Genomic DNA, 118,077 nt, shown 5'->3' with positions numbered 1-118,077 from the left:
CCTCAGGGGACCCTCCCGCAACCCCTCCATCCTCCTAACCATTCTCCACTGTGTGGCAGGAAGAGCCTTCAAGGGGCCCTCAGGGGGATGTGGACCTCTGGGACAGGATTCCCTCCAGGGCTGTGTGACCTTGGGGGGCAGCTGGGCCTCTCTGTGCAGATTACTTGCCTGCAGGGTACCTGGGCCAAGGTCTGTATCATTAACATGCTGGTGCCTGCCTGTCTCTCCCCTACCTTGGCTGTCCTCCCCCACCTTGGTTGTGAGCAGTGCCTGTCAGCCTGCACAGAGTGGTGGGTGGGCAGTGGAGGGCCAGCGCGGGCTTCACAGTGACCTCCATCCATCCATCTCTGGCACCTGGGAGGGAGTGGGAGCTGGTGTTGCAATCAGGTCGGGCCAAAGTGGCCTTGACTGCAGCGGAGCCACACGGCCATTACCACCTCCTTCTTTGTGACAGCAGAGCTAGGCTTAGCCTGGGAATAGAGGCTGAGGCCCCAAGCCAGAATCTGCCCCCTGGGCTACCAGCCCCATGTCCCTATTGGAGATGCTGTGAGTCTTGGCACTGTAAGGTGACCTTGTTGTTCGCAAAGCACCCTGCCAAGTGTCCCACTCCACAACCTCTGGTTATGTTGCCTTTCTTGGGAACAGAGAGACAAGGGCATTTAGCCAAGGTCATCCAGCAAGGGCATACACATACACACAGTCTGACTTTGACACATGGTGATCAAGAAGTGAGGAGGACCCATTTAGCCAGACTCTCAGACTCCCTTTCCCTTCCATCGAGGCAGTTGGTCTTTCCAAAGCAGCCTGGTGCAGGGGTCTGGCAGCCAAGAGCTGAGTTCTAATTAGGACCCTGCTACCATCTTGCTCTGTGACTTGGACCTGTCACATACTCTCTTTGGGCTTCAGTTTCTTATCTGTAAAATAGGTAACAATCCCTATCCTGATGACTTTCTGGAGCCAGAGAAGCTAACTAACATGACAAATTGAAACCATCCCAGACTGAAGACAGCCTCCTACTTACTAGCCTTGGGGCCAAGGGGAAGTACCCACAGAGAGCTTAGCTCCTGGACCACAATCACCCAGTATACTATGGAAGCTGTCCTGCTTCCTTCTTCCTGCATGACATGACAGACGACAGCAAGCTCATAGCAGAGGGTCAAAGGCCCAGTCTGGAGTGTTGAGTCAGGCTCAGGACATGAGACAGGGGCCCTAGTCCAAGTTGGGGGATAAAGGCAGTGAGGGACTGCTATTCGGAGCAGGGGGGCACTAGGCAGCTCTGAGCAGGCTGGGATCGGGGAGGCCATTTGCAACTACAGAGAACAAAGAGGCTAGGGTTGCCAGGATAGTCTGTGGAGCTGAAGCCCTTGGTGGTGGACTGGAGAAGGGCTGTGGCAGCTGTGGGAACAGCGCCTGCTGCCCCCACGCCAGCTCCCCCACGTAGACAGGGCCTCAGGATCAGGCTGGGGGTAAGAGGAGCTGCCAGGGCCCCGACTCTGTCCCCGGAGCTGCATGGCTGTCAGGGAAGAGACCCAGGAAATGCTGTAGACAAAGACACACGGGGCACATAGTGTCGGCATCATTGAAAAGATCACAGGTGCACACCGACAATGTCATGAGCACACACCCAGGGTTATATGGGCAGTGTCACAAGGTCACAGAATGGTCACAAGCCAGCATCACATAATCGCAAGGAATTCCTGTTCTCAGTCCCAAGACCACACCCATGATGGTCTCATAGACACAATGTCACAAAGCACACAGAATCATCCAGTGTCTGTCACAGGGTCATGCGTGCTGTACAGTATCAAGGTTGCATATCCAATGTCATGCATTTGGTTGTACAACCTGGTATCACCTGGGTCTGTTACAGAACTGTAAAATATCACGGGATTATACATGCATTGTCACAGAATATCCCAAAGTGTGGCTGCTGACATCATATACTAACACATGGCCACAGGAGGTCTCACATTATAGTCTACCACACACTGTCACAGACCTATTTTCATAATGTCACTCAGTGTCACACATAGCCACATTGTTGCACAAGGCCTTACACGGTTGTCAAGGCCTTGAAGCATCTCTCTCTCTCTCTCTCACACACACACACACACACACACACACACGCAGAATTGAATGCAGGCTAGGTTTATCTCTATATGTACCCCCAGCCTCTCAAACCGCTCCCTGCAACCCAGGTGCGGGTATGGAGTATTTAGGGTGAAGGCTCCTGTGTCACCAGAAGGTCAGGCTCCTAACTGCAACACAGCAGAGCTTAGGGCACCCCCTGGGGAGGGGAATTGGGCATACAACTCCACAGGGGAGCCCGCCTCTAAGTACTTCTCTGTCAGACAGAAGAGCAGCAGGGGTGCGCCTGCAACAGAAAGACACAGAGATGCAAGATAAATGGAGATACAGAGAGATGTAGAGACATGAGAGACATGGAGACTCAGAGACACAAAAGAGAGTCAGAGACCAACAGAGACCATCAAGACAGAGATTCAGAGACAGTGAGCCGGAAAAACAGGCAGACAGACAAGGCTGGGGCCTGCTGGGGAAGGGGCAGCAGCTAGGCCACTCTGCGGAGAGGTGGGAGATGGGGTGGCCAGTTTTAGAAAAGACATGTACCCTGGGCGGAAGGTGAGGGACATCTTGGTGAGATTTAGGTGAAGTTTTAAAATAGCAATGCCAGCTGCCATTGACCGAGTGCTTAAGATGAGCCAGGACCTTCCCCAGAGTGATCTCATTTCATCCTCAGGCAACTTTATGGGAGAGAGACTATTATTGTCCCCGTTTCCCAGATGAGGCAACTGAGGTCACCTCATGTGTTCAGCCTCACAGCTGTCCCCACCCCTGCCTGGGCCTCCTCCAGAGAGACTGGCTACCACTTTCACAAAGCAGAGAACAAGAGGCTGACGTTAGAAGAGGTGATAGGCCTCCAGATTAGGGCTTTTCTGTGTTAGGGGGGTGGGCCCAGGAGCCATGGCTGGGCTTAAGTTGGCACACCACAAGGTACAGACCGGCTGAGTCATGGCAGCCCCCCCTTTGGGGCTGGCACCGGAGCTGTCCACCCCACACCTGTAGGCATGCCAATGAGGGCTGGCTGAGGCCATCTGCAGCCCCGTGTGCTGCCAGCAGCCAGGTGGGGGTAGGCAGGGGCCTCCTGCCCTAGTATCCCCCCGCTGCCCAGGCTTCTCACCTCCACACCCCCAAGAAGGGCCCTCTCTGCCCCCTCGAGGTTCTGAGGTGCTGCAGTTTGCCTTGTGCAGGGGCTGAGGGTGCCCCCCGGCTGCAATACCTCCCCTTACTCCCAGCTGGACGCCCCCCTTCGGCAGAGCCGCCTGGAGAGATCACAGGCAGCCACATGAAAGGAAATTTTTCCCAGGCAGAGATGGAGTTGAAAGCTGCCTCCCACCGCCCCCGCCTGCCCCCGCTGTGCCAGGCCAGGCTGCTGAGCTCCTGGTGATGGAAAGGAGCCTGTGACACATGGAAAGGGGTTGAGGGTCAGAGCCCCCTCCCAACATGGCTGCTTTTTCTCCTCCCAGTAACAATGGCAGAGATGGCCCGTCTTCCCCACCTCACTGCCCACTCAGCTTCAGAAGTTGCTTCTTCCCTCATCTCGAAAGCCCCTATCCACCTAGAGCCAGGCCCAACATCATCAGGAAGTCTTTCTTCAAGTCTAGCCTCCAACTCAGCCAGGCTCAAAGTGGCCGGGTGGGAAGGCTGCCTCCCTCCCTCCCAGTGGAGGACAGGCCTCATCCTGCAGGCCAGCCTATGATGTGTGGGGGTGCGGGGGTGGGGGGTGGTGGTGGTTTGCAGCTGCCACCTCTTCCTGTTCAGGTTGCCCTGGCCTGGACCATGTGGCTCTGTGGTGATTTCCCCAGCCATCTGGCCTCTGAGGTCTCAAAAAACTTTCGGGTGTGGGGACAGCCCTACAAGAGACAAAGCCAGGGACACACCTAGGCCACAATCCAGCAGCCCACAGGCTTGAAGAGGTGTATGTGGAGGGGTCTCTGTGTGTGCTGGGCACAGCCCTGTCCCCACAAGCCTATGCTAAAACTGCTCCCTGGGGACTCACCTCAGTAGCTGAAGGAGCACTAGATCTCTGCAAATAAGAAAATAACCCGGACTGGAGCTCAGGCCCCACCCTCGGTGCTGGCTGCTTTGCACTGATCAGGCCCTACTGATTTTAGGTGAATAGAGAAGGTGGCCCCAGGTGAGTGAAGGTTCTAAGATAGTGGGTATAATCAGGCAGATGAGGTGCTCTAGTACCAGCCACTTCCAATTAACCCTTTTCTTGTTTAGAAAAAAAAAGTGCAGCTTGCTGCCAGTGTTCATTTAACATCATGCGTAGGAATGCTACGTTTTCTAGGATTTGACATTTTCAGCGAACTACTAAAAACAGAATGCTATAAATAGAATCATGTCATTTGTTTCCAGAGATTATCGATATACATGAGCAATGTGAAAATAATAATAAAAGCGAGATAGTTCGTGGTGAACTTTGGGAGTAAGGTTAGGACTGTGATCTGCGAGTTTTCTGGGCGTAAATGCTGCAGCCACAAGCACTGCCGGTCAGTATTCTCCGGGCAAATGAGAAAAGGGTTTTAATAGCATTTGCATCCTGTCAGCCAGGTTGGCTGCTCCCCCCTAGTGGATCTGGAGGACCTCAATTCCCAAGAGATCTCCACTCTAAATATCCCTGTGTGATCACTCTTCCTTCCCAAGGTGATCCCAGACAATCCCTGCCCAGCAATAGCCCCCCAAACCATACAGCAAAAAGCCAGCGGTGCTTCGTGACACAAACATGCATTCGTTTTATTCACAAAACAGCCTGGTTTCCTAAAACAATACAAACAGCATGTTCATCAGCAGGAAGCTGGCCACGGGCAAGGGGGCCCCCCCCGGGCACCCACCCCCACCGGCAGGGGACCACGCAAAGAAGCCCTTTCTTCTGTTGCCATCAGCCAGGCCAGAAAAAAAAGGACTTATTTTCTCTAAGGGAAGTAGCCAGGTTAAGAACTATGGAGACATGGGCTCCCCAGATCTCAACAGATAAATGAACAGAATTTTCATTTTTGCAAAATCATCACTGTTGGGGTGGGGGATCCCATTGTGGGGACCGTGGGTGCAGCACGCCTGGCCTGGGCCCTGAGGGTGGGGGGGGCTGCTCCCTGCCCCTCCGTGAGCTCCTCTCGGCAGGTCTGCCCACGTGGATGGATATAGAGGGGCTTCAACACGGCGCCACCAACATTCTCTTTATAAACGTGAGTGGGTTCTCCAGGCAAACTATGCACTATTTCATGGTCAGAAAGAATCAAAGGAAGTTTAAATGAGGGTGGAGTTAAACTGTGCTAAATTACAGTAGTGCTTATTAGTAACTAGATTTCAAAAGGTTACAGAAAATTTACATTCTCTACACAAAACTGCATCTCCTGCACAGACAACATCGACATTGACACAGGAAGGAAACTGATTGTCCATTCTTTGCCCAGGAAGTCTCGGTACTTTATAGATTCGTCTTTACCTCTTTTTTTGTTGTTGTTCTTCTGAAAAAGCAGTTAAATTTTTTTTCTTTTCTTTTTATACTAGGGACGTGGAGATGTTAAAACGACAACAAAAAATATATATATAAAAACAGGAATGAAATCTGTGAGAGAATATTTTTGGTTCTAAAGACGGGTGCATCCGTTTGTCTTCGCCCGAATCCCTTGCCGGAGACCACACGAGCAGTGACATTGCACGGAGAGGGCAGCTTTGGATTCCCGCCGCCGTCACTGAAACCACCGGAAGGCGGCTCCCGTCGGAAGCATCACCTTCTGGCGGGGGCGGGAGACAAAAACAAGGAGAGAGTTCAGTCAGGGTCCGGCTGGGCCTGGTGCAAAGACGCTCCCCCGTGGAAGGCCTCATGGCGGAAAGATGGGCATGGAGTCAAGGCAGCCACCCCATGAAGTTCCTGCCATCCTGGTCAGGCTAGAGAAGGAGCCTTGACCTACTGGGCCACCGAAGGGCCTGAAGCACCCTGAGGCCTCCTGAGCCATTGTGCCCAGGAACTCTCCTTCCAGACAGGAACAAACACCCCTTTCCCTGGTCCAAAGGCCACAAGCGCCAGGTGGTGGTGGTGCTTCTGAGAGCTGTGCGCACATTTCTGTCACATGAACATGTAAGCATGTGCACTGGACACATATATGAATGTGTACCCCAAGCTCTGCCAGTATGTAGCGTGTTTGGAACTGCAGTAGCGAAGGATACTTGCTGTGTTTATTGAGAGACTGCATCTATAATAAGACTATGTGCATTGGGCAGGGGTATGTGTGCGTATGTGTCTACACTAGACAAGGGTGAGCACCTTTGTGCGCCTATAGGTGTGTTCTGTGGGCAGGAGCGCAGATATATGAGTTTTGGGGCTTGGGGAGCAGGTAGCCACAGCTCAGATGCCAATATTGTTTTCCAAACATTCTGGACATTTGTGTCAAGCCCACTCGTAGAGGGGTGGGGATGAGCACGGACAGCAGGCTGAAAAGATGCTTTTGTACCCAGGCCTGGCACCATAGCTAAGCTGCCACAGCTGGAGGCACAGGGACAGGCCCTGCCATGAGGGTGGAGAGAAAGCAATATAGGAACTGTTTGGGCTTTTTAAAGCCAATCCAATAGTGGACAGGCCATGCCCACGCCCCAGGCTCACCCCCTAGCCCCAGGCCCATAAGATCCCTGGCCATTAGTTGTGCAACCAGACTGATCTTGGGGCCCCAAGGCACCCCAAATCTGTCAACTAGGTGCCTAGATCCAGGGTTCTTCCAGGCCTCAGAGCAGGGTGGTCAGCACTAGAGCTGCTCTATTTTTGGGTGGCCTTGGGGAAAAGTCTGAGCTCTGAAGGGGCAAGTGAAGGGGTTAACCCTCAAAGCCACAGGGTCCATAGGACAGACCTCATCAAATGGGGCAGGGGAGAGTCTCAGAATCTTAGGTCATGGAGAAGAAGCTTTAGGACACATCTGAAAGTCAGAAACTTAGGACCCGGAACTTGAGGAAGGGGTTCAGAATGCCAGGGTCTGGCTGGTAACCCTAGGCCCCTGCCTGGGGTTTTATGCTCGCCCTGCAAACTACAACCTAATGGGATCTCAGGATGTGGCTCTGACTTCTGGGGCAGTGAACTGGTGTCTCGAAGACTTGGCCTAGAATCCCAGACCCAGGAATTCGCTGGGCAACCCCAGATCCTCGCCAGGAAAGGTGGAGTTGGGGGCTGGGGGTGAGTTTGGACGGCCAGACAGATGCAAGAGCCCACACACCTCCCTCTAAGGCGCCGTTACCTCCAGAGCAGCGGAAGGCTTCTTTTTGAGTTCCTCACATTTTCTGAATTTGCAAATCTGATGGCCAGTCTTTCGGTTCCTACAACTGCTGCACTGCTCGCAGTTGATGCGCCGCCGGCAGGGCGCGCACATGCCGCAGCGTTTCCGCTTCTTCTTGCCCGAGCTGATGGCAGAGGCCAGCTCACCCTGCATGGGGTACTCAGCCAGGCCTGCCATGTGCAGCGCGCTCTCGGCCAGGAACACGCCCGCTGGGGTCATAATGAAGAGGCCTGGGTTGATGGGGAAGGCGCCCAGGTAGGGGAAGTCGGACTGGCCATTGAGGGCTTCGGCACCCGCCACAGCCTCCATGTCGGGCAGGCCTGCGCCTGCCTCGCTCATCAGCGGTAGGTGCTCCTGCACCACGCGCTTCAGCATCTCCGTGGACTGCGCAAACTGCTGCAGCGTCAGCTGTCCCTCGGCTGCCAGCTCCGTGGCCCGCTCGGCCTTGCTCAGCAGGCTGGCCACAGCACCACTTTTGTGCTTTGAGGTAGAGTTGCTTTTGTCCACAGCCATGGCTGCCGCCAGGTCGTGCCCATTGGCCAACAGGGAGGCAGCGGCTGCAGCCGCAGCAGCCTTTTCGGCAGACTCCCCACCCATCATGCTGCCACCACCACTGCCCCCACTGCCCCCGAAGGAAGAGTAGTGGGAGAGAGGACGGGAGCGACGCAGGCTCTTGTTGAGGGGTTCGCTGATGATGCCACTCTTGTTCCGACGCTCGGGGGGTGGTGCATCATCCGCCACTGAGGCTGGAGTAGCAGCGGCCACCGCTGCACTCTTGTCGGCCACTCCTGCCTTTGGGCCGCTGCCACTGCTGCCATTGGCACTGCTGCTGCTGCTGCTGCCGCTGGTGTCCTGGGAGCCACTGCTGAGGCTCGACATGGTGGGGCCGAGGCCCAGACCCCGCTGCTGGGGGAGCCTACCAACGGCGGGGGGCGGGTGTCCTCAGTTAAGCCCGGTTCCTGCTGCCTACAACAGAGATGCCTGGTGGGCCTCGATGCTCAGGGCAGGTACATGGTCAGGTGTCCACGTGGAAGTATCTTCACTCTGTCAGGACAAGAGGATGCAGGGTCAGGGCAGTGGTAAACATCTCCAACACCACTACCACCACCACCACCACCAATGACCATATTGCCACTGTAACAATGACAAGCCTGAGTAGGAATTTAGTAAGTGCTGCCCCGCCCTCCCCATTAGGAATTTTTTATCTGTACTATCTCAGTTAAGACTCATTAGAACCCTACCAAGTACTGGTTAGTGATACCCTATTTAACAGATGAGGAAGATAAGATATAAGAGAAGAAATGACTAGCCCATGGATACACCAAATAGCCCAGTCTTTACAGCCAGACCTGTCTGCTAGAGTCAGGGAGACAGGATGGAAAGAGGTAATCCTTCTTGAGCTGAGGGTAGGAGAGAGCTGGAGATGTTTATTAAATTTGAGGGGTTATAGAATCATCTTCCACTTCCTAATCTTCCTTCCCTGACCCAACTACAAAAAGGGGTTGGAACAGCTTCTAAAGAGCTTGATGGTATAGACCAACATGTGTGGGAAGCTGCCCTATTTCCTTATTGGATATTCCTATAACGCATCAATTATCTTGCAGCTCTGACAAGACCTGCAGGTAAAGGAAATGGTTTACCTTTAATAAAGTTTGCCAAATAGAGCTCAGAATCCTTATTTCAAGGAGCATGTATCCTCCTGAAAGAGGGCAGGCAGGATACTATGCCAGAGGACAAGCCTTCTGCAAACGTGCGGGACATGCTTGTTCACACATTGGCACACATTTCCTTCTCATTCTCAAACTCAGACCCCACCCTGGTCTTTATTCAGGCCTCTCACTGCTGTGCTCTGGGCCTAACTCCCAGATGGGACTAGGTGGAAGTCCCAGTGAGAGCCTAGAGCTGGGCTATGGACAGGAGGGACTTCTGGCTAGTGCAAGTTGGAACTGAGAGTAGGTGTGACCCTTCCCAGGACAGAGCCTATTCTGCTCAGGCTCCAAGATGAAGGCACGTGAGCAGCCAGGCTCCTTGGCCAGCAAGCAGTCTGGGAGAAACTATTCCAGATGGAATGGAGTAGTGGCAGTTTCCTCATCAGCCCTGGCTCTCTAACTGTCTGCCTGCCTAGGCCCAGCAATCCCCAGGAGAGAGGTAGGAAGAAAGGGTCAGGCCTGAGCAGCTGGCGGCAAGGGGGAGGCACACATCTGGCGGGGCCTGTCCCACCCTGGGCTTGGGGGCAGCACACACTGTATCTTTGTCCCCAGGCAACCCCACCATCCCCCAGTCACATGACTCAGCCTGTCACAGGAGGTCATTTAGTCCAACCCTCTGCACTTACATAAGGGGAAATTGAGGCCCCGAGGAGGCAGGGCCCCTGCCCCCAGGACTGCTAAGAAGCAGCAACAAAGAGGGCCGAGAGTATGAAAGGGAAACACCGTCCCCAGGGTGAGGGGAGTGGCAGGCGTCAGCAGAAAGCCAGGTACTCCCTGCCCTGCCCTAGTGGGCACCAGCCCACTTAGCTCTTTCCTAGTAAAGATAGATGAACGGTGAAGAAGAGCTGGGTAAGCGGGCAGGCTGTACCAGAACAAATTCAGGCTGGGTTGTGGGTGCCACAGACATCACAAGTCCCAGTAAGAGGAAGGGGGCTGTATATGCCCAAGGATAGCTATGTTCCACCCTGCTTCCTAAGGGCCAAGCCCAGGCCAGCTCTTCGGTCCCTCTCCTCAGAGAACAGTACCCTGCCAGGCATCAGTGACCCTGGTTAGGTGTTGAGGACTAGAGCCAGTGAGATCAGGGCCAGAGACCATCACCCCAAGTCAGCGCACCCAGCCCCTGCTCATCCATGCTCAACTAACACCCCTGGACCACATTCCCAGCAGCCTCATACAGGGGAGGGCAGGCACCCCCGGGTTGGAGAGCTGGGGAGGGGAGCAGTCTGCGCCCTAGACCCCGTGTGTGTCCCCCCCCGGCCCACGGCCTGCTGGCTGGTGGCAGAAATCGATAGCGGCATTAACGCTGCTCTTGCTCTACTCTCCCCTCCCTCCTCCCAGCTCCAGAATCTGGCTCTGCGTGCGGGGCTGGCAGGTCAATTAGAAGTCAGCTCCCTCCGACACAGCCCGGCCTGCGTTCAGGGCTGGCGCTCTGGCTGAGCCTCCCTGCTTTTGTCTCCATCCTGAGTCTCTTGTGGTGGGGACCAAACCTCATGTTCTGTTCCTCTCTGGCCTTCTCTTTGAATCTTTCTGATCTTCCATTTTTCTGTCCTTCCTCAGGGACTACCCTCTCCTAGCCCCCCAGGTCCTGGGACCTGCTGAGCCTGGGACCAGAAGACGTGATATGTCATTGAACAGGTGCTGCAGGCAGAACGCTGGTTTGTCAGCCACAGAAACTGAAAGTAAGGGATACACAAGGATAACTGTCCTCAAACCCCAGAGTGGGTAAATACCCACATCTAGTCCCCGAGGCCTGGTCCCTATGTTTGTTCCTAATCTGCCCCTGTACCTGGCTCATCATCTACTTCAGACCCCGGGAAAAGCTGATGCCCCGGTCCTAGTGGACCCTTGACCATAGGATCCTTTTGCCTTCCTCATGGAATGGGAGAACCTAAGAAGACCGTCTCCCAGGCCCCAGTCTCCTACTTAGCAGGGTACACAGCAACCCCTTCCCAGGCCAGGAAGGGCCTGGCAGTGCCAAGGCAGCAGGGGAGGAGCTGGGGCTGCGTTGAAGCGGAGCGGGAATGAGCGGGAGGGAAAGCTGGCGGGCAGGCGGGCGGCGGCGGGCGCATCCATCATCGGCCCTGCCAGGAACGCATCCAGCCCCCAAAAAGAAATACTGCGCCTGAGGAGGGACAACAAAGGGCTCCGTTTCATCAGCAATGCGGAGCCAGCGCCCCGCCGCCCCGCCAGGCGCGGTCAGCCCACAAAGGACCCCTTTGTCCATGCAGGAGCCAGGCAGGCCGGGAGCTGGGACCAGGGTCTGACGGGCGGGGACAGAGTCCAGAGGGGGCAGTGGTGAGGGGGAGCCAGTCATGGAGAGCTGGGGGGCAGCGAGGGACATAGGGGCAAAAAAACACAGACAGGTGGTAGGCATAGAGGATCACGAGACAGAGAACTCGAGGGGTGGGTTAGAGAAAGGGGGATTGGAGAGGACAGGGCAAAGGGTCAAGGCTAGAGGACACAGCATCATGGAAACAGAGGCTGGGGGCCGGGATGAGAGAGATCCAGGGCGTCAATCCAGATCAGAAGCTTGACAGTTTGAGAGACATGGAGGCAGAGCTCTGACTCAGGGACCTGAGGACCAAGAGAAAGCAGGTGGACGTGCCCACAGGAGAGGGAAGAAGAGGGAGAGGTTGGGGAGACCAGATGAGACCCACCTCCTCTAGGGCCCATCCCACTCTGGCCCGCGGCCTGGGAGGAGATGGGAGAAGGGGTAGGGGTCAATGGATTCTTGGTCTCAGGGCCTGACCATGGGGCCCAACCTCCTGTGGGCACAAGCTCATTGGCTAAGCTTGGAAGAGAGGGACGGTTGAAGGTGGGGCCACTCTTCTGACAGTGGGGCCACCTCCTGCATCTACCCCCAGGCCTTGGCCAGTCCCCAACGGCACAGACCCTTCCTCCTCTCTAACCAGCTCCCACCATCAAGTGACAGGTTCCCTTAACTGACTGACTAACCCTATCAGCTAGCATGTGCTGAACACCTACTGTGTTCCAGGCCCTGTGCTCTTATGCTTTATAGGTCTTCTCTCCCTCGACTCCTCCCCAGAACCTGAGAGATAGGAACTATTAACCAATTGTGGAGATGATGACATAGAGGCCGACAAGTTCAAGCTGTCAGGCCAAGGTCAAACAGCTAGTGCTGTTTAAGGAAGAACTTGAACCCAAAGCTCAAGTGTTAGTCACCACCCTGCTCTGTGACAGCCTTTGCTCACCTGGGCAACTGACAAGAGTAGCCCAAGGCAAAGTGACCAAAGATGTCCCTATCCCCCAGAGTTGTTACCATGCCTGTCACCTTTACGTGGTCAGGGGGCGAGGTGTCCCAGACCCCAGGGGTTTGCCCCGACTTGGAGGACTCGGAAATACCCAGGCAGAAACCTAGAATTCTGGGCCAGTGACGTCATAATGCCAGCTGGCAATGAGGTCATCAGAGGTGGTAGCCATGCCTTCCCTCCACCCTCAGCCCCAGAGGGACCAAGACTCAGCCCCAGCAGGGCTCTGTCCTGAGCCCTTCAGGCCAGATAGCATGTGGAGGGACACTGAGGGGCAGGATAGTGCTGTCCACACACAGGCATGCACACAAGTGGCCGACAGTTTGAGAGTCTAGATGTCCAGTTACACACAGCCCCACAGCCTACCCAATAGCAGCCCCATGCCCTGCGCTGCAGGGAGACAGTATACAACACAGACCCCCGGAGGAGTGTACCCAATGTTAAATGACAGCAGGAAAGGGACCGAGTGAGGCATGAGATGGGGGGCCTTCTTGGAGGAAGGGACCACTAGCCTGTGCATTAAAGATGAGAAGAGGTTACCAAAGGGGACACAAGCCTAAGAAATAGGGAAGTGGGTGCAAGGTGTGTCTGTGAGGCTGGCAGAATCCCAACGGGGCAGGGCCTTGAGACCAAGGGCAGGATTTTTTTAACAGCTTTACTGAGGTATCATTTACATACTATAAAATTCAGCCATTTATAAGTGTACAATTCAACGATGTGTAGTGAATTTACAGAGTTGTGCAACCATCATGACTACCAAGGGCAGAGTGTGAGCAAGGTGCCAGCCTTTGCTGGCTGGGACAGCCTCCCAGTTATCCCTGCTGCTGAGGGAGGGCCTCCTGGAGGAGGCTGTGTTTCAGCAGGGCCTTCAGGACCCCGAGCTGCCACAGCCTGGGCAAGCCAGCTTTGCAGACTTGCATATCCTGGCTCATGGCACCAGTCCCCACACTTCCATGCTCACTCCTGACATCCCTGCTCCGCCCTCCCCACCACACACACTCCTCCACCCACCTTGGTGGGCTGGTCTCCTTGGCGTCCAAGGGAGACAATATAGACAGACAGACTGATGGCAGGACAGCTGATGGTAGCGGGGAGTGCAGACCACAAGCTATGGTGGTTGAACTGAGCTGAGCAATACAGTGTGTGTGTGTGTGTGTGTGCAGGGGGGTGGTTTCCATCTCTGATTTCCATGATTCAGGCTAGGGAGTTTCCAGAGGGAAAAAAGCCCCACTCAGACCCAAAGAGACATACACGGGACACTAGTCTTGGAGGCTGGGAGAAATGCAGCCCAGCTGGAGAACACAGGGCATATATCTGGCTACGGATGGACACACGTTATAAGGATACCCTGATCACTGCTAGCACCCAGCGGATGGCTCGGGGTGAGACGTGACCTCAATAGCACTAGGGTCTCCCCAAGACTGATACTCTAAGACTGACTGCCAAGGACAAAACAAGAGGCTGCAATCATATTTCCTGGACTTCACACTCCCTCTTATGCCCCTCCACCTAGAGCAGGCACATCCCTCACCCTCCTTGCCTGAGGACCGAAACATGCTGCTGAGAAAGCCCCAGGAGTACATGGAGCTCTGGTCTTTCTTACAGAACTTCCAAAATCAGCTGGAGGAGAGGATCAGCCTATTTCATAGACAGGAACACTGAGGCCCCAGGCAGGAAGTATGCCTTGACCTGGGGCTCTAGGAAGTAAGATGCAGAGCCTGAGACATTCCTGGAAGAGTCAAAGGATGAAGAGGACCCTTTCTTGCTTATGTGGCCTTGGGCATATGGCCTCTGAGTCAGTCTTCTCCATTTGTAACATGGGACCATGAGGATAAGAACTAACATGCATGGAGGTCTTCCTGTGTGCCAGACACTGTTCATGCTTTGTCTCATTGAATCTTCATACATACTTTCTGATGTACTATTATTGCCACTTTTACAGTAGGCGATTTGATAAGTAGTTGTGATGTACAGAAAATGATGTCCTCCTCATTTAGAGCCTCCCAGATCTTAGCTAACATTTCGCAAAGTGATGTCTGAGCTGACACCAACCTGGGATCAGAGCCCACAACCTTACTTAGGACCTCCCTCCGGGTGGGCCTCACCACAGGCAAGCCAGGGAAGGCTAGTTCAGAGACTCCTGGGACGAGGAACTGGGGGGTGGGGGGAGTCTGTCCTTCTGGGGCTTGGGGTGGGGGATCAGGACTGGCTAGGGGACTGGAGTCCTGAGGCCTGGATGTGCCTCTATCCTTTCCCTTCCTGTTGACTTTAACCAAACCTTTCCCCAACACGGAACCTGCTTCCCATCATGAAATGGAGGGTGGTTCTTGCTTCTCTCCCCAAATTGCGGGAGTCATGATCCCCAGAAGAGCCCATGGGGAAGGAGGTAGAGATAGAGAAAAAAAAGAGTCCGGACAGTGACCGCCTCTCACCCTCCAAATTCCAGGAGGGCCCCAGAAGGCCTGAATTGGCCCATGATGTGATTTGCAGATAGGGAAACTGAGGTCTAGAAAAGGGTTTGAGGCAGGTCATAGGGTTGGGACCAAGCCTCAAAAGAAGTGAGGCTTATTGGAGCGAGAGGCATCTAGCTGTCTTCCTCCTCTTTCTTCCAAGACAATATGATGATGAGAGGCCCCAATGAGTGCTTTCTCTCTGCTAAGCATTTTACATGCATTTTCTCACTGAATTCTCTAACTCTAATTAGTATTATGCCCATTTATGGATGAGACAACTGAGGCTCAGGGAAGTAAAGTCACCCGCTTAAGCTCACAAGGTCAATTAGTGGCAGAGCTGGACTTGCAACCAGGTCTGTGTGACTCCAGGGCCTGGCTCTCCAACACTGGCCAATGGCTCCAAGACACATGGAGGGAGGGGTTTGGCTGGAGGATGAGGCCCTGCTCAGCTCTCTGGCTAGGGGAACCCCCTCAGTTTCCCGTGGGTCCTGGCTCTCAGGCTCTGGTCAAAACACGTTAGAGCACTGTTGCAGAAGTCTGCAGCTGTACCCTAAGGCCCAGGAAAAGACGAGAGGGGCTGCGGGTGGGCCGGACGGGCCAGGCTGGGCCAGAGCTCCGGGCATTCCGGCGGCCTCCGCAGGAAGCAGAATGGGACGGAAACCGGCTCTTGCCTCCTCCCCCAGAATCCTGTGGGCAGCCCAGCCGGGCCGCACAGAGGCCCTCTTTGTGCCTGCCCCAACCCGCCACCCGCGGCTGGACCAGGGTTTTGAGTTTCCTGGGGGGGTGGGGGCACCGCCACTGCTAAACCTCCAGCTACCTCCCCTTCTCAGGGGCAGTCACAGCAGTCCACAGCTGGAGGAGGAAATAAGAGGATGACCGAGACTACCCCAGAGACCCTGGGGAGCCTGGAGTCTGCCCACATCTCATCCCCCCAACACTTATACACCCTAAAGCCAGGGCTGGAGGTGGGCAAACAGACCCAGAGACAATGTCTAAGAGGCCATCCCCCTGAGCCTGCCCTATCTGCCAGCAGCTACCAAGTCCATCATGATCTACCTAGCACCCCCAATCCTACTCCATCTCACATAAAGAGGCAGGCCAGGTGGGTAGGGCAGTCCATCTGTCAACTACCATTTCCCACTCTTCAAGAACTCTCTGGACACCTCAAACTCACTTCAGCATTTCAGGGGACAAAAGCCCCTTGGGCGATGTAACTGTGCTCAAAGAATACTAGGCCCCAGGGAGTAAGCTCAGGTTGGAGTATGTATGGTCAGGAGCAGCGCTGTGGACAAGTATATCCGCATGTGTCCACAGAGAGGTGTGTCAGACACCTGTGCATGCTGTATGCATGAACGTGTGTCTGTGGGGCCGTGGGTATGCCTGGGTATGTGTGTATAGCCTCAGATGTCACTCTGGGTTTGAGCATTGATGTATACATGGGGCTTATATACCAGTATAGGTGCAGGTCTTTGTGTGACCTTCCTGTGAGTACAAGTAATGTGTGTGCTATCTACATCTGTATGCCGGAGAGTGTGTGCGTGTGCATAAGTATAGTGGCTTACATGGGGGCTGGATGTTTGTGGGTTCTTCTGGCCCAAGTATCAACATATCTCTGCCATATGTACACCAGTGTGTGTGTGTGTGTGTGTGTGTGTGTATTATGATGTGTGTGTGTGTACACACATACACACTGTGACTAGTATGAAGGCCTCTGAGGGGTTCTGGGATGTGAGTCTAGGGCCACCTGGGATGGGTATGGTGCAGACAGGAAGTGAGGCCAGGTGCTGGAACCCCTATGGAAACAGGAAGCTGCCCGCAGGTGTGCTGGGGCTGTGGTGGGGCTGGGCTCCACCCAGGTTCGGTTTATCCCCCTCAGAAACCAACCCAGGGTTCCATTAGCTGAGAACCTGTCCCAGCCATGAAAGAGGTACCTGCCTTGTCTGCTGTTCAAGACCTAACAGCTCTGGCTAGTGTCTACCCGCCTGCCTGGCCTGAGCGTGGAAAAAACTGGAAAACAAAAGCCCCCAGACCGCAGGCCCTCCCTACAGAGGCGTGGGGGGGGGCAGGCAAGAGGCGGGAGGCTGAGGAGGAGGGAGGGAGGTGTCGCCGCAGCCCCGGAACACAAAAATAATGAGGCGAAAGGGGCCATGGGGCCGAGCCGGCTGGTTCCGGAGTCGCTATCTGACCTTGACAGATGCCACAGCTGGGCGCCTGGAGAGGAGCCGCTGCCACTGTGCTGCAGAATCCCCCCACCCCCGTCACCTCCCCCAGGCCAGGTCGATGGAGGTTCAGGCAGGCCTCAGCCACAGGCAGCCACCCCACCAGGTGGGAGCAGGGCTACCTGCATGTGTCCTAGTCAGGGGCAGGGAAGGGGTGGGAATGTGGGAGGGTATGGAGGCACAGGAGTGGGGTCAGGGCCACTGTAAGGTACTACAGCCACTGCAAGGCACAAAAGGCAGCAATGGGCTCTCCTGAGGGAACCCTGGCCCTCAGGTGTGGCTCTGTATATGACGAACAGAGCATGTTATTGTGCTGGTGTAGCTGTAAGGCTGAGTGTGTGTGTAGGGAAGGGAAGCAGCATGAGTATTGGTGTGACAGAAATGAAGATCACACTTCTGTGTGTGTCCTTAGGGGATACACATGGCTGGAGAGACAGGCTGAAGTCCCTGAAATGGGAGTGGCCACATCACTCAGGAGTGGGCACTGTCGCTCCCCTGCCCCCTCCCAGAGCCATAGCTGTCCTAGCAGGTGCAAGCCATGTTGGGGCCAGGGTTGGGGGGCGGGGAGAGACAAAGAGAGCCACAGGCCTCACCACCACCAAGTTCTGTCACAGCCAGAGAAGTGCCCCTGTAGCCCCCTTCCTAGCCTACCCTCTCTGCCACTGTGGAGGTGGTCTTGGGTATTAGTGATGGGCTCAGGACTGGGCACCACCACTCTGGGGACAGCAGTGAGGGACTGGGGTGCGAACTGCAGGAGGGGGTGCTGGGCTGGAGGTGGATTAGCAATTCCGAGCACTGGCTGCATAATTAAAAAATCATTACGGCAGGCGGGCGGGCGGGCAGGCAGAGCAGAGCCTGAGCGTGTGAGCTCACGCTCAGAGCGGGCGGGGACACTGCCATGGCACTCCCCCTCCCACCGCTTCCCCGAGGAAAAATCCCACCTGCTAATATAATTATGGAAAAACACAAGCACAGAAATTTGGTTTCAGCAAACAATGTGCCTGAGTGCCCAGGGCCTGCCTGGCCTTCAGCACAGCAAGCAGGCTGGTCACTCGTGCCCAGGGCTCTTGGCAGTGAGGCAGGCCCTGCTGGGTTCATACTCCAGACCCTGACCTCCATTCCCTCAGAAGCCTCCAAGAGAAGGAAGTCTGAGGCATATAAAACTCAGCACCTCAAATCCCAAATCCAAGAGTAAACGAGTCAGTCCTGACAGTTTACAAATGGGGAAACTGAGGCTAAGGAATTTACATAAGGTTACTTTTTGTGGCAAAGATGAGAGGAAGAGTTGGATCTCACTGCACCAAGACAACACCTCAGGAGCTCAACACCCACATCCCATCCCTTCCCCTCCACTGTATCCCCCAGCTTCCTTTTAATCATTCATTCCCTCAGCTCTCTCCCTGAGACTGAATAAAACTGTCCAAGCCATGGACCCCAGCACCGCCCAGAGCCTACCCACGTCTATAACCCATGGTGGGGTACGGGGAGCCCCAGCCTCCCAGTTCAGGGACAGGCATCCTGGGTTTGTCTGGGTTAAGCCAGGCAAGCAGAGCTGGCTCCTGCCCCTAGAAAAGCGGCCAGCTCTGGGGCACAGGCCCCAGAACGGCAGAAACAGCCGCCATCACCTCGGGCCTGGAGCGAGCAGCGTGGGGAGGGGAGCCGGCCCTAATTAGTCGGCCTGGGACCCGGGCCGGCGGGCGCCGGGGCGGCAGATGCAGCAGCCAGAGCCATGCAGGCACGTTCGCGGCCGGCCGGGAGGCGGCAGGGAGCCGGGAGGCCCTGGCGCCCTGCGACGCTGTGGGACAGTCAGCCTGGGAAGGCCGGGGCCAAGGAGATTCCTCATCGGGCAGGCCTACCTCCCCTCATTCCTCGGTGCCACCAGGCGCAGCAATTAGAGGCTTTCAAAGTTTGTCCTTAATTGGTTTCATTTTTGCCTCATAAATGATTCATGGCCCTGGAGGTCTTAGAGGTGGAGGGAGTGGCAGAGGAAATTTGGGGAGGCTGTTGCAAGCAGCCAGGCCCCCTACCTGAGATGAGAGAGTGAACACAGTCCTAGCACAGTAGATGACAGGGGCTGGGGAGGCCTTGGGCAGGTGGGATCCTCTAGCAAAAATAAAAACCCAGGCCCTCTCCACGGACTAATTAGAAACTGCACCTTCCCCGTAGACCAGAGCTCTGCCCAGGCCCAGCACCACTGCAGCTGCTGGGGCCCTGGGAGCATGAATAATAATGCGATGGTAACAAAATAACAGTATTAATAGTAATTATAATGATGGTAAACACTTAGGAGTTCTTACTAAGTTCCAGGCGTGCCTTATTTCTTTTAACTATCTTCCCACCAAGCCAGGGAGCAGTACCAGGATTCCCATTTTAAAGGTAAGGAAACTGAGGCTGGGAGAGATTCAGGCCTGCCCTCTGATGCCAGTACTCCACACTTCCCAAGCCCTCAGGCACACAGGGCTCAGGAGCTACAGGCCCCAAAGAAGTCGGGGAAGGTTGTCAGGTCTACAGAAGACTGCAGAGGGCACCAGCAGCCCCAAACCCACCTGGACTAGGTTAGCTCTGCCCCTCAAAAGGCTGTGACCTTGGCTGAACAATATCCTCACAGGACCTTAATTAGGCCATCTGTAATAGGAAAATAAGAGCCTGGTCCAGCGCTAACTCTGTCTGGGCATGAGATATAAAGAGATGCCATAGACCCCATCCCCAGGGAGCTCCCCTTCTAGGGGGTAGATGGACAGACAGACACATATACAGGATTTAACAGTCTGTGCAGAGAGCCCCAAGCGCTTAGCCAATGGCCTAATGTACTGGGGGATGGCATCAGAGAGAGTTTCTTGGAGAAGGTGAAGTGATCAAAGGAAGCTTCTTCCCTCTGACCCCATATCCAGCTGACACAGGATGCTCAGGGGGCAGGTGTGGCCCACTTAAACCCAAGACTGGGGGTCAGTCCTTGAAGAAACTACAGAACATCAGAGTGATGTGGGACACAAAGTGCTCAGCTCAGCCTATCCATGATGGTTACTTTTTTATTCTGAACCACTATGAAAGATAAGGCCTATACAATTAACTGCAGGGCCTACTTGGAGCCTGGAGACACCCTGGAGGTGAGAACATGCACCAAACAAATCCAGGAGTGATTCTATCTATACGGACTGACTCCCCCTAGAGGTCCCAGGGCTCTGGGTTGCTAGCTGTTGGTTCTTGGGTGCCTCACAAATATCACCTCTTCTGGTATCCTCCAGCTTTTGTCCCAATCACATGCAGCAGGTTCCTCTCCCCGAATCTGCTGGCCTTCTCAGGCTCTGAAGCCTGGTGCCAAGGCCAGACACTTCAAGCAGTTAGACCTCTCTGAGCCTCGCCACAGCCCTCTGAGTATGTATGATCATTGTTGTTTCCCAGATGAGGAAAATGAGGCTCGTGAGAAGCCCAGGGATCTGCTCAAGGCCATATAACTCAGGCCTAAACCTCTTGAAAGTCCATGTTCCTCACCTTGCTGGCCTCCTGCAGGTCAGTATCTCTGACTTGTCCTAGACCACCTCTTGCCCCAGCCCTGGCCCTTCCTCTGTCTGGATAAGACTCTACTGAGCTCACACTCCTCCAGACACTAGAACTTAGGCTGTTGTGGTCAGGGGCCTGCAGGGGGCACAGGAGCGGGGTCCCTATGTAGGCCGGGGAGCCCTAGGGTATGGGGCCTCCTGCCTCAGCCCAGCTGGGTCATCCTGAGTACTGGGTGGGGTAGTAGGGGAAGCCTCGACATGCACAAATGTCTGGGGAGGTGGCAGAGGGAGCAGAGGAGGCAGAGGGAGGAAAAATGGTGCCGGGGTACCAGGGTGAAGGGGGTTGGCCATGTTTTCTGGCCCCTCTCCTTGTGGAACAGAGTCAACTTCAAGGCCCCTGTCACACTCGGGAGCAGCTGCCTATGGGAGTGTATATCCCTTGGGAAGAAACCTATGCTTTATACACCCCCTACTCCATCCTGCGGGAGGATACAGCTAAGCGACTTGGGCAAGTCACATCCTCTCTGTGCCTCAGTTGCTTCGTCCGCACAACAGGCCAATAATGTCCCTCGAGCCCTTTGGAAGACCCTTTGGGTATAGGTTTAGAGCTTTTCCTCGAGAAAAGGGATTTGGAAGAACTGGATAAAACATTCTGTGGTCTATGTTGGCTGGGAGTACTTGAGACACTGGGGTCGGTGTACAGTAGAAGCTTGACAATGGCTTGTTAAACATATAAACAAGTGGCTGAATTCACAAGATGCCAAGTTCATCTCAGTAGATCCAGTTGATAAACTCTTTCCAGGTACCTACTCTGGGTCAGAACACTGGTCTACACTTTCCTCCTTACTGTTCACTGCTGCCTGTCCCAGGCCTGCCCAACCAGGTCACTGGGGTCTCTTCTCCCCAGCCTGCCCAGGAAGCTGCACGTCTCAGGCAGGTCAGCTCTGACGTCAGTAGGACCGGCTGGGCATGGAGCCCGCCACCTCCGGAACTGCCAATTAATTAACTTTTTTGAATTAATTTTCCAAGCAAAATTCCATAATTACATCTGTCTCTGTCAGTCCAAGCTGGGCAGGCAAGAGGACCCCAAAATAAGATGGAAAGTAGGGTGAGGGGACTAGGTCAGAAAGGCACTGGTGGCTGGGTTTCACCCCAGCAGGACGACTGCCCAGTGTCCTTATGGATACTGTCTGGGAGGAGGCTGAGAAGCCCAAGCCCCCCGGCCAGGAGTGGGGGACTCAGGGAGACCCATGTCTGCCCAGCTCTTCCTGCTGCCCTCATCCCTGACCCTATACCCCCAAACCACAGTGGGTCTTGGCAGGGCCCAGGAGCAGTATAGGCACTGAGAGGCTGTGGCTGCAGCGTTATAATTTCCCAAAGGGGCTGAGATTAATTAGCTCGCACACAGGCGCAGAGAGAGGGAGGAGAGTGGGAGCAGGGGAGGGCAGCGTCAGGCGAGGAGCTGGCTGGCGCTCCCCCTTGCCTGCCCGCCCAGCAGGCAGTCAGGCGGCCTTGACAGCCTGGGTGCTCTGAAGGTCAGTGGCCAAGCCGGCTGAGCCAGCAGACTGGCACTGTCTCCTTCCCAGAATCCCTGAAACCAAGGCTGGGGGACCTCAACAAGGACAGCCTAGGAATGGGGTACACTGTCACCACCATCACTTGAGTCTGTGCCAGGTGATCTGTCCACACCGTCCTAAAGAGGTAGGCACTACAGTCCACCCATTTCACAGATGAGGATACTGAGGTTCAGAACTGAGTGAGGAAGTGACTGGTCAAAGTCATCCAAGTTGTGGATGGTGGCGAGATTAAAATCCAGGTTGGTCCAACTCTAGAGCCCACCCTGCTCCCCCTGGATCCCATGCCAATGAGAGCCGCAGGAGCCTAGGGGACCTGAGGACACCAGTGGAAGGGCATGTGGGTGTGTCTGTCTGTGACTTATCCCTGCCTCAGAGAACAAGCATGGCAGGCTCAATCATTTCTCAGATGTAGAAACTGAGACCAGAAAAGGGAAGTGACTTCTTGTTACACAGCACAGGGCCCCAAACCCAGAGAGTTTGCCCTTCCATTTGAGATTAGCACCAACTTTCAGCAACATAAACCCAACTCAGTGACCTTTAGTGAACCCTGACCCAGAGCCACACTGTGCCTCGTGCTCTCTTTGGCTAACCAGCATACGAATTGGGGGTGGGGGGTGATTATGGCTGTTCTTGTGTACAGAAAGGACGGTACCTCCAGCTCAAGGGCATTCTCTCAATGACTCCTTGCAGAAAGGGGAAAGAAGCCCCCAGGAAGGTGAGAGGTTCGGGGGTGGGGGATGGGAATAGTGTGTAGCCATGACCAGGCCCCTAGGTGGTTTTCACAATTGAGATTCCCAGAACCCGTCTGCAAGGAGATCCATAAGGGGCAGCAATCTGCTCCCCGGGGCATCCTTGGCCCCCTATCCCACTCCAAGTAAACTACTTCCCCTGGAGAAGTCAAGGCCAACGGGGCTCACCCTCCCTAGGCCTAAGGGTCAGCGGTCCTGAGGCCCTTGCATCCAAACTTGGGGAGTACCCTGAGATAGCAGAGATCCCTAAGAGAGTCAGGGGGCTGGGCATAGGTGGGGAAGGGGCTGGCTCAACTAGGAACTTTACTCATTGTATGTGATCATGGGGGGATGGGTAGAAGCCCCCAGAAGTACAGGCGCAGGGGTTCACACGGGCTTTGGAGTCAGGGTTTCTCTCCTACTCTGCAGGCTCTAGCTTAGGTGACCTTAGACAAGTTACTTGACCTTGGTGAGTCCGTTCCCTAGTCTGTGAAATGCCCCACCCCCATCAGGGTCCCAGAGAGGACATTTGTGAAGTTCTCAGTACAGGGCCAGCATGTAGTAGCATTCAATAAATGATATCTGTGTTATTTATACTGTCATCATCAGCCAGCACAAAAGTGAGGGTCAAGGTCAGCCCAAGCCAGGAGTATCAGAGAACCTAAGTTGTGGCCCTAGTTCTGCCACTGTTTGACTTTAAGTCTGAGCTAATCCCTTATGCCTCAGTTTCCCCAGCACCAGAGAGTATCCCCTCCTCTACCCTCTTACCTGCAGGAACATGGGGAGATGATCGCACAGTATGGGTCTGAAGGCGGCATAAGGAGGGCAGCACTCAGCTGTCCAGGCTTTCACTTCCTTTTCTGGCCTACAGGAAGCACCCACCTATTCTTCCTGACAACCTTTCCTCTTTCCTCCCTGCCCCCCACCCCTAGTCCTGCCTGTTTATGTCGGCACTTCTTCAGTCTCTCAACAGTCCTAATAGTTCTTCTACACAGGTATGTGCCAAGCTCCTCACCACCCTCAAAGGCCCCAACTGCCACCTGGAAGTTCCTGTTTGAGGGAAACTTGTGGCCTTACTGTGTGTTGGGGGTTGGAGGACAAGGGAGGTCTTGGCTCTGTTTCCTCTCATACTGTAAAGCACCCAGGAATGTCTGGACACCCAAAAAGCCTGGGTTCCTCTGTCCTGGGTTGAACCCATTCCCATCCCTCCCCCTCCCTATGGCTCCAAGGTTAGTCTCTTCACTCCCACATCTCACCATTCCCATCTGAGAAGAGCTCTAAAGAAGGCTAAATCCAAGACATTCTAATTAAAGAGTCCGTGTTGTGGGGTACCACTCCCAGGAAAATGCCAGTTTTGGCTGAGCGGACAGGTCGGGGGGAGGGCTCACCTGGAGATCCAGGTGTGATATGGTGAGAATCATACCCACCATCTACTTCAGATCATACAGCTTTGAGATAGAGATAAAGCTCCTATCAATTTTATAGGTGGCAAAAGTGAGGTCAGTGAGGTTGGCAGACAGGCCCGTGATTATACAGCACCCAGTGACCACATCAGGTTTGGAGCCTAGGCCTGCCTAACTCCAGAGTCCATGGCTCAAGAAGCATCTAGTCATTCTGACTGGCCACTGCTGTTTTCCTCAGGATGCTTAGGTCTCTCTTCCCTCCTAGACCACTGTCCAGGCCTTTATGGAAGAGACCTGTGTGGCCAGGAGGTAGAACCAGCCTAAACCCAAATCCTTACAGCCACCTGCTCCTTGGCCCTTGTTGGGCTGTCTCAATCCTGTGGGCCCAGAATGATCTGTAGCTGGGCCTTAGGTGACTGTGTCCAAAGCTCTTCATGACCATGAAGCCATCCCCTCAGAAGACTCAATTCTCTCATCTGAAAAATGGTATATTTTTCAGTATATGAAAATTGGATATGCCCCCAGTTCTGCCAAGTCCAGAGAAGGCAGGCCCCAGCCACAATGGGCAGCAGCAGAAGCTTATAGACATCCCTTCAACCCAGCAAATCAGCCCCTCCTTGTACTCAGGCCAGCTCTGCGCCCATTTTGCAGGCCACTAAGGATTAGAGGGAGATAATAAGGGGCTTAGGAACCAAGAGGCAGAGGAAACTGGGTGCCAGGGTGAGCAGGGAGGGTGGGCAGATAGACTCCTGGGGTACAACCCACTAGATCAAGGGAGTCTCATTCTTCCCCCTATCTCTGGCACTCCCAATCTCCCAAGGATCCCACCCCAAGTGGGGGAACAGCTGGCCACTTGGCATTCCCAGAAAATCGATTTTCCATGGCTTTCCTTCTCCAGGCTTTCCTTTTCCTAGCTCCTCTGCATCCCTCTTCATCTACCCGCAACCCACTCTACCCAGAACAGAGTGCCCCATCCTGGAGGGCAGGCTGCTTTAACAGTTCCATGCCTGATATTTGCACCTCCTCCCCAGAGAAGGCCAGCCAGCCTGGAAGACGGGGGAGAATGTTTCCTTCTAATACCCAGAACTCAGCTGTCTCTACACGTCCGAGGGTCAAGCCTCCTTTGTATGAGCCCGAACAGGGGGCATTTGGATGAGAGGAGCGCCAAGTGGCCTGTGTGTGTGTATGCGTACCACACTCTGTTCTGTCAGTGCTCCTGACCCAACTCTTTGGCACCATCTGGGAGTGAGCTGTGGCTTGAGGACAACTGCCTGAGCCTGTGAAAGGTTGCGGCAGACACACAACTGCTTTATGAAGCAGTGTGTGGGGTCCTCCCAGGGGCACGGGACACCAATGTGTGACTGTGTGTGTCCATTTGCCAATATACATGCATGTGTGTGTACATACCAGATGCTTAACAGTGAGTGTGCCTCTGGAAAGCTCACAGTGTAGGTGACGGAAGCTGTACCATGCATATCAGTTGTGCGTGCAGGTTGTATGGAACTGTGTGTGCTGAGTGACTGTGTCTGTCCCAAGTATGTGCCTCCGGGTGTGCCACGTGGGGAGTGCGTGAGTGTGCTCTGCCTGCCAGGCTGCAGGGCCTCGTGGGGCTGCTGGGGATGGGGTGACTCACGTCTCCTGAGCTCATCCTGACGCCCGCCCGCCCAGCTCACCCTGCTCTGCTGGGCTCATGGCCGCCAGCGCAAGAAGGAGGGAGGGGGGAGGCATGGGCAGACGCAGCGGGGAGGCTGGCTTGATAAATAACCTGCTGCTTCCCCAGGCCTCAGAAAAGGGGAGGCTGCATCATGGGGAGAAGCGAGGAAGGCAGCCCTGGCCCCCCAGGCTCTGGCTGCCCTGGCCCCCACAGCCCAGGCTGCAGCTCCGGTTCCTGTTTCATCGAAACCTGAGCTGGGAAAAGCCTATCGGGTCATCTTGCCTGTCCCGCCGGCCGCCAGGCCCAGGCAAGCTGCCCCTCAGGGGACAAGCCCGCAGCCTGGCCTCCCAGCCAGTGGGTGGCTGGGTGGGGGGAGGATATTTCTGTCCAGACTAAATGCAGCTCCAGGGCTCTGTCTGTACACCCCCCCCCCACACCAACAACAGCTGCTCCCAGGGGCCCTCTGTCTCTGTAGGACTAAATATAGCCCCCCACCCCAGCAGACCCCCAATATTCACCATTCCCCATTGGCTCCACACACCATGAGAGTAGGGAGAAGGCCAGGGAGTCCACTGTGTGACCTTGGGCCAGTGTTTCCCCTCTCTGGGCTCTCAGCTATGTGACACCAAGCATTACTCAGCTCTAGGTCCTAATCTGCCTAACAGGCATTATTGGAGAACAGACCACAAAGGGGACTAAATTGGGGTCTTTGTCCAGGAAGATATAGGCTGAGGTCCCCTCCTCCAATCAGTGACTTCAATCAGCTTCAGCAAAAATAACCAGGCGAGCCCCTCCCCAGCAGCTCAAGTACCTTTAGGCTTATAAACACGGCCCCCTTCACCTTGCCTGTTCCTTGTCCAGGCTGGGCAATACCAGGCTCCTCCAATCTGCCCCAGCCGGACCCTGGCCAGGAAACAAGTTGTGCCAGGCTGGCGGGGGGGGGGTCGGGCATAGGAGCATGACAGCTGCTATTTCCTGGAGGCCACAGTCAGGCACAACCCGGATTCCTGCCTGGCTCCACACTCTACCAGACAGCCTCTCCAGGCTCCGGCCCTCAATAGGGCACTCCCCTGCCCCAGTGTCAGCACCATCATCAAATCCCAGCCAGGGTCACGGTCCCACTCCCCTCACTGTACTGGTACAGTCGGGAAGAAGGGGCTGGATGTACCTTCTGGACTGGAAACTGTGGTCTCTGCAGGGTTCAACAGGCGGGGGAGGCAGCCCCAGCTCCCCAGCTTCCCACCTCCCGCCTGCCCACCCGGCTGCTTCCCCCAGCCCCACACGCACCAAATTCCCCACATGCCTGTCTGTCTCTGACAGCTCTCGCAAATACTTGGCTGAGCGGGCACCCGCTGTTCTGAGCCCGCTGTGCCTCCTCCCTGCCTTCCCCGGGGGGCTCTGCTGGCGCAGCCAGAGATGGGAGGGGGCCAGAGCCAAGAAGCTTGATGGGCAGTGGGGGGAGCAAAGGCAAGAGGGACCAGTCTCAATTCCGAAGCATCACTCTAGCCCCCAGGCCTGGGGGATTGAGGGATCTGGGAGGCCACTGTGAGCCAGCCCTAGCTGGGAGGCAGCTGCCGACGCCCCCGCTGCCCCCGGAACCTCCCAGGAGGACCTTCCGGAGGCCTCCTACTTGCCTCAGCCGATGAAACAGCATCTGCCACCCCCGCGGCGGCAGCCCCGGACAGGGTGGGGGGGAGGGGGCACCACAAGGCCCCTGGGGAGGGCTTTGAAATCTGGACTATGGCCCAGCCCCTCCTGGCAGCCCCAGCCCCCAACCACAGGCCTAGCCTCAGAGCATGGGGAGCAGGGGGTGTGTTTCAGCCCTCCCACGATGTCGGGGGCACACCTGCCCAGCTGCCAGGCCTGGGATGTCTCCACTTGGACTGGCTGGGGGGCCTTGTTTGCCCCCAGCTACACACCCTCCTGCTTGCCTTGCCTCCCTCCCAGGAGACCACTGGAGGAAACACTTCCTGAGAAAGGCTGGGATTTTCCGCTGGACAATGCCTGACTGGCTAGCTCCTTATCTCCCACACCTCATTTCTTCTGTCACCCCTTCAGCCAAATCACACTCTCACCCTATGTCTGCAGGCAAAAAGCCCCCCTCCCCAACCCACCTCTCTGCCATTTGCCTCAACATCCCCAATATCCACAGTACCAGTACATATCCAGGCACAAAGCAGACCTTGAATGAATGACCTCATAGAATAACATTCTCCATTTTACAGATGTGTATACTGAGGTCAGGAAAGAGCCTAGAGAGCTAGGCCTCTCATCTGCTGCTCTCTCTTCTTAAAGGAGACTCTGACTGCAGGTCCCTTCTCTATGCATTTACCCCCACCACAGTTTTTGCCCCAGGAACCAATTCAGCCCTTCTAGTTTACTGGAGGCATTAGGGGACTCCAAGCAGGACTTCTCAGTGCTTTAGGTCCAAATGTCCAGCTGGCTATGTGGGACTACTCTCCCACGGCCCGATAGTGTTCTTGAAAAGAATCCCAACTGTATTGTCTTTGTGATGCTAGACTGTGGGGTACGGCCTCCTCTCCCCATTGCACAGATGGGGCTGCTGAGGCCCCCAGGAGAGGGGGGAGCTGCAGGTGGCCATGAATCAGAGAAGGAGCTGGGAAGCCGCCCGGCCCTGCCGGCTGTTGCTGGAAGAAACAGCCTGCATTTCCTCCTCACACTGGTGTCTTGGGAAGCGTGGGCATCGGGCAGGCGGGCACTGCTGAGAGGACCCCTCCTGTGCCTGCAGGCCAGACGCACTCCCTTGCTGCCTCACTGGGCTCACACAGCCCACTCCCCAAGCTGGCGAGATGTCTAAAGAGCACTAGACCATTGGCAGAACTGGGTTTCTGACTCAGGTTCGTACTCATGTCACCTGAGGGCACCGCAGGGAAGCCCCTCCCCTCAGATCCTCAACGTCCCTGGGTGTCAAACAAGATTGAAACATGACCATTCATGCTTCCCTCCAGCAGTTAAAACCCATGGTTCTGTGATTCTGCAATTCTAACAGGAAAGGGATCCTGACTGAAAATGCCTCTGTTCCAAGCATTCTGATTCTAGACTCCTGTGACTGAATATTCTAGGCCACCAAGATCTGACACTCCAAGAAGAAAGGGGCTAAGCCTCCTGCTATGAGTCCAGCTAATCAATTTCCCATCTAGCTGTAGGTGAAGCAAGAGGCTGGGTCTCTCCCATCAGGGTCAACAGGAACTGGACGTGAGGTTGGGGCTGGAGGATGGCTGTGGGCCTGGGGTAAGAGCTGGTCTAGTCCTGGAGGACAGGCCAGCTCCTCAGAGCACACACAATCACTGATGTCAGGAGGCCCAGCCTTTGCCAGAGCAAGAGTGAGTAGCTAGAGGTTTGTGAGCCTGCACCCCCATCCTGCAGATCAGAGGGAGGACAGGCGTCAGGTCAGGGCTGGTCTCTCTGCTTCTCAGGTTCCAAGCCAAGCTCCACGCTTCATCTTCCTGTCTTTACCACCCACTGCTTCCTCCTTCCCACCAGTCCCCTCACCTCTCAGACTCCCAGGCCGGCCCAGGCCCAGGCTAGCTGGCAGGCAGCCAGCCAGGGCAAAGGCCCCCAAGCCCATTTGATAGACAGAAAACCTCAAGTCCAGGGAGAAGATGTGACTTGCCCTGAGGGCTCAACCCCAATAGCTTACTGGTCTCCAGCCAACATATCTCAGCCCTGTCCCTTACCTCACTTTTCAGGATCCTCTACAGGGCCAGTGGATTTCTACATACCAGTCTGATAATAAGCCGGCCCCCCATCCCAGTGTCCCTTGAAAGCACTCATTCCCACAGCTAATCATCTGGTCACTCATTCATTCATTCTATTATTACCCAACTGGTCAGTCAGCCCATCTCCCCACCACATCCCAGGACCCTTGACAAAGGTATGAGGGCCTCAAGAAGGAAAAAGAATAAAACCTGTAGTCAGAAAACATTTAGGGAGTCCCTGCTGTGTGCCAGGCAGAGTGGAAGGTGCAGGAAAAACCAGATGCAGACCAACCCTGGCTGTCTTCATGGTGTTCGCAGCCGGGCAAGGGCTCTGCCAGGACCCAATCCCACTTGTCAATGGCAAGTCCAGGGGAAAGTCACAGACTCTCCAGCCTCAGTTTCCTCAACTGTAAATGGGATGCTAATAGCACCCAACTCACTAGGCTACTGTGAGAAATAAAGTGAAGGCTAGAAACATAGAGCTAGTTAGCTATCACCATTACCATTGTTATGACTTTTATTATTATTGTTGTTGTTGTTGTTGTTGTTGTAAGAACTGGAGAACAACTGATTATAGAGCAGCAGCTAGAGCTCTTCTGATACTTAACTGGTGCCAGGTACTGGAGTGGGAAGGAATTACTACATCCCATTGCAAGGCTGGCAAGGAGCAGGCTCAAAGGATCCCATAAACATCTGATGAATGAGGGAGTCAATGACAGGAGGCATGGCCCTGCCTCCAAGAAAAGTGTAATCCAGCATGTGTTCATGCACGTTGCACACATATATATATACACAAACACTTCGGTGTGTACAGGTATCCATGCGTGGGACCTGGGAGGTTCAGCAGAGGGCAAGTTATGTGGGAGTCGTACAGCAGAAACACAGCTGCTCATGCCGGGTGAGGCCCCCAACCCCACCAGACCCCACCCCTGCCAGTGATCACAGCAGAGCTGAAGGGATGCGGCAAGAGCAAGGACCAGGCCCAGTGGGGAGAGGCCCAGAAAAGATGCTTTACATAGTTCTGGCCACCAGATTACAGGCCTAAGCTAGGCTCCTGGGTGGGAGGGGATAGGGTCCACCAGGTGCTGCCCCACACAAATCAGGCTCTAGAGCCCACATACACCTGTACTGGCACTGCACTAAAGTGTTCATGCTTGCGGACCAGGCAAGTTTGAGGTCAGAAGAGGTCATGGGGAAGGGAGGAAACAGGGGGCCCTAGGGCCACGTGGGGTCTATTGGACGGGGGAGGGTGGGTACTGGGTTCCCCCAGGGCCACCAGGCAGGCCTGGCTCTGCCTTGCTGGGGCAGGCAGCTGGAGGGGAGTAAATATAGCGCGGGGCGTCCTGGCCACATTCCTGGGAGGCCAGCAGGGCCCGCCTGCCCGCTGCTCTAGGCAGAGCGCAGCAGCTAGGGCCCAGAACTGCCACTGCCCTCTTCCCAAACAAACAGAAAAATAAATAAAACCAGCTCTCACAGCCAGTACAGCTGGGGGGAGGGGGCAGGAAGGGGTGGACCCAGGAGGGGGGCAGGCAGACCAGTTGCCGCGGTTTCTGTTCTGCTGGGAAGGAGGCGGCCAACAAAAGAGGAAAATGGAGGAAAAGGGCAAAGAGATGATCAGAGATGTAAGAGAAGGGGAGAGAATGGGTATGAGAGATGGAGAGTGTGACAAGTAGAGGTGTCAGAGAGGCAGGTCAGGAGGAACAGGAAAGATGTCAGGGCCAGTTGGAGGAAGGCAGAGGCAGCCTCGGGTCAGTAATTCAGCAATTCAGCGGCAGGCAGACAAAGGGGGCCTGTAGACTGGGGCAGGGGGCTGGCTCCAAGGGCCATGAAATATTAAAGAGCCTAGGCCAATGACTGACAGAGGTCATAGAAATAAGGAGACCAGCCAGGGAGATATGGGGACCCTGACCCCCTCTCTGCCTGTCCCTCTCCACCACCTCCAGCGGAGCCAGTCTCCCCAGCTTTCCTCCCGCTGTGGCTCCTTTCTGTCTTTCCACCCACAGAGAGGACAGACAGGGTGGGAGGGGCCGTGGGGATTAGTGATGGCAGGGGACCTTTGCGGTTCCCTCTTCCCTCTGGCTGATCTGTGCGCAGCCAGCCTTCCAAAGCTGCCAGCCACCTTAGCGAGAGGGCCAGGAGGCCTGTCAGCACAGCCGCTGCCACGGTGCTGCCTGGGGAAGGAGGGGGTAGACTTCCAGCTTCTTTATGGAAAAAATCAGCCAAGCCACCACTTTCCACAGAGACCAGCGGGGAGGGAAGGCCATGCCTCAAAGCTCAGCTGAGCCAGCGGAGTAAAAGAGCAAGCCAGCCAGCAGGTCATCCTTTACCCCTCCCCCACTCCACCTAGGCCCCATTACCAGCCTCATAACCTTGGTCAGTCCCCTCTTCTCTGAGCCTGTGTCTTCACCAGCCCCACCCCACCCAGGCTTCGTGTGAGGAAAGAAAGGAGGCAAGTAATTCGCTTCAAACCTGCTGGGGCAGGCTGAGGCTAAGCACCTGCATGCGGACAACCCTTCCATGTCCCTGTGAGGTCAGGCCTATTATCAGTCCCATTTTACAGATGGGGAAGAGAAACTCAGAGAGGCAGAGTGATACACCCAAGGTCACAGACCTGATGATTAGCAGAATGGAGACAGAAACACTAAGTGTAAGCCACGTGTTTTCTTCCTTTTCACTGGGGGATATGAGGTCCTCATCACCTTAAAAGCCAACTTTAATTGAATGCTGATTGGGTTAACCACTGGTGCTATGCATTACACCACCATCCCTGTGTCCATCTGAAAATGGCCTTATGGAGCAGGCACTTGTAATATCCCATTTCAGGGATGAGGAATCTGAGAATCACAGGGAGAACGCAATTCACCCAAATGTCACACATCCAGCTAGACAGTGACATGGCCAGGATTTGGAGCCAGGTCCGACTCCAGAGCCAGTACTCACACACTTGTCTGGGTGAGGTCAAAGGAGGGGGTTAGGAAGACCTAGTAGAGGGAAGTTCAGTGGTCTGTTAGCCCCGAGAACCAACACCATGAAAAGGCCAAAAACAAGGTCACAACCACTGTACCAGAGGACAGCCAACAACTGCTGTGGGAACAGGAGGAGGGCAAAGCCCGTAGGGGCCGGAGGTGAGGGTACCACCTAGGGTACTGGCCAGAGTAACCTGCCTGATCTACCCAGAGCCTGTGTACCAGATAACACAAGCCGCTCTCCCCCCGCATGGGGATACTGAGGCTAGTCAAAAAAGGACCAGCAGAGCCCTGTTCTATTGGCCCCGAAGGTTCTAACCTTCACGCCAGGGTCAGTGTGCCAGAAACTAATCTCACCCCCCCAAGAGCCCCTAGTGCTAGTGGAAGGGGGCAGGATTTCCCCACTCCCTTCCAGGCCCTTCAAGCCCAGAGGGAGGCCAGCATCAGAGGCAGGAAATGAAGAAGAATTTGCGATCTAATTGAGCTGGCGGGGGATTAGGCCACAGAATGCAATTACAGGGGCTGGAGCTGGGCCAGGGGCACTGACACCCCTAGATGTGGCCTGGCCCAGGTGACTATGCCTAGCCAGTCTCTGGTCAAAGACACCCTACTGGGAGGATGGGGAAGGATGGGCAGACAAGGATTGAGGCCAGAAGGCTCTTCAGCACACAGAAGACTGCAGGGTTCCAGCTCTATGTAACACTCAGAAATTTTCCTGAGAATGCTACCCCAGGGAACAGCCCTATGAACTCTCCCATGGGGAGCAGCAGATAAGAACATACACTAGCACTGCCTCTGCTCATGTATGTACACACGTGTTCATGTTCCCAGGAAAGCCCCACATATCCATGTTCACTTGCATGGGAACAGACTCCCAACCAGCAGACACAGAGCTCTGGTCCTTTGCTGCCATTGCCTCCACCAAAGGCGGGGGGACTCAAAACAACAAAAAAAAATACACCCATGACCTTAAAATCCTTTTATTCCCGTAATCACAGGCTGCCATCGCCGTGGATACGCGCTGTCACCCCGGCCCCAGCCTGTCTCCCTCCACGGCTTCCAAAACTCCCAGCAGGCAGGCAGACGGGGAGGCTGCCCAGTTACTGACAGGGAGGGCAGGGGAGGGAAAGGACCGGGTGGGAGAGGTTCGATAGTACACATGCTCACACTCAGGGTCTCAACCAGAGAGGGAGAGACTCAAAAAGACAGACTGGCAGACAGAAATGCAGAAAGGGAAAGGAGCACAGACACCAGCCACCAAAGACAGACACAGACCACTGCCCACACAACTCAGATATGCCCACTCCCAGGTTCACACACATTTTCCCAATTCAGATACACCACTCAGAGAGTGCCAGACATTTACAAGCATATACAAAACAGACATACACAGATCACAAACATATATTCTACAAAATCCCAAGCATACACAACTCAGAATATACATATTCTCAGATTCCCAGAGACAAATCCAACTTCAGAGTCACACATGTGTACATATACAATGCAGACACACACAACTACTAGATCCACAGATACACATGCTTATACTCCCATATCCCAAGACAGACGGACATACATTTAACACAGATGCACAGATATACATGTCCTGAGTCATAAGCACACACACTGCCCAGATTCCCACATCCCAGGCCAACAGACTAGACCCGAACAGCCTCCTCTAGCAGATGACACTGCCTTTGGCTTTAGGGGGCAGTTAGAATGGTTACCAATTCCTGGGTATTTGAGGGGGGCAGTCCTTTCTCATTGCCTGCAGCCTGGGAGGTGGGCTCAGTGTTGGGGGGAATAAGGAGGGAAGTAAGAGGAAATAACAAAAAAAAAAAAAACGTGAGTGGGATATTCTTGTTGGGCAGTAGCGCGTGAGTAACTGGGGAGGGTTTTTGTGGTCTGGTGAGTTTCAGCTATGAGTGAGAGTTTAACTATTAATACACTTAATCGAGGACACTACACATATACACACAGAGGCCGGGGGCTAGAATAGGACCAGGTGATGAGGATAAGAGAGGGAGAGTTGAAAAAAAACTGGAAAAGCCCCAATCAGGGCCCCACAAGGTGGGGGAAGAGGGCGGAGCTCCCACCCTGGACCTGCCTCCAGAGCAGGCTCAATCAGTGTTTCATTTCTGTACCCCCAGATGGGAAGGGCTTGACACACAATAGGTGTTCAATAAACATATATTGGGCTAATAAGTGAGTTCTATATAAAGAATAGGCAATAACAACTAATAACAATAATCGAGTCCTGCCCCTTCCTTGGCCAATTAAGGCATGCTCTAGAGCACCTTGCTTGGAGAGTTACCCCTCCAAACATGAGCTCTACAAAAGCAGGCCTGGGTCCCACTTATCAGTATCCCCCCATTCCTCCACCCTATCCTGCACCCTAGAAAGTCAGCTGACCTCAGCCCAGCCCACATCTCTCCTTCCCAAGGAGAACCCTCATGCCCATTCCACCCTCGCATAAGTAACTAGATGGGGTCCTAAAGAAGATGGGGTATTGAACTCCTAGAGACTTGATTCTCTATCCAAATGCAACCCTGCCCATCCCACCCCCACACTCCTATGAGCCTCAGTTTCACACTTGCCAAATGGGTAGGAGGCAGGCATAAAAGCTAGAAAGAGGCAGCAAGAGTTGGGGTTCACAGTGGGAGCCCACAGCACATAAGCCTGTGTTGGCCTGAGCCGTGAATGCAGAATCCTCTCCTCCCCTCCCCTTCCCCCACCCAGCCCAGCCCAGCCGGGTGGACATTCCAGGCCTCACGTGACATAGACGAGGCCGCTGGCCCACGGGTAAGTCAACAGGCTCTGTCTGGGGAGAGATAGGAGGCCCTGGCCAGGGTCACCTGCTGAGCAGAGAAAACACCCGGGCCCAAATACACACACATAAATAAGGCGCCAATGGACAGCCAGCCAGCCAAGGGTCTATCCTCTGCAGAGGAACCTCTGCCCCCACCTTGGAAAGGGAGGTGGCATGAGGAAGGGAGGTGCAAGACTGGTTAGGGGCCTCCATGAGAGAGCTTCGGCTCCCGGAGGATTGCGGGGTGCGGGGGGAGACTTCTACAAAGATTTCCAGGGCTAACTGAAAACTCAAAGACCAACCTCCCTCAGCTGTTCCCACCCCTTCCCAGGGCAAAAATCACCCCCTCTCTCTCCTCCCCAAGGAGAGAGAACAATTTCCGTTCTGGGATGGGGGTGACAGCTGCAGAGCGGGGCACTACTCCCCCCCTCCACAGCTCTTGGTTGAGTCTCAACCAGGGAAACTGCTAAATCAACACTACGCAGTAGTAGGTAACACCGGCCTCAGTCTCTCCGCATCTCTCTCAAAACGGGGTTTGGGAGGAGGCTTCGGGTCCCAGTTCCTGGGTTTCCCGTGGAGGCTCGAACTCAGGGTATGGGGCCTTTCAGGAGGGGGACAGGGGCAAGCTGAGGCTAGTACGCCCCCCTAAGAACGTCTAATTTAAATGCTCCCAGTTGCACCGACGGACACCTCCCGCCCCCGCGAGTCGGGGCAGCTGAGGTGGCGCCGGGCGTTCAAATAGCGCTCCAAACAAGTCCGCAGCGACCGCGCGCACGCAGCCCCCGCCAGGCGGCCCCAGCGGAAAACTTGAAAGGGACTCTGTTTGCCGGCCGCCCTGGGGCGGCTCGGGCGGGGGCGAGGGCCGAACCATCACACATGCCCCCCTCCTCGGCGCTTCCTGCGCAAACGCGGGGGGAGGGGCTGGGCTGGCCACAAAACCTAGGGCTCCGAACAGCGCCCGTAGCGCGGGTAAAAGGCGGAGGTCAAGAGGCTGGCTCGCAGGATACCCCCCCCCGCAGCACCCCCCAATCCGAAGACGCGACTCTCAGACCACCCAGGGTCCAGAGAGCAAAGTAGAGAGGGGCTGTCAACCCCGCAGACCCCCGTCACAGGAGACAAGAGGAGGGTGCGGGGTTTCCGAATGAGTCTCTACAGAACCGCCCCCCCTCTCCAAATCTGCCAGTGCCTCCTTCCAGCCCATGGCACCAGCCCAACTCTGCGCACCTCTTCCGATTCCTGAAGGGAAAAAACCAAAATGCGATCTTGCTCCCTCATTGGAAGCTTTAGCTCTTCTGACAGGTCCCAGAGGCGGCCCCCCATTTAAAAACCGGGGTCACTCACTTTCTGTCGATCTTACAAATAAACAAAGCCAGGCGCACCCCGCCGGAAAGCAGCCCATTCCGGGAGAGGACAACTTCCCCCAGCAAGAAAATTAACACATTCTTCTCGCGGCGGTTCGGCCCCTCACTCTGGGGAACCCGAGGGGAGGGGGCCTCGGAGCCGAACTTCATGGGTAAATGTGGGACCAGAGCCGTGAGGCGGGCGCCTGGGACACCCGCCTCCCACAGCTCTGCGGCTAGAGGAACACCCCGATTCTCCCTCCCAGGCTTTGCACACCGCTTGGCCACGCGGGGCTCGGGAGATAGTCTGAAAGACCCCCCAAGGCTGGGGCGGAAAGGGGGGAGAAGCCGCGGGGCTCGTGGGGGGAGGGCGTGATACTTTGATGGAAAAAAAAAAAGGTCAAACTTGATCAGCCCGCCAGGCACCCTGCGGGCAGCGGGGGCGAGGAGCTAGAGGGGAAAATGTAAAAGTGGCCGCCACCCCCTCCAAGTGGAGGGGGAGACTCAACCACGCGTGGTCCAGGGCACTTAGTGCATTTACCGTCGCCCCCAAAACACAGGGCTGCGAGGGGGTCTGATGCGGGGAGTGCGCGCCGGGGATCTCCAATCAGCCGCCCCCGCAGGCGGAGCGCCCGCCCAGCACCGAGAGGCGAGGACCCGGGCTCCCGCCACCCCAGCGCCCTCCAGCTCGAGTACTTGGGGAACGGACGGTACTCCGCAGGGAGAGCCCCAGCCCCAATCTACGGCGCCCAACCCGCAGTCCCCGACCCTAAAACCTCTCTTTTTGTCTGAACTCAGTGATCTGCGACCGAGCCGACTGCAGCTTGGGAAGGCTTGGGTACAGCAGCGGCCACCGAGCAATCACCGGCGCTAGGGCTCCCAGCCTCCGGGGCTCCGGGGCTCAGGCTGCGGGCGTCCCCCGCTCCTCCCAAACACGGACCCCTCCTTTCCCGTCCCTGGCTCTCCGCACCTGAACTTCGGGGGAGCCCGCGCCGCCAAACTTTCAGCCGACTTGCAGCGAACTCCGGCCCCGGCCGCGCACCGGGCCCCGGGGGAGGAGAGGGAGGTAGGCGGGGAAGGGGAGGGGGCCGGCCTCCGGGGGGGTCGGGGGAGGGCCATGGCCCGACACCTACCGGCTCTCTGAGTCGTCCAAGCCGCCACCGCCGCCGCCGCCGCGAGGCCGAGGGGGAGGGGCGGGGCGGGGAGCTGCGCTCCGCTCTGGGCACCGCCGCCGCGGTGCGCTCCGCTCCAGCCGCGCCGCCCGCCGTGCCCGGGTCCGGAGCCGGAGTCACGCCGCCGCGGCTGGCCCGAGGCGGGGAGGGGGGGGAGCCTGCAGCACCTGCCCCTCCTCCCCCTCCCCGCGGCCCAAATTAAAAAACAACAAAAAGCAACTAATCACCCCCGAGCGGAGCGCAGCGCGGCGGGCGGAGGGCGCAGCGTGAGGCGCCCGGACTCAGCAGGCGGCGCGCATGGCTGGGCGCGGGTTGGGCAGGGCTGGGACGCGGGGCCCGGCTTCAGGGGGCAAGGTTCGGCCGCTCTTCTCGCTGGGTTCGGACGCCTGCTCTCGCCGCCGCCGCCGCCTCTGCTGCCGCCAGTGCCGCCGCCTCTACATCCCCGCTCAGGCTCCGCCGCCTCTGCCGCCGCCGCCGCTGCGCGCCCGCCCGGGCAGGAGCTCTGAACGCTGCCCGGGGGCTGCCGGCAAAACCCGGACCGGACTCGCCGCTCCCTCCTCCTCCTCCCCCCTCCACCTCGACATCCCTCCCTCCTCCCTCCGTCTTCCTCCCAGCGCAGCTCTGGCCACTTGGACGCCGCAGGCTCTGAAGCCGGAGCTGCAGCCACTGCGCCTCGAGCTCCTCACGCTCTGACGAGGTCGGCCCAGACTCAGCTCCCCAGTGCGCCCTGTCTTCACCTCTTTTTCCGCAACTTTACGAAAAATAAGAAGACCTTCCCCGTTTTGTGAGGGGTGCATGGGCTTGGACACCCATCTTACGTTGAAGTCCACCGTACCTCTGACCCCTCTCTTCAGCGGGCCGCGAAGCTACGAGGACCAGTGGGAAGGGTTTGGCTGCGCCGCCCAGCTCAGGTGTGCGTAGGGCCCGGATCTTCTAGAGGAAGGCTCTTGTAGCTAGACGCAGGTTCAGAGCGCTTTCTGGACTCGGTGGGCTCTGGTTCCCCAGGAGAAAAGGGGCGGAGATTCCTGTCCCCATTTCAGAGATGAGAAAACTGATCTGAGAAAGGGCATTTTTCGTCCTACGCTGGGGCCAGTCCAAGCCCTGAGTCCTGGAGCTAAAGCACACACTTTGTGGTGCTCTGGGACCGTGGCCTACAAACTTCGAGCCTGAAACAGTGCTCAGTTGACACTGGTTGAAAGAGAAAACAAAAGCCCAGTAGGTACAGATTTGGGCTAACATATGCTCGCCCTTAGTGCCCCCTCCATCTTCCCAGCTTGAGCTAATGCAATGCCTGTGGATGTCCTTTTCTCACCATCTCAGGGACCCACAGAGTAAGCCCCCAGCTTGTATAATACCAAAGTAGAAAGTTTCTTAAATTCTGTGGAATTTGTGAGAATAGGGGTGTGTTTCCTCCTACAGGCAGAGAAAACACAGCCCGCAGACCTGAGACCCCGGGTGGGAGGAGCCAGTGTTGGGGAAGTCTGCCTAGAATTAAACATTGAAGCCCTAGACGGGTTGGGGCACAGATAACAGGGAGTTAACTGTGGGACCAGGGTGCCTTCAGCCACAGGCATGGCAGTGGGAGAAGGGAAACCAGCTTCCTCTTCACTGCTTCCTCTCTTCTGTGTGGCCTGCCTGTCTCTGAGGCAGGCCAGGGCCCAGAGGCTGGGGTCTCTGGTTAGCAGCTGCTGCTGCCCACCCTTCAAGACTTCTAAATCTGTCCTTGGGACCTTGACCCAGCCAGGGGCTAGGGGAATGAGGGAGGTGTTAAAGGGTAGAGTCCATCTGGAATGTGTTGCCTTTCTATCCCTTCTGACCTCCCAGGCCACTGGGAGTGACCCCTCCCCACCCATCGTGGACACCCCCTCCCTTCCACAAATGCTGAGAAGTGTCCTTCCTTAACTATGTGCAAGGAATGGCTCCCTAGAGGTGTTCAGCCTTTCCTCTCCTCTCCTCTCCTCAACTCTCTAGCACTATTCCTCAAAGCCAACCCAAACAAACATACCATATGAATGAAAGCAAGGTATTTGCTCTGGAACACAGTTTTAAGACAAGTGGCCACCTCTAGGTTATCACGTCTTAAACTGCTTAAAGACAGACATTCTAGATAACCTGAGTGTCAGGTATTATGTTGGCACTGACCATACAAAGAAAAAGGAGGGAAGGTCCCAGGTCGAGATTTTCCAGCATCTCCGAACACTTAGTCCACCGCCTTCTACCTTTTCTGGGGAAGCTGAGGCACAGACTGTGAAGGGGTATCTTTCTCCAGGAGTTAGCAGTAGGTCTCAGAGGACTAGGACCCAAGAGATGAAGCTTAATCCTGCAGGGCTTCTGAAGACAAGGGTCAGTACAGAATCACACCTGAAAGAAGGTTCACACTAGCGTCCACAGGGGAGGGGGATAGTAGCTCCACTTTAGAGACTTACTATTAATTATCTTTTTTTTTTTGGAGACCTCCGCCTCCTATATCGGATGAGCAAAGCCAAAGGGCTGCGGGCTGCAATAGAGATGAGCCAGGTGACTTTCTCAGGGAAGGGGTGTTGGTGTACCTGGCCCAGTTTAACAGATAGATCTAGGAGTCTTCCCCTGCTCCTTGAAATTAAGAACTGGAAGGAGACCCAAACCCCTTTCCCCCATCCAACCCAGGTAGGAACCAGAGGAGAGGCAGAATTGTCCACATGGAGAATGCAACAGGAACAGGAAATGTCATATGCAAAGCATCCACATAGAACTCTCCATCATAACAAATGAGACAGACCATCCTCCCCACCCCCCACAAGCCCCCCCTTCCACAAGAAGTAAAACCACGCTGGTTCACTATTCCCTCCTTTCTCCCTGCCTCCAAAGAGGAATATTTAAGTTTCACATTGTTATTCAATCAATCAGCTTAGATTCAGGAAACAAGTTCCTTAAGTCTCCAGTGACTTTGGGGAACAGAGGGGGCCCTGTCTTTTGGGTAGGAGTGTGTCAGTCCAGTTCTGGATCCAGCCCTCCTGAATGATATCCATGATTGGCATTTATGAAGCCCTTACCCTGGGCAGGGCATTGTGCTAAACAGCTAAAGTGCATTATTTTATTTAATCCTTACATCAGCCCCAGTAGTAGTATCATCCCCATTTTTCAAATGAAGAAACTGAAATGAGATTGGCATCAAAGTTGTTCTCCTATCCCCTGACATTTGCTGTCCTAGTGAGGCTTCTCACATACACATCTGCGCTGGGGTTCACCTGCTTCATATCTTGTAGTGATTCCTCAGAGCCTATAAGGGCTCAGCCCAAGCCCCTTCCCCGGCTCTGGCCTGACTTCTCTAACCAGCCCCATGCCTCCCTGCAATCCCATGGCCCTGCTGACCAACACTACCCAACACTCAAGTTTCCCTCAGAAACCCCAAAACTCCCCTTCAAGTTTCCATGGCTTTGCACGTTCCCTCTGCCCAGAAAGGCCTTAAATCTAGCTCACTTCATGAATTCCTCACTGAAGACCAAGAGTATGTGTCACCTCCACTGGGAACCTTCTCTGACTTCTACTCCCAACCTCAGTTTGGCCCATATCTACGAGGCCACTACTAGCCTTTGTGCAAACTGGAAAAAATTATCCTTTGGGCAGATATAGGTACCGTCTTTTGGCAGCAGGTCATGGACTATCTGTCAGTCTTCCTAGCTCCCTTTGCCATGTGCCTTTTTGCAGTGTATGCACTGAACAACTGTATTCTGTGGCCTGGCTTTGGGACCCTTCATCTCTTCCTTGCTGTGGCCACAGTGACCAGTGTACAGAAATAGCTTTTATTTGCTCATGTGTCTCCTTGTCCCCTTACTATCACCACCCATAAAAATTCTTTGAGGGTATAGAAGCATCTTCTACCTACCCTGGGCCTGAAGGCTGGCACTAAGTAGGTACCACTAATAACAATTGTAGCCAACATCTTTCAGATCACTATGTCTGGCACATTAATTGCTCTCTGTGCATATGCTTATTTAACCCTCCAGCTCAGACACCAGCTTAAAGTTACAAAGTATCAAAACCGGGATTTAAATCCATGACTTGTCTGAGGGACCTGCCTTTTCTACAACTGCTATTTATCAGCTAATGTGGGTCATTGATTAAACATCCAATGACTGGGAAATGACTGCATGAAGAGGAGTATAGGAGTTAGGGTCTCCAATAAAGGTGGCCGATCTGGAACCTGGCTTAATGTCTACCCCTCTTGGGCCCTGATTCCCTCACTTGTATCACAGAGGATGGGAGCAAGGGCATTTGGATCCGTCTCAGGACACAGTGCAGGACAGTCTTCAGTGGGGGCACAATGTACTGTGTTACCTCGGCCAAAACTGCAGGATAGGCCTGGGGGTGCAAACATGAGCAGGGGAAGAGAGAAGCTTAACTGCTCATACACAGGCCCAGGCCTTTGGGGTCTCAGTCCTCACATATGGGCAGTTGGTCCTTAGGTCTCCCCACTCCTGCCCCAATGACCTTCAAAGAGACAACTGAACTGTGAAACTAGAGGGAAAAATCAGAAAAGCTAGGTCTGTCTCTTTGGAGGCCAAGACCTACCTATCCTTAAGAAGTCAGTTTGGTGGCCCAAGCCTAGCCCTGAGCTGTGTAAACGGGGGGAAAGGGAGGTCGTCAGAGGGGGGACTCCAGTTCCTGAACAAAATGACTCTGGGGTGAGGCTGGGAGGGAGTAGAGACCAGGCCAACACACACACTCATATTTTCCCTTGCCCAGGAATAGCCACACATGCCACAGACAACCAGACATAGCCCCACTCTCTGCTGGGCACAAGGCACTCAGCCTTATGAGGGGGAAAGGAGAGTGGGGATGGTTTGGGGGCATCTTGATCCTGACAGTAACTCTTGACTTCTCTAGGCACAATCATGGTTCACATGGCTCTTTTATGCGAGTGGACTACATACTCCCAGAGGCCAAAGCTGGGTCTCCGGACCTCTGCCTTCCCTTCCCCCCACCCCCCAAGGCCCCAGATCAGACCCAAGGGGAGGGGTGCTAGCCAAGCCTGAAAGTACCCTACCCAAGACATGCGGGCTATGGCGGGGTGGTATGGGGAAGACTTGCTGAAGATGGAGGGGTGGGGCTCAGCCTTCTCTCACAGACCTGACCCCAGAAGGCAAAGCAGGGTGGTAAAAGCCCTTTACACTGGGACTTTCGAAAATAGTACCAAGCCTCTCTCCTCAGACCAAGGGATCCTACCCACCAACCCCTACTCTGCCTTTCCCTTCAGACTCCAGAGAATGGGGTGCTCAGACAGTGCCTGGGGGTGGGCCTGGAACGAACTGCTTTTTGAACTGGCGGGACTGGTTCTGTGTCTAGCCGACTGGGCAGTCACGGGTTGCCTGCCAGGCTTGGGAGGAGGGAGGCCTCAGGAAGGGGCCCCTCGTAAATCGTTAACTCCCAGAGCCACTGCCGCAGCAGCTGCAGCCGGAGTCCCTTGGACCCGCCCTCAGTCATGACTCTGGCCCTCAGAGAGCCCACCCCAGGCCAGAAGTCAGAGGCTAGAGGTCAGAGCTAGAAGTCCCAGCACGTGGGCAAGTCTCTAACTAAGAGGTGAGAGGTGGAGGGGGGTCTAGGAGGGTGTCTATGAGAAACACACTTCTAAGTTCAGAGCTTTTCACCCTAGTTTGCTCTCCAGCTTTCCTGCTGCAACCCTGACCTTTGCCTCTTAGAGGAGAGGGTCAGGAGCTCTGGGTGGGTCTCTTGGGGCAGCCCCAGGGCAAGTCGAAACCCCATCAAATCTTTCTTCTTTTCAAGGAGATAATTATGCCAGTCCCACCCACTCCACCTCAAGGGGTGTCACCAGGACTAGATAATAAATGCGCTGAGGAAAAGAACTAGATACTGGTCAGAATTGGTATAGGACTCTCAGCTTCTAGGTGCTGGGGCCCCCCAAGGGAAATAATAAAGGCTACCTTTCTGGAGGCAATGTACTAAGTAAACCCGTTAGGTTTGATAATCTGTTTAGCAATCACATTCCCATTTTGCAAATAAGGAAACTGAGGCTTTGAGAGGAGAGGTGACTCATCCAGGCTGACTTACCCAGGCTGTGGCAGCTGCACAGGAACAGGGCCAGGATTTGGACCACCTTTGTGCTCTCAAGCTGAATCCTTGTAGGGTTCTCTGTCTCCTTTTCAAATTCCTAAGCTACAGGTGAGGAAATACCTTAAAGCTAGAATGGGCTGGACATCCCACCCCCCAGTGTAACACTGTGTGTGTGTGTTGGGGGGCGCGCTGATATGGGACTGGTAGGGGAGTGCATGCGGGCAGGAGACTGGCAATGTCTCCCACCCCCTCTGTGAGCCCCTCCTCCAGGGCAGCTCACATACCCACAAATGCTATAACAGCGGAGGCTTGGCTGCTGTTCCCCAGATCCCCAGGAAGAATTCTCCTGCCCCAGACCAGCTAATGAGGGAGGATTGATGGTGTTACCACCCTTTTCACTAGGGAGGCATCTCAGAAGCAAGGAGATGGAGACAAAAAAAAAAAAAAAATTCAACTTTTAATCGAGATTGCAGATTCAGAAAAGATTCATAAGTGAAATGATTCCCTGAGGAAATATAAAAAGTTACTTACGGCCCAGCTAAATTGGGCAAGCTTCAATCAGTGGCTGTTGAGAGATCATTAAGATACACATGTTTTTTTTAGGTATATGTGAGATCCATCAGGAGGGCTGACCACTGCCCGAGTTAGAGGGGATCTGGACCTGAGGTGGTTTGGCCTCCTTTGTCACCTTCTCCCACGCAGACCCATGGCTGGGCAAGGAGTAGAAAATGGGGAGGAGCCCCATCTTCTGCCCCCAGGAGCCCAAAGCTCTAGCAAGGGAGAGTGGTGTAAAAGGGATTATGTTTAGGAAAAACTTCATGGTTTGAAGATTTCCCCCCTTTCCAACAGCATAATGGGGTATGGCAGGGCTAAAGAGGGGACACCCTTCATTTCCCCTGGCCCTATTTTCTAATCCTCTGGTCAGCCTGCACCCTACTTGGTCACAGGAAGATCAGAATGCCCTCTCAGACCTGTGTCTGAGGGTTCTGCAGGTCATTCTGTTTGTTCCCTCTCAAGGGAACACCGGGGGAATGAACCATCCTGAGTTTTCAAAGATGATCACTGGCTTTTGAGAGGACAGTCTACCCTCCCCACTGTAGCCATCTCCATTTCTCTAGAGGTCTAATCTTCGCCCACAGCCTATGGGGGTCTTCACGCCCCCTTCCTTTCTCTATGCCTAGAGCTTTCAGGGTGAGGCTAGGACATCAGTGAAACATAGGCTCTGCTGAATACTGATCACCATCCCCCTTCTGTGCACTTCTGGGGGCCATGACCCTAAGGCCTGGGACAGGGTCAAGTCCTTACTCATCTCTGTGGCCTGGTCCCCATTTGGTATTAAATGTTTGCTGAAGAGGAGGGAGGGAATATGGGGTGGCTGGGCAATCTGTCCCATGAGAGTGGGTATGGAGAAGGGAGACAGGCCAGAGCGTGGTAAGGGTACTGTAGTGGCAATGCCTAGACCCCTTTTCTTAGGCCATCTGCCTGGATAGCTCCTCCTCCGTCAAATCACCAAGGAAGACAAGAAACTCGAGCCAGATGGCGGTAGCCACGATGCCTTGTGGATGACCCGAACCTGATCCTGGCCAGGCCGAGGCGCTATTTTAAACCCCAGTCCCAAGCTGCCGCCTCAGCCTGCCTGGCCCATCTCTGGTTACAAAGCCGTGCCCATCTTCCTGCCACTTCCTCCTCCCCACCTAGGCTGGGGGACCCCCTAGGCTGGTGCTGGGTTCACTGTGTCTTGGGGAAGCCGTGCTCCCTGTGGGCTTGGTCAATTGGCACCAATGCCCCTCTCCATCTCCTCAGCCTTGCCCACTTAGGCACCCTCATCCCTCTGCCTAAAGATTAATTGCCCTGTATTCTGACTGAAATCTCCCCCATAGATGAGGGTTCTCTTCCCAGGAAATAAAGGCTCGTCTGGTCGCAGAACCTGAAATACTGGGCCCTAACTCTGTGGGGGCCAGAGCATGCAGTCCAGGATAGGGTGGTTGCTACAGAAGGAAAAGTAGGTTAGACATAAGTAGGGACTTCCCAGCAGTGAGATTGTACACTAGAGAACTTTCCCTCACCTCAATGCCTGCCTGCCTGCCTGCTTGGGCAGGAAGACTAAGATGATTCCAGAGGGAGGCTCAAGGGCTTGTGGGTTGAGGGACTCAGGAACCATTTAGCCAGCCCACAGTGCCTTCCTCCCTCCCCTTCCTGGAAAGGACAGCTTGGCACTCAGGTGGCCCAGCTGTCAGCTGGCTAAGCCTGCTGGACTTGTGTCCACAATCCTTCTCCTACTCTGGGCAGTAGCCCCCACTGGCTCTAAGGCCTGCCAGCCCCACCCCCAGCCCAACACCGGCACAGAGGGAGGCAACAAACATTGCCAGGACACTAAGGGAAGTGAGGAGGGTGATCACCCATGCAAGCTCCCCCATCTCAAGCTGTCTGGACAGAAGGCTGCCCAGGGAACCTGCGTACTCCCTCTCATGACTGCACCCCACTCCCTTGCCCCCATGCTGTATAGTCCAGCAGTGAGGTGTTGGCACCCAGCCTGGCGCAGCTGAACAGTGACACCAACAGCCCTGCCATCTCAGGCAAACATAGTTCCCTCCAACCTGGCAGTTGGGGAGATGGGGGCTGCAGGGTAGAGGGTGTTTTCCACCCTCCTGGGCCTGAGACAGCCAGGACAGGATGTTTTGGAAACCTACCTCTCCACTATAGCAGAGGATCTTCAGCATTCCCTTAGGGTCCTGGCCACCCCTTCCAACTTAGGGAGTCAGTCCAGAGGTTATACCATTGGTTCTCGACTAGGGCTGATTTTGCCTCCCAAGGGACATTAGGCAATGTCTGGAAACATTTTTGGTTTGTCATAAATGCTGCTACTAGCACCTAATAGGTAGAGACCAAGGATGCTGCTAAACATTCTATAACGCACATGACAAAGAATTAAATGGCCCCAAATGTCAATAATACGGAGGCTGAGAAATCTTGGGAAGAACTTCCCAGACTAACTTAGGAGCCTGGTAGGATGTGTGCGCACGCGCATGCACACACACACATGCGCGCGCACACACACACACACCCACAAGGCTCATCATCTCCCATCCCACAGGCAGAGAGGGTTCTTCTGTCATTCTGGCTTCAAAGGCCCTTTGTGGCCTGAGGAATGTGGTAAGCTGTCTGCCTGGCCACCAAACCATCCGCTGACCTCGGCTTCAGAAAAAGTAGCCATGATGGGAGGCCTGGCAGAACTCTTCATCTGCCCATGGAGGGAGAATGACATCTCCCACTTACCAGACAAGCTCTACAGAGCCGCACCCTCCCCTGAGAGTATTCTGGGTGTATGAAAAGGGCCTATGGAAAAGTGTAGGGGCTGCTCTGCCCTTCCAGACTCATCCCCAGAGGGCTGGCCCAGCCTGTGGCTGGTTGGAAGCTCTGGCCTCCTTCTCATCTCCCTCCTTCTCACCTCCATTTCTATTTAGGAGGCAGCCATGGTGGCTCAGCTCCTGTCTCTGGTTTCCTAGGGAGCTCTGCTGAAGCAGCCCAGCCTCCGTGGGTCCATCTGTCAGGGAGGCTGTTCCGCCCCATCGATTGCTGTTCCCAGGGGGGCTGTGCTGCTCGAGGGACCCAATGTGGTGGCCAGATAGGAGGGCTCTACACCGATAAGAGGGGGTGGGGGCAGCTTGGCAGCAGGCAGAGCTGAGGGGGGGCTGGCACTTCAGTGAGAAGGAACAAAGCTAGACAGGCATGAGAAATGCAGAAGGCCAGGGGCATCAACGCAGGAGGCTTCTTAGAATGACCTCTGAAACCAGCTGGCACCCCCAGGACTCAGTTTTGCCTTTGAACATACCAAATTCCCATTTGCAAAGACAACAATAATAGCTGACATTTACTGAGCAGGAACAGTGTGCCCAGCACTGGATTGGAGGCTTTGCACACCTTTACTTTCATTTGAGGCTCACACCCATCCAAAACAGGTGCTGTTATTTTCCTCTCTGACAGGGGAGGAAGATGCCCAGAGAGGTTGCAACACTTGTCAGTAGCCACACAGAAGAGCTGGAGTTAGATTTGGAGGTGGGTCAGCTTGGCCATGGCTGTGCCCCAGCTCCAGACAGACAGCCAGGCCTAGGGGGAGGAGGCGTGTCTAGTCAGGCAAGAGGCCCTGCCTGCCCTCCCCACAGAGCCGCCTCCTCCCTTGGGCACTGTGACATCTGCCCCGTTTCCCGGCCCCAGACAGCTGCCCAGAGCCACGTCAGCACTTCCACTGGGGAGCCTGGAAACTGGCTCTGGCTCCTAGGTGATGAGCGACCAGGGGATGCGCTTCTAAGACTTAGTTTCCCCTGCTCGTTTGTGCGTGGGTGGGTGAGTGGTGGGGCTTTGGGAACGTGCTCAGAAGAGAATGCAATAGCATCCTGGGTGGACAGGGTGCAAACATTCCCACGCAGCCAAGAGTTCTGGGAATGCCTTACGCAGCCAAGACCCCTCCACCCGCCCCCAGTCCACTGGGGCCAGGTGGTCATTTGGCAAGGTTCGTGTATGTGTGTGTGTGTGTGTGTGTGTGTGTATGTGTGTGTTGCGGGGGTTAGTGTCTGTGCTCTGCCCAGGCCCGCACCCTGGCTGGCTGAGGCCAGAGATAACCGGCGCCTCCCGGAAAATCATTAGCATCTGTTTGGGTCACAGCAAAGTTGGCCTGCCGAGCCTCCACCCGCCGGAAATGGCCTGCACCCCCATCTGAGTGCACAGGCGCACTGACTAGGCACACCCCTTCTCAGGGCCCAGCTCTAACTGGTGTGGCGACAACATCCACCCACCCGAGAAGGGAGGGCCTGGGTGCAAGGCCGCAGGCCAGGAAGGTGGGGTTGGGCCTTGCCGTCGGGGGGTGTCCTGGCATGGTGTGGGTGCTCCAGTCCGCGCTCTGGGCGATCCAGGCCGGCTCTTGGCGGAGCCCGCGCTGGCAGTAGCCCAGGGAGTGTGTGGAAATGACACCGCCAGGGCGGCGGAGATCCCCCCTCCTGACATTGGCTGGAAAGTGGAGCAGCTCGTCAGGGACAATCAATGGCGATCGATCGCTGCGCGGCTCCGGCGGACGGTGCGGAGGAGGGGCAGCGGGACTGGCGGGGGCTGAGGTCAAACAGCACACAGACCCGAAATGGGGAACAGCGGCACAGAGGGGTCACACGGACACACAATCCGTACAGGGAAACACCACTATGGGCCACCGCCACCACAAAGGAGGCACACTCACCACATGGAGTTACACCACACCATGACATTCTCTGACACAAGTCACGACACGGCGTGTGTGTTTGTGTGGGGGGGTTGTAAATGGTTTGCATGGATACATACAGCAGGGTCACATTATCACACAACCACATTATCACACATATTTACTCCAGGACAGGGCCTCATACCACAACTGATGACCTTACACTAGACACCCACATCACCAGGACACAAAATGAGTCATACATTCCACTAGCTGGTCCCAGCCACACAACTGTAAGAAGTTACATACTCTTGCTGCACAATAAAATCACACAACAAAGCAACAAAGTCGTACAGCCAAATTATACATCACCACCACCATCTCAAACATTGTCAAATGGATCTCACACTATTCAACAATACAGTGGTGTCCCATATGGACAACACAATAGGATCAAGAGCCCGAGAATACCACAGGGCTACACAACACAAGTTGTACTCCAGTAACTAAGACACAGATGCAGCTGTTTCACCTCCCCCAACATGAATATACCATGGCACAATAAACAAACACTGGCACAAGCCAACCAGCATTAACTCTACAGGGCTCTTACAGAACTAATGAACTCTGCAGGTAAGGCGCTTAGTGCAGAACCAGGCACCTGATAAACATGCAAAACACAGAGGGCCTTGGGATCATTGTTAATGGTTATATATTAGTAAGTAATATCAATATAATGACTATCTATATAAATATATATGTCATTATAATAATCTACCATTACATACACCTGGGAAACACAACTCAAGTATCACAAACACAACTCACTGCTGTACTCACCCACATAGTGGCCACACATTATAACTTCCCCTAGTACACAGCCATTAAGGCAACACACTCTGGGACTTTGGTGGGGAAATCACCCCAATCTCTCACCAGGTGCATAGCTACTGGCCACTTTTTCTGCCATTCTCACAAAGTTGTAGAATAAAAGCACCTCCCACTCAACATTTACACAGCATCCCAGAACCTCCCACATAAGCTCCTTGAGGACCATCCTTAATCAGTTGCTCTCTCCATTCCACCATTTTCCCATATATAAACTGAGGCATCAGTTCCAGAGTCTTCAGAAAAGCCCTCCCTAGTCCAAATCCAAAGCAGGAAATCTGACTGGCCAGATTTCAGCCACCTCCCCCCACCCCCATTTCCAGTGGTGCATGTGCATGGGAGCAGGGCCAGATCGTCAATCCTTCAACACACCCTTATATGCCACTCCTGTGGTTCCAGCGTAAGGCCAGCTGGGCTGTAGCCCTCACTTCCTCCAGTTAAGGTCTGGGCCCTCCCAGGGGCTTTCAGGAATCTCTTGCAGCCAGGGAGCTCCCCCTAAAGGTTTCACCTGGAAAGACTTCCTCTTAATTATTGGTTGTATGACTTTGGCTAATTCCCCAACCTCTCTGTGCCAGGATCCCAAAATCTTGCCCTCTGATCCAAGATTCCAACACCCTCTCCCACTGTGTGTGCACATGCTCGCACACATACACACACACAAGCACTCTTTAACTAGGGCGAGTTCTAAGACCACTAAGCCTGTGACCTAGGATAGGGGAAGCAAATATCTTGGGCTGTGGGCAGTGCTATAATTACCATGGCTCATTCCTTACCCTCATTCTTCACGTAGGTCTGGGAAACAGATGGGGTAGGTCTGGCCTCCCATTACATACCTCCCCACTCCCAGCCCCTCCTACTACAACGCTCCTGGCTTTTATTCATCAGAAGGGGTAGATGGACTCCTTTTTTGTCCCCCAAGAGAAGCAGAGGGACAGACAGACCCTGGGCAAGGACGCACAGGCTGGCCAGATATATCCATCCAAATGCCTATCCATTTTGTGGGTACATTCTCATAGGCCTTGCCAAGTAGGTATGTGAGCAATGGGTCCCAAAGGGGCCCAGACGGCCTGCTCCAAGTCCCTGGGTGTCTTAGTAGATGGTCCTGCTCAGAGGGGCAAATCTCTTGCTTGTATAGAAACCCAGGAAAGATGTCCCACTGTCTATGCTTTCTTCTTGGAATCCATAAGCACCTATAGCCCAAATCCTTTAATTTGATAAGGCCATTCTGCACCAACCATAGCTCATGGGCTAGGCAGGGGACCAAGGACTCATTTTCTAGATGAGAAAATCAAGTAAAGGAGAAATAAATTAGTTGCCCTAGAATACACAACTGAAAAGCCATGGGCATGTGATTCAAACCCAGATTTGACTCTTGTTCCTCAAAGGCTACCCAGCTTAGGCACACACCCATATGCATAAACACTAAAGAATGTCCATGCTCACAATTCTCACACTCACAACTTCCTGCACACATGGGGAGCTCCCTCCCGCACATACACACACAGGCAGGCTTACACTCTCCCACGCCTGAGGCTTGTCAGCCACATTCTCTATAGCTCCCTCCCTCCAACAGGGACAGGGGCAGGCAGGGAGTCCACATTCCCAGGTTTCCGCCCTGACCCTGACCACCCCCACCCCCAGCATACATTCCTCCTGCTGCAGCCAGATAACCAGCCCCAGGGGGAGGCCTGGGGGAGAGCAAGGCATTCTGGGGGCCAGGCCCCTGGCTCTACTCTGGGTTGCCTAAACCCAGCTATATTGCCTGAGTCTGGCATGGTAGGGACCTAGCTTTCCCTGCAGGGAGCCTCCACCCCTCTAGCCACGCTAGACCCAAGGCTTCCCTCCTTATACCAGAAACTTTCTTAGACCCAGAGCTTCATGCTCCAGAGAGGGAGTTCAGGGGTCTCCCAACTCACCCTTCAGATGCAGAATCCTTTATAGTTACTAACAAGAGCAGGGTCTGAGGAGCCCGGAGGGCTCCTCTCTCCCCCTCCTCTCCTAGCAGGTGAAAGCCTAGATTCCAGGCACCAACAGCCCCTAGGCAGCTTTCCCCAGCTGGGGGTAGTGGGGGTTAATTCTCACGGCTCTGCTTGGGGTACAAGCCACTTGGCAAATTCAGCAAATCTGGAGCTATTTGCATACCCAGATGGCCAAGTCTGGAATTTCAAAGAATTCCCCAAGAGGCAGCTGGCTTCCGGATAGTGGCCCTGGAGGCTCACAGCTGCTGGGCTAAAATACTGGGGAGCCTGGGGCCCCCCAAAACAAGATAGATTGAAAATGAAAAGGGAAGAACATTTCCCAGGCCCTATCACTAGCCCCCATCTCTGTCCCTCCTCTCCCCCCCACTCCCCGTCCCCAGGCCTCCATCCCTCATGATATGAAAAGCCTCATCCAGGATGAAGCAGGCAAATGAGATTGGGCAGGCAGATGAGATTGGGCTAGTTGGCTGGGGTCACAGGGACTGCCTGCCTCTGGGGAAAGGCAAAAGTGGGCACCAGATAGACAGCTGCCAGAAACAGAAGATCCCCTGTTCACATGAAGAAATGGACAGACCTTTGCCCCAATGCAACCTGCAGCCAAGTGGGCAAAGGCCCTGGCCTGAACCCTACTAACCTGTCCTTGCACAGGGCTATGACTACTATACCAAGGGGCGGGGGGTGGTTAGTGTACTGACATTTCTGGCAGGCTTTGGGCTAGAATACTAAGCTGTTCCCTGAAATTTATGCTATGATGGAACCTGACTCAACTAGGCACTGGCCCTTCCAGTTCTGGATAAACTATGAACAAAGCCAAGCCCAAACAGGCCTCCCTACCCCAACAAAAGCTCCTCTCAGGTTCTATCCAAGCAGATTTATTGACCACTGAACTCATGGTTGTTACAGCTACAGGTCACCACTGCCCTCTGCTGGCCACTCAGGCACTAGCAATTAACTTAGACATCAACTCATTCCCTGAGCAAATGCACTTCAGTCACCTCCTCTAAAGGGCACAGAAACTTAAACTCACCTGTCACCTAAGTCAGGGAGTGTCGGGGGGCAGGGCAAACAGGGACAAACCCAGGGACAGCGTATCAGAGAAATCACGAAGGAATTCTGCCCCCTCGCCCAAATTTGTATCAGAAACCAAAAGGAAATGTCCTTTCTATCCAGCTTGGAGATTGAGCCCACCCTTATGAAAACAGTCCCTGCCCCAAACCTGTTACAATGCACCAGAACCTCCCCTTACCTTTTCTCCTATGCTCTTTGTCCCCTCTAAAGGAGGGCCAGGCTGAGATGACCTGGGGTCATCCTTCCAAAAAGCTAAATTTCTCTGGCAGGTCTGAGAAAGCTTTGGTTCCCCTGGTTCTATCACACTGTAGCAGGTGACTGGAAGTCCTGGGTAGCCTCTGAAACAAGGTCACCTGCCCTCAGTTCTTAGTGCAACACCCTTGAAAGTAACGACACCTTTCAAAGATGGCAGTGATACCGACTGGTGGTAGGGGAAACTGCCCAGAAAGATCTTACCAGTATTGCCCCTTAATTAGCTGGGGAAAGCCCCAGATATCCCTACTGTCAAATAAGTAGCCTTGCCAACTATGTCGAACATGGAACATCTCTCACTCTTAAATGGTGCTGGCTCTGGAGCCCAAATGTCATGTTGTGAGTTGTTTCTAGAAACCTCCAACTCAGGAGACCCAAGGAAGGTTACAGCTTCCAAAGCTACTCTAATTTCCTATGGAAAACTTCAAAGCAAGAAAGCTGGCAATTTGGGGAGTACTTGATCCAAAGGTCAGCAAAACTAAACCCTCCCTTCTCATTCATTCTCCAGAGGCTCTACAATCTAGGGCAGGGGTGTACCCTTTAAGAGTCAAGAAAGTTCAGTACTTAGGGAGAAATTCAAGTAGAACAAATGGCTTAGGGCAAGGAGAGGTACCTGGGAAAGAGGCAGCTACCACCCCTCATATCCTTAGAAGTCTGAAAAGGAGCACAGCACATTTACCAAGGCTAGCACTGCTCTTCCCTGGACAACAGTCACTGGAGACCTGGCCCACGCACACAGTGGCTGCTTCTTGGCCTTTATAAATGTGATCAACCATTTGCTTTCAGAGTACGTTGCAGGGCAATCAGGAGCCCCAGTTCTGGAAGGCCATTCTACCAATAACAACATATACAGGAGGTTAAAAATAAAATCCCAAGTGAAAACTATTAAGCTGCTCTCTCGGTGACAAGATATTTATATAGCTCTCTATCTGCTAAGAGGCAGATTATACTTTGCCTCTGATCAAGTGCAGTTCCATAAACAATTGAAAGGTGAAAAGTAATCACTCGTCACAAAAATGTCTGCCTCTGCCTCAACCAGCCCAGGAGCAGTCAATGAGAAAGGGCAAAGCTAGTTGGTGATTGTGTTACACATTCAGCCCCTGAGGCTCAAGGCCTTAAAGGCTTTAGAAGTCCCAACCTTTGAGCTTTCCCACTTATATTGACTAAGATAAAATACAGCAATAACATATACATGAGAGTGGGCTCAATCTCCAAGCTGGATAGAAAGGACATTTCCAATAAATTGGCCATTGATCTCACAGCCAATTTTCATATTTCTAAGCCCCTAGGAATTGGCCTGGAAATATTCGGAGGGGCCTGAATATCAAACACTTACATCAGCTGGGGCAAAAGGCTTTTAAAGATTTTTGTGAGGTAGAGAACTCAGAGCCACTTTCCACCTAAGCACATACATAACATAAGGAAAAATTAAATAGGCAACAGGCTCTAGGAGCATTCCCAAGGAAGTCTATTTTCTCTCCTTAGATGTGTATAAATGTATATTTGATAGCTTACTATCTTTACCATTACTTTCATATTAAAAATTTGCTTTCTCATGTATAAAATCACACCCACCAAAAAACAAACAAACAAACAAACAAAAACCCAACATCATCAAAATGAGGTAATGGGTCCTTACCAATGACAATTTTCTGCAGGGGTAATAGATGTTTATTCCTGAGTAGGAAGGAAGAAAAGACATGTTCATAATTCAGAAGACCCTAGAACTGAAGAAAGTTCTATTAAAAATCTAGCCACTGGGTGTTAAGGGGCACATACAGCAGACGGTCACCTTAACTGCAGATGAGGGAGTTTATAGGAATTCTAACTGTAATTTAGAAATAATCTACTTCTGATAACCTACCTATGGTTCAAAATAACTTGAAGCAAAGAATGACTCAAGAAGTGGAAAACTGGAACAGTTAGAAGTGGAAAAAGAATGCTTCTATTGTTAGATCAGGGCAGAGAACATGGGTCCCTTCTCTCTACAGACCTCTCTACCAGTCCCTATCCCAACAATTCTCCTTCCAAGTCTTTGTACTACCCAAAGTGTAGAAACCAGCAGGACAATGCTACCTTTGACAAGTGGCCAATAACAAAGCATACAAGTATCTGAAATCATCATGTAGTTTAACAAACAAAAAAACCTGCTCCAACTATAACGTGACCAAGCACTCCATGTTATTAAGCAAAGCAAAGGGAACCCATACACTTGACATTCCCTTGTAACCACTGTCTCACCAAGATAATCAGGGTTACTGCAAACAAGCTTTCACATATGATAAAGCTGAGACACTCCTGTAAAACGCAATGTGATTCCAGGGGAGAACCATCTTGAATGACACTTTTTTTGTGTGAGTGGGGAAGGTAGCCTCCCTCACTGAGCCTTCGTTCTGGCCAAGGCATATGTATACAGACTGGACCAAATTTGTTCCTTACTCAAATGAGCAAGACCAAACTGCATTCAAGGGCCTAATGTTATTTGTGACTATGTATAAACTTTCATTTGGCACCTGCACACCAGGATGATGGTTTTTATTTAGCACTTAAAAATACTTAAGAGCACTTCTGTGAAAATATTTACATTATGACCTAATAAACAGTAATGAGCTAGCTAGCTAATCTCTAAGATGACAAAAACGTGCTTTCAGAGTCTGTGCAAATGACCCATAGTCAACACTGTAGTTAATAGCAAGTCAAAAACTGATGAATTCCTACCAACCCATGACACTGAGAATACAAGGTAATTTTAGGTTAGAGCTCAATTCTAACTCCTTTCCCACAACTGTTAACAGTCAAACTTTTGCAAAGTCAAGAATGCCAGAAATGTTAGTAAGTAGCCAGCAGCTAAAATGCAGCACTTTAAGAGGTTTCAGGTTGTATCACACGTTAGTTCCCAGATGGAAGAGTAGTGACACTGAGAGATAAGACAAGTTGAACAAGTTTAAAACAAAAGCAGTGGACATTTATTCCTCAGTTTTTGTGCAAGAGTGTAAAGATGCATCCAAAGAACCTGATGACTAGTGAGCAGCCATGGCCTTCAGGCTGGCCCGGTTTACAATTAGATTAAGAGGAGGTGAAAAAATTTGGTAACTTGCCTAGTTCACATGAATGTTTCTGGCAAACACAGTTGTTTACAAGTTTGAAACTATATTTTACTAGAGTTAAGGGAAGACTTCAAAAAGCCACATACAGTACAATTTAAAATTGGATGAACATCCTGCAACATTAGTGCAAAGTAATTATGTAGACTTTCCAATACAAAATTGGGTTCATGTTTCCCAGGTTTGGTCAGTGTTCCTCTTTTACAATCACAGAAGCTTAACTTACCAAATAGCAATGCCTTTGTTTTATGTCCAAGGGAATGTCACAAGGTTTTGCTGAGATGGAGCTTAGTTTCATTAATAAAACAAATTTCTTATTTAGTTTAACAGTCATGTTCTTAGAATACTGCACATATAAGTTTCATGGAAAAGCTTTTAAGCTTATGCCCTTATTCAGTAAAATTAGTTTCAAGATATTCTTTTTACTATGTAAACTGGAATTGTTTCATGATTTTGAAATGCACCCAGTATAATGAAAACATATCAGGGGTGGGGGATAAACCACCACTAACCTCAGCTAAAGTTCTTAAAATCAAAAAGCCTATTCACACAAAATTATATGTAATGACTGTAGTAATCAGTTTATTACACAGATTAATCATTCTTGAACGTACAAGCTCCAGAGGAGCAATTGGGTCTTTAAATATACACAAGTATTCCATCAAATGAATTTTCACCCTTACATCCAGATAGACCTAAGCAGTTAAAAACATAAGAAAAATAAGAGCTATTAGCTATGTATTAACTGAGAAACCACATACAAACCAAAGAATATGAAAGAGAGAAAGAAGGGCTGAAAGAATGAGGGTTAAAGGGTAGGGAGATGTAAGAGCTGGGAACAAAGCCCATCACACTTTATGCATTAATAGCTCCAATCCATTTAAACTTAGTTGACCAGTTAAACTTAGACCTTAAAATACAGGATGTGGGTTGAATTTAATTTGTTGGCCGTAACTTTCACCTAAGACGTAGGTCCTTCAGAATAAAATGAATACAGAAACAGCTTCGTGTTCTTCACCTTGCTTTTCATGTTTTGAGTTTAAAAGGATTCCACTTAAAAACAATCTCCTACAGGTCAGTGGAGTTTTTCTTCCCCATCCAAGCACACACCATACCCACCACCCCTCACCTTGCCGTTATCCAAATTTAAGTCAATAAGGGAAGTTTTTAGTCTCGCACCTAGGTTACACCTGGAGAACTGGCTTGTCACACACACACTTCTCTGCTAGGAGGCAATGTTGGTACAGAAGTACAGTATTTCTAGTTTGTTGTTCCAAGTATGTACAACACGCAGCACTGCTGTATCAGGTAAACATGTGCACAGGGGAAGATGAGGCGTGGGCTCATAGAAAGCAGTCAAATGGAAATCAAAAGGATTTTCTCTTTCAGAGTTCCCCTATCTTTATTTGTAGAGGTTATCCAATAATTTCTTTAATTACATCGCATACTTCTGAGTCCATTCCCGAGCTATTCTGTTGTACCTGTACACACAAAGAGAAGCTTAGCTTAACATAGGTGAGGAGGAGTCAGAAGGCAACAGATTTCATTCACTATCCCATCCAGCAACTTGAAGGGGGGAAATGTACAGTACCTTCAAGTGAAGCCATCTTTTTACCCCAAATTCTAATAAGCATTTATTCAACGATAGTGTTTAAAAGCTGTAATGTGTGAAACAATGTCCTGTAAATGATACTAGAAAATTTTTATTAAATTTTAGTATTTGCTGGTGTACCCTTATTCTATACTCAATTGACCTATTTCTAAGAAAGATCTTCAACCTTTGTTCACTTATTTGGAGTTCTTCATACTATATACTTCTACATTATATGGTTCTTGAAATTAGTGGTTAAATTAATATAAGCCTCAATAAAATAACGAGTTCTGGCAGAATTCACTTTAGCAATTTAGTTGCTAAAATGAGTGAGTTTAATGCTCCAGAAGAAAATTCTAGTAGTAAAATAAGCAGGGCAAAAGATTCTACAATTCTTTGATTAAAAAACGGAGGCAGGAAAGTTCTGCTGAACATTACCACCACAATGGCTTAGAAAATGGCTTTTGGCAGACATTCATGCCCAAAATTCTCAAGACTAGACAAAATAGTTCTCCAATCAAAAAATTTTATTTAAATAAATGCACAAATAGAAAAAAGCATGATCTAATTTTATTCTGAATGCAGCCAGAAATACATGACTACAGATACTATTCAAATCTAAACACAGATTAAACTAAGATTAAACTGCTGTTACAATCCCCTATTCCTGGTGTAGCTCCATTAAAAAATATTTATATGCCTCTCTCATCCAACAGAATTCAAATTATTCTTTAATCTTTCATATTTTAACTTTAGAAAATTATCTACTCTTTCCCATCTATTTCTTTCTATCTTACTGAACAATATACCAAACAAAAAAGATTAGAATCTTTTAATTACTATCTCTCTTGATATCCTATTTTTAATAATCCAAAGTATAATTCTAAAATAGGTAAATTCTATACCAAGTTTTGTTTTTGAAGGAAATTTAGGGCTTTTGTGTCTTGAGGCATTTATTCACTTTCTTTTTAAGATTATGCCAAATGGTAGGAAAACAATTTCCTTTTCCCATTAATTTTCAAATGCCTAAGACAAATGAATGGGCTTTTGATGCAAAATGCTTTATGTCAAAAGCCAAGAAGACATAAAGCTATCAGAAAGTATACTGTAGAAGTTTTTCTAGACAGGAATCATCTGAAATCGAGATAATCTATTTATAATGAAATTCATGCAAATACTCCTCTTTCCTGTCCCTAGGTGATATAAATTTAAGTATCTGACCCATACCCAGCTCTCAGTTAAGAAAGATTTGAGATACAAACATCTCCATCCCACCACAGGAACTCTTCTGTCTGGAGGCCATACTTACTTTTCTCTATCTGTTTTGTAGATCCGAGCAATCTCAGGCACTAAAGGATCATCTGGATTGGGATCACACAACAGGGAACAGATGGACAAGAGTACTAGAATGAAAAGAACGTATAAATTAAAAGATGAAAGCAATGGATCTAAAGAAACATGATATGCCAACACATGAGAAAATTCTAAGAATTTATTTATATTGTAGTGCCTAGCAGCTTGTAAGCTCTACCTAACTTTATAGTAACAGTAATCAACAAAGATTCTAAGATTTCTCTATACTTGAAACCCTAAGGAAGCTGTCCTAGGCTGATGAAGTGACTTGCCCAATGTCCCTGGTTAGTAATTAGAGTGGAATTAGAATCCAGGTCTTCCAAATCCCAGACCAATAACACTTTTCATAGCCCATAAATATCAATTTTTAGAAGCCCATATTCAGGGATAAATGGCTTTCAAAATTCCAAAGACAACCACACTACTGCATGTTCTTAGCCAGAAATAACCACCATGAAATCTAACAATCACTGCTTTCTCAAGGGCAGGTACTACATTCAGATGCAATGGATCTGTTTCATTTTTAGTTGAAAAAAATTTAGTCTAAGAACTTAAAGGCTAGTACTTGCCCCCAAATGGGGCTGGCCACACTTATTACAGAAGATACAACATACTTCTACTAAGGTCTCAAATGCTTTTCAGTGATGATTTAGAATCCCATCTAAGCCATTTCTTTAATGACCACCTGGAATATAGCAGACCAATCTCAATAGTACAATTTCCTCTGTTAAGTTTGTTGTTAATTTATGTATTCCTTATTGAATGTAAAGAGGAAGCCAAGACCACTAACATTAAATCCAGTGGCCTCTGATACACTGAAATAAATTCCAATCCTCTATTCTGACGCTAACAGAACCCAGCTCTAATGTTCTCTAGTAAGAGACAATGATTCCGATCCCACTTTACTCCCAAAACATCAAATTCAGCAGGAAAAGGATTTATTCATTTTCCTATCAAATCTATTCTATAGAGATTAAGGGCTTCTTCTGAGAGGTAAAGAAAAAGTCTACATGCCCTTTATCATTCGGATTGTTAACAAAAAAGCTATTTCCTTGCCTTAAGAGTATATGGAAAATAAAAAACATCAGGAAAGATGTTTTCTGACTCTTCATTCCTGTTGCCCACAATCCTGGCAGATGGCATTCCCAAAACATCTTCTCTTCCCATTGTCAGGTGTATCACCTGATGCCCTCTTCAAGCACAGAACATTCTAACAGCAATTAGGAAAGATTTCATGTATTTCCTGGAAATGACAACAGGGAGTTATAGATTTTTGAATGTTCATAAAATTACTGACTATAGAAAGAAGAAACTTGTCCAGCCTATCAAACTGGCAAAAGTACAACTGATTCTTCATCTAAAATTAGACATATTAACAAATTAGTTATTAGTTACAAGTGTCCTTTACTTATAATTCTAATTATTCCATTAAGGCTACTTTTGAAAGATAAATCTTAAAGAAATAACTTGTCTTTCTTTCCAAAAAAGGAATCTAGGTGGTAGTTATCTGGACCTGGTGAAAGGATTCTTAGTATACTACTTGGTTTCTTTAATTTGTAGAAAATTGATTTTGGCTTATAATGCACACCTTCTTTCACTGTAAAGAGATAATTCCTATTTTTACAACTTGCATAGACTCTTCAACTGAAGTGACTAAATTTTCACCTATGTAAAATAAACATTCTTCATCAGTATATATTCATTTTCATTAGTGTCATAATCCACAGTCGCTTCCAATTCTGAAAACATATAATCAAGGGGCTTTATGGCACACTTATCTGCTTCTTAAAGTTTTATGTATATTTAAGTTTCTAACAAATATACTCAAAGTAGAGAGAATTTCGAATCAAAATTATTGCCTTTGAAAAGACTATTCTGTTTTCAAGAGATAATTAATACACACATAGAATTCAGTCTTTCACAGAACCACTTGCCCATTCATTCAATTTACAAAAAGGAGTCATTTAAAACATTAAACCTAGGTAAACTGATATAATCAAACTCAACAAAATGGCACTGCAATTATTTTAAAAGATAGCTACCCAGATAGAGAGAACCTAAGTCAAATAAACGAGCAGTCCTAATGATTTAGAATAACTGAAAAATCAACGCTAGGCACAAAAAAAGGAAGGAAAAAAAGCTGTGGTAACAATTTCAGTGATCTAGACCTCCCCATTCCTCAACCTCCCATACATGCACATGCATGCGCGTGCGCACACACACCCAATCCCACCTTTCTTGGTCCCATTACTAGATTTATTTCTTTAATGTTACTTGGTGAAGGAAGAGAAAGCAGGCCAGGAAATCAAAAGAACAAGTGCATGAACACTTTTATAAATAGTCCATGAATTGCAAGGGGCCTACAAAAAGGGAAAGGAGCCACTTATCTGGAAAACAATTTCAGTCACAATTTTTAAAAATGTAGTCTTCTGATTTTTTTGTTTTTATTTTTGCCTAGGACCCCAGAAATTTTAGTTTATTCCTCAGTTTTTGATTCCTTTAAAAAATTAGTTTATCAGAATACACAAGTCTTATCATAGTTATAACATCCAAATTATAACATGACAAATACACAACACTTTTTCCAATAGTGCCTTTATCACAATTATCTGATTGCCTATAAGGAACCAGTTAACTAGGCATTTTTGCTCTTTAATTTTTATAACAACAATGAAGTTGTTATTATCATCCCTATTCTATAGATGAAAAAAAGAACAAAAGCTAATTTGTCTAAAGTCTCATTCAATAAAAGCTGAAATCTGAACACAGGCAGTTGGAACCTGAATCTATGCTCTTTAACATGAAACTATGTTGCCTCCATCTAAATGTGTACATTAAAGAAATGATAAAATATAAGATAGGAAAGGAAAAAGATAGGAAAGAAAAATATTTTCATACACTGAATTCACTGCCCAAATTTCACCACTCAAATAGTTACAGTATATATAAATTTCTGATTTTTTTCAAACAAAATATTTTCCCATTTTTCACAACATTTTTTTTTTATAAGGATCTTTTAAATGCATGTGCTAGAACTGATTTATTTCTTCCTTTATGGTTGGGCCTATAAGTAATTTTTAATTTTCAGAAGTAAATAACACTGCCACAAATGTACTTACACACAAAGCTCTTTTTTTTTTTTAAATAGCATTTGGGTTGTTTTCTTAATACAAATGAATAAAACCTGAATTACTGGGTCAAAGGGTATTAATTATTAAGTCTCATCTCTTAATACATACTGAGCAATATGAATTTATGTTTCTGTAGTATATAAACACTCATTTCAATGTATCTCACCAGCATTTAGTTTTCTTTTTAAAAGATCTTTGTTAAATAAAAAGGTGGAAAAAGGGAACATATTTTTTTTTTTTTTACGCCTACAGCACCCGGTCTTCCTAGGTGGTCTCCCATCCAAGTACTAACCAGGTCTGACCTTGCTTAGCTTCCGAGATCAGATGGGATCGGGTGTGTTCAGAGTGGCATTGCCATAGACTATTTTCATTTCTTTATTTTGTTCTTTTCTGTCCCCTCATCTGTTAAGATCTAGGTTTTTTTCTCTTATTGATTTATATGTTTATATTTTAACATATTAGCCTATTATTTTAAGCCTATTTCTTGTATTTGTATTTTGACAACTATAATTCATTTGTGATTTCATTTCAGTGTGATATTGAGAGGTTGTACAATTTCAACTACCTACTCAGTTTACTGATATAAAAAAATGCCCAAACTACTCATGTAATTAGGTCTTATTTAGACAAACCATTGGATCTTTCATTATAAAATTAGCAACTAACTTTCTTTACACATTTTCAAACATACATACACACACACGACTACATACCAAAGACTGTTAATATGCTCAAATAAAAATTTATATTAAATTGATCATCTTAGAGGATGAAATCTGTTCTGGACAACAAGCTGAAGACAAGCACTAGTGAAACCTTAAATAGTGTGAATATGAATTCACCTGTACTTTGTTCAAGATTTCTCAACCTATACATGAACAGCAAAATGGACAGAACTGTCATGACACCAAGGAATACCTATGCTTGAAAATCCAACTCTCTCTAGTGGTCTCAAGATCTATTCAAGAATAGGAGGATTGCTACCTCTTCTTAAGAGAAATATAAGTAATCTTTTCAAAAAACTTTAAAAAGACTTTAAAAATAGTTGCTTTATCTTGGTATCAAATACCCATTCCATTACCTTTTGAAATAGTTAGTGCTGGAGACCACTGTGACCGTAGAATATCAAGACAAATGCTGCCATTACTGTTAATATTTGGATGATAAATTCTTGTTGTAAATGCAACCTACAGAAAAAGGAAAAAAAATTGTGAACTGGTTTATTAGTATCACAGGTAACACATAATAACAATTGCCATATCCCAATTACCTTAGGTGGTTTAAAGGGGTAATCTGTTGGGAAATGAATTGTCAAGAAAAATACTCCACCCTGATAGGGACTGTCATTCTGTTGATAAAAAGAAAAGTGGGGTTAAAATGAGTGAATTACATAAACTATTTATTCTGAAATTAACCTGAATACTTACTGGTCCCATTATTGTAGCTTGCCAATGGAACACTGAAAAAAGAACAAAAAATCACCATTAAGCAATATCCACACTATATTTACATCATATCATTCCCTGTCTAATCTCAGTTCATTTATAAGCAATGAGTCCTGGGCAGAATGAGGAATCTAAATCAAGTTTGAGTCTGAAGAGAGAAAAAAGACTAGCTTGGTCTAGCACACTGATAAGGTACCCAATGAAAAAGTATTTGGGCTAAAACATGAAAATTCATCTCAAGGAGACAAAATCCTTGCCAAAGCTCAAAGTTCCACTTTTAAACAGGGATTTCTCACCCCAAAGAGTAAAAAAAAAAACAAAACCCCAAAACTTTACTCTTTGATGTGCTGTATCATTTCTCCAATACAATTATATACAATATATACTCCCCTTTTATAATACTGCTATAGAGCAGAAATGTGATGTCAAAGTGAGTAATACTCAAATTAGGAAAGGATGGTTCTTACAATAAAAAAATTCCTAAGATCTTTCACATGTATGTCTTTAGAATTACTGATCCCTTAATAAATGAAGAAAACATTAGCTGAAAGCCCCAAGCTTGATTACAAACTCTAAGAATAATCCAAATAAATTATAAAGTTGTTTAATAAGGAATCTTCTCTTCAAACTGCAAAAAATGATCCTTGTTCCATTTCAAAGAGTGTCACTAAGTACAGTACAGAGACTAAAATAGCCAGAGTTTTCACTTACAAGCAAGCTACTTTTCACTTAACCTTCACACTAGGATCTGGGCAAACTAAAGAACTTGTCACTGAGGTTACATGTGAACAATCCAAACCAGATAATTCTTATCACAAAGAGGAAATGTGAAGACTAAGAAGCCATGTGAAAATTTACTGGGATATCAGTCCACATCCTTCTGACCTCCTGTATATGAAACTGTCCCTATGGTTGGTTTGCTACTCACTGAGGCCCAAATCCACAAACAGCAGCCTGTTTATTAGGAATTAAAAACAAAAGATAGGTATTGCTGAGGCTCCCCTTCTTAGATCATCATCACTAGCACTAAGAAAAATTCCTCATAATTTCTGCCAATCAACTTTTTAGTGGATTAAGTAGCTAAGTAGAAAGTCACTTGGAGCCACTAAGATTGGTCCTAGTATCTTCAACAAAGGTCCCTAATGTCCTGTTATAAGAAACAAGAGAGTCTCATTCTGTTTTTAATCACAAATATAATTCCAATTAAAAAAAATATATACTGATAACTGGAGTAAACAACTCCAATAATGAGGCTGAAAACCCTATTAGACAAAAGGATGACCAAACTATAGGTCAAGTGACCTGTTTTAAAATAGGTCCTGTTCTTCTATTTAATCCTTTTACATTGTTTAAATTTGTGGCTATAAATGGGAGGATATAACTATACCTGCATCCTTGCTCAAGGCTGCAAGAGTCAAAAAAAAAAAGATAAGGAACAAGAAAGCATTTAGATAATAAAATATACAAATATCGAGACATATCAAAAAATTAAGTTAAACTTTCCATTAACTATTTAAGTCCTACTTTTTTCTTCCGAGTTATTTCAAGATCAATCTTTTTCTTGTTAAAAAAAAATATACTAGGTTTAAGAAGTTACTAGGAAAATTTAAATGAGAACAAGTTCTTGGCTAACAAGTTTTATGATTTCCCACTCTTCCTCTACAGAAAACAAAGAGTATTTGTGCTCCCAAAAACTGGAGAACAGAGAAGCCTCAGAGGTTTGGAGAAATCTTCTAAGCTGGGAACTAGAACGTTTACGATTACAGGGAAGATACCCTTCCTAACAGAAGATGTGGGAAAATCAATGTTTTCAAGTAGTACTGCAATCTCTTTCATACTTGGCACTCTAGAAAGTTGAAGATATTCTAGTGTATCTAAATAAGATTCTTACATTATCAAGAACTCTTACAAGCAACATCAATAGGCTATTTCATAAGTAATTCATATCTATTTGGTTAGTAAACGATGTTTAATATTCCCCAACAAAACTAAAAGGATGTAAACCACTAGCATTCAAAGCTCATTAACACTCAAATGCTAACCTTTATTTACTGATTAACTTGTCTTCACCCTTATAAAGGTTCAAGTACTGTTGAAAGTACTGTTCAAGTACTGTTTCGTTCATCAGAAAAAATGAACGAAATCACATAAATAGGGCTGTCTCTAAAATAGGAGAGAAAAGGACAATGAAAATTGCTAATGTAGCAACTAAGATGTGGTATTTGTCTCTCATTAAAATGATCTAGAATCTACAATACCAACAAAAAGCAGAGAAAGACAAACTAAAAACACATTAGGATGAATTAAATTATCGAAGCATCTGAAGACCTACCGTTTAAATCTTAATTGAATATTCTGCCACACTGGTTAAAAATAAAAATATCTACTGGAATCACTGCCTTAGGTCGCCTTCTGGATTTCTCCTAAAGCTAGTAAGCTCTCAAGAGTAGAAATATAAAAAAGGAGGAGAGAAGGTAGTGAGAGAATATCTAACTCGCCTCAAATCACAATGATTTTGTAAATAGTTCAAGAATCACTACAGGTTCCAAGTAGAAAGAATTATAGAAATAGTAAGTAACTGGGTAAAATATTTGGCCATAACCATAAAATATTGCTATATTTTATAGAAAAACTATTTCAAAAACCTTTCATTTAAAAATTAACCTTAGGAACTATTCAAAATAAAAATTTGTGGTACTGAATTTAAGTTTTGATAATCCAAAAAGAAAAAACAAAAAAATTCCCACTGCCACCTTGGTTTGATGCTGTCGAACCAAATTACACAAACCGAAAGCTACACTTTCTTTTATAAGAATTTAAATGTGAAGTTCACAGCTTGATGATCACTCTTTAGTATCCTAAAAGATGAAGACTTGAGACCAAGAAGTGAAAATATCAGTTATAGTTTGAGACTGAATCTCAAGAGATCTACATTTGAATTCAAGTACAGATAGATCTCTGGAGTCACATTCACCAAGTGTTAAAAACAAAAGAAAATCAAGTAGATTTTATGACCAATAAATTTCCAGCTTACTTCTCTTTTCAAGAACTATACTTCCTCCTGCTTACCGGATCTTAGCAGAAAGTGGTAAAAAATGTAATGGTACATTAAAATCTGGATATTTAAAAATATATTATTTTAAATGTAAAATAAAGATTACTTTATTCTTACACTACATACCAATAACATGGTGCTGAGGTATTTAGAGGTAGGATAGTCGACAGGAGCTCAAAGTTTCATTTTGGCCAAGTTTCTCTCTTCCTAGGATTAAATACTGCCTCTTTTTAACAAAAGATGATGAAGTGCATTTAGCTACCTAATTACTCTTTGTTTTATTCTTATGTGGATCAAAGACTTTTTGACAGTAATTCATCCTCAAATGTTCTCAAATACCCACAAAAATTTTAAGTATATCAGCAAACACTATCTAGATGAGTAATTACTTATTCTCTTTTACAAGATATGTACTATTGACAGTTTAGTAGTGACTCAAGATACTCAAAGTTGAATAGAAAGGCTAGGAGTTCAGGAAGAGGTTATTTTTTAAACAGCTTTACTAACAGATAATCCACATACCATATGATTCATTCATTGAAAGTGTACAATTCATTGGTGTTTAGTAAAGTTATGCCAACTATCACCACAATTAATTTTAGAACATTTCATCATCCCCAAAAGAAACCTGATATCCATTAGTCATCACTCTCCATTCCCCCTAAATCTCTAGTCCTATGCAACCATTATCTATTTTCTGTCTCTATGGATTTGCCTGTTCTGGATATTGCATATAAATGGAATCATTATAATATGTGGCCTTTTGTATCTGGCTTCTCTCACTCAGTATAATGTTTTTAAAGCTCGTCCATATTGTAGTATATATCAGTACTTCATTTCTTTTATTGCCAAATAATATTTCATTGTATAGATATATCACATTTATCCCTTCATCAGTTGTTGGGTATTTGGGTTGTTTCCACTTTTTGGCTATTATAAATAATGCTTCTATGAACATTCATATACAAATTTTTGTGTGAACATATGTTTTCATTTCTTTTGGAATGAAATGAAATATACCTAGGAGTGAACTCACTGGGTCATAGGGTAACTCTACATTTAACTTTCTGAGGACCTTCCAGACTGTTTTCCAAACTGGCTATACCATTTTATAGTCCTACCAGCAATGTATGAAGGTTCCAATTTCTCCACATGCTCATAAATACTTGTTATTTGACTTTTTGATTCTAGCCATCCTAGTAGCTGTAAAGTAGTAAGTATCTCATTATGGTTTTGATTTGCATTTCCCTGATAACTAATGATGTTGAGCATCTATCAATGTGCTTATTGGCCATTTGTATATCTTTTTTTGGAGAAATGTTTACTTAGATCCTTTACTTATTTTCAAATTGGGTTATTTATCTTCGTATTGCTGAGTTATAGTTTTTATAAACATATTTTAGATAAAATTCCTTATCAGATATATGACCTGCAAAATTTTTGTGTCTTTTCACTTTCTTAAAGGTATCATTTGCAGCACCTAATTCTAACTTACCTATTTTTTTTCTTTTATTGCCTATCCTTTGGGGGAGATTAATTTAATTCTCCAGGGTAACAACTTTTCTATTGAGAAAGAAATTTGATAGTACTATGATAGAAGCAAATCAATGGCAAATTACTTTAGTACACTGAAGAGAACTTCAAAAATGAAATCTAATCCCTAGACTTCAAATGCTATAAATTAAAGCTCAGTTATTCTCAACTTTGAGGAATTTGCCTGAAATAAAACCACTCTTTCAATTGAAAGTCCATACTGATGTAGGTACACTATATGATACCATGAAATGACAGAACTAGAATTCAACAGAAAACTTGAGAACCAGAAAACTTGGGTCTACTTTAAGAACCATCATGAGCCTCTCATCAGATATGTCTTTAAAATAGTTTACAATTTCTATTTCACTCACCCAAAAGAATTGTTATTGAGCAGCTTAAAAGAGAATAATGTGTGTTTAAATACCTGGCCTGTCCTGTTTGGTATCAAATACCACAGTAACTCATACTGGACAGGTCTGAATATAAAAACATAAATGAGATTTTTCATCATATGCACTTAAAGAAGCCCTGTTTAATTCTTAAGGATTTAGCAAACTGAAAACAACATTCTTAAGAAATATCAGGAAAAAATAATTTTAAACATAAGCTAATATAACTTCATGTTTACTTTTTATCTTAATCTATATACTTCTCTTACACAAATGTTTCCAAGTATGCTCATTTTTTCTATATGCTAAATGTTACATTTTGTGTGTGAATTATTTTTGTGTCAAAAAGCAATCTTGTTCAAATACATTCCCTTAAAAAAGAAAGCCCAGAAGATGATACTAGGAAAGGTTAAGTTGATACAAAGTGGAACGAAAGGAAAATTATCCAACATGTGTGATAAGATTTAATAAATTATTTTAGGTAGGATTAAGCAGATAAATTGGACATTAAAAATAAACAAATTGTACTTGTCTTCACAAATATGAGCCAACAGACAGAAAGACACACACACACAAATTATCCTTAGTATTATCTTACTTGAAGGACAATACCTAGTTTAGGTAAAAGCTCAAAATGTTCTACCCAATGAAAATACCTAGATGGGGTGAAGGGCAGGTAAGAAGGGGCTAGAATAATTACAATGTTTGGCAAAAGAGGTTCAAAATGTAATGAGCAATACGGAAGGTGATGGGATACACACAGAACTGCATCTTTCATGGGCAAGTATGGTAAACACTGACTCTTTCCTATAGCAAAATTATCCTTCACATAAAATAACCTTGAGAGATGTATATTCATCAGTCACAGAGTTCCCCAAAGGCAGACTGTTATGTCATTTTACTCCATCATTTGTTTTAAATACTTACTATCATCTCCAACAGGGCCTGCTGAACACTGTGCTGGGGGGTCCCGTGCCAAGTCATTCAACTCCTTAAGAAAGGAGAAAAAAAAAAAAAGAAATGTATTCAACATAAATCTAACTTTTATCCATTCATAAAATTTTCACTATTACCAAAATTCTCTGCTCCACCAGTAAAGTTCTTTTAGGAGCACTTCTTCAAAGTCAGAAAAAGAGGTAGGTTAAAGTATTTTAGGTTCTTGAATGCAAACATATATTCAAAAAAGTAGAACATTTTTGCTTTGTTCAGAGTTTAGTAGGTAAATATAAGGTAAATTAGTTGGTACTGAAGAGCCACGAAAACTGTTTTTAAAGTAAAAACTACATTTATTAATTTTCAAAAAAGATTCGAAGACAGTTTTTGTACCTCAGAACTATTAGGTTACACTCGGGACAAGCTCTTGAAGTCATAAATATTCCAAATTATGTGAGACCATCTGACAACCTTTTTAGCTGATATCCACCACCGGATTCCAATGGTAGTAGAAAAAAAACTTTTAAAAGGACACATTAAAAAGGCTGGCTGAAGTAATAAAACCCATCAAAAAGTTATGTAATTAGAGATGAATCTACCTGTAGTGATACACTACAAACAGATGTCAGTGTCTTAGTTATTTTAACCCAAGAGCCCACAAACTTGAGATTTGTTACTAGGTGGGGGGATGCCTGAAAAACCACATACTATATTATTCCCTTTCCCCTTGGTTTGGTATGTTAAGATAAAATTAGCTCTGGGAAAGACTAGTTTTAGATTTTATTTTAAACTTAACAATAAAAACAGTAAAATCTAATATTTTTAAAGTACAATAAAAACTAGAATCTTATTAATGAATTAAAGATAACGATTTTAATATTCCAAATATTATATGCCTTTTAATTTGCAGCAAGCACCATAGTTATTTCTGTAAGTCCTTTCCTCTGAGTTAACTTATTAACCAGTCATTTTGGTACATCAATTATTCTGTTTTATCCTACCTGTAAGCTTGGACAACAAAGCATAAAAGTACAGAAATAAAGTTTGTTTCTCTTAAAATTCTAGGATTGAGATAAAAGATTTAGCAATATTTATTTTCTCAAGTATCTCAATTTCTGAATGTTCTATCTCTCTACAAGAGATTCAGTGCTCACTTCAAGAAAAAAATAACCTATAAACAGTGCCCATTCCCAAATGTCTGTAATACATGTCAGTATAATCAAGAATATTGCTTGATTTAAAACACAAATTATCTATTTCTTTTGACTAATATAGCAATAGATTGCTACTAAAACATAATTGGAATTGAACAAGCTATGATGAAGTTCTGCCATGTTCATTAAACGAAATTTTACTTGCGATTTATCCTTAATATTTTGCTCCTTTCAAATTAAGTCACTTTTTTCCATGCTGAATAAAACATCAAGGTTTAACATTGAAAACTAAAATTTATTTAAGCTGGATATAAGATCCATCAGTCCATTTCATGAGCCAGTGTGACATAATTAATTTTAAAAACCTAACCCAAACTTAAGCTAATGGACATTTAGCACACTCGTTCAACATTTTCTTGGTTCAAGGCACGGATGTGAATTAATCTCAAAAGTGAAAGAAGTCCGACTTAAAAAGACAATGCTTTGTATGATTCCACTGATATGACAATCTAGAAAAGGCAAATTTATAGTGACAGAAAGCAGATCAACAGTTTTAGGGGATGGAGGGAGTTGGAGGGAACTGACCACAAAGAGACAATAAAAATGTGGGGGCGATGGAAATGTTCTATATCATGACTTTGGTAAAGACTGCACTTACTGTGTATATATTTATCAAAATGCAAACTGATATTTTAAATTTTTGAACTTTATTGTATGTAATGTATATCTCAAGATTGTTTATTTTTAAAAAGCATATATCCATCTATCTTTGCATGTGCATAAAATATCTCTGAAGAATACACAAGAAACTAGTCAACAGTATTTGGAAAGCTTGGAGTGAGAATAAGAACTGTATATATTACTTCTATAGTTTTTATATTTTATAACAAGTATATTTCCTATTTAAAAAATATATGACCAGTTCTGACTATAAATATGGACTAAAATAAAATAGCTATTAAAAATTGTAACCTGATAACACTGATTTCTATATTTTAAGAAATTAAAATAGGAAGCCCAGAGTTATATTTGGGAGACATGTGACATTATATCAAATTAACATCTCTACATGTATTGCACATTGTAAACATTTTTAGTTTTGATCAGTTGTAAGTTTATCACTTATACTGTAGGCATGTTACACTGAGATCTTGCCTACCCGCGCCCCACCCCGCCCCTGCCCCAAAAAAGCTGTAACCATCTGGAGGCTAATCGAAATAGTGAAAACACAGGCTGAATAAACACAAAAGCACAAAATTAATGTCTCTGCATCAATATGAAAATTAAAGTTGAATCTTAAAATTTAATAAAGCCACTGATATAGACAGATCACTTGGGCAGAAAAAATACCAGCTGTTTTTTTTTTGTTTAACAGCTGGCTTTATACCTATACATTAATTTCTCCAACTTTTTATTCTAAAAGAAACAGTATTCGAATTTGTCTTCTATATCATATACCAAATTATACATTGCTAGGATTGAGAGTAGGCCTAAGATAAAACCCAAAATCAAAAAATTTTTCTGTTCATTGAAAAACTTCTTTTCTGTAGAAAGAGGAAGAGAAATAAAGTATACGAAATTAAATTTAGAAAAGAGGGAGGAGAGAACTTTGACAGTTAAGGTAGAGAATCTTCAATTTCTAAAAAGATTTTATATTCTTTCCTTGAAATCTAACATAAGTTAAAATTCTTATTTGGGGAGCAAAATAAGAATTATGAATTTTATTGAATAGTTCTAAATTTTAAAAATTTATTTGATGTATACTCCTTTTGTTTCAAGATATCTATAGCAGAACTCATATTTTTAAAGATTAAGTGTTATAAACAACTTTGATTCTCTGAAATTTTGTTTCTCATCTTAGTTCAAATAGCCCCAAACCTTATACCAATTAATCTGAACTTTCCATGAACTTTCCAATGAAGAGATATATATGCAGGGATAATAATAGGGCCTATTATTTCCTTAAGAACACCTATTTCCCAAGGATTAGGCCCTTATTTGAAATTAACTACTATTAAATAAAACAGAACACTAAAACTCCTGAAAGCCTTAGATTATTACTATATCATAGCACTATTGAAAAAAAAAATCTTTCTAACTCTTTGAGGGGAAGGGATCCTGCAAAGGATATGCTGATTTTCCTTTCACTGTATCCCTAAGTACAGAAGTTAGGTCATTAGTTGGTAAAATTAAGGCTTCTATTAGCTATTTTTAAATAACCCTTTCCTCAATCTTAACAATTATGAAACAAAATACAGACAGCATGGAATAGAGATTTTTTTCACCATTTTGGTCCTCACCTTATGGCATAACATGAAAAGAATAAGATGGGAAAACAAGGTTATAGTTAATTTTGTAGAAAAATGGCTCTAAAGTCAAGTTTTAATAGTTCTGAATCTTTATATCTTTGGTGGTGATAATCAAGATATGAGAAGATTTAAACAGATTATGACTCACAGAATTATAATTTCAAAGTTAGAAGAAATCATCTAGACCAATTTCCAATTTTATAACAATAAAATAAGATACAAAGTATCTAATCCACGCAAGATGTTATCAGTTCTTAGCAAGTAAGGATGTGGTATTCTACTATACCATGCTTCTTAAGTCTGGATCTAATATACTAGAAATGTACAAGTTAGAATGTCTGAGAACCTATATGTTGCCCAAGAAATGAAGGTGATCTCCTTTAAGATGACTGAACTGCAAAGAAAGAACAGTTAAACCAGCAATGGTTCTCAAAAATGAGGTCCTGGCCCAGTTGCATCAATACCACAAGAAAACATTAGAAATGAAAATTCTCAGGCTCCAACCAGACCTACCGAACCAGAAACTCAGGAGTGTAGCCTAACAAGCGCCACCAGAAATTACGATGCACACTAAATCTTGATTACTTTTGACAAATTAAGCATCAGAAACAAAAGGAAATGCCAGAAAACTCACTCACTACTAGCAAGATTGGAAGGGAAGAAATCAAGAAAGGGATGAGACTTAGAAATATAAGGTATGCTCCACATTTTCAAGACAAATGGAAGGGAAGCAATCTGTCATTACCATAGTACTGCATTCTCCATATCCCAATACCAGCTTATGTATCCTGTGTAATACTTGAAACTAATATTTGAAAATAATTGCTAGAGTATTTTAAATTACAAATTTCTAAAATTTGGGAAATATTACTAACTCATAGTTATCGCAGTTAAATTTGGAAGAGTATAATCTTTGGCATTATTAGATTATCTGGCACTGACAATCTGTTGGCACTTTCAAGTATTTTCTATTCTCTTAAAAATGCTGCTTTCTATTATAAGGACACATTAATGAAAACGTATCAATATCAATCTTTCCCTGAACCGAGTATAAGCAGAATGGGTTACCTTATTTAAAATTAGTCTGTACTCCCTACAAAAAAACTCAAGGCAACCAAAAGTATAGAATATACAAAACTCACCACCCAGTTTTGCCAAATCTTAACACTGACATATTAACTTTGGATCTTTAAGAAGTCGCCTCTATATCTTTCCCAAAGTAATGATCACCCTAAATTTAGTGATCATTCCCTTGCATTCTTTTATACTTGTGTCCATAAACAATATAATCTTGTTATCATGTTTTTTTAAACTTTATTTAAAAGGTGCTACATGGTATGTATTCTTCTATTCTTTATTTTTCCCTCAATATATTGAGATATTTTTCCATGAAGATACACAAGGAGCTCTAGTTTATTCCTTTTTACTGCTGTTTATTTTGCTACTCATGTCTAAACCATAATAGTTCCTTTCTTTAGTTAATGGGACATTTAATGTACTTCCTATTCTTCACTATTACAATGTTTTAGTAAACATTCTCATTTATTCTTGTACACATACAAGCTTTTCTAAGTAAACACTTCTTCAATTTAATAGAAAGCACACTCCCCATCTCTTTTTAACCATGCAATGTCTTTCATTAAGTTTTTTTTTTTTTAAGTACGGGTTTTAAAAATTATTTCCTCAGTCCATAGACACAGGCGAAAATAAATCTACTACTGAACATACTGGAACTTGCAAACTTCACCATTGCCTAGAAAAGGGAAAATTATCCCTAAAACATGCTTAACAAAGAGGCTAATTCATATGTAGACCTCCAAGAACATGGAGATGAACATGACACTGCCCCCTTTAGTCACCACCATTCAGGCCCAGATCAGCAGCACATTTTTTGCTAACTATAATTAAATGTCAAAGAAGACTTTCATCATCATCTAATACTATAGAAATCTGGGATAAATATTTCTTGGGTATCATCAAAAAATGTGTTAGTGTTTGAGAGGAACTCTTTTTTAGTTATAATTTTCTCATCGACTCTATAATGTTTCATAGAACTTATCTGCTATTTATTAAATTGAGATGCTTCCATTATTAAAGAGGATGTTTCTTCTAAATGTCTAAGTGGACAGCTATTTATAAGTTTATAAAAAACTCTGGATGTCCTTCACTTTAATAACTGGTTTTACCAAAAATTGCATTGGAGATGTTTATGCTGCAAATACTGAAAACTATCTCATGTGTAAGTATATTAATGAAAATAAGTTACTATTAGGATTATAATGATTATTCTATAACCTGTTTATGTTCTTGCTGATTTCAGGGGCAATAGGCAGAATTCAAGATTTCTAAATCTTAAAATTCTTTGATTTTTTTTATTATTCTGCTCTTAGGTAACTAAGCAAGTCATTCAACTTCTCCAAATCAGAGTTTTCGTATCTGTAAAACATTGAAGTTAACCTAAAACAGAAATTTATACAGCATGGTTTAGTTATAGGTTTAAGGGTTAAATAAGTTTGGGAAATGTTATAATCTACATCCTTATAAGAATATTCAAGGTTCTAAAGAGGTCCTATATAAAGAAAATACTATTGTTTGTTTGTTTGGACTCAGAACCATGCTTTGCCTTTCTCCTCGACCCATTCTTCCTATGCAACCTTCCCCATCCAAAATTTTATTCTCACAAAATGCTTCCTGTCTATAGGAAAGTCAGAAATAAGTCTGAAGGAACCAAGAAAAACATTTTTTATCTTAAAGAATGTTATTATTTTAAAATTAAAAGTCTTTCAAGCATAACATAAATCTACACATGGTTAAAACTGTCCTATAATTATTTCTCATATCTATATCTTGTCTCTCTCATCTAGACTACAAATTATTTCAAAGTGTTTTTTTTTTTCTAGTTTTTTTTTTTAAATAGTGGTAAAATACACATAACATAAAATTTACCATCTCATCCATGTTTAAGTATATAGATTAGTGGAATTAAATACCTTCAAAATGTTGTGCTCAAAGTATTTTAAGAGAATGTTTATAGTTAAGAGGAAACACGTGTATGAAGCTTTTCAGATATGATTAATACAACATAAATTCTCTTTCCGAGGCAGAATACGTTTCTATTAATTTTCAGGGACAAGGATTTAAAACGAAAATTACTTTTGTCAAGTTCCAGGAAATCCTTACAAATGCTATTTATGTGACAATATTGATAGCTTCCTGTAGTGATCATTAAACATACAGCTGATATGTCTCTGCCTTAAAACAGTTTTTCTAGGTAAAGCAGGGAGGGAAAATATTTTTCTTATGAAGCACATAACTTTTAAAAGGGAAATGATACGCTTTATAGAGAAAATTGCAAAAATTTTCATTTATATAATTCTATTTGCTGTACTACAAATTTTAGATAAATACTGAAAGCTTATACTATCCATATCACAATCCAAAAAGTCAAACTAAGCAAGGTATCTTACTGTACTTATTTATGAAGTAAATATGAACTAAAATTCTGTGTAACAAAGGAGATCCTGATTGTCTCAAGGTAAAACAAAAAATTCAAAGAATTATATAATTTCAAAGAAAACTCTTTCTTTAGACTCATTATTGACCTTAAATACACAACCAGGGCTATACTTCAATAAAGGGGGTGGGGCAAGGGGAAAAGAGAATCAGTAAGTTAGAGAATAATGAGGTCTGTCATTATTTGGTGAGGAAAAAGTCAACTATAGGAAATGAAGTTTTAGGTAAAAGTTGTTGAGTTCAGACTTATATTTCTATAAAATAAATTACATTGAGTTATAAGCATTCGAATTTGCTTGGCGCATTTAAAGTTTCACAAAGGAGAAACTAATATGAAATGCTGACAACGCATATAATTAACCCAATTACGAACCCTAGGTTAAAATTTGTTTTTAAAGCCTATATTTCAGTTTATCTATCTTCACAATTAGCAATTATGGATTTAATACACATAACATTAAATACTTCCTATTAAAAAGATTAGTGTTCGCAGACCACTTTTTTAGGATAAAAAATGTTTATTCCCCCAGGGACACTCCTTTCTCCAAGCAGCTACAGTATTCCTTAACTGTACTACACAAATCTAGTATCATATGTTACTGTATAGTAATTTATGTTCAATTTTTTTATCCACAACTATCAAAAGTTAAACTTCCGTATACTCTCACCTCCACCCCTTGAATGCTTAATTATAAATTCCTTGAGTGAGACACAAGATGTATATGGAACAAAAGAAGTACTCAAATGCCTGAATGAGTATATGAAATTCCCTCTCATTTCAGTTAGTGAAGCAGTGGTCAATGTTCTTCAACATTCTATGTCCAAAATGGGGGAAGGCACACAGTTAGGTAAATGAAAAGAGTCTATGTGCTAATAGAGAGTGGAGCATCTATGCCAAAAGATTCCACTATTCACTAAGTTCCAAAGAAAATACTGAAATGCTAGGCAGAAAGCTCCCTTCCAGGCATTTAGGTAACCAGGATCTTCTACACCAGCTGATTCAACATCAGTTAACAACTACATCTGACCCCTGAAATATGCAGGGGTTAGGGGTGCCAACACCCCTCCGTCAAAAATCCATGTATAACTTGTGACTCCCCCACAACTTAATGACTAATAGCTTACTGCTGACCAGAAGCTTTACCAATAACATAAACAATCGATTAACAAATATTTGCATGGACTAGTGGTTACCGGTGGGTAGAGGGGGAGAGGAAAGGTGGATGGGGTAAAGGGGGTCAAATATGTGGTGACAGAAAGAACTCTAACTATGCGCGGTAAACATACAATGCGATATAAATATGACTTATGGTTGAATTGTGCACTTGAAACTTACTGGATTTTGTTAACCAGTGTCACCATGGTAAAAAAACCACATATTTTGTTATATGTATTCTATACTTTATTCTTACAATAAAGCTAGGAAAAAAATTAAGAAAATCATTAAGGAAAATACATTTACAGTACTATACATATTTATTGAAAAAACCCATATAAATGAACCCATACAGTTCAAACCCATGTTGTTCAAGAGCCAACTGTATATAACAAACTAAAAACCCAAAGAACTCACACTCCTCTATAACACTAAGCACCATGTACCAAAGTCCCAAGCTTGAGAAAATAGGGAAATAATGTTAATGTCATTATCTTGCTGTGCTTCTGTGCTACTTAAAGTGGCAAGACAATAGGGACCTCAAAAAAAAGGTAAAATATACATCCTATTTCCCATTATACCTTGTAAAACTATATCCTCACTTCTTAAAAACCACACATAATATTTTTAGTAAGTAACATATGGTTAAGTTTTGGTACTCTGATGTTTTGAAATATATAAAAACCATTAACCTAGAACTGTAAATCCTTGAAACTTAAAAGTAATACTTTTCATGGACTTTACTCTTCACTCTTCAAGTTCTCTAACATTATTCTAGGGAATTCAAAATGATGAATCTGCCCAGTTACATCAGTCATCCTATAGACTGACAATCTCTATGATATAAGATAGGTAGGTGACCAACAGTCAAGTAAGCCATTAAAAATTTTACTATGCTAGAAAACTGGCTACATATTCACAAAGCTGTCTTATGTGATGAATCAACGCCCAAAAGATAAAATCAAAAAAAATTTTTTTAAAGCTTGAACCAAGTTCAAGTCTGGGATTATATTTTAGAAGAATTATTCAAAACACCAAGTGAGTGACTTTAGAAAATGATTTCCATGTCTCCTAGGAACAGTCTAACCTCTAAAACTAGGCACTAGACAGTAATAAAAGTGAAGACTGGTATATCTGAAAAAATGTCTTCAAAATTACATTTTACATAACTTAGAGATAGGAGCTCTTTGTCCACACTGAAATCACTTGAGTCTACGGCCATGCCACCCTGAACAAGCTCCATCTCGTCTGATCTTGGAAGCTAAGCAGGGTCGGGCCTGGTTAGTACTTGGATGGGAGACCACCTAGGAAGACCAGGTGCTGTAGGCATAAAAAATAAACAAAAAATAAGGGATTGTAAGCTGACAAGGTCCTCGCAATTTGTGAGGTCAACCAAGGGTTGTCCCCCCTAAAAAATTTTTTTAAAAATTAAAAAATAAAAGAAATCACTTGAGATGCCTTCTAATCAATTATCTTCTGCATAGTAAATAGAAGCATTTACCACTGCCTTGGGGGTGAATATTACAGTACCAGGACAATAAGAAAAATAAAGTTTCTGTTTTTCTATGATGAAGTTCGCACTCTAAAAGTATTTCCATTTTATCTGCAGCAAGGGTTGGGAGAGGATTAGACAGAAAATTCAAGTCCATAGTTAAGATAGGAAAAGGTCTGGTACTAATAAGGACTGTTATCTTTTTCAAAAACATTTTATACTTCTTGATATTAAGAACAAAGCATAGCACTTGTAAGCAGTTTTTAATATGGTAGATCTCACCAATTAACTTACAGGGAATGCTTAACTCATATAATCATTATGGTGGTGCTACTTGAGAATTCTGAGAGCACTTTTGAGATTAACAAAGAGGAAGTGGCAAGCAGAGAAGTAGTTCTTTGGTATGAAATCATTATGCATCAAATACAAAACAAAACAAAACAAAACAAAACAGCACAGCCTAGTTAGCCTCAAGTTTCTTAATACATGTGTGTTGTCAAGACAATGGTGAGAATCTTGGTAGGAACAAAGCTGGTGATAAGAAATTCTTCCTGTAACTCAATTTTATCTCACACTTTACAGAACAGAGAGGCAAGAAGGAAGAGAGCCACCTCCCTTGTCTTTAGGCTTTTAAAGTTTTTACAGGAAAAACTTAGAGAATACAAACGTAAAAATTCAAAAGAACCTAGTGATTACATATTAATGCTACAAGAGTTTAATCCCAGTACATATATGCCTTTTTAGAACACTTACATCCTAATATCTTTTATCTTTTTAATTCCTTTTCCTTAGTCTCCCAGCACTAGACTAATAAACAAAGCAACTTAAGGGGGGGCATGAGGGAAATGGGGAGATGCTGATCAAAGACTACAAATGTCCAGTTATAGCATGAGTAAGTTCTGGGAATCCAATGCACGGCATGATTATAACTAATAATACTGTATTATATACTTGAAACTTAATAAGAGAATAGATCTTAAATGTTCTCACCACACACAAAAAAGGGTAATTATGTGCCATAATCGAGGTGTTAGTGAACACTATATGTGCTATGATGGAGGTATTAACTAACACCACAGGTAGTAATCATTTTGCAATATGTAAGTATATCAAATCAAAACTGTACACCTTAAACTTACATAATGTTATGTCAATTATATCTCAATAAAGCTGGAAAAAATAAACAAAGCAACTTAGGAAGAAGTTATTCTGACTGGAAAAGACCAAGCCCCAAGTAAATGGCTATGCTTCTCAAAATAATCACATTTCTGGGTTTCCCGTCAAAAAAGCCTTTCCCTTCTCCTCTACTCCTCTCTTCCCTCCCCCTACTGACTGGCCAAATCTTCAAAAAACTTTTGAATCAACATTTTGAAAAAAATGTTAATTTAATATTCCTAAACTATTAGAATTATTTTTAAAGAACTCAAAGCAAAATTATACTATAAAATTAAATTTACAAGTGACCTTATCTAAGAAATAAATACTATGTTAAGATAATTTTTACAACAATTTTCCCTTGCAATAAATCATCTCCAAAGATAGCTGCCAACATCTCTCCATTTCCTGTAAGAATTTCCCCTTATCAAGAATAGTCTATTTCCCTTCCCCTTGAATCCAGGCTAGCTTTGCATCCTGCTTGACCAAAAGAATGAAGCAAATATGACACTGTCAGTTAGAAGCACAGCTTTTCTTCTTTTGCTCTCTCAGAGTTCTGAGCCACCACATAGGAGGTCCAGGCTATCTAGCAGAAAAGGCCCTTTGGGGAGAGGGGGTTCACATTCCAGTCAATTATCAGCATCAAGGTCCTAGACATGTGGAAGAGGTCTTGGACCTTCTTAACCCTGATGCTAGCTGAATACAGCCCCAGGAATAACCCTGGCTGATAACACATGAAGCAAAACGCCTAATCAATCCACAGAATTCTGATAATAAATCACTGTTGTTTTAAGGCACTAATTTTGGAGTCGTTTGTTATACAGCAAAACTAACTAATAAATACTCCTACAGGGCTCTAAAGAGAATAAGATTCTGAATAACAGGTCCTTCCAACAATTATCACCACAGTAGTTTCTCAGAAAAAAACAGCAACAAATTTCTAATTTTCCTAAATTCTAAGACAAACAAAAAAACTACCCTGCTACTGAAAGCAATTAGCTCAAGAGAAATATTTTTTAACATTTTAAAATACTGTTAAGGGGGAAAGTCATAACAAAAGTAGTTTATTTCAAGTGATCTATGTCTCTTCAGATTGAACACCCTAATATATTGTCCAGGGTCCTTTATAATACCAAACAATATGTTTAATATTAGCAGGTATAAATATTTACCTAAAACCTCAAATAAGGTAAATAAGCTAGCCACCTTAGCTAAATTTAGAAGACAGCCATTTTAAAATGTTACATATTGATCTAGGAGAAAAATCATGAACTACTTTTAAAATATGTAAATATCCAATACTTTTATCAGCTACATAAAGGTAATTAGATCCACAAGGGTTCTGTATTTTACAACTTTAAAAATACCTGCTCTTTAGAGTTACAATTCCTGTAAGTATAAATTTTGGTATAAAACTACACGTTTAGAAATATACAAAGGAAGAACCACTGAAAGTATCTGGGACTTCCAAACAAAGCAGCAGATTAAACATGTAAATTTTATTCTCTCAAAATCTATCACAATAAGAGTAAATAGGTATTTGTTTGTTTGTTTTAAAGGCTTACACCCACAAGCACAAAGAATGGGAGAGACTGGAAGCAACAAAACTTTAGAAGCTATAAAGCAGACTGCTGAGTAATAGTGACTTAGCAGTCGCAAGAAGGTGAATCCTAATGCATGGGGAAAATTCAAGAAGGAACTAAATTTACAAAGGCTCAGAAGTTGATTGGGCAAGCAACTCTTGGAACTAGGGCTAAAAACAGAAGAGGGAGGCTTCTAAGTCTGTTTAAAAAGATGAAGTTAGAACGAGCAGTATGTACAGAATGTGGGACAATATTTAGGTTAAGGGACTTGTTTTATTGAACAACAACAAAAAAACTATAAGAAAAAAGATAACTATATATTAACAGACTTAAAAGACATCAACCAAATGCAATTAGTTGATTTCGTTTATATATTAATTCAAACAAATTAAATGTAAAAAAAATTCATTTGAAAGAGAAAAATTTTTAACTGATTGGACGTTTGACAGTGGGAAACTGCTGTTCACATTTTTAGATGTGATCACTGTACTGTGTGTGTGATTTTTTTTTTTTAAGAGTCCTTATCTCATGGTTTCTCAATTTGGGCACTATTGATATTATGGGCCAGATAATTCTTCATTGTTTGGAGCTCTTTTATGGATCGTAGGATGTTAAGCAGCTCCCTGAACTCTATCTAGCTACTAGATGCCAGTAGCACCCAGTGGCTTCCCAGTAGAGAAAAACAAAAATGTCTACGAATGATGCTAAATGTCACCTGGTGGGCCAAATTGCTCCCAGCTGAGAACCACTGCCTTATCACTCAATAATAGCTTCTAAATTATTTACAGATAAAGTGATATGTCATTTGGGACTGGTTTCAAAATAATCCAGTGAGGGCAAAAGAGGTAATCAAAAATTAACGAAAAATGATGGGTGATGCGGCAATTTGGAAATTTGTTATATCATGCTCAATGTCTGTATGTTTGAAATTTTCATTGGAAGTTTATTAGACATCTGTTTTGTATATTTTTCTACAGTGGGTTATATTCATGAAGAAAATTTAAAAGAGAAAAGTTGATTACAAACTCTCATATCCTGTAGTTGGTTGTCTAAAATCTTTGGAAATATCTCACAAAAATGAAAAGGCTCACACTCTAGAACCAAACAATTCTACTGACAATAAAGAGAAAAACATTCACCTATGTGCACCAAGAGACACATATGGGACTACTGAAGCTTCAGTGTCTGTAGCAGCAAAAACTTGGAAACAAATGCCTCTCATATGGGAATAAATTTTTAAAAGTATATTACTGGTATATTTGTATTCATTGAAAATGCATGTTATTTAAAATGTATACAGACGGTCCCTAATTACAATGGTTACACTTCGTTTTTTGACTTTACAATGGTGGGAAAGTGATATGCATTCAGTTGAAACTGTACTTTGAATTTTGAGCTTTTCTTGGGCTAGCACTATGTGGTATGATACTCTCGTGATGCTGGGCAGCAGCAGTGAGCCATAGCTCCCAGTCAGCCACATGATCATGAGAGTCAACAACCGATACTCTACAGTGTACTGTTGCCAGCATTTTCTAAACACTGTGTCTGAGGTCTTCACATCTCATCATTTCTACAAAATGCCCACCTGTGTCTCCTGCTTCTGGTGAGAAGAGGAAGGCGATTACTTGAGATGATACTCCAGATACCAGCTCAACTGTAGGCTAATACAATGCTATGAGAACATTTAAGGTAGGCTAGGCTAAGCTCTGATGTTCAGAAGGTTACATATTTATTACATGCATTTTTGTTTGACTTACATTGGAATGTTAGTTACCCCATTGTAAGTTGAGGAGCATCTGTACATTTCCATAACATCTGTATAAAATTTTACATCCAAAATAATACTATATGTTGTTTATGGATAAAAATCTTTAAAATGATAAAAATAAAACTTTAAAACTTAAAAGTAATAAAGTGATATCTAGGTCAATTCCATGACTCTGGACTTCTCCAATGAATGCCTTCCCGACCCAAGCTCTAGGCCAGAGGTTTGTTCTCTGAAAACAATAAAACAGAAGGTCTTAGGACTGAGAAACACCAAGCGCAGTCAAGGGATGGATGATGTACAGAAAACAGGAAGATTAAGTAAACATTTACAAACACACTTTGTTCCCAGAGGTTCTAAGAACACTGGAAGCCTGGCCTGTACTTTCCAAGCAGGAGATTAGAAGATCCTCAGGAAAATCTGACCAGCACAAGATGAAGAGCTATACTATTGATTCACTGACATCACTGGTTCATGAGGAGAAAGAGTCTGCCAGCAAGCCATAAATTGAATTCCACAGTTACCAAACCTTACCCCATATACCTAGACCTTTTAACCAGCTTTTTAGTGCCCTGCTCTTAAATTTAAAAAGATAGACAACTGACAATGAAGGAATCAGTCATAAGATGATTCATCTTCAACATGAAAAACCAAAACAATGTGGAGGAAAAAAATCAGAAGAAAACAAAGACCATGCAGGGAAAAGAAAACATTAAACAAAAGAAAAACTATCATAAATATCCTCAAAGTAAGAGAAGCTATTGCTTTAATGAAGCAAGAGCAAAATCTCTAAAACAAACCTTCTGAGAATGAGAAAGTCTTCCAGAAAGTAGATAAAAAACAAATATGGAAAACAGAAAAGAAAATATAGGTAGAACTAGTTGAAACACAGCCCAAACTGATCTACAGATTCCGTGCAATCTCCAGCAAAACTCCACTCCCACCCCCCCACCCCGCTTTTTTTTCTTTACAGAAATGACAACTTGATCCTAAAATTCATTTGAGAATGCAAGGAACTCAAACCATCACAATTTTGGAAAAGAACAAACAAAGCTGGAAGACTCACACTTCCTGATTTCAAAACTTAATACAAAGCTATAGTATTCAAGACTATGATACTGTATGAGACATATAGGTCAACAGAATAGAACTGAGTGTCTGGAAATAAACCCATACATCTACGGGCAATTGTTTTTTGACACAGCTGCCAAACAATTCAATGGGGAGAAAGAACAGTCTTTCCAATAAATGGTGCTATGATAACTGGATATTCATATGTAAAAGAACTTAGACCTCTACACCACCATATACAAAAATAAACTTAAAATAGATCAAAGCCCACCATCTCACACCCATCAGGATGGCTACTATCAAAACAAAACAAAACTCTAAACAAAAAACAAGAACAGAAAATAACAAGGGTTGGTGAGGATGTGGAGAACCTGAAATCCTTGTGTGCTCTATTGGTGGGCATGTAAAATGGTATAGCCACTGTAGAACACAGTACGGCAATTCCTCAAAAAATTAAGAATAGAATTACCATATGATCTGGTATTTCAACTTCTAGGTCTATACCCAAAATAATTGAAAGCAGGGTCTCAAAGAGAATTTACACACCCATGTTCATAACAGCATTATTCAGAATAGCTAAAAGTGTAAACAACCCAAGTGTCATCAGCAGATGAATCTATAGGCAAAATGTGGTATATACATACAATGGAATACTATTAGCTTTAAGAAGGAAATTCTCACGACATGGATGAAACTTGAGGACACTGAGCTAAGTGAAATAAGTCTGTCACAAAAAGATACATACTGTATGATTACATTTATATGAGAAACCTAGTCAAAATCAGAGACAGAAAGTAGAATGGTTGTTGCCAAGGACTGAGGAAAGAGAGGATGGGAAATTAATTGTTTAACAGGTACAGAGTTTCAGTTTTAAAAGAGTTCTAGAGATAGATGGTGGTAATGGTTACAAAACAATATGAATGTACTTAATACCACTGAACTGTATATTTAAAAATGGTTAAGATGGTTAAGACGTGTTTTACAACAATTTTAAAAATAGGGGGAAAATAGTTCAAAGATCTAAATGTAACAGTTCTCCAAAAAGGATATAAAGATGGTCAATAAGCATGTGAAGAGATGCTCAACATCATTTAGTCTTCAGAGAAATGCAAATCATAACCACAATGATATATCACTTGACACCTACTAGGAAAGCTGTTATCAAAATAATAAAGTAACGAGCACTGGTGAGGACAGGGAGAAATTGGAACTCTCATACATTGCTGGTGGGAATGTAAAATAGGACAGCTGGTCTGGAAGTTTGGTAGGTCTTCAAAACGTTGAAATTAAGAGTTACTACATGACCCAGCATTTCCACTCTTAGATATATATACCCAAGAGGAATGAAAACATACGTTTAAACGAAATTTTTAAAATAAAAGTCCATAGAAGTATTACTTAAATAGTTAAAAAAAAAATGGGGGGAAACAACCCAAATGCCCATCAAGTGATGAGTGGAAAAAGAAAATGTATAACCATACGATGGAATATTATTCAGCCACAAAAAGGAATTAAGTGCTGATACATATAACAAGTTGGCTAAACCTTAAAAATACTATAGTAGACAAAAGAAGCCAGACACCAATGGTCACATACTGTATAATTCCATTTATATGAAATGGCCAGACTAGGCAAATTCATACAGATTGGGGTGGGGGTGGGGAAGACCAGTCTAGGAAGTGCAACATCCAATTATAGTTTTAAAAAAAAAGAGACCAGAGTAAATGAAGTTAATGAAACCATGGGGAAAAAGTGATTCAAGGAAATTTCTCAAAACTTCAGAACATGAATTTCTGGCTCAAAAAGACAAACTGAATGTTGAGCAAAATAAATGAAAATTGACCTATACTGCCATGTCATGAAATCTTACAACAAACTTCCAGAAATGAAACTGATCACATATGTAAAATCAGGAATCAGAGTGGTGTGGGACTGAACAGCAATACTGGAAGCTAGAAGACAATGAAAATACCGACTACAAAAGTTAAAAAAGCACCACACCAGTGGTCTTATCTCAGGCTCTAAGATTAGAAACCAAATCACCTTCATGGTCCCACCTAGGAAACTGATAGCTAGCTCCTTTCCAAAAGCCAATAAACACTGTTAGCTTCAAGCTGTTCCTTAGTCTGAAAAATTTTCTTAACTTTGTATTGATGTTGCATGTGACCTCAGATAATTTAACTTCCACATCAATCTAGAGTCAACAACAGAACTAAAACAAGACACATATACTGAAAAAAAAATAAGTACTGCATAAGCATGTTTTGGGACTGCCACTATAAGTTAAACAGATTTTATTTACTAGAAGTTTGTTCTATAATGATGAAAATGAAAGGTTTAACTATTTCTCTTTTGAAAAGAAATTCAAACTTTTGTCTTAAACCAATTTCATCAGTCTTATCATGGCAATTCACAATTTTAAAAAGAACTCACAAACATGTATGATATACTGGTAAGCTCAATAATTTCAAAGTAAATTTTATTATCTCTAGTCAACAAAAGTGAAGCACAATAATTAAAGATCGAAGTAATCTTCTGAAAGACAGGAACCTGGCCTATTACTAAACTCAGTGAAAATATATTATTGCTTTGATGCAATACATGAAATAGGGGAGGTTATACAAGTAATTCCACATCACCCACAACAATACATTCCTTACCAAAACATGAATATTTCTAAATATGCAAAGACATCAAACTCATTAGTTATCAAAAGAAGCCATCTAAACTTTAACACTAAAAGCTAAATTAGGTAGGTCTGAATCTTACTAAACTTTAACACTAAAAGCTAAATTAGGTAGGTCTGAATCTTAAGCTGAGCAGTAAGTACATAGAGATGTTGGCCATATCAGTGCCTAAAACTTTTTAATATATAACATATGTAATAATAAAAGATAAATTTCGAGATTCCAGCTATTTTTAGGGATGGAGACTAGTTTACACAAGTTACTAGTTACTAAAAGTGTCTGAGTAACACTAAACTAAAATTATGGTCTTGGTTTTCTCCAAGAATGGGCTATAGCAAATGCCATATTCCCTAACTTAGAAAAGTACTATGTGGTCACGATCATTGGGTTGAACTTCTATCTGTTTTAAGTAATGTTCTACATGACTAGCACTATTGTTTTACATAGTTTTTATCTAATTATTTGTGTCAAGTAAGTCCTTTATTTTACTTTGTTTTTTAGAAATGGTGAGGACATCCACAGAGGGAGGGCATGACCCAGTGCAGGATGTCCGAGTTAAGACAGAGTTAAGAAGGGCATCCCCAGGAGAGGGGGGAGCAAGAATGGTATTTATGCAGGAGAGCCACAGTTATGGGAGGTTGATTATATATAGAAGAGCTGATCAAATGAGAAAATATATTAAGAATAACAGAAGCAAGGTTTTTCGCTGTCAGAAATAGAATACCAACACTGATAGGAAGAAGCATAAGATGAATCCTATGGTACTAGACTGGAATTAGAGAAACTAGTCTGAACTCATGGTTTTTGCAATTTAGAGAAAGAAATAAATATACATGGAAATGTAGGTGTGTAGGTATGTGCATATATCCATTCATTACACTTAGAAAGCTTGGAGACAGTGAGATTCCAAGAGCAGTGAATACACTTAGCATCCAGATCTTGGTTTCTACATACCATTCTCCACTATAAAGAACTAGGGATCCTTGGAAAATAGATGATTACAGGGCTAAAGCAGAAGCAGAAGAAAAAGCCAGAAACATCTTGCTGTGCCAGAACATAAAGAAGTGCTCAAAGAATGATGGTGGGAAAAAGAGCAAGTCTGAGACAATTAGAGCATTAAAATAAATGGTAACAGGAAATCGTGAGTCCATACAAATATAAATTTAAAAAGGAATTAAAAAATTTTTAAGTACTAGTGTGGTACCCAGGCTCCAATATAGCTCCTAATGAGCTTAGATTCCTAGTATTCACACCCTTGTGTAGTCCTTTCTCCCACACTGTACTAGGGATAGTCTGTGAGCCCAAAAGAATATGGCAGAAATCTTGGTGTGTCACTTCTAAGATAAGGTTATAAAACGTACTGTGGGCTTTAATCTGTTGCTCTATTCTCTAGGATTACTCTGAGGGAAGCCAGTTGCTGTGTCTTCAGCACATTTAGGCAGCCCTTTGGAGACCCATTGTGGGTGGGTGGGGCTGGGGGAATGAGTCCCTCCGTCTAACAATCCCCAAGGAACTGCCAGCAACCACGGAAGTGAGCTTGGAAGGGGATCCTATAGCTTTTAGAGAACTGCAGCCCCAGGCAGTAACCTCAAAAAATACTCTGAGCCAGAACCACCTCCGCTATAAGCCATTCTCAGATTCCTGATATTCAGAAATTATGTGATAATGTGTTTTAAGCAGCTAAATTTTGGGGTATTTTCCTATGCAGCAATAGATAAATAACATAAACAGGACAAATACATTTTCTCAAAGTGTCTCCCAATGAATTACTTATTCATTATAAAAGGAAAAAGAATAACTCTATAGTAGGGAACCCTGGTAGACATCACCTTAGTCAAGTGATATAAGTGAAAATTCTCAGTAAAGGGTCCAAATGAAACTGCTTACCACCTGACAGGATATAAAGAATCTAACTAAAATCACGTACCACTTGATAGATGCAAAGGGGTGGGGTGGGGGGGGACACAGCACTGCTACTATGACATTTCTGTCAAAGATATATGGCTTAAATCTGATTGTTAGAAAACGTAAGGCAAACCCAAGCTGAAGGACATTCTGCAAAATAACTGGACTATGATCTTTAAGTGTCGAGGACATAAAACCAAAGAAAGACTAAGGAATTGAAAAAGACTAAACATAGCTAATTAAATGCAAGGTAACTCTGCACTGGATCTTTTCCTATAAAGACATTATTGCAACAATTGACGAAACTTGAATGGGGTCTGAAGATTAGATAGTTGTATGACCTCAATGGAAATTTCCTAATTTTGATGGTTGTATTGTGATTATGTGGTTGTATCATGCTTAAGTAGCAGAATGTCCTTGTTTGAGAGAAATACACATTAAAGTACTTGTGGTTGATAAGGCATCATGCTGACAAACTGTGAATGGTTAAAGAAAAAATGTTCTAAAAGTATTATGTTTGCAACTTTTCTGTAGGGTTCAAACTGTTTCAAAATTTTAAAAAGTTTTAAAAAAGACAAAAACAGAAAAGCCCAAAGGCAATTACAGCAGTCATTTTACTAGAATTTGGTGGGAAAAGGGTCTTTGTAAATGTAATTAAATTAAGGGTCTTGATAAGACCATCCGGGATTAACTGTGTGGGCCCTGAATTTAATATAAATTGTCCTTATAAGAGACAAAAGAGGAGAAGACATACACAGAATAGAAGGTAGAAGAGGAAGGCAGATATGGGAGTGATGTGGCCACAAACCAAGGAATCCAAGGAATGTTAACAGCTACCAGAAGCTGAAAGAGGAAAGGAAGGATTCTCCCACAAAGACTCCAAAGGGAGTGTGGCCCTACCAATACAATGATTTTGGACTTCTGGCCTCCAAAACTGTGAGAGAATAAATTTCTCTTGTTTTAAACCATTCAGTTTTTGGTAACTTATTACAGTAGCCTTATGAAACTAATAAAGATGGTATAAATAAAAGGACATTTAATCTAAAGAAAATCAATCACTCCCATTAGTATGCTATTATTTTAAGGAATCTATTTCTAAACTGTGGCTTCTGTAAAACAACTGATTTCAAAAATGTCATCTGATATAAGCCCTTAAGAAGTTGGCAAAGGAGTGCTATCACTTAGACTGGCATGATACTCTACATGTGGTAGGGGAAGCACTCAAAGGACAGCAGCAGATACCTCTATTACAAGATAATGTTTAAAAGAATTGTTTTTAATTCTAGACCAAAAAAAAATCACATGTATTAGAACACATTTATTTGACAATATTTTGAAGCTGACTGAAGAAAAAAATTGGAATTCAGTCCCTTTTTCTACTTAGAAAAATTATAAAGCATTACTTTTATGACATCATGGGTTTTTTTTTTTTTCCAGTTGAGGCAACAATGAAGTAAAATGTTAAACCGACACTTAACAATGACACAAGATTTTAAGATTCTACCAATTCCATGGGTCAATATTACTGGGCAGTTAAGCCACAGTGATAATTAATAACTACCTTTTATGTAGACTATATTTTCTTTTTACTCATCCCCCACAGACTTGCAGGTTATGTAACACCATCCCCATTCTATAGACAAGGGAGCTGAGGCTAAAGAAAATCAGTGAAGTGACTTGCCTAAGGCCACAAGATTAGAACATGACTCAGTAAGGATGATGCTCCAAAATCCTACTATTTTTTCTCACTCCACCACTTGCTGTTGGTATTTCCTGAATGTTGGCCAAAACTGAATGCCCACTATGCATCGGGCACTCAGGGACTATAACCAACACGACAGAGACTATAACCAACACAACAGGGACTTTGCCCAAGAGAGCTCAGTCTAGAAGGGGAATAATCAATCATGTTCACATACTAAGAAACAGTTCTATAATGGAACCCTACTGCCTGCATGCCTGAGGCATACTTCACAGAGAAGTCATTTCTGTTGGGTCTCCAAGGATGAATAAAGAATTCAGAAAGAGAAGGGGGTAGGGTGAGAAGACATTCTCTGTAAAAGGAAAAACATAAAGCTGAAAGAAAATGATTCTGAAAACGATCCTTTAGAACTGTTTCAATTACAGTAATATTTCTAATGATATATTAATATGTATTACAGAAAAGGTGTCAATATTTTTGTTCTAAATTTTCTCCACTTTTAATGTTTTTAATACATTTCTGCAGATTTAAAACAATAATTTGCCTCAAGAAACTTGCATATCACAAAGTAAATGATATCCACTGTGTTCTGATGCACAAACAGCATTTAACCATAGGCATTATTGTCTATGTAACTCCACTGATCTTTCCTGTTTCTTGTTATAATTCAATATACATTTGAAAAGTAACTTAATCAAAGCTTACAATAAGCTTATTAAATATTTCTACTATACTAACCCATTCCCCATGGACTTATAGCTAGAATACAGAAGTTTTAAATAAAAATCAGAGTCCTTTGATTCTTAAGGCCCAATAAGTCAGATTATTTTAAAACAAACATGAGCTAAAGGTGATCTGTCTATGAAACAATAATGTTGGTACTAGCCTAACTACACGAATATTGAAAATTTGCAGTATGCATTCTTTCTTTTGCTACAATGCACCTGTTCGCAACCAATTTTCATACTGTACTGTAATAAAAACAATATACAGTAACACATTTAATGCAGCACCTGATGAAGATCCTTTTTATTACGTAAGAAAAACAATTCTTAGTGTCTGTTACTTTATAACAAAATGACAATGAATGATGTTTCATTTTAATATAATTTGTTTTTAAGTAATTTACTCAATTCTATGCTTGTGATATTTTGGTTATGAATTTTAATTAATTTACCTGGTATCATTTGTGCTATTAATTCTAATCTAAGTGTGCATTATTTCATGAACTTGTTTGTATCCAACAATATTAGTAGTATGAAAGGTATTCTAATAAATATGAAGGAGACAACAGTTTATCACAAGCTAAGGGAAACAACTGAGAATCACGTTAACTGCTACAAAAGTTAAAACCCATTGAATTTGGCAATTAAGTAATCATAAGTGATCTCACTAAACAGTCCAGAAGAGTGAACAGACTATTCTTTCAAGAATTTTGGCACTGCGATGCCAGAGATGGGAGGGGAAGAGAAAGGGAAGGTATTGGCTATAGTGGGGGAGAGGGATTAAAAAATGTTTAGGATGAGGGCAATCCTAAATAACTTTGGATGCTGAGGGGAATTAGTAGAGAACAGACTGGAACTAGGAGAGCAGAGACAATTTCTAGAGAGCAAATGCCTGGCAGAAAGAAGAAATGAAATGGAAAGCAAAAGTCAGCCTGGCAAAGGGAAAAGTATAGCTTCTCCAGAGACAAGAGGAAGAAGAGTGATGACTAAGGTAAATTTGGAGCAATGGCTGCCTCTATAGTCAAGATGGCATGCATCTGAATCCTGGTTTTCCTACTATAAATACATAATCATAGGGAAGTTTGTTTACTTCTCCAAGTCTCTGTTTTCTCATCTAACCAGGGAGGACAGAATTCTCATAGCGTTGTTCAGAAGATTGAGTAATTCTGATACAAACTCAGTACTCTAAAGATGATAGCTGTGGGGTTTTGTTTTTTGTTTTTGTTTTGAAAGGCCTCAAAAGGAAATCTAAAGAATTCATACATAAAATTTTTATTTTCTCTGTAAAATAGGTAATTGGGTCACCTACTGAGATTAAATGGAGTGTTTAAAGAGGTAGGAGGGTGACTCCTAATGTTTTGGAGAGGTTAAAAACCCATTGGACTCTGATGAAACATAGGGGACAGAACATGAAAAATATGCACAGTTTTAAGGGAATTATACACACCTTTCCAACAATAGATGTTGAGGAAAAGATCCTCTGGTTCCAGGACATAGTTTTAAATATCCAAATGTATTAACAAAAACTGAATTCATCCTCTGGATTTACATACCAACAGCTATATAAGGGTTGGGTATATGGCCTGCCAGAAAGACAATGGACACAACTAGTCAAGAAATTCAGGTTCTTGATCTAGCCCTACTAACTCATATAGCCTTTTCAGAAAGTAGCTCCAAGATATGTTGCAGTGCTAACATTTTATGGTTCTATTATTTGAAATCTCAAATGACTACAGACAAAAGAACAGTACTTTTTTTCCCTATGTCGTTTACTATGATTTTGAAGGTTAGCCTAGGAACCTAACCACCAACACTTTATTTTACTTCTACAGGAAAAAAAAAGTGTGTGCTTCTGCATTTCTGGGATGAGGCTGCAGAGGTTCCTGGCAGCATCAGGCATGAGTCAGGTATTCCAATCCTGGAACTGCCTAGGATATTTTAGCGGCCCTCTCTCTCTCTTTCTCTAAACTAAAATATCTCTCTCTAAACTAAAATTGGACTTTGTCGACACCTCCTCTTTGTCGATCAACAGTACAGTAATACATACAGGAGACTTTAAAGAAAACCTAGATTTATTAATAGTAATTCTTCAATGATGACTGTTTAAATTACATTTAAAAAGCAACCTGGTAGAGGCAAAGAAAGTTTCTCAATTCAACAAATCTTTTGTAAAGCAAATCATCCTTTTCTAATTTAAAAAAAACAAACAAAAAAACTTTCCAGAGATTTCAAGAAGCTTATCTTTTGGATTAAGAAGGTAGGTACGTCTGCTTTCCAAGACAGAACTAATTCAAACAGCCATCTTCGGCCTACTATTCATTATCCTAAAGTTCCCAGCACCCCACAGGACTATTTGTTAATTTGTTTCCTCATTTTGACTGGAATTCACTCAATCTTTACCTCTGATAATGTAATGTACTGTATCACACTTCTAGCACAGCACTGTAATCTTTTTTAAATTTAGTAAATTTGTTAGTGTTACAACTCCTTTCCCATAGCCTTAAGAATCATCCTTTGGTAATCTCCCAATCTTAGACATTTTGAAAGTATGCAGTCTAGAGAAAGATGATTCATAACATGAACACATCATAATGAAGTTAAGAATAGGATATAAACTTCTACTGTGGGATAGGTGCATCTACTAAATTGGCCTTCCCTACAACCTCACACTTAACCATACAAAACTTCAGCAAATTAATTAGAAATTTACATAAAACTCCCTAATCTTGCCCATCTACATAAAGCAATACTTTGAAACTTTTAAAGATAGAAAATATGGTCTAAGTGATTTAATCCTTACACTCCTAATTAATGAACCTTAACCTTTTGTTATTTCTAATTCACATATTAAACTGGTGCCTACCAACCTACCAAAAGTGTTTATTCCCCCTAAAATCGTTGCCAAAAATCTGGATTTGCAGCTTCCTTTTTTGGAAAAGAAAGAAAGAAAGAAAGAAGAAGACCTGGCAACATTAAGCCCACAGATTCTGGCAACAGCAACATTTGGCGAGAGCTAGGTAGCAGCTGCCCTCTTCTGATAGCACAGCACACCCCCCCCCCCAACCCCGCCATTTTCTTTGCTCACTTTGGTTACCTGCCTGGCCTTTATAGCCATCAGTTTGAAATATTTATTTCACTAAGAACTTTATTTATTGTCTCAAGGGGCCTTAAAAGAAGCTAGCCATAAAAATATCATAGTTACAGAGAACAAACTGATCGCCAGATAGGAGGGTGGTTGTGGGATGGGTGTAAAGGTAAAAAGGATTAAAAATTACAAATAGCCAGTTAAAACGTCACAGGGATGTAAAGTACAGCACAGAGAATATAGTCAATAATATTGCAATAACTATGTATGATGTCAGATGAATACCAGACTTATTAGGGTGACCACTCTGTAAGGTAAATAAATGTCTAATTACTATGTTGTACACCTGAAACTAACATAAATATTGTATGTCAACTGTAATTGGAAAATAAAAATTTTTTTTGAATTTCAAAAATCTTTATTTAGAAATAGACTAAATAAAGTGATGATCCTGGCACTACAGCTATGTACACCAAATGTTAACTATAACTAGCAGGATATCATTAGAGTTACAAAGCACTACTATTGTTAAGAAAAGTGCTTTTAGTATCCTAACTTTGGTCTGTCTTCAACTCCTCAAAGAATCAAGATATTCAGCCTTTTACTGTTCTCAAGAATAAAGAAATTAACCCTGTATTTCAATATTATGGTACTTTAAGAGCACCAAAAAGCCTTCTGCACCTGTAAAACAAAAGTAAAGAAAAACAGGAAGCAAGTTAAAAAGGTCTCTGATCAGCCAGAGACCACACAGTTCACAAAAACCATGAAGCCCTCTTCACTCAGAGCCTACTGAATCTTATTTTAGACATAATTTTAATAAGCTCCGTGATCTGGTTTCCCAGCCCACAACAAATGAGATGCAGCCAACTGGAAAAGGGCCGGGGGTGGTGCTGCTAGAGGCAAACAGTCAAAGCATCAAAATTAAAGCTGAAGACCTATAAAGTCAGCAGAAACCTCAAAACATGGCAGGTTGGGTAACCTAGTATAGATACAAACAATCCCAGAGGGTCCCAATCCCTACAAAGAACTATACTGGATGTTCATAATGATCCGCTTTGGTATACTATGTTAAAGCACAGGTCAGGGGACTTGCAAGTGTATATCAAAATAAAGTCCATCAAAAGCTTTTTCCAAAAAAGACGTGGCATTGTCACATCCACAGAACACTATTTCCCTCTGTCAAAGAAACAAATTAATCAGTTCCTAAAGATGCCACATGTCAAATGTATTTATTCTTAACAAAATTTTATTAGAACCCAGGTGCAGTAGTTCATATCTACAGTTGAGAGGGAATTAAAATAGAACTATTTTTTTCAGAGAATGATAACTACGAAGGTTCAAGACCAAGGTCAATTACATAAGCCAAGTAAATCTTTTGGGGATTCCAGTGTAGATATATTACTAGGGCTGAGAATATGATAGGATTGGTGATATCCATACCTAGGTAAGTCTGCATTCAACTTAAAATTGGAATCATACAGAAAGCTTGGAGGGAAAAATGATCTCCATTTTGTTTCTCAATCTTATTGACTAGTATACCAAAAATAAATTTTATTTTTCTAATCCTTGGCAGTATCAACGTTGAGCCATATTTTGAGGAGGGCTCTAGGTAATAAACAAGGAGGAAAAAGGTTCATACTAAGTTTTTAAAGTTCAAATTATCATTATCTAAACTTGATTTCCCTTATTAAAATTTTTGAGGGCATATTTTAGAGGAAATTTAGAGAATATGTAGTATTAAGAAACCATATTACTGGATGTAAGTACGTCAGATTAAAATGCATGTTTTGAGTACTATTTTCCCTCTCTGAAAAAAAATTCTTGTAACACACGTATCAATTAATGTAGAAATAAAAGGCTACATTTGTTGACTATAAGTTATCATACACATTATACTCATTCTTCTTCAGGTTTAAAATAAGAGCACAATTTTCTACAGGTATAATCTCAGATTGTTAACTTCCCAATTACACTATGTAAGAATCTAGAAACTCCTAAAAGCCTTAAAAATGCATATATAGTTTTACCTTGATGACCATTCCTCAGTGTGTTCCTGCCCCTTTAATGGTTCTTTATGAAATCTTTGCTTAAAGTTCAAGCTTCGTTTAACAAATAACCTGCATCATTTCAGTACAAGATTTACTGTCTAAAGTCTGTCCTTTTTCATTTGTTAGAAATCAAGAGTGTTAAAAGAAATTGGTAAGGATCTAACCTAATTTACAGTAACCATTGGGATTAATTTCACATTAAAGGTCTTAGATCAAGAAAGAAATGAGGACCAACAGCTGAGCTGAGGTGTTTAAACTGTCCACCAATTCACATTTTCACTGAGTTTTAGGCAAGGTGAAAATAGGTTCTCTTCTCCTTTCATCTCTGTTCCATTTTTCAAGATAGATAATCCCAGGCTCTACTTCTAAGTGGTTGGAGGTTTAACACAGCCAAGTAAACCACCAAACAAAAATCACCAGTGGCACTTCCCCACTTCTAAAACAAAACATGTCCGTGAAAGGCATGAAGTTACAATATTAGGGTGGAGACCCTAAATTTTAAACCAAGCCTATATTCTAGGAAAGATATTAGGAAAATCTCAGCATAGATAACTAAATGAGTAACTCTTCATCTTAAAGAGCAAAGAAGTCCTTCCTAGTGGAAAAATCAAACAAAATCCCTTCTAAATTAAACCTGAACATACCATCTAATTTAAGCTGTAAAAGGAAACTTTGTGTAATTTCTCTAGTGTTTTTCAATATTCAAGTTTCTACCTTTACCCATTACAATTTAACAGCTCTTCTATTAGACCCATTCCAGCTAAACCGAGTGTTTCTGACTACATTTGGCAACATCAAGGAATAAAATGTTTCTCCCTCTACTTCCCGCCCCCCCGCCCCCCGCAAAGACTCATGTTTTTGGGGTTTTTTTCCTTCTAAACTTCCTACTCTGTTTCTAGACCAATGGAGTGGACCTAAGTGTGCGGCCACCAAGAGGTGAGTGCACGCCAGAAACACTTATGTATCGGACAAAAAGGCTTCCTCCGTCTGCCCGAGATATGGGACCCAAGCTCAGGCGTGTGGAGGGAGCCAGGGCAGGTGGGGGAGGGGGGAAGAACGGTCAGAGATGGGGCGAGGAACCCTTTCGACCTCTGTCGAAGGGGCCGCCCAACGCCCCAGCCCCCCCTCCTGGCATGCCTGGACAATGGCCCTCTAGCACAGCAGTCCCAGGCCGGAGAGGCCCTGGAAATCCATTCCACGCAGAGCCTGGAAAAGAGGCCAAGAAGGTACGCTGAGTGGATGAGCGCACCTCCGGCCTAAGCGCGGGCTGTGGTACGGGGCATCCTCCGGCGCCATCACTGAGAGTGGGGTGTGAAGGCCGCCCGGCAGGGCCATCTCCCGCAGCCGGGTCGGAAGAGGCCGCGAGCCCGGCGGAGGCGACGGCGGGAAGTGCAGGCCGCAGCCTGCTCTGCTGGCCCACAAAGCGGCCCGAACCCACAGCCGACCTCCGGCCGCTTACCTTGTGGATTCTCTTCAGAGCCATCGTGGGAGACGGGTGGCGGCGGCCCCCGGGGCGGGGACGGGGACAGGGGAGGGATGGGGAAGGGGCGATGGGGCGCGAGGCCGCCTCGGTGATCGCGGGCCGACCGAAGAAGATGGAGAGTTCGGGAGCACGGGTCCGGCGGGACAGAGGGCCGAGGCCCACTCGGCTCCTGAGCTTGCCGCAGCGGTCACCGCATCACCCGGCGGCGGCCCCTTTATGCTCTGCCGTCCGAGCCGCCGCCGCCGCGCCGCCGCCGCGGTAGCTGCCTCTTCCTCTTTAGCTCAGCGCCGCCTCCTCAGCCGCAGCGGATCCCTCCGCCGGGGACCAAGCGCCCAGGCCTTGGGCTCCGCCAGCGCCTCTCGATCGGACACAGGAAGGACTGCCTGCTGCAGGTGGACCGAGGGACGCGCGGGCGGACAGGCGAGCGGCGCCGCCGGGGTGGGGCCGCCCGAGCGCGGGGTGGGCCCAGGCCGAGGGGCAGGTCGGGAGGCGCGGGGATTGGCGGGCCGAGGGAAGGAGGGCCGGGCCGCGCCGGCGGCGGAGGGATACGGGCCGCCCCTGTGAATGTCTTCCGCGATGTGGCCGCCACGACCAAGAGGCTGATTCCGCGAAGCACAGGGAGGTGATCTCGCGAGAGAGCCGTGGCGTGGGTTGTGGATGCTCGCGTGCAGTGACCCTTGAGTCCCTTGCTTCTGGTCCCCCTCTGATAACACGCATGTTATCAGAGGTCAATAAACGTTTAAAGGCGAATGTTTCGACTGTCCCCATAGTATAGACCAACCTGGGAGGAGGCACTCCGGACCACTGCGGTGGTCCTGAAGGAGGAAGGGACTTGTCCAAGGTCACACAGCTTCACAGTGGCAAAGCTGAGACTCGCCAAATCTCTTTCCCAAAGCCGCGTGGTAACAGCCTGGGCACCTGAGGGGAATGTGGTTTCTCCAGCATGCCGCGCGCGGGCAGCCCTGAGATGACTTTTCTGATCAATGCCCCAACTGGATGACAACTCAAAAATTTCTCAGCCATTGGTGTGGCAGTCGTAGGAGAGGTGTCCAGACCTGACTTTGCTTGGTGAATTTTTTCAAACAAGCACTGTTACCAAGTAATTCGGGCGAGGGGGAGGGTACGATGTGTGCCCCAATACTTAAAACCAACCTTGTGGTTTAGATCATGAGGAGCAAGCTTAGAAAACCTATTCTGGAGTCGTTTTAAGGAGGTGGAGGCAAAAAGCTAATTCTCTGAGCAACTATTGTGTGACGAGCCGTACATCAGGACCAGTGAGATTATAAATCCAGGCCTGGGCTGGGAGGTGTTTATCATCTGGCTGGAGACATGGGAGATTAGTAAGGAATATTTTCCTGAGAGGTGAGCCCACATTCTCAAGTGCGCCTGGAGGTGTTCTGATTCTAAATCTGTGTTCTTTCAACTATCTGGGAGGGACCTTGAAGATCATTGATTCGAATTACTAATTTTAAAAAAAATTATTAGTTTCAAGTATACAGTACTCTGGTTAGACTTTATATAGTTTATAAAATGATCCCCCTCATTGCTCTTTCTCCCCTCTGGCTTTCCACCTGGCCATTACATTAATGCTAACTGCATTTCCTATGCGGTGCTCCCCATCCCGGTGACCATCTATCAACTACTACTTCTAATTACTAAATTTAAAGAGGAGAAACTGAAACCTTTAAGAAAAGGACCTTGCCAAAAGTCACATGGTAGAGCAGTGACAAAACTTATATTACCTCACCTGCTGAGTAGAGAAGGTTGGGCCAAAAGGGCAGGGCCATTGTGGACTCATTGAGTCAAAGGAGGGCAAAACTGTATCCAGTCATCCAGGATGAGTATGTTTGAGGTTGGAGGTGAAGAGGAACTTTCCACAACCCCAAATCGTTTCTTCCTAATGAATGTGAGGGGAGAGGTACAAAAATGCCTATTAGTGAGATTTTTACATTTTTTTCTTCAACATTTTTTTGTATTAGAAAAGCAATATATATTCGTCGCAAAGAATAGAGATAAGCAAAAAGAAGAAAATGAAAGTCAACCATACTTTCATTTAACAGTTAACCATTTTTGACATTTGGTTTATGTCCTTCCAGTCTTTTTTCCTTGCATAAAAACACATATTTTTCTTTAAAAGATATCATGCCATAATACTATTTGGTAATGTGCATTTATTTAAAAATAAAAATTATATATTGAGATGATTAATATACATAAACAGTGAAATGGTTACTACAGTAAATAGACCCATTTCCTCTTTGTGCGCGTGTGTGCGCATGCGCGCACAGGCGTGGTGCGAGCACTTAAAATCTTTGGCATCTACTTTTAAAATAAATAATGTAAAGTGAATTTTTCTGTTTCAATTAATATTTTAATGGCTACATATTCTATTGTATAAGTATACCATATTTAACTGGTCACATTTACGTTGTTTCCAATTTTTACTATTAGAAATATTGCTATAGTAGATATCCTGAAGCTAATCTTTGTACAACTCTAAGAGTACTTCTTTAGTATAAACTCCTAGAAATGGAATTGCTGCATCAAAGAGTAATCAGATTTTGCATATGTTCATGAAGGATATTAATTTTCTTGTAATATCTTTATCTAGTTTTCATATCAAGGTTATTCTGGCCTCACAAAATAAATTGAAAAGTGTTTCCTCCTCTGTGCTCTGAAACAGTTTGTGTATGATTGTTATTTTTTTCTTCCTTAGATAAATATTTGGTAGAGTTCACCTGTGAAGCCATCTGTCTCTGGAGTTTTCTTTGCACAAAGAGTTTGATAATAAGTTCAATTTCTTTAATAAATTTGGCTGTTCAGATTTTTCTTTTTTCTTCCTGTGTTCATTGTGATATTTGAGTTTTTAAAGGAATTTGTCTATTTCATTTAAGTTGTCCAATTTATTAGAATAAAGTTATTCATAATATCTTAATATTTTTCCTCTTACTATCTGTAGCATCTATAATGATATCCCTTTTTGTATTCCCAATATTGGTCATTTGTGTTTTCTCTATTTTTTTCTTGATAAATCTTGCTAGGGATTTATCAATTTTATTAATCCTCCAAAAAAAAAAAACAAATTTCGACCTTGTATTTTCCCTATTTATCCATTTTCTATTTTACTGATTTCTGTTCTTATTTTTATTATTTTTTTCTACTTATTTTGGATATAATTTGTTCTTTTTCTAAATAGGAGCTTAGGTCACTGATTTTACACTTTTCCTTTTTTCTAATATAAGCACTTTCTAATAAAGCAGTAAAAACATGCTGCTTTTGCTGTATCCCACAATTTGTTATGTTTTGTTTTCATTTTCATTCAGTTTAAAATAGTCTAATTTCCTCTGTGACTTATTCTTTAAGGGTTATTTTCAAATACTTTGGAATTTATTAGGCATCAGGGAAATGCAAATTAAAATCATATCGAGATACCATTTCACACCTACTGAAATGGCTTAAATAAAAGACATTGACAACAATAAGTGATAGCAAGGAAGTACAGCAATTGGAACTCTCACATATTGTAGGTGAGAGTGTAAAATGGTACAACCATTTTGAAGAACTGCTTGGTAACTTCCCATAAAATTAACCTTACATCAACCATCCTCTACTCTTAGGTATTTACTCAAGAAAAATGAAAACATATGTCCCAAAATGACTTGTACACAACAGTTATTCATATACAGCCCAAGTGTAGAGACAGCCCAAATGTCTATCAACAGAAGAATGGAATAATAAATTATGATATATTTATACCGTAGAATTCTACAACAAAAGTTTGAACTATTGCTATACAACAACGTGAATGAGTCTCAAAACGATTATGTTAAGCAAAAGAAGAAAGACACAATTCCATTTATATGAAGTCCAGAAACAGACAAAACTAATTTTTTGTGTTTGAAGTGGTTGCTGTTTTTGAGGAGGTCATTCGTCGAGAAAGGGATTAAGGTGATTTTCTGAGATAATGGAGATATTCTATATATTTCGTTTTGGGTAGAGGTTACACAAATATATACATATACATATATATTTGGCAGAACTCATGAAACTGAACACTAAAGATCTATGCATTTCATTTGTAAATTACATATATAATAAAACAATATCAAAAATGTTAAGAGTATGCAGAATCTTCTTATTTAATAAATTTCTCCTGCTTATATGATAGATTTCACCCTTCATGGATCTTATGCCCTCAGTTTACTTTCCATTATCTACTGAAATTGTGAGCACACTACATATTCTTGGAGTTTGATCTTTCCTCTTGGTAATTAACCTAATACTGCAAGCATTATAGTATTTAAATGCTTTCCCTTTGCAAAGATGTTCCCAGAGCTGACAGCTGTGATTAAATGATAAGGAGGGCACCCTCCTCAATATAAACAGTCAGATGATTAGTATGGGCTGAGTAAAGAGTAGAGCCCAAGCAATTTGAGAACTCTGTTTTTGGACCTCGGCAACCCTGTGGGAGAGTTTATTGTGTCAACAGAAGAATGGAATAATAAATTATGATATATTTATACCGTAGAATTCTACAACAAAAGTTTGAACTATTGCTATACAACAACGTGAATGAGTCTCAAAATGATTATGTTAAGCAAAAGAAGAAAGACACAGTTATTAAAATGACTGAGTAAAGAGTAGTAGCTAAGCCAGGAATTGATTTTCTACGTTCATCAATATAATCCCTTTTTGTGATATTTTCTAAGGTGTAGATTTAAAACATAAAAAATGTCCTCAAACACTCCAGACTCTTTAAGATAGCACTACTATTAGAGGCTATTAGAGGTTATTTATTAGAGGCTAGTGTATTTCCTTAGAAAGCTAGGCTTTGTGAGTTTGACCACTTTTTTCATGGTCAAAAATCAGAATGGGAATTGTAGTACTTGATTTCACATTTATTTTTTTTGTACAGCCATTCTCTTGTTATATACAATTTGGGGTGTGTTCTGCCTACCAGCATTTATTCTGGTCCCATATTCATGCCCTACTTTATAGGAATTGCTAAGTAAATAAATGACACTAACTTTGCTACCTGACTCCTATTACACTTTCTTATGTTGATTGGCAGCCTGATTTTAGCCGAAAAGTCACCTTTCAGGAAACTTTCCTGACCAATTACCCTAGATTAGGTTAGGTGCCTTTAGATTAGAGTCCTCTCATTAGAGATTGATCACACTTTATTGTTGTGGTTGGACAACTGTCTCATTCAATAGACTGTCAGTTTCCGGAGTGCAGAGATGTTGTCTCTTTTGCCTCTTTTTAATCCCAATGTCTGGCATATCAAAGACACTTGTTGAATGAATTCATGAATGACTGGCTGAATAATAAGCAGCTCAAGGAAACGTCTTTTATACTCACAAGTTGTTGGGCAAGACAGAAAGTCCCTTAAAAAACAAACAAAAATATTCCATGGCATTTCAAGACTTTGTCACAAAACTACAGTCTAAACCCAGTGCAGAAAAGTTCAAAATCTAGTAGGAAGGAGAAATACCACCCCTACTCTGTCCTTGGAGAAGATGTCATTATGCAAATGTGGACTTCCTCCTGGTGAAATAATTGGGAAGGAGAATGAGATAGTTAAGCTCACCTGTGCTTCTTTCCTTACCGAGGTCAGTGCTGACAGGTAGGGTAATAAGTGACAGGTAGGGTAATTGTGATTCAGAACCAGGGTTTTGCAGTCTGTAGGTTTGAGCCCTATTCTTCTATTTATTCATACTGTGACATTTGTGCAAGTTACCTGACCTCTTGAAACTCGATTTTTCTCATCAATAAAACAGAGATAATGTTAGCATCTTCATAGGATTGTGAGAGTAACAAAAGTTATGTGTCAAGTTCCTGGCCTGAAGGGAGGGCTCATCAAATACTAGCTATGATGATGATAATTTTTCTGAGAAAAGCGGTATAATAAAACATTGGTCCCAGCCAACTGTTTACCCTTGAGAAAAGTCTATAACCTCAGTTCCTGTGAAGCCAAGACTGGTATCCTGTTTCGGGTTCTCAGAGCCCTCAACCACTGGTCTTCCTGTGGACCTTGTGGCTGGGATGAGAATGCCTTAGCAAAGGGTCAGTCACTTCCTACAGTTTAAGCCATATTCCATGTGGCCACAATCTTGGGGGCTTTCAGCCTGAAAAGACTCCCTGGCCATTCAATCTAAAGACAGTCCCCCAGGCTCTGTCTGCATCCTGGAGAGGAGGTGGGAAGACAAGGAACACTTGAATGGAAGGCTGTGCATATAGAAGTTGTTCACCAAATCTGTTATTATTATTTGGTATTATTCAAAGGGAAAGGGTGAACAATTTTAAAATGTGACTGTTAGTTATTAAGACTGCTGCTTAAATAAAGGATTTTATCTATCTGTAAAAATGGCTTACATAGCAAAGGGTGTGGACAAATCATGTATTTATCATGTGTGTGTGGAGTGGGGAGGAATTTGCAAAGGTAAGAACAGAAAAGGACTCTGAGTTCCAGAGAAGTAGGGAACCCTTGGAGGGAAGGACAGGTGTGTTGCCCTGGAGGAGTAGAGGGATGGTATAAGGACAATGAGGCAGACTAGGTGGCAGAGCAGTGCAGACAGCTGAGTAAAGTCCCTGTTTCTGAAGACTTGGTGGTTCTCACAGTTTATAGCTTAAAAGGGTTCCAGCCTCTTCACTACTGGGAAAGATAAGGACCTAGAATTTAAAATCCAGTGGCTTCAGCAACAAACAACATATATTACATTGTATGTAGTATAATGCTATTTGTGTTTTCAATACTGTATGGACTATACAATGTAAATGATATATGGTATATGAATAAAATAACATCTGCATTTGGTGGCTGAGAAGGGATTATGAAGGACTTTTGCTTTCTAAACCACATATTTCTGAAACGTTGAATGTTTTATACTGAATATGTATTATTTTTATATAAAGAAAAAAATTAAAGTTTTAAAGTTTTGAAATCTAATAACATGTAATAGCAAAAAGTTGAACACAGACTATTCATCAATTGGGAAAGGTAAATTAGAGTACTGTAATTCATACTACAGAATACTATGCCATCATGAAAAGAATGAGTTAGACCCATTTGTTTTGCTTTGGGAGAACTAGCACGATATTGTTGAGATTAAAAAAAAAGCGACTACAGTGAAATATGGTTGATATAATTCCATTTTTGTAAGTTAAAAATCTCAATAATGTATACATATATGTAAATCCATGAAGCTGTACATTTGAGATTTCCACAATTTATTCTAAGTTATATCTTAATAAAAGTTTTTTTAATCTTCATGAAATTCTGGTTGTGGGTGTGTGTGTCTGTGTGTGTGTGTATGTGTTAGAATGTGCATAGAAAAAGATCTAGACAGATGACTAAATTTTTAATAGGTTACTTAGTTATCCCTGTGGAATTGCATGGGAAATGTGAGGGAAGGTTCTTTCACATTTTGCTTTACATACTCCTACAATATTTTTATTTTAAAACAATAAGCATGATTTACTTTTGTTATTAAAAAAACAACAAAGAACTAGAAAAAGTTTTGTCTTTTACGGGGTTTCCTAAATCACTCCATTGATTTCAAGGGCATGCTGCTACCTTCCCGTCCTCTCTGTGGATAAAGAAGATAAAATGAGAACATTATAAACGCTTTAGGCAAATTGTATCCAGTCCAGATCATGGTATTGCTGAGTTCCCTCTAATTTACATGAAGGAAATTGAACTTTTGGTTGAAGTAGATCTTGTTTAAACAAGAAAGCAGACGAATTTTAATGCTGTGGTCTCACGACCTTGTAACATTCGCACTGTTCTCGGGAAAGAACTGGGATTTGGCGGCGGAGCTCCGCGTGAACGCCATCACTTTTTAAACGTCTATTTTTACCGATGCCCTAGAAGCGTTCCTTGGGAAAGGTTCCTGTTCCAATAAAAGTGAGCCAGTGGGGAACAGGCACGGAGACCTGAGAGGAGAGGCTGGTTTTGAGCAGCGTCAGTCAGGAGTGAGAAAGCCGCCTCTACTGCCCGGCCCCACCCTACACCGTCCTGTCCCCGGTGTCGCTGTGGGGGCAACTGCAGCCCTCCCGCGGGGTGGGGCCAGGGACTAACCGAAACAGCGTCCTTCCTCTGCAGCCAGCCCCAAGTACAATACAGGATCTACACAAATTTAGAGAGATGGCTGAGCCCATAGAAAGCTGAAACACCAAAAAGAACACAAAATAGGGCGGGGGAAGGAGAACATCGGAACGGAGGCTAGGGGCCCCACCTGCCAAGCTTTATCTTTCAGAATAATGTAGTGACTAATGTAGAATAATCTAGATTCATCATTAGGGCATGGAGGAGGAGGTACCTCACTAGCTTTATCCTTTTTCCCCCTAAATGAAAATTTCTTTAATATTTCATCTGATTATGAATGTAATATGTTTGTTGTAAACGAATGAAACAATAGAGATATCTATAGAGCTTAAAATTCAAGCTCCCTTCCCTAATTCTATCTAGGAATAACCACCATAACAAATGATGTATGTCCCTCCAAACTTTTTAAAGTAAATTTTGTGTATATAAACGTACATACTGTATGACATAGTTGTTAAGAACAGAGACTGATTTTGACAATCGACCTTAACCAGTACATTGGTTTTCTCAAATATAAAATAGTATAATAAATAATAACTGCTATTTTAATTTTTTTACATAAGTGGACTCATAATACATGGAGGGTTTTACAAATGTATTGTTGTAAGCTTTATTTTTGAAATATTTATAGATTCGCAGGAAGCAGCAAAAATAGTACAGTGCCTTTCATCCAGTTTATTCTCATGGTTATATCTTACATGATTTTAACATAATATCAAAACCAGGAAATTGATGTTGGTACAATGTGTGTATATAGTTTAATGTCATTTTATCATATGTGCAGGTTCCTGTAACCACCACTGCAATCAAGATGCAAAATTACTCCATTACCATTGAGATCGCCTTCATGGGACCTCCTTATAGTCATATTCAACATCCCTTCACCCTAATATCTCTAACCCCCGGCAATTACTAATGTATTTTCTATCTCTATAATTCTGTCATTTTGAAAATGTTATGTAAATGGAATCATATAGTATGTCACTTTTTGAGATTGGCTTTTCTCATTCAGTGTAATGCCCTTGAGATCCATCCAAGCTGTGTGTATCAACATTTGTTCCTTGCTGTGTAGTATTCCATTCTATAATATACTTTTAAAAATGTTTTAAATTGTGGTAAAATGTACATGATAAAAATTTGCCATTTTAACCATTTTTAACTGTACATTCACATTGTCGTACAACCATTACCACTATCTATCCACAGAAATTTTTTCATTTTGCAAAGTTGAGACTCGGTACCCATTAAACAATAACTCCCCATTCTCTTTGCCCCTGACAGCCACTATTTTACTTTCTGTCTCTATGAATTTAACTGCTCTAGATAGCTCAAATAAGTGGAATCATAAGTATTTGCCTTTTTGTGACTGGCTTATTTCACTTAATGTCCTCAAGGTTCATCCATGTTGTAGATATATCAGAATTCCCTTCCTTTTTAACGCTGAATAATATTCCATCATATGTTTATCCATTCATCCATCAACGGACACTTGGGTTGGTTCTACCTTTTGGCTGTTGTAAATAATGCTGCTATGAACTTGAATATTTTCTAATGTACTTTTGTTTATCAAACTTTATCATGCCACCGGTTAACAAAACAGTAGGTGAAGGAATGTTTCTCTTTATAGAAATATTTCAGTTAATATTTTAAGAAGGAATGATAAAATATCTGTATTTTGCAACCTCTGATGAATTAATTGATTGAGGCATGAAGCACGCTAACTTTTTTAGAAAGCAACAACCAGATACTATGTGCCTTCTGCTAATAGTACACCATACCAACTGTGAAGCAGTCTTACCATCAAATCTCTACCTCTAACTATGAAGTAAATGGAAATACAAAGGAAAGCACATCGAAATCACACCTTGGAAATGCAACCAGCAAAATCCATACTGTCAGAAACTATATGACAAACAACATAGTTTCTTCAGCAAATAAGTTACAAGGAAGTTATCTCTCTCTGTCTTTCATACACACACACTGGTAGACAGAGGAAACATAAAGGAAAAGATATTTAAGAATCCACACCAAAAACTTGTACACAAATGTTCATAGCAGTATTATTCATAATAATAATTAAAAAAAGACAATTCAAATATTTATCGACAGATGAATTGGGTATATCCATACAATGGAATATTATTTGGCAATAAAAAATGAAGTATTGATACATGCTGCAACACGGACGAACTTTGAAAACATGCTTAGTAAAAGAAGCTAGTAACAAAAATGCACATATTATATGATTCTTTTTATATGAAATGTACAGAATAGGCAAATCCATAGAAACAGAAAGCAAACATGGGGAGTGAGAGAATTGGGAGGGTGATGGCTAAGGGAGGGGGTTACTTTTAGGGGAAGGAAAGTGTTCTAAAATTGATTGTGGTGATGGATGTTAAACTGCAGATATTCTAAAATCTATTAAATTGTACTCTTCAAATAAGTGAATTCTATGGCACATAATTATATATTAACAAAACTTTAAAATATTTAAGAATTCTATCAACTAGTCACAACATGTGGGCCCTATTTATATTCTGATTCAAACTATTAAAAATGAAATTAATGATACAACTGGAAATTTGAACATCAACTAGATATTTGAGGATATTAAAGATTTAATACCATTTTTTAAAGTGTGATCATATTATGTTTTCTCTTTCAGAGATACATACCGAAATCTTTACAGTGAAATGATGTCCGGGATTTGCTTTAAAACAAGAAAAAAGCTGGTGGAACAAGACTTCTCATGATGTAGTAATTGTTGAAGCTGGGTAATGGATGCATAAGGGTGCATTATAATCTATTCTGTCCACCTTTGTATATGTTAAAATTTTTCCATAATAATAAAAATATGTACCAATAAACACATTTCTGTGTCAATAGACGAAGACCTACTTCGTGTTCTTTAAGAGCAGCATAGCCTTCCGTATTTATTAACCAATTCTCTATTCGAGGACATTGTATCGTTTCCAAATATTCAATATTCTAAACAATACCACAGGAAATATCCTGGTACAAATGTCTCTGCCCAATTAACTATTTCCTTAGAATAAATTCCTAAAAGTGAAAGTGCTAAGTCAAAGGATGTGCATGTTTTAAATTTTTGTATTAGATAGAGAGATTATTCTCTAGGAAAACGTTTAACTATTTTTCAACATTTCCGGTAATATATTGGTCTTTAACAATCCTTTTTCTTTTTAAAAAAGCTTTATCGCAATTTAAATTCATTAATTTCAAGTGTACGAGTCAATGATTTTTTTTATATATTTATAGTTATGCAACCATTACCTCAAACCAATTTTATAATATTTTTATCATCCCATTTACAGTTACCCTTCAGTCCCATTCTCAGCCTTAAGTAACCACTAATCTACTTCCTGTTTCTGTGGATTTGCCTGTGCTGGACATTTCATATAAAGGGAATCATACAATACGTGGTTTTTTTGTGTGTATGAATTATTTTACTGAGCAGAATGTTTTTGAAGTTCATTTATGTTGTAGTATCTACTATGTAGTATTTTGTTTCTTTTTATTGCTAAATAGTATTCCATTTTGTTGTGTATTTATCAGTTGATTGAAAAAACTCAAATGTTGTTTCCACTTTTTGGCTATTGTGAATAACACTGCTATCAACATTTATATTCAAGTCTTTGTGTGGACTTATGTTTTTATTTCTCCTGGGTAGATGTCTAGGAGAAGAATTTCTGTGTCATATGAAAATTCTATGTTTAACATTTTGAGAAACTGACAAACTTTTTTCAAAGCAGCCGTACCATTTTACATTCTAACACCAACAATTTATGAGGATTCCAATTTCTCCACATTCTCACCAACACTCATTTTATTTATTTATTTGTTTGTTTGTTTGTTTATTATGGCCATCCTAGGAGGTGTGAACTGGTATCTTATTGTGGTTTTGATTTACATTTCCCTGATGTTGACATCTTTTCATGTGCTTATTGGCTATTTGTATATCTTTAAAGAAATATTGTTCATGTCTTTCACCCATTTTCAAATTGTTTTATTTTTCTTTAATCCTTTTATTCTTTACCAATCTGCAAGGTGAAAATTGTTTTCATTTACATTTATTTAATTACCAGTGAACTGGAAAACTTTTCACGCCAATGGTATTGTTTTATTTTGTGAATTGACAGTATTTGTGAGAGGTCTTCTTATATAAAAAATATTAATCCTTTCTATCTACATTAAAAATATTTTTCTGAACTTTCCATTTTGACCTCTGTAACTATACATGCCATCTTCATACAAATAGCCAAATAGCTATGGCTCATTAGATTATTGACAGAGTACTTGATGCTGCCCAAGAGCACATAGAATTTGGTCCTGGAGACCAGCTGATCACCCCATGACCTTCATCATCCTCTATCCTCTGGCCATGCTGAAGCAACTCAATGGAGCAACAGTCCTTTGATTATGATATCTCAATTCTGCTCCTGAATAATCAGGTGCAGTGAGACATAAAGATAGTAAAGCTTTTACTCCCATCTCACACCCTCCTCTTCCAACAAGAACTTTAATAATCTCATTTATTGAACACTTAACAAGTATGCCAGATACTCTGCTTCAGCAACTTTATAGATCATTACCTATACACTGTTTTGTTCCTCAAGTTATGGATGAGGCATAAGGCTGAGGGAGGTTTAGTAACATGCCCAAGACCACAGAGCTAGGGAATCATGTGGCTGGGATTGGACCTGGGTCTCTCTGACTCCAGAGACTGTGCTCTTGCCCCCTGAACTACATTTCTCCAGTTCTGTAGCCAAGGCTTCCTGTTGGCTTCAGGTATGCTTGAGAAGAAAGGCCAAAGTGCAAAAGGCTGGGAAATATCCACCCAATAAATATTTAACATTGGGGAATAGAGTTGAAATTCTTAATTCCACTACTTACTGACATGGAGGATGATCTTATCAAGACTGTCTCAGTTTTCTGTCATTCTTTCAACAAATAGTTCCTGAGTACTTAATAACACTTGCACTATGCCTGGCACATATTGGATGATGGATCAAAAATTATCTTTTCAATGACTGAATATATGATTGAGCAAATTAATGAATGAGCATCTACTGTGTTCCAAGCATCATGCCTGGGTCTAGGGATACAATGAATAAGACTGACTTAAAGGTGCTCATGGTCAAGCAGGACCATGAAGTATAGGAAATTATAATCTTCTGGAATGAATCCTATAGCAACCGTAAAAACGACAATCATCATTTCTGCTGAACACTAACTCTTCATTTAAATCCTCCTAACCACCCTGTGAGGTAGCTACTATTTTATTTTACAGAAGAGTTAACAGTTTCCAGATGAGGAAACAAAAGATCTGTTAGGGATTGGGACAGGAGGCTATATAGTACAAAGGAGGGGTGCTACCTAGATTGTGGGGTTCAGGGAAGGAGTCTTGTAAGGGAAGGCATCTCATCTGAAACCTGCATTACAGGCAAGAGGTAACCAGGCCTGGTGAAGAAGGGCTGTCTTTCCAGGCAGAGGAAAAGTGTACACAAAACCTTTAGAGGTGGGGGAAGCAGTCGTGTCCTCTCTTTCCCCTCCACTAGTGTCCATGGTTCAAAAATTCCGAGTCAAGCATCTGTTCTGTGCCAGCTCTTCTTGGTTTCCCCTAAAGACCTCTTTGTCATCTTGTAGACCAGAGCTTGCAAACAAATTGCCATTTGGGCAATACTATCGGCCTGCTGGGAATGGGTGGCTGAACTGAGGCCTATCACACTTACAGGAGGGCCAGAGCGAGATCAGCCTGGCCAACTGCTGACACTAAAGCCAGACAGGAAGTCAAAAACTGTGTGTATGTGTGTGGGGTCCCTTTGATGATCTATACCCTCACCTAACCTCTGAATCTTCTTCTTGAGGTTTATTCCTGGGAATCAAAATTTCCTTTCTAACATATAAATGACCCCTGCAAAAGGGCATCTTCCACCCTTAACACTTTGGGACCAATTGTATCAGTTATTTGATAGGGAACAAGGAGAGAGAGATACATTCTCTCATTCAACAAATACTCATCAAGCAACTATTTTGTGCTGGCCCCCATGCTAGCTCCAGAGTGTAAACTAGATAAAGTTGCAGCCCTCATAGAGCTCACATGCTAATGGGGCAGTGTTCCAGTAACTATGGCTATGTAACCAATTAATCCAAAATTCAGTAGTGTAAAACAATCATTTATTATGTTCACGGATATCAGTGGTCAGAAATTCAGATTGGGCACAGTGTTACATGCAGGATTATACTTTTCTTTTTAAAGACTGTAGAGTATTTCATAATAAGGATTGTATCATAATTTGTTTAACTAATCCCCTATTGTAGAATATTTAAATTGAGGTTAATTTTTAGCACACTTGTAGGATGAATTCCTAGATGTATTATTGCTGGGTGAAAGGATATGCAAATTTAAATTTTCAGTAGATATTACCAGACTGTTTGCTAAGGAGGTTGTTAGATTTACAACGGCCACCAAGAATGCATGAGCCCTCTGTCTCTCCACATCCAAAGACATTCTCATCACAAATGAAATCATGCACGCCTCTTCATATGGTTCCTTTTTTGAAGAAAGCCTCTGGTCCTGAAAGGAGGACACCAGGGATTTCTGCTCTGAGGGGTTTTTGAGCCCTTTTTGTAGCTCACTGGAAGCCCCCAAACTGTGGTAGCCAGTGGTTAACAGCATCCACATCCACCTGTAATCCTAGGTGATACTGCTTTTGGGGGGTGTCTGGAGACTACAAATTAAGCACAAGAATCCTTGACAGGTATGTGGAAAGCTCTAAATTGGGCCCATGCAGCCCCTCCCTGAAGGCTACTGTCCAAGAGGCAAAGTTGCTCACTGGATGGAGGTTCTGGAACTGCCATTTACTTGGCTGAATAATACTGGGCAAGTGGCTTCTCCAATTCTGAATGTGTTTTCTTCATCTGTGAAACAAGAATAATAATAGCATTTATGCAATGGGATGTTGTAGGCATTGGTGAACTAATGTATAAAGAGCATGTGGGAGCATAAAAAATAAATTTCCTCCCACCTCCTAAATTCTTCTAGCTGAGTTACTAATCAAATTAACAGACACAGATTAACAGGACAAAATGTACAAAGTTTACTATAGATGAACATGCTGGCATGTTGTGAAATATGAGACTCCAAACACATTGGGCAGTTGAAGCTTATAGGCCATTCTGGACAAAGGAGAAGCAGGGCAGAGGTCTGGGAGTCCAAAGGGAAAGCAGGTAATTCACAGGTAGGAGAAAGAGCAGATAGATGGTAAACAAATTCTTGCTGGGCCATCCAGAAACAATGGGACACAGAGGGAAACAGGCTTTGCTAGATTTCTTCCTGTGTCACATATGTGTTAATTCATATGTGCTAAGGTGCATATGCTAAGGTTCCTTCCTGAAGCAGTGTTTCCATCTGAATTCCTTTAGTTAGGAAGGCGGAGGGTCAAAGGTTCTTTCTGAGTCTTTGTTTCTTAGGAACCAGTTTAAAATCAATATCCCAAAAGGCACATTTGGGGGTGGCAAAAGTGTGGTCCCCCTCAAGCACCAGGCACCTAACCAGATATTATCATTATTCCTACAGATCGCCAGCAGGTTTCTAACCTCTCTATAAGCAGCTCACTTAACATTGCTGTCAGTAGGTAAGTAAAATCCCTCTTGCAGTCTAATCTTAATCCCTCCTCCTTCGGGTTCAGCTCTTCACGTGAGCTCTGAAGTGAGGGAAAGTCATTTTTAGGCCCTCTGTATCTTTTCCTTTTTCTCACTTGTTCCAGGCAGTCTGTCAAACTCTATGAGGAGAAAAGTTGACATGGGGTGGGGGGAGGGGGGTGGAGGTAGAGTGAATACTCGCAGGGGCACCTTCCACTGTTTCTTTGCCCAGCACCTATCTCTAGAGACCTAGGTGCTATCTGCGGGCATGGGGGAGGGTGGGAACATTTGCACCTGGCCCAGCTTCTGCATGTGGCTTTCTCACCTATTTCTACCCAGATCTTCATACTTCTCCTGCTAAGGGTCCAGGGGGACTGTTGACTCCTTCCAGAGAAGAGGGGGTGGTAGAAGTGATCGGGCCAAGTTTGGGTTTGGGCCCCTGCCTAGGCCTTAATAATCATTTAAAAAGCCTTCCTGGCTATGGTATGGAGACTTAGAGCCTCCTAAGGGGCTTTCACATTCAGAATTCTTAGATTTCCTTTGATCCCCCCAACACCACCACACACGCACCCTGTGGCGATGTCTTCGATGTCTTCGCTGGGCCTCCAGAGGTGGCCAAGTAATACATAACAATGGCTTCCTGTTGGAGCATTTACCACACAGGAGACTTCGACACTTGGTAACAATTATAGCTAGCACTTGTTGAGTGCTTGTTAGGTACCAGACCCCTCACAACAATTGTTCTGAGAGGAAGATGATGTTACAGACAGGAAAAAGACTGAGGATCCTTAACTGCTGAAAGTGACAAGGCAACAAAAAAGTCGGGGGTGGGGGGGGTGGGTTGGCACTGAAAGCCTGCACTGGGATTCTGAAACTAGTGCTCTCTACCTCCAGGCCACTGCACTTCCAAACCTGTCCATTTTCCCCTCTGGCTGGTACTTCAACTTCCCCACCTCCTCACATTAGATTTTTCCAGGCCCCTCTTTTACCTCCCGATGCCCACTGGGATTTTCAGTACCCTCTTCATCAATCATCGTCCCTCCAAATTCAAGACCCTTCTGGAGTCACAAGGGATTAGCTCCCCAATCCTTCCAAATCCAGCCCCTCCATCCTTTCTGGGGCTAGCTGAGCCCCTAAAGGTCAAAGGTCACCAGTGAGGGAAGAGGCTCCGCAGAAGTCTCCATCATCCCATGGGCCCTAGCCAAAAAGTAGCTCCTGGAGAAGGTTGGGAAGTGGTCAGGCAAAGTTTCAATTCTCTGTTGTCGAGTTCCTTCTTCTCAGAGTGCTCAAGTCTGGATCCAACCCAGGCAGCCCATCCAGCAGAGTTGAGGGTGGGTAAAAGTTTAGTATCTTCAGAAGTTTTACTCTACCACCTGCTGGCTCTATGGGCTTGGCTAAATCCCTTAGCTCCTCTGTGCTTCATTGATCTTATCCATAAATTGGGCATAAAGATAATATCTGTGTCCTCAGCTTTGGTGAGAATTAAATTACATCGTGCCTGTAAATCATTTAGCACAACGCCTAAAATTAAACGCTAAGTAAGAACAGAATGGTTCAAGTCATCAGTTTAGCATCATTGGCTCCCAATGGAGACAATTTCATCCCCTAATCCCCTACTCCCCAGGGCTAAGTTTCCCTCCGCAAGACCCTGGGGTGTGGGCAACTGAAGACGCATGCAAGGAAGGTAGAGGGAGGAGGCTAACTGGTTATTTTCCTGGTTATTTTCTAGTTTTACCTCTCAAGGCTCACTAGGAATAGCTGCAAACCCAGGCTGGCCTCTTCTCCTGCCCACCCCTCTCCACCTCCCAGCATCTTTATCTCCTAACTTGACTGCTAAAATCTGACACTAAATAGGTCCATTGTATTTTGGCAATATAGTCAAAGTGTGCTCCCTTTGACCCAGCAAATCCACATCTAGAAATGTATCTTGAAATAACTAAGGAGCCGATCAAGGATCTTGTTATAAGTATGAGCCTCTCAATGTTATTTTTAAACAGAAACAACCTCCATGGCTAATGATAGGAGACTGGCCACACTCACACACAAGCACACACGCACATCTCTCCAACACAATCATCTACAGCCACCACAAATTCTATAGCAGAAAAAGGTTTAATGACAGGAGTAAATGTTCAGAATATATTTTATTTAACTTTTTATAGTTTTGAGGAAAATGATAAAACATTATAATATATAAAATATTTTTTCTTATCTGTGATTTCTAATTTATTTGCAAATGAGAATGTATTTATCCTGTAACAAAGGGGGAAAAGGTCACAATTGGCAAAACTTGGGTAGGAATGGATGGCCTTTGACTGCCTTTATTTTTAGCCCCTAGATGAATTCCTACCTCCCTGTGGCCCAATGAACTTTCCCAGCAGGTCTGAAAGTTTGAGTCAAAAGAAAAGCAGTGGCAAGAAAGAAGACCCAAACACTTCTGTAGTCCCCTTTCTGATACTCTTTGGCATCGGCAGTTGTGTCTTTGATGATCTGGAGAGTTGGGGACATGACCCTGGCAGTGCCATGGAGGGCTGGGAGCTCCTTCTCTTTCTTTGTTACTGGATAATTGATGCTTTCTTATTTTCATGCAAATGAACTTCAAAAACAAGTCCCCCATGGACCCGCTTTCACCAGATGGGCCCCTTGGTGTTAGGCACCCTAAAGGCCTGAGCTACCTCCTCTAGAAGTGGCAGCCCCTCCCCCAGTCTTTCTCAAATTGTCTTCCCCACCTCATTGTCCTTTGTTCAGGATGAACCTAGGCTATCTGAGTCGGGGGTGGGTACTCATCTCAGCTCAAGGGAACTGTGAAGGATAACTGTAGAAATTTAATAGGGGGTGGCTCGCATTCGTTGAGGAGCCTGCTAAAGGCTTAGAGGATGAGCTGGACACTACGGCTTTGCATCTTCAATAGGCTCTTGGGTAACTGGAATCAGGTAAATATTTTTGATCACTCCCTGCATGTCTTGTATGGCATTAGCACTTTTACAGCATCATCTGATGCCAGTCTAGGCTTCTAACCACTGCACTGCATAGCCTACCCCTAGTTAGTTCACTTAATCCTCTCACAGCACTTGTCACATCTTGTCCTCAGGGTTTACTCATCTTCCCCACTAGACTGTGAATGCCAAGAGGCAAGAATGATATTGTTTTATCTGCCTCATCTACGCAGCATTGCCCAGCCCAAGGTCTGGCACATACATTGGTCCTGGGGGAGTATCGAGGTGGTTGTGAAGGGGTTTTACATTCTGTGCCCCTTACCTCTGTGAAGTTGGGCCAGTTGATCAAAAGCTTTGGATGACCTGGTTTGGGAGCTGAAGGACTTTGGGCATAGGCATATTGGTTTATTTACAGGGGTCTGCTGAGGTCTAGATTCCCCACAGAGGCTACTAGCTCAGACCCTCCAGCAGCTTGTATGGCCCCTGATATGACTGGCCTCTTTGCATGTGCTTGCCTCTGGTTTTCAAGGTACCAGATGCCAGTGGACAGGTTACTCAGTGGCACCCATTCCCACAGCTAGAAAGCTGCTTAAATAGATGTGTAGCACCTGCCTCTAAGAACTCATAAACCATTTCTGTTTGGAGACCTGACCTGGTTCCTGGGGAGGTGGCCCCCTCAGGGCCTGGGCACCTGGTAGGGGAAGAAATG

At 44.6% G+C, this 118,077-nt stretch overlaps 2 protein-coding genes and 2 pseudogenes across 5 annotated transcripts; 1 reads left to right on the top strand and 3 right to left on the bottom strand.

The window, feature by feature from the left end:
* Positions 1 to 4,790: 4,790 nt before the first annotated feature.
* Positions 4,791 to 38,395, bottom strand: CXXC5 (CXXC finger protein 5). 3 transcript variants are annotated; one of them, XM_039836276.1, is made up of 4 exons: positions 20,344 to 20,354; positions 15,439 to 15,441; positions 7,308 to 8,390; positions 4,791 to 5,819 (listed from the first exon to the last, which is right to left on the bottom strand). In XM_039836276.1, the coding sequence occupies exons 3-4, from the start codon at positions 8,223 to 8,225 to the stop codon at positions 5,775 to 5,777; spliced, it is 963 nt and encodes a 320-aa protein (XP_039692210.1). In that variant the 5' UTR covers positions 8,226 to 8,390; positions 15,439 to 15,441; positions 20,344 to 20,354; the 3' UTR covers positions 4,791 to 5,774. The 3 variants fall into 3 exon arrangements, with proteins under 3 accessions (XP_039692210.1, XP_039692209.1, XP_039692208.1); XM_039836275.1 differs by lacking the exons at positions 15,439 to 15,441; positions 20,344 to 20,354 and adding an exon at positions 37,666 to 37,803; XM_039836274.1 differs by lacking the exons at positions 15,439 to 15,441; positions 20,344 to 20,354 and adding an exon at positions 37,829 to 38,395 and having other exon boundaries at positions 4,794 to 5,819.
* Positions 38,396 to 56,236: 17,841 nt separating this feature from the next.
* Positions 56,237 to 99,277, bottom strand: UBE2D2 (ubiquitin conjugating enzyme E2 D2). 2 transcript variants are annotated; one of them, XM_039836277.1, is made up of 7 exons: positions 98,640 to 99,277; positions 69,825 to 69,888; positions 63,900 to 63,931; positions 63,743 to 63,820; positions 63,554 to 63,659; positions 59,298 to 59,391; positions 56,237 to 57,878 (listed from the first exon to the last, which is right to left on the bottom strand). In XM_039836277.1, the coding sequence occupies exons 1-7, from the start codon at positions 98,661 to 98,663 to the stop codon at positions 57,833 to 57,835; spliced, it is 444 nt and encodes a 147-aa protein (XP_039692211.1). In that variant the 5' UTR covers positions 98,664 to 99,277; the 3' UTR covers positions 56,237 to 57,832. The 2 variants fall into 2 exon arrangements, with proteins under 2 accessions (XP_039692211.1, XP_039692212.1); XM_039836278.1 differs by lacking the exon at positions 69,825 to 69,888 and having other exon boundaries at positions 98,640 to 99,101.
* On the bottom strand, positions 62,716 to 62,834 carry LOC120581867 (uncharacterized; annotated as a pseudogene).
* Positions 79,173 to 79,291, top strand: LOC120581871 (uncharacterized; annotated as a pseudogene).
* Positions 99,278 to 118,077: the final 18,800 nt, after the last annotated feature.

Source organism: Pteropus medius, unplaced genomic scaffold (genome assembly GCF_902729225.1).
Source record: "Pteropus medius unplaced genomic scaffold, Ma_sr-lr_union100, whole genome shotgun sequence".
Classification (NCBI taxonomy): Eukaryota; Metazoa; Chordata; class Mammalia; order Chiroptera; family Pteropodidae; genus Pteropus; species Pteropus medius.
The sequence above is the reverse complement of the archived record's forward strand: the minus strand, read 5'-3'. Positions and strand labels throughout refer to the sequence as shown.

Excerpts from the sequence above, each read along its gene's own strand:
- CXXC5 (XM_039836274.1), bottom strand. The coding sequence starts at position 8,225 with ATGTCGAGCCTCAGCAGTGGCTCCCAGGACACCAGCGGCAGCAGCAGC. Across the intron at positions 5,820-7,307 it reads AGCCTTCCGCTGCTCTGGAG|AAGGTGATGCTTCCGACGGG; the intron begins GTAACGGCGCCT and ends CGCCCCCGCCAG.
- UBE2D2 (XM_039836277.1), bottom strand. The coding sequence starts at position 98,663 with ATGGCTCTGAAGAGAATCCACAAG. Across the intron at positions 63,660-63,742 it reads ACCCCTTTAAACCACCTAAG|GTTGCATTTACAACAAGAAT; the intron begins GTAATTGGGATA and ends CTTTTTCTGTAG. Across the intron at positions 59,392-63,553 it reads AGCACTAACTATTTCAAAAG|TACTCTTGTCCATCTGTTCC; the intron begins GTAATGGAATGG and ends TTTTCATTCTAG.